The sequence below is a fragment of the Myotis yumanensis genome, unplaced genomic scaffold (genome assembly GCF_028538775.1).
Source record: "Myotis yumanensis isolate MYYU_CA2020_CCGP unplaced genomic scaffold, mMyoYum1.0.hap1 SCAF_6, whole genome shotgun sequence".
NCBI lineage: Eukaryota > Metazoa > Chordata > Mammalia > Chiroptera > Vespertilionidae > Myotis > Myotis yumanensis.
Window position 1 is genome coordinate 4686391 of NW_027223757.1, and position 101807 is coordinate 4788197.

Below are 101807 nucleotides of genomic sequence, written 5' to 3' on the forward strand. Positions count from 1 at the left end.
TCCAACTCCGGGAGCTTTACCAAGGCTTCCAGCAGGACCCGAGCCTTCGCAGGCCCGGTCCTCGGCTTCTTAAACCGTAGACAAGGGGCTCTTTGGGCACCAGACAGACAGGAGGAAACCGCTGGGCAAAGCAAGTGTCAAATCCAACTTTGGATGCGGCACGGGCCATGGGAGAGGCTGTGGACATGGGGGCAGGGGTGCACCGTTCGGCCCACTGGTCACACACCACAGAGCACACATCACATCGCCCGGCCACGGGCAAAGGAAACAAACACGAATAAAAAGAGCTCTCGTCTTCTTCAAGCCCTGACCGGGCCACCTGGCCCATCGAGTCCCGTAAACGACTGGCTCCCTGACATGAGCGCCCTCCTGCCGGCCGTGCCCCGAGACAACTCTCTGCACGTGTGCCCGGCGGGTCGCGGTCATCTTGTGAGAAGACGCGTTTTTCCGCCGCAATCGGCCTGGCTGGAAACCAACCCCGGCTCCCGACAGACCAGCGGGCACAGCTCCGGAGGGCACGGCTGACAGCGAGGGTGGCGGGGCCAGCCCCCTCTGTGGGCTCCAGGAGGACCCCTCCCTGCCGCCTCCCAGCTCGGGGTGGCCGTCACCCCTGCTTGAGCTGCATCACCCCCTCCATCGTCACCTGGCCACCTGCTCCCCGTGGGTCTCTATGTCTCCTCTTCTTCTAAGGAACCGGTCTTATTGGACTTGGGGCTCACCCGACCCCAGCACGACCTCATCTCAACTAACGACATCCCCGCTGACCCCCATCCTGAGTGTGAGAGCTGGGCTTCAACACATGATGCTGGGGACACGCCGGAAGCCACGACACTTGGTGGTCTCTGCACCCGGTGAGCCAGCCCTTTTACGGCCCAGACCCCCTGCAAACAGTCTCCCCGATAAGCTTTCCTTTCCACGGCTCCTCTGACCCACCCTGACAGCCCCACACTGCCCAGGCCTGGCCTCCCAGGCAGCCTGCTCCGAAATCACCACCACCCTGCTTGTCCCAAACAGATACACGTCCTCACGAGGCTTGGAGAAAGGAGGAATCCATTCTGCTCCTCAAAAGAGAGCTCTCAACCCAATGCCTGTAAGGAACGGGCAGGTCCCGGGTGGACGACGCTGCTGGAAGGGGCCCTGAGGACCAGAGAACACTCCCGCCTGCTCTGAGGGGCAGTGGTCAGTGCTGCCAGCGGCCCCCCCAGCCATGCCAGCCCAGTGCCCGCAGGCCTGGGGTTTTTCCAGAGAAGTAGGACAGGGTTGATTTTTTGCTGCTGACAACCAACCCCATTTATTTTAAGCACCGTGTGGGCAGAACACACACCTCTGCAGACGATACTTGCCTGCCCGTTTGCAACTTCTGTCCTGCTAATGCCTCCAAACAGAGCGTTCCCGCCGTCCACGCTTTCCTGCATTTCCTGCGGGTTTTTCCCTCCCCTGCCATTGGCCACGGACATCCAGCCTGCTGAGAGAGGTCCTCTCATCTACTCTCCCATCCTCTTCCTCACCCATCTCGTGCTCCTGGGATGCTGCCATCCACCCTCCACTGGGGCTGGCACTGCCCTGGCACAGGGATCTGGCAGTGAGCGTGACAGGCCACCGTCCCTGGGCAACAGAGCCAGCCCAGGCAGGCACTGGGCACGGGCAGAGGAGGGACGCGTGTCATGGATGACGAGTGACAGTGGAGGCCAAGCCGTGGGTGGGACCCTAGAGCAGGGGCACTGCCGAGGCACATCCACGAAGGCCTCGTCGGTGCCAGGCACCCTGCAAGCTTCCTGCCAGGTGGACAGCCATGGTCAGTAAGCACAGTATAGATGGTGGCACGAGCTAAGGAGAAACAGTGAGCAAGGAAGGGGGGCATGAAGTGGTGTGTGTGTGTGTATATGTGAGAGAGAGAGAGAGAGAGAGAGAGAGAGAGGTGTTTCACATCGCATGGTTTGAGAAGGCTTCGCCGCAATGGCGACTTTCGAATGCAGCCCTAAAGGAAATGAGAGCAGGCTGAGCAAGGAGCAGGGAGCATTGCAGGCCCAGAGGAGCATGTGCAAAGGTCCTGAGGCAGAGGCATTCCTGGCAATTCAGGGACCAGAAAGGTCAGTGTGTCTGGTGGAAGTCGGAGTGGGGGACACATTATAAAGAGCCTCTGGGTCATAAAAAGGCTTGGGTTTCAGGCTGAGAGGGAGCCCCTGTGGGCTGCTGTGTTGGGAACAGAACGCAGAGGGGTACGGGGAGAAGCAAGGAGACCAGTTGGGAGGCCCTGCAATGGCTCAGGCAAGAGATGCTAGTGGGACCACGGTGATAGCAGCGGCGGTGCTGAGAAATGGCCAACTTCTGGAAACACGCGCACACATTTTTATGGAAATTTCCTAAGAAAAGCAGAGTAAGTGTAATAAACCCTGTGCGCCCACATACCATGGACCCACCAGCTCCAACACCAGCTAGTTTCATTCATTCATTCATTCATCGCCCCCCCACCCCAGTCTCACCCTGAGATCAGGGCCTCAGACGTGGCCCTCAGACAGGAAGCATCACCAGCATTAGAAATACCAGTTACCAGGCGCCTCACCCCCCCACCCCGCCAGCTTGGCTGAATCAGAACTCTGGGCTGGAGACTCAGAGCCTGTGTTTGAATGAGTCCTCTTAGTGAGAATCCCTGTGTCAGGTGATTCTGCGTAAACCCCAGACTCCTTATCATTTCATCTCTAAATGTTTCAGTAAGAATCTCCAAAAGATAAGGTTTTTTTTTAAAAAAAACAACATAACCACGATGGCATTATCACATCTAAAGCGACTTAAGCACATTCCTTAACATCATTAACTATCTCCACATTTTGAAAAGCGAGGACAGGATCTGAGAACAGATTGGATGCGGGAGGCGAGAGAAGACGGTGCAAGGACGCTGCCGATGTCTCCTGACTGCAGACAGGGTGAGTGGCTGCCACCTGTGCGGGAGGCTGGTGGGACAGGGGAGTGGCTGCCACCTGTGCGGGAGGATGGTGGGACAGGGGGAGTGGCTGCACCTGTGGGGGAGGCTGGTGGGACAGGGGAAGTGGTTGCCACCTGTGGGGGAGGCTGGTGGGACAGGGGAGTGGCTGCCACCTGTGCGGGAGGCTGGTGGGACAGGGGAGTGGCTGCCACCTGTGCAGGAGGCTGGTGGGACAGGGGGAGTGGCTGCCCCTGTGGGGGAGGCTGGTGGGACAGGGGAAGTGGTTGCCACCTGTGGGGGAGGCTGGTGGGACAGGGGAGTGGCTGCCACCTGTGCGGGAGGCTGGTGGGACAGGGGAGTGGCTGCCACCTGTGCAGGAGGCTGGTGGGACAGGGGGAGTGGCTGCCCCTGTGGGGGAGGCTGGTGGGACAGGGGGAGTGGCTGCCACCTGTGCGGGAGGCTGGTGGGACAGGGGAGTGGCTGCCCCTGTGGGGGAGGCTGGTGGGACAGGGGAAGTGGCTGCCACCTGTGGGGGAGGCTGGTGGGACAGGGGAGTGGCTGCCACCTGTGCGGGAGGCTGGTGGGACAGGGGAGTGGCTGCCACCTGTGCAGGAGGCTGGTGGGACAGGGGGAGTGGCTGCCCCTGTGGGGGAGGCTGGTGGGACAGGGGGAGTGGCTGCCCCTGTGGGGGAGGCTGGTGGGACAGGGGGAGTGGCTGCCCCTGTGCAGGAGGCTGGTGGGACAGGGGGAGTGGCTGCCCCTGTGGGGGAGGCTGGTGGGACAGGGGAAGTGGTTGCCACCTGTGGGGGAGGCTGGTGGGACAGGGGAGTGGCTGCCACCTGTGCGGGAGGCTGGTGGGACAGGGGAGTGGCTGCCACCTGTGCAGGAGGCTGGTGGGACAGGGGGAGTGGCTGCCCCTGTGGGGGAGGCTGGTGGGACAGGGGAAGTGGTTGCCACCTGTGGGGGAGGCTGGTGGGACAGGGGAGTGGCTGCCACCTGTGCGGGAGGCTGGTGGGACAGGGGAGTGGCTGCCACCTGTGCAGGAGGCTGGTGGGACAGGGGGAGTGGCTGCCCCTGTGGGGGAGGCTGGTGGGACAGGGGGAGTGGCTGCCACCTGTGCGGGAGGCTGGTGGGACAGGGGAGTGGCTGCCCCTGTGGGGGAGGCTGGTGGGACAGGGGAAGTGGCTGCCACCTGTGGGGGAGGCTGGTGGGACAGGGGAGTGGCTGCCACCTGTGCGGGAGGCTGGTGGGACAGGGGAGTGGCTGCCACCTGTGCAGGAGGCTGGTGGGACAGGGGGAGTGGCTGCCCCTGTGGGGGAGGCTGGTGGGACAGGGGGAGTGGCTGCCACCTGTGCGGGAGGCTGGTGGGACAGGGGGAGTGGCTGCCCCTGTGGGGGAGGCTGGTGGGGACAGGGGGAGTGGCTGCCACCTGTGGGGGAGGCTGGTGGGACAGGGGGAGTGGCTGCCCCTGTGAGGGAGGTGGTGGGACAGGGGGAGTGGCTGCCCCTATGAGAGAGGCTGGTGGGGCAGGGGAAGTGGCTGCCACCTGTGGGGGAGGCTGGTGGGACAGGGGGAGTGGCTGCCCCTGTGGGGGAGGCTGGTGGGACAGGGGAAGTGGCTGCCACCTGTGCGGGAGGCTGGTGGGACAGGGGAGTGGCTGCCACCTGTGCGGGAGGCTGGTGGGACAGGGGAGTGGCTGCCACCTGTGCGGGAGGCTGGTGGGACAGGGGAGTGGCTGCCACCTGTGCGGGAGGCTGGTGGGACAGGGGAAGTGGCTGCACCTGTGAGGAAGGCTGGTGGGACAGGGGGAGTGGCTGCACCTGTGAGGAAGGCTGGTGGGACAGGGGGAGTGGCTGCCACCTGTGCGGGAGGCTGGTGGGACAGGGGGAGTGGCTGCCACCTGTGCGGGAGGCTGGTGGGACAGGGGAAGTGGCTGCACCTGTGAGGAAGGCTGGTGGGACAGGGGGAGTGGCTGCACCTGTGAGGAAGGCTGGTGGGACAGGGGGAGTGGCTGCCACCTGTGCGGGAGGCTGGTGGGACAGGGGGAGTGGCTGCACCTGTGAGAGAGGCTGGTGGGACAGGGGAGTGGCTGCCACCTGTGGGGGAGGTGGTGGGACAGGGGGAGTGGCTGCCACCTGTGAGGAAGGCTGGTGGGACAGGGGGAGTGGCTGCACCTGTGAGAGAGGCTGGTGGGGCAGGTCTGTGGAGCAGCAGGAGCTCGGGCTGGAGAGAAGGCGAGGCCAGAGCCCATGGAGCCCAGCAGGGAAGTCCGGCTGACCTCACACCCAGGGTCCCCAGCAACAGAAGGTATTTAACGTGGTGAGGCCGGGAGGTCACCTGGGAGTGAGGCTGCGGGACGGTGAGTTTAAAGGTCAGGGAGACGGAAGAGACACGGCCAGAAAGATTCGAGGAGCACCAGGCACCAGGAGTGCGCGGTGCCCTGGAAGCCTGGGAGGGAAGAGGCACGAGGGGTCAGGGGTCAGAGCCGCTCATGTCCTGTGACAGAAGGAGCGCTCGTCTTGCTGAGCCACCAAGGGCACTTTCAGAACAGCTGACGGGCAAAACCGCAATAAAGAGCAGAGAGAAATGGAGACAGTGAGCAGAGGCAACTCTTTTTTTAAAAATATCCTCACCTAAGGAGATCTATATAATTCAATTTGGAGAGAGAGGAAGGAAGGAAGGAAGAGAGAGAGAGAGAGAGATCAATTGGCTGCATCCTGTAAGTGCCCCGAACGGGAATTGAACCTGCAACCTTTTGGTGCACGGGATGATGCTCCAACCGACTGAGCCACACCGGCCAGGGTGAGACAGTTCTTTGAGGAACTCTGCATGTGCACATGTGCATTCATGTGTGTGTGTGTGTGTAGGAGAGGGGGAGGCTGTGGAGAGAACAGTGAGGCCAGAAGGCTTCTCTAAGATGGGGTAGCACCCAGCTTGCACACACTAGACATGGCCCGAGGGAGGTAAAACTGATGCAGCAGGAGAGGGAGCTTACGCTGGAGCCATGCCCTGGAGTAGGTCGATGGATTCCCGGGGTGGGGGTCGCCTGAAACTCAGACAGTCGGTCCACGGCTAACAGGAGAGAAGGGACAGATGCGGGTGGGCGGGTAACTGTGGAAATTCTCTCCTGCTTGCTTCCACTTCCTCAGTGCAACCAGAAGCTACTCCACCAGCTAAGAGCCCGGGGAGGAGGGGACAGGAGAGGGAGAGGGGAGAGTGCAGGCAGGGTGGGTGAGTGAGCAGGCCAAGAGGGCAGAGGGTGCAGGGGCAGGAGGGGGCTGTGCAGAGGTGGCAGGTTCAAGGGTCGCAGTCCCAGGAGGGCCAAAGACGGTTGGAATTGGGGAATTACTGAGGGATGAGCTGAGAAGACAGAGCTGGGTGTTTGACACTGATGGTGGAGAGACAGGTACGGCCGCGGAGGGAGTGGCTGAGCCAGGGGGGAGGACACACTCATTGGAGGAGGGCAGGTCAGGGAACTGGAGGCCAAGGTCTTCAGAAGGACCATCATGGCCACTGAAGGGACCAGGCGTGAGGGCAGGACTCAGCCTTGGGGAGACGGACAGAGGAGGACCCGGCAAGTTCAAGGAGAGCGGCAGGTGACGTGGTTCTGGATATGTGTGGGCAAAGGGTTAACACAGCTGCTGGAGCATTTGACCTTCGGTTCACTTTCTAGCCCTGTTTCCATGGTAACCTGATAAAAGTTGTCTATGTTATTAGACAACATGGCTTATGATAAAAATAGACCTGACTGGCCCAGGCGGCGTGGCTCAGAGGTTGAGCGTCGACCTATGAACCAGGAGGCCATGGTTTAATTCCTGGTCAGGGCACATGCCTGGGTTGCAGGCTCGATCCCCAGTGTGGGGTGTGCAGGAGGCAGCCGATCAATGACTCTCGCTCATCATTGATAAGCGGTTCTCAACCTGTGGGTCTTGACCCCTTTGGCGGTCGAACGACCCTTTCACAGGGGTCGCCTAAGGCCATCCTGCATATCAGATATTTACATGACGATTCATAACAGTAGCAACATTACAGTTATGAAGTAGCAACGAAAATAATTTTATGGTTGGGTCACAACATGAGGAACTGTATTTAAAGGGCCAGAAGGTTGAGAACCACTGTGATGTTTCCATCTTTCTCTCTCCCTCTCTTCCTCTCTGAAATAAAAAAAAAAAAAAAAGATGAGACTGGTGGAGGATCTGGACAGAGAGAAACCACAAGTGAACTACCATAGGGCTGGGGCCCCTGGGGGCTGGCCTTTGAGATCCTGGAGCTTGGCCCTGACACAGATCCTGGGGGTGAGACTCCCCAGCAGCATGGCCTGGCCTCCACGCAGGTGAGCGCGCGCTGGGTATCTCACAGAGCTTACCGGGCGCCCCCGGAGGAGAATGTTCCAGATACCCCGCCAGCGAGCTGGGTTCCCGTCAGGATCCCAGAGGGGTGCTGGCGGTTTGGATGCTTGGAGGAGCCTGGACAGACCTCCTGGTGGGCGCTGTGCATGAGGCTCCAAGTTGAGTGCTTTTATGGGGGCGGGAGGGAGGGTCTGGAGGGGGAAGAGGAGACTCGGGGACACGCACCCCACCCCTGGGTGCAGGGGGCTGAGTGGAGGAGCCTCACTTGAGAGGCCTGCAGGGAACCAGTGGCTGGCCCCGGGCAGAGCACACGTGGCCACGGTCCGGTTCCCAGGACAAAGCTCTGTGGTCAGATATCCCGAGGCCCGGGACCGGGGTCTGCTTCGTCCCCCAGGGCGGGCCGGCCGTGCTCCTGACCAGCAGCACCGGTCCCCATCAATACTCAGTCCAACCACACGCGCTTCTTTCTCTCAGAATATTTTCTTTTTTTTCCTTTCATAATATTTTCCACAATAACGTGCCATAAGGAAATTCCAGCAGAGCCCAGCCCACAGGTCAGAAAAACAAGTAGGTCAGTTAACAATGCGGACAGCCCAAGCCCGAGGTGCACCTGCGGCTGCATTCCTGTGCAGAATATTAAACCACCCTCTTGTGTTTCAGGGTCTCAGGAGGCTGGAATCATCCAGATCAAGGTCACTGCCTCCTTCGCGTCTTGCGCTGAGCTCGCGAAGACTGGCTGGGGCTGCTCCTCCCCGAGATATCAGCTTGGAGCTGCGGCAGCTCTTCCGAAGGACAATGGCTCTCCCGGCGCAGAGGCTGCGGAGCGTTGCTAAGCGCAGTGCAAAGCAAAACATGGGTCTGAAACAGAAGCTGGAGAGCCAGACAAAGCCACCAGGCAGACAGGCCAGCGCCAGAAACTTTCCTGCCCTCCCCACCCCTCCCCCGGCCACATGTCCTGCCCCCACAGGACAGCCAGGGGGAGGGTCCTCGAAAAAGCATGACCTAAGCAAATGGACTGCCTCCCGCCAAGCTGTGCTCAGCGCCAGAGAAAATAGAGGCAAATTCATCCTCCGCTGTGGCCACAGCTGGAAAAACATCTGCGGGCAGGGCAGGCCCTCACCCCACCCTGTGCGAGGTCGGGGTGGGCAGGGGCTGAGATTACTCGGCCAAAGGAAATTGCCGGCTCCTGGGACAAGAGGGCTCGAGTACAGAGCTGGACACGGAGACTTTATAGCTGAGCGTTCTTTTGTTTTCTTCAAAAAGCAGGAATCCAGGGGCTAATCTGGCACTGATACGAGATGCATATGCTCCGGCAGACGAGGGACAGTACTCAAACCCCGATCAGCAGTCCTCATACCTTAGGATGAGCAGTGTCAGGAGGGCTGGGTGGCCGAGGGCCTCCCACCCAACAAGGAATAAGAAGGAAGCGCAGATTCCCGTTTGTCTACAAATGTGCACATGCTATTTTACTTATTTCTTTTTTTATTGATTTCAGAGAAGGAGAGAGAAGTAGGTCCTTCCGGGCCATGGCTCGAGGCCTGGCCCAGATCTCACTCCTGGGCCGCAGTCCCTCCCCTGCCCCCGGGGCTCCTCCTGGACCAAGGCCAGGTGTGGCACTTCCTCCTACCACCAGCCTCCAGTTTGCTTCCTATGACTAACAAATTAGGCCCAGGCCCCGCAGTGCTGGAGGCTCCACTCCCAGCTTCTCTTCCAGTTTCTTCACCAAGGGACCAGCCAAACCAGTTCTGGGTACTCGCCCTCTCTTCTCCTTACGCAGGTCACCCTCCACCTGAGGGCCCCGCCCAGCTCTGCGGCAACCTCACCTCAGTGCGTCCTTCCTCCCACAGACGCCCTATTTCCATGCGTGTGCTCTGCACGCACACACACGCACACGCACACGCACGCCTCTTCAGAAGCCATGTAGTGTGAGCTATATACTCCTCTTCTGCTACATGAGAGGCAGGGAGAGAGCCGACAGGAAGGGGAAAGTCACCCCCTTTCACACCTCAACTCCTTCACTCCACTGTGTGCCGGGTGTAGCTCTAGGACCCTGAAACGGCAGGAAGACAGGGACAGGACCAGGAGAACCATCGCCTCAGGAAGGAGGTGGGGTCACCTGGGCAATGCTGCTGGGATCCAAGGTGGAGGTCTCTGGGGATGCTGATGAAGGGCTTCAGGGGCGCAGTCCACGGCCCGGCTGGCCCTGCATCAGCAGAGAACAGGAGGAGGGGAGTGGAGACAGCACGCGCGTGGACGACCCCTTCCCATCGGGAAGGAGGTGGGGTTGGGGTTGAGAGACTGTGCAGAGGGGAAGCGACGCCATGGATCCAGGGCTGAGCAAGATACGGGGGCAGAGAGGATGGCGGGAAGGCCTGGAGCCCACACTAGCTCTTGGTGGGCTGCAGACCCATCTGGGCAGGGTTCTGAGGGACAGCAGGAAGCAGCAAGGATGCCTTGGTCCTAGCCACTCCGGTTCCTGCCACAGCTGTTGTTCAGCCTCACACCCGAGCCCTGCCCTCACGTTCCCAGCACTGAGCAGGTGTGTCCGGTGGAGGGCAGGCAAATCTGGGCTTGTCTGGAGGCCTGCGGGCGGCCGTCCCCTGGGAAAGGGGTCAGCCTGAGGGTCAGGACAGGTGTGAGGGCTGGCTGTGGGCCAGGAGGGAAGGTGACTAAGAGAGAGCACTGCTTGTCACCAGGGCCTCGCCGCCTGCATCACAGGAGACGGCAAGAAACACGGAGCAGGACAGAGAGTCAGCATTCAGCCGTCTACCGCTGATGACCAGGTAGGCGCGAGGCAGAGCCGGCAGGGTGGCCACTGGCACTTTTCCTTTTGAGAATTACCATATTGGCAACTAGCTTCTCCCCAGCTTAAAGCCTCGTGCCCACAGGAGCCCCATCTCCCTTACAAAACCCCAAAGGGGGAGATCTGAGGGTTCACCAGGGTCGCCCAGTACCAGCTCTCACACTCAGGAGGCACTGAGCTGGTGCCCTGTCCACGTTTTCATTCATTTATGGCTCCTCCTCCGCAGAAGCAATTCGCCAGGTAAGGTCATTTCTGCCATAAGCAGTGTGATCTGGAGATGTCAGGTTCCCGTTGGGAAGGGAAAGAGCCCCACGCTATGTCCTGCATTAGAACACATCCCAGAGGCCTTTAGGAGTTCAGTGTAAAGAAACCCAACTGTTCAAAGTATTAGAAACATCGGAGAAGCTTTCACAGTTTGATGGCATGAAAAGTCTTTCTAACCAAAGCACAAAGCTCGGAAGTCATACAGGAAGGAAGCCTGATGGGTTTGAGAAATGTTTTTGTAACTGTAGTATAACACAGATAGAAAGAAACGAGCAAATCCTCAGTGTACGGCTCCATGAATTTTCACAAAATGCTCAGGGCTCTGGGAACAGCACTGGCGGCCCCAGGACCCGGCTCCTCCGCCAGCCTGTGTCCCGTGGATGAAGGGCCCACCTGCTCCAGGGTGACCTTACCCGAAGTTACATCTTGGTTAGGTCTGCAAAGACCCCATTTCTAAATACAGTCACGTTCAGCTACCAGGGGTTAGGCCTTGAGCATGTTCTGGGGACACACATAACGCACAGCACCCTGCTCCAAGGAGCCTGCATTCTCACAGCCACAGACGATGCAAGCAATCGAAGAAGGTCATCCCAGGGATAAGTGACCAGAAAGCAGATGCTGGGACAGATAGGGCTGGGGCGTGGAAGCCATGGGCTGGTCCTGCTGGGTGGCTGGGGGAAGTCTCCCCGAAGTCGCTGAGCTAGGCCTGAATGAGGAGGTAGCGGCCAGGCAGGATCTGGGGGAAGAGCATGGGGCGGAGGACACAGCAAGAGGCGAGGTGCTGAGGCAGGACCCACCCAGTGAAGGGGCATGAGCCCAGGCAGGGGGAGGCGAGGCTGGAGAAAGAGCGGACAGCGGACGCAGGCTGTGCAGGCTGGATCAGGCCACCGTGTGTGATGAGGCCACCTGGTGTGGCCACCGTGAGTGATGAGGCCACCTGGTGTGGCCACCGTGAGTGATGAGGCCACCTGGTGTGGCCACCGTGTGTGATGAGGCCACCTGGTGTGGCCACCGTGAGTGATGAGGCCACCTGGTGTGGCCACCGTGAGTGATGAGGCCACCTGGTGTGGCCACCGTGAGTGATGAGGCCACCTGGTGTGGCCACCGTGAGTGATGAGGCCACCTGGTGTGGCCACCGTGAGTGACGAGGCCACTTGGTGTGGCCACCGTGAGTGACGAGGCCACTGTGCGGGCCTCCGGGGGAGGCTCCAGGGGTGGCAGTTGGACACCTGCCAGGTGGTGACCAGCGAGAGAGGGCAGTGGTGGGATCAACGCGGGCAGGGCAGGGAAAGTGGCGGATTCAGATGGATTTGGAGGAGAGCGGCTGGCCGTGCAGGTGAGCTGGAGGGGGCTGCGGGAGACAGGGGTACAGGATGCCTCACAGGTCCGTGTCCTGAGCGCCTGCCCCGCCCATGGGGGCTGCCATTAACCAAAATGGGGGGACTGCGATGAGAAGGCATTTCAGTGGGGGCGGGGCGGGGGGGGATTCCCAGACAGACATTAAAATCGGCCCATGAAGCTTTAATGGGAATTTCATTGGATTTTACTCAGACACTTGCATTTTTAGATTAATTGGAGAACGAATACGTTCACATTGTTGATGTTCCCATCCCAAAAATGTGGTGCTTCACTGAAGTTTATATCTTTCTTCTACGAGGCCTTAGGTTTTTTAATTATGTTTATTCCCAGAAACGGCTGTCCCTGGGAGTGGAATCTGGTTCCCATCACACACTCTAATGGGCTGATGACGACGTCTGGGAAAGCTACAGACGGTGCTGGAAGAGCAGCCAGCTTACTGCTTCCCCGAGTCTGATGGACGAGTGCCTATCAGCCCGCTCCCCCAGCTGTCAGCATTTCCCAGCCTCGCTTCCCCTCTTCTCCCGGCTGCTGTGCCTGTGTGTGTGTGTGTGTGTGTGTGTGTGTGTGTGTGTCTGTCTGTCTCCTGGAGCGCCGACAGACAAATGCCAGGCGTGACGTCACTGCACGCACGGCTACTTCAGGGTCTCTCCCGGATTGTCTATGTCAGGGGTCCTCAAACTACGGCCCGCGGGCCACATGCAAATACAAATATTGTATTTGTTCCCGTTTTGTTTTTTTACTTCAAAATAAGATATGTGCAGTGTGCATAGGAATTTGTTCATAGTTTTTTTTAAACTATAGTCTGGCCCTCCAACGGTCTGAGGGACAGTGAACTGACCCCCTGTTTAAAAAGTTTGAGGACCCCTGGTCTATGTCTACACCTTATCACCTGCACCCAAAGACCTGAGGGCGTTCAGGAGGGGGAGACAGAGCCACAGGGGGGACCCCTGGAGGCCCAGGAGGAAGGGGGTGAGCCCACCGAAGGCCCACGCCGTCCTCGACAGGCCCCCACCTCAGAGGTCGCTTCTCAACTTCTCCCCCTGGGTGTGGTCTCTCCTAAGACAAAATCCTAATAAGCTCTCAGGAACCTCATTTTCCCAACAGCAAACTGAACCCGGGGTGGGGGGGGTGCTGTGGAAGTCAGACCCCCCACACCCCGCGGTGGGGAGCCTCTGCAGGCGACGGAATCTCCCTGTAATTTCTCCCCTCTTGTATGCGGTCCTATGTCACTGGCTCCTGTGCTATAGGGGTACAAGCACAGCTCTGAGGTTGAATCAAACATTTTATTACTTCCATGCAAGTCAGATAAAAGCCGTGACCAGCCCTTCTCTGGAGCAGCCTCCAGCCCACATGGAGAATTAGGAAAAGTGTCTGGGGTGGGGTGGGGTGAGGCCGTGGAAGGGGAGTTCACGCACACGCGTGCACACACACACACACCCCACAGCTGGAGGAGCCCCCCAGAACTGGCACCGAGGCTAGGCCTTCCCTTCTGTCCCCATCACAGTCTCCCTGGGGTCTCTGGCACTGCCAATATTTTTAACATCCTAATGAAAATGATACCTCTTCCCGTCGATAAATAGCAAATCTTAAATAGACAGATGATAGAGTTCCGATCAAAATCAATTTATGCGACCAGATAAAATCTCTCAGTCCTCACCCCACACACTGCTTTGTAGTCTGGCTGGAGAAAGAGGCCAGTAGCCCTTGAAAGAGAGAACTAGAAGATTCCATTTGTCCACGTAAGGGACAAAACTTCAACGTGGAATTCCATTCTTGCAGCTCCATCGCTGGCCCTCCCATGCTACCCACGAAGATGTGTCTGACCCCCCTCCTAGCCGCCCCCCCATCCTGGTCCAGGGGCCACCCCCTCCCGGTGGTCTCGGTGACAAGACAAGCAGACTCTACGCCCTGATCTTGTTACGAGGGCCTGGCTCAGGCCTGGGCAGGTGGCACGCTATGGCCAGCTGGCTTCCAATATTCCTTCCTTTAGCCAGACCATTTAAATAACAAGAAACCCACTGTTGAAAGGGCCGGGACACTGTTCTGCTGGCCGGGCACGCGTGACAGCACTCGGCTCGCCCCTCGCTGCCGGGAGCCGGCTGGGCCACGCCTGCGCGCAGTTTTGCCGAATCGGCAGCAGGAGCTGCGGAGAACCGTCTGCTCCGGGGAAGGAGTTTTCCAATGTGGAATGTTTATCAGCCACGGGTGAGGTTCACGCTGAAGCTCAGGCCATGCAGCCAGTCAGAACAGATGAGAAAAGACCGCACGTGCCCGGACTCGCAAAGCCTTCACTCCACGCCGAATTATTAAGCAAAAGTCACGCAGCAGGATGAAAGGCAGTTGAAGGACAGCAGTGCATATTAATAAGAATGAGCTAAAGCAACTACTGAACTAGCATGGTTTATGCTATCTTAATAAATATGTACTCTGTGTCCCTAATTCACACTTAAATTGTTTCGGCTTTTTACCTTTTTTTTTTGTTGTTGTTGCTGGTTATAGGTAAGGAGCAGAATATAGGTAAGGACAAATATTCTCATGCATTTTAATTAATTCATAAGCATCCAATTAAAAATGCATAGCATCAGTTTCCTAAGGTAAGTTCAGACTTAGATCTGAGCCATTGTGGATTTTACGTTGCCAGATCATTTCTCCTAAGATTCAAATTTCTGGGTAGGTGTGTGTGTGTGTGTGTGTGTGTGTGTGACTTTTTACTTTAATAATTTTTTATTTTTCAATTATAGTTGATGTATATTATATTAGTTTCAGGTGTACAACACAGTGATTAGATGTTTATGTAACTTACGAAGTGATCACCTGATAAATCTAGTACCCGTCTGACACCACACACAGTTATTACAATTTCACTCACTGCATTCCCTGTACTTTACACCCCTTTACTATTCTGTAACTGCCAATTTGTACTTCTTAATCCTTATAATTTTAACTAGGTGTGTGGAGTACGGTGTTTCTTATTTGCTTATGCTTAGTGTTTAAGCTTTTTTTTTTTTTTTTTTTTTAAGACACAAGAAATCTCAAGAGCAGAAAGGCAATATGGGTTTTCATTCATTTGTTTGCACGTTAGGATTCTGCGGTCTCGAGGGATTAAGTCAATTCCCCCAACACAGACCAGCAGGAGGCGCCAGAGCCAGGATTCAGGTCCCGTCTCTGCTTCACACAGGTGAAGAGGGCTTGGTGCCATCGCTCCTTCTGGGTCAGGCCTGAGGACAGGGAAGTGGTCTAGCACCAATCAGGACTACGTCAACACAAGTGACAACAGAAAGGCGGCGGCTGCCCAGCCGGTGTGGCTCAGTGGTTGAGTATTGACCTATGAACCAGGAGGTCTCGGTTCTAGTCCCGCTCACAGCGCATGCCTGGGCTGCAGGCCCGATCCCCATTGTGGGGCGTGCAGGAGGCAGCCGATCAGTGATTCTATCTCATCATTGATGTTTCTGTCTCCCTCTCCTTCTTCCTTCCTCTCTGAAATCAATAAAAATAATTTTTTTAAAAAAAGAAAGAAAGAAAGGCAGCGTCACACAGAGATGCTCACCTTAACCCTGGACCTTGACAGGCGGTGGAACCATCAGTCCTGCGTGAACACCCGCCCTCCCCACCCCACTCCTCAATCCCACATGGAGACCTCACGCTGCTTCAAAAGACAGGAGAGTCCCAGCCTCGGGAAGGAGGCGGCCAGAAGTGGCACAGATGCCAGAATAGCACCAGGCACCAGCTCCCATGATATTGCTGAATCCTCTCTGGGAGAGCCCCACATCCTCAGGAAACTGCCTTATGTTTAAGCCTCAAATTTGTATTTTGGAGCTGCTGCCACGGACTGGGCCACAGGAGGAGCTGCCTTGCCCCCACCCCACCCCCACCCCCCCACGACTGTGCTGAGTGGCTCCTCCTCCCGCCCTGAGTCATTTCTGAACCAGGAAGCTGTCTACCAGCAAATGGCAACCCGAGAGCTTCCCACGCCAGCAGCACTGCCTGCTGCTCCCCCGCCCCGCGCCCCCCCCCACTCCCCAGACCTGGCCAAAGGCACCACCTTCCAGCTGGGCCCTTTGCTGAGGTGCCCGGCTCAGCACCAGGCCCACACCGGGGCCCAGGGCCCACCTCAGGTGCAGAGCGCGGTAAGTCCACCCACTTGGCAGAGCCCCCCACCCCAGCCCCCCAGGACAAGCAAACAGGGCGCCCAGCACACACACTCAGAACCTCTCCCCCAAGTCGAGGAGGCCTGCAGATGACACCAGTCCAACACTTACCTGCTTCACAGTCTGCACAACAGAGCCTGGACCCCACAGGTCAAACTATTTTTAAGTTTGAAATCGAGCTAACAAACTATTAAACAAAATACGTTCTACCCTCTTAGTTTGAGAAGATACCCCATGAAGAACGGCAGGGCCGGTGTGGGAGCGTCCCAGCACCCCCAGCACCTCCACCGACCTCCCCTGTCCGGCTTCATACCACCCTGCTGGGGCCTTGTGCACACTCCTGAGGACACCCCGGTTCCTCCCAGACCCGGGACCCTCGCCACACCCCATCCCCGGGGCCCGGAGTGGACAGCCCCACTGTGCAGTCTGCCAGGGCCCCGGGAAGAGACCTGAGCAGCCTGAAGCAGGGACACCCTGTGTCAGGAGGCTCCAGGGTCCTGCGAACCTGCAGTGTGGTCCAGACGGGGGCCCACAAACACGGGTGGACCCGGCCCTCAGCCCACGCCTCAGCCGGTGAGCGGGGCAGGGCAGGGCCTCCTCCGCGGCCCAGGAGCAGACCGTGCTCCGAGCCCATGGCGGTCCTCCCCTACGACTGTCGCTTTCTAGGCTGTAGTTTACTCTTCTCATGCGACCACTTTGCTTCTAAAAACGTATCTTGGCCAAAATCTCAGGATCAATCCGCACCGCCATTTCTGCTGTTGGTCAGGTGGAAATCTGTCCAGTACATTAGGACTTGTGCCCACAAGTGCAAGTTGGGCTGGGGGAGCCAAGCCAAACTCTTGCTTGGTGTTGAACCAACTGAATTTTAGAAGAGTCATGGCTCATAAAAAAGACAGGCCTGGGTGACATAGATTCGAAATACATTGATAATTATCAAGGCTGAGTGACAGGCACTCAAAATTAATTTTTCCTTCCACTCTCGTGCATATTTTTAAATTTTCACAATTAAAGGTTAAAGCATCAAACAGCAGCCCGGCGAGATTTGAAATCACGTTCCGACCAGTGAGCTACCAAAACCACAGGTAGAAGCCACACTAACCCGGCTTGCATTTTTGTAAACATTGTGTTGAACAAACCTACAACCAGGAAGGACTCACTGGAGCCAGGCAGGCCGCCAGGCGGCTTCGGCTGAGCTGTCCCGGCCTGGAGCAATGAGGGCATGGCCACTTGTGTGACCCTCTCGGTGCCCTTAAGCAGGTCGAACTTCCAGTCACTGACCAAGTAAACCCAGGCCACTGAGCCCTGGAAAGGGAGTGAGGCAACAGCTCAGAGGAAGCCGCCTGGCCCGGGGGCCACCTCCCCAGTTCAAACAAAGCAGACACTGTGGCCTCTACAGGGCTCAGCAGCTGGGAAAACCCGGCCGTGTTTACATAGAAACTTCTCCCCCAGAAGCTCCAGGTCATTTAGGGACAACACTCACTAATTAATGAAGTCTCCCAAGCCCCCTCCCCACCCCCCCACCCCCTCGGCCTCTCCGCAGCAAGCCAGGGGTGGGGCCGGGCTGGCGCAGACGCAGGTGCAGACGCAGGGGCACTGGGGGACCGCCCTCTGGGCTGTTTGGAGAACCCTGAACTTCGGAGCAGTGGGGCTGGCGCTGGCGGTGGACAATATTCATGCAGAGCAGGCACGTTTCCCTTCGTCTTGTCCACACTGAGTCTAGAGACACAGACAAGGACAGCAAGGACTTTTTGTCCCAACGGGCAAATACGAAACTGTGCCCTAATTCTGTGGGCCACGGGGAACTGCTCCTCGCCCCGCTTCCGCAGTACCTGAGAAGTCCCTGTCGTCAATCAGGCCACCGAGAAAAGTTGACAAACACCTTGGAAATGGGAGCCGATACGTTGGGCTCCTCTGCCCCTGGAATTCCTGTTCCCACTGATCCACACTGAAGACAGAGGCTCCAGGGAATTCCTGCAGCAGCAGGAACTGGGGTGTGCCCCTCCCTGCCGGCCAGAGCCTGGTGTGGGGACCCCTGCAATCCCGTTGGAACAGAAGGGCCAGGCTCCGCGATCCACCATCCAAGGGTCATTATTAGTTTTTCCTAAACTCACAACCCAGTTCAAGCAGCCGGCTGTCTCCCAGCGCCGCCTGAAAACACTGAGCAGTCGTGAGCCCCTTCCTCGGAGAGGCCTTTCCAAGTTACGGTCCTTTTGGGGGTCGGTGTGCTTAGAAGAGCTGTGCTTACTGGTGGCTGGCTGGCAGGCCGCCACCCCCCGCCCCCCCCAGCCCTTCTGCTGCTCCCCATAAAAGCAGCAGCAACGTGCATCTGCCATAGAGCTGAGCTAGGGCCACCCCGTGGCTGGGGAGAAGTCACTACCCACATAGGAATAAACCCTCCACTAAAGCCCCCCTGGCCTCTCATTGCCCTCTGGGCAGACCCATCACAAGGAACCACAGCTGGAGTGAAAAGGGAAGCTGCCGACCCCTGAACCTCATGGAAAGGGTGCGTGGTCAGGGTCCTGCCACCAGCGCGGCCGGCTGCCACAGGTGTGCTGTCCCACACAAAAGCAGACACTGCAACCTTCTAAGGCAGCGGTTCTCAACCTGTGGGTCGAGACCCCTTTGGGGGTCGAATGACCCTTTCACAGGTGTCGCCTAAGACCATCGGAAAACACATGTATAATTACATATTGTTTTTGTGATTAATCACTATGCTTTAATTATGTTCAATTTCTAACAATGAAAATACATCCTGCATATCAGATATTTACATTATGATTCATAACAGTAGCAAAATTACAGTTATGAAGTAGCAACGAAAATAATTTTATGGTTGGGGGTCACCACAACATGAGGAACTGTATTAAAGGGTGGCGGCATTAGGAAGGTTGAGAACCACTGTTCTAAGGGAAACAAATGAAAGCATTCTTTATCTGGTCAAGGAAAGGAAAGCCAACAAGCTGGGCCTTTGGAACACAGGTAGAAGTTTCTAATTCAGAGCCATTCTGGCTGCTCGGGGCATGTTTAGGATCCTTTAAAGTCTAAGACAACAACTTTTGAGCAACGGAGGCTCTCACAGTCCTCAGGACCAGCAATACCTCCAAATGCCACACTGCATTTATTTACTTTTCTAAAAAAAACTTTAAGCCCTAGCTAGTTTGGCTCCGTGGATAGAGCATCAGCCTGTGGACTGAAGGGTCCCAGGTTCGATTCCAGCCAAGGGCACATGCCTGGGTTGCAGGCTTTATCCCCAGTGGGGGATGTGCAGGAGGCAGCCAATCAATGATTCTCTCTCATCATTGATGTTTCTATCTCTCTTTCCCTCTCCCTTCCTCTCTGAAATCAATAAAGATATATATATATATATTTAAAAAAATAAAATAAAATAAAAAAATAAAAAAAACTTTAAGTATGTTTTTAGTGACTTTAGAGAGAGGAAGGGAGAGGGAGAGAGAGATAGAAACATCAATGATGAGAGAGAATCATTGATCTGCTGCCTCCTGTACGCCCCACACTGAGGATTGAGCCCACAGCCTGGGCATGTGACCTGACCAGGAATTGAACTGTGACCTCCTCGTTCATAGGTTGACGCTCAACCACTGAGCCACACCAGCCGGGCACCATGCTGCTTTTTTAAAAAGTCGCATTTAATTTAAGAAAAACAGACTTTAAAAATTAAGTATTCAGCCCAAGGTCTACGGAAACACGAATGCCAGGTTAAGTGACAAATGTGGGTGGCACCTGAGTAGGGGACGTGCCATTCCCTTCATTACACTCTCGGTTCTAGAACCCACTGTATTGTAATCACCAATGTAATGCATAGGGTGGCTCCCCAAAGTGTATACACACACTTTGGATAATTATAAAGGCAGTGTTTATTAAAATGCATTTCATTTTCAAAATTGAGTTATCGGCTGTTAAAGTGTATATATACATTTTGGGGGACACCCTGTACATGTATGTTAGCTCCAATTTAATTTCCAAATGGGAAATATGCACATTACTTTCATTAATCATTTTTAAATCTTCACTTTTGAAAAAATAAACGCTATTTTCCCCAAGGGGCTGCAAAGGAACTCCAATGTGTACGACTAGCTTCGTGGTGTAATTCGACCACAGGATGTTTTCATCTCTTTGATGAAGCAACAGTTTTGTACCATGAAATCACTCTCTGGGCTCTGATAAGTGCGGTATGAAGCGGACATCTAGAATGGAGTGGAAATTTCTGTGGTTTTCTCACCAGACCTTCGCAAATGACCAAACTTGGACTTTTCAGGGACCGAGCACAAATTGGAGTAACCTGATAATCGTTTAATCCACGATTCGCTGCACATTTATGGTTCTGACAAAACTGGAGACATCATTTCAGAAAGCAGGTGATGGAAAACAAGCCCATGACTATATGCTGATAAAATCACTGGGTAAGTGGAACTGGAAGAGACAGTCCTTCCAAGATGTGGATCCTAACTGAAGAACCGAAGCCCGCAAATGTGAAGAAAAGATTAGAGACTTTATACAGTGTCATGGAAATGAGTGCACTGGCCCCCCCGCCACCTACAGGACAAGTGACCGTCCTGTTTAGCTACGAACAAGGGAAGACGAGCAGCTGGACACTAGCTGGAAGCCCAGTCTCCAGCTTTCAAGTTCAAAGTTCTCACAGTCCTACCTGGTCTCACTCTTTGGTGCTACCTAAGAATGTTAGCCACAAAGCAAGGGACCAGGGGTCCATGATTCCAGAACAGCCACACAGGGGTCGGGCACAGGCGTGTCACTTGGGCTAGCAAGTTTCTTAGCCTCTCCAGGCCTCGGTTTACTCATCTGTAACACGGGGATGATAATAGCTCTTTCGTTGAATTGTAAAAATGAACGAGGTTGTCTCTAAAGTCCTTGACACAGTGCCAGCCTAAAGACTTCCTGGAGCCCTCTATGAACGTACCGGCTTGGCCTCTAACTCAAGACACCCAACATTAAAGGCGGCGTCAGGAAGGACATGGCCTCCAGCTCTATCCTGCAGCACTGACGCCTCTCCCCCAAGCATGGACACGAGGCAAAGGTGCCAGCAGCAGGGGAAGGGGAAGACCAGCTAGGAGGCGGCTGGGTCCCACCAGAGAAGCCGCTGGAATGCGCCTGCAGGAGCTGAGGGCTGCTGGGGAGGGACAAGGTGCCGGCCCGGCTCACTCAGAGGGTCCCCAGGGGTCCAGCCGGCTCCACTGCGCCCAGTGACTCTCAGGGTGGCAGCGGGGCTGTGCAATGGTGATGTTGCCCCATCCCCTCCGGGAGCGAAGCTGGCAACACAAGCCAAAGCGTTGCACCAACAAGTGCAAAGAAAGCGCGCCGGGCACCTGACCTAGCTGGCGCCTAACCCAGCCCGCGGGTCCTCCGGGGCCGGTACCGAGGCCGGCGCGCGGGCATCAAAGGCCGGAGGCGGCTTTGGGAGAACCGAGAACCGAACCCGCGCCCGGCGCGCAGAGGGGAGCCGGGCTGAGGCTGAGGAGGGGCCGGGGCCGCCGCGCACGGCCCGGCCAGCAGTGCCCGGGGTCCCCGCGTCCCTTCATTCAAACCCGCCGCGCCCAGCCTCACGCCGCCGCCCCGGGGGGTCACCGGGCGGGGCGGGGAGGCGCCCGGGTCTCCCCGTCTCCGCGGCAGCCCCCCGGTTCTGGGCGCCCCGCCCCGCCCCGCCCCGCCCGGGGGTCGCGGGCACTCACCGAGCGTGGCCACCGCGCCGGCTTCGAAGAGCAGCCCGTCCCCGCGGCCGCGCGCCTCCAGCAGGACGCCGCCCCCCGCCTCCGGCCGCCCGAGCAGCCGCAGCCCCTTGCTCAGCGCCATGGCGCCCCGCGCCGCCCGCCCGCGCCGCCACTTGCGGGAGTTTCCCTGCTCGGAGCTCCCGCCGGCGAGGCTCCTCCCGCCGCCCCGCCCCGCCCCGCCCCGCCGGCCGCCGGGCAGGTGAGGGGCGCGGCCGGGCGCTGCGCTCCCCGCACCGGGAGGCCGGGCGTCGTCCCGGTCCGGGCTGGACCGGGCGATCGCGGCCCCGGCGGAGGGACGTCCCGCGGGGCGGCCGCCGGAGGGAGATTCCACACGTTCCTGCGCGCGGAGGAGGCCCCGGGAGCGGCCGGAGGGGCCGGACCTGGAGCGGCCGCGGCCTTTTATGGGCAGCCCGCGGGGCTGGGGCCGGCGGCCGCGCCTCCCTCCTTCGTCCACTTGGGCGGCGACCCTGGGCGGGTCCCTGGCACTCGCTCTGCCTCGGTTGCCCTGCGGGGAAGCGGGTTTATAATGCCCACCTCTAAGGTGGAGCGAGGACGCCCGGGGAGCGGACAGCGCTGGGTAAGTCGCCTGCTACTAGCTTTCATGGAGGTCAGGGGTGCTGTCCTGGAGAGTCTGAGGCCCCGTCTCTAGACCTGCCAATAGGTGACCTTGACCCGCCCACCCCGCCTGCTTTCCTCACCTCGCAGCACCTGCTCACCCCCACCCCCGCCCTCACAGGGTGGGTGCGAGGATTGGAGGTGGGGGGGTCAGAGGAGTTAAGGACCGAAAGCTCGGGAAGTAAGGAGCAGGCGCAACTGTGAGGTGCCACTTGCCAATCCCACCCCCACTCTGTTGACTATGTCCCCCCAACACACACACCTTTCAGGGCAGAGGCTACAGTAGCGTTGGTGCTCACTACACAGACACCAGCACCGAACCGAGCTGGTCCCCTGAGTGCTGGCCCGACCCAGCGTGACCTAGAAGCTAAGTAAAGCGACTGCGTAACCCCGCACAGTGGTGTCATTATTAATTATTTAACAGTATCTAAACAATAATTATTTAATAGTAGCAGATATTCAGTGAGTGTTCACATTTCCAATTGTCTCCTAAATGTCCTAAGCTGCTTCCCACGGTTTGTGCTTCACACACGTAAACCCCTTTTAATAGACAGTTTCCCTCCATTTCTGTTTTCCCCTCGCCATCTGCTTGTTGAAAAACTAGGTTGCATGCCCAGCACTCCTCCGCCCCTGGATTTGCTGAGTGTGCCCCTGAGGTGTCTGTACCTCTGCCGTCCCTCCTTGTCATGTAGCAGCCACTGGCCGTCAGTGCAACCCTAATCCTCCAAACAGCTCCGTCCTATCCCATCGTTCCTCCTCCACTGGGAACTCACATTCTATTCGCAGAGAATCCCCACCTACTAAGAGTAACAAACAAAGCTTATGGACCAGAGTTATTTTCCTTTATTTACTCGTGTTCACATAATGAGCTGTTTCGAACTCAGTGAATTGGTTCACTGTACCCTCCAACGGTGACCAATTAGCTTAGTCGTTTAACTCGCACTACGAGCTCCTATTCGAGTGGAAGCACGTTTGCTGTGTCCCCGTCCAGGGCGGCTTTAGCCTTGCTGTGCTTGGTGTTCCCTCTGGACGCCACCCCCTGGTCTTTGACCGGCTCCTTGCCTTCTGGTGTGGCAGCGGCAGGCTCCTCTTGCACATTTTCTGCTCCTCGGCCGGAAATGAATCATTTCTCCACAAAGTCCTGATTTTTTTAGTGGAAAAAGGACTTTCAGGACCACAGTTGGTGCTAAGAAGCCTGTGAGTTTGAACCTCGCGCTTACCTGCCCGTGACTCCGGACAGTGCAGAGTTCGGCTCCTTTTCTCTAAGACAGTTATTCCAGCCCCCGCTCGGCCGTCACGCACGCACCCTCGGCAGTGTGCCTGGCCCATCCTTCCCTGAGGAGGTGGAGTCCTCTTCCCCCATCACCAGTCTCCACGGCATCTTCGTCTTCTTCCCTGCAGGGTTGGGCCAGTGCCTGCTCCCCTCCCCGCGTGCTGGGACCCTGTCCATCCTCCCTCCCCAAGGACTTTGTCCCTCCCCTACCCCCCCCCCCCCCCCCAACCCCATCACCCGTCTCTCCCTCCCGGTCGTCCCCAGCAGGTATACATGTGCTCTAGTGTCTCCCACCGGAGAGAGGGGACCCGCCCTCCACCCGCATCACCTCTCACTGGGCCCTTCTCAGAGATCATGAACTTAAGGGAAGCCCCTCTGCAGGATGGTGGGGACTCCCTGGCCCTGTTTAGGGGTGTTAGGAGCAAGCTGGGGTGTCCATCAATTGAGCTACCAACCTTACACCACACACAGGTAAACCTCCCCGGCCCATCTCTCCCCTTGACCGCCCTGCCCACAGTCACTGCCCTGTGGTACCTGCCTCCTGCCCCGCTCCTCGCCCTGCGGCATGCATGCCGAGTGGTCACCGGCCACCAGCGTCTCAGCTTCTCATGGCACTTGGGCGACGTACCCCTTCCCCCCACACCCCTCCCTCCTCCCTGAGTTCCAGGCCTGCTCTCCTCACCACGTTTCCCTGTTCTTTTCCCTCTTCCAGCCCTTGGACATCTGTGCTTCACTCAGTCCCTTCACCCAGACCGAGCCACGCAGGACGGTGATGTGAGACTGGAACCTGGATCCACCCTTTCACCTCGGGCGACCTTGAGCAACTGGCTTGACTTCCTGGTGCCTCGATCCTTCATCTCTCCTACGGAGAAGTGGTGAGAATTACGTGCATCGAGGGCAAGGACAGGGCCGGGCCGGCCGCAGTGGCAGCATGTGGTGGCAGCCATCACACGCCCCACGGTCCCACCGGCTCCGGGAAGCCGGGCCCGTCTCTGCAGTTACTGTTGGGCCCCGCGCCTGGCCTTCTGCGAGGCCTTGCTGAGTGAAGGGACGAGGACACGTGGACCCCTGCTCGGAGCCTCTGAGGTAGACTCGGGGCCAATGCCGTCCCGACACATGCTGCTGCCTGTCCTTCCCTCAGCCTGGGCCCAGCACGCCGCTGCCGAGGCCCCGGAGAAAGACGGCAGCTCCGGCTGCCTCCGGCTGCACGGTGCCCAGCAAGCTCAGAGCCTGGCGGCCCAGCGACCCTCACATGTGCCTCTTCGCCCGGGTCCCCGGCACCGTCTTCCCTCCTGGTCCACAACACAAGTCAACAAGGCCTGGCATCCGAGGAGCTGATCTCCAGGGAGCCTGAAGAAAGAGGCGGAGAGAGGAAATGCCCACAGCAGCTGCAAAAATATCACAGCATTCTTGCACATCTCAAGCTGTGTGACTGTTTTAACCTCAAAACTGAACTAAATCCATGTGAGATGTCACAAAAATAACTAAAAAATCATCTGCCAGGTTTAGCGAGCACAACACAAAGCAAAGGGGACTGCTGCCGGGCCATGGCTCATGGGCCTCCCTCTCCAGCTTCCCCCAGCACCTCAGGAGCCTGTCTGTCTGGTGAGGACGGCTCCGGGACTATAAAAACACCCCGCACTTGTGTTTTTAAGGGCCTTGTAAGCGAAAGGGTTTTATACATTAAAAACCCGTGACAAGCCGCCTCGAGCCAGCAGTGTCTCGTGACAGAGCGGTTTCCAAGCTGAATTCCTTCCTGCCGAGCACGCCCAGCAGACCCCAGCGTCCGCACATGTTTATTTAGACAATCATGTCGACTACGCCGCCAGATTTCTCTCTCTACCTCCGGAAGGTTGGCCCATCATTAGCGAAGTAAGCCTCCCCTGCCTCTCAGTGCCAAGGCTCTTCAGGGAGTGGTGAGGATACACACGACTTTCTCTACCCTCTCTCCATTCTATCACTCGCCCACTCTTTCCAGAACCTCCCTCAAACACACCAGACTCCCTCGGAGCCACAGTGCGGTCAGCTCTGAAGGGAAACACACCTTTTAGAAGAAGGACATTCTTTTCTCCTCAAGGCCCCTCTCTCTGCCCCGCCCTTCCCTCCCTCCTTTGGCCAGAGGGTGAGCATAGCTCTTCGGTCTGTCCTTTCTGCAGCTGCTCTGAGCATAAAGAACCCCAGGTGCTTGTGGCGATGACCACACAGACTAAAGCACTGGGTCTTGTTCAGACAGCTGACCTGGGCCATCAGCTGGAACCTCTGAGGACTGGAAACCGACTTCCCATCCACCTGTGAAATGACCCCCCGCCCCCTTTCAGGACACCCCTGGGGTGAGGTGCTCCAAAGAAAGAGACACGATTACGAGAAAAAGAACAGGATTGGCTGATGAACTGAGAGATGACAGTCTGGGTGGGTGAGGAACCTGAATCCTTAGAGTGACCTGCCACTGAGTCACCCACACCTTTAAGCATCTGATGGAAGATACACACCCTTTCCCCAGAGAAACTGTAAAATACACACAGGAATAATTTGCCCGAAGTCACATGTGACTCACTGACACACACACCCCAGGACTGCATGGACCCCTGGCCGAGAATTCCTGTTTTAGAGGCCAGTTAGAAGCAGCTGATGACAGGAGGCCCTCTGAGGAGGGGCTGGGAATTTCATCTTAACTACAAACACATTTCCCAGGGCACGAGGACACGCACAGCCAACAGCTGCAAAAGAAGGGGGTGAAGAACGGGTGCTCCCCGAGGAAAACGTTTACCTCACGGGGTGAAACGTCGCGGAGCACCCCCATTTATGCTCATTGGCGAGGGGAGAACGGCGCCCCTGAACTGCAGTGGCTGGCCCATCTGGAAGGGATTAAACACATCAACAAAAGAACTCAAGCTCACAAAAACGGTTCGCCTTGGTAAATATTTGTTTTGTTTTGCTTCCTCCTGTGGGCTGATAGTTTTCCAAAGGCCAAGTACTCCTGCTTCACGGAGGCAGCAGGCGGCGTATGCTCAGACCCACCGGTTTGGGGCCCGGGTGGACACACACTCGGGCCCAGCCACGGGAGGGACCACGGCCGGGACAGGCTGCTGCGGCTCCAGGCTGGGCTCCACATGGCAGGAGGAAGATGGCTGTGGCGCCAGCAGCTCTCCAGGCCCCTCTCTCCTGGGTGTTGGCTCAATGTTCTCAGCTGAGCCTCTTTTTTTTCTGGTTTATTTTAACCAATTTACACAGGTGCAGTAATGCACGAGAATTACCACTACCCAAGAGTTCACTACATACAGTTTAACTTATTTTTTAATTGATTTCAGAGAGGAAGCGAGAGGGAGAGATAGAAACATCAATGATGAGAGGGAATCATTGACTGGCTGCCTCTTGCACACCCCCTACTGGGGATCGCGCCCGAAACCCAGGCATGTGCTGGAATTGAACTCTGACCTCTTGGTTCCTAGGTAAAATGCTCAACTACTGAGCCACAGGGGCTGGGTAGCTGGGCCTCTTTACGTCACCTCTTACGCTGATCACTGTAGAAGTGCACACTTTGCTCCCAACTGCTTTTCTTTGGCTAAAGCAGGTCGAATAATGATGCCTGGTTTTACTGGGACAGGGAAGTATGGTCTATCGGTGGGCCCAGGGGCAGTGAGATGCAAATGATGATAAAAGTTGTAATGTCTGCTCAGAGACTACGGGAACACGCTTGAAAATTAAAATGAAGTTTGAGGAATGTGTGCTAAGATGCTCTCTCCGAATGGGAAAACCACCCCATTAGATTTAAAAAATAGACAACAGGCTTTCCACTTCCGGCCACGAGGGGAGCACAGGCCAGCCGCTCCCCTTGAAGAAGAAGACACAACACATGAAATACAGTTTCAGACACTCGACAGCAGGAGAGGACTCTGATCACTGGGGGAATGGAAACAGGTCAGCCCCACGATGGCCCCGAATTACTGCTGGATGAGGTTCCAGGCTCAGTACAGGGCGGGGAAACCAAATAGAGGTTCATGGTCTCACTGTGTCCAGGAGACAGAGACAGCGTTCAGGGTGACCACAGTGGGTAGGACTTGCAGGGCAGCGTACAGGAGAGGAGAAGGAAAGAGAGATCAGATGTAAGTGACAGAGACAGGCAGGCAGTTCAGGAGATCTGCGGGCGAGTCCCCTAGAAACACTTTGGCTGAACATGGTTCTGCGCATTCATGAGAGGAAACCAAGTGAGCACAGTGACTCAACCCCCAGAAACGAATAGGACAGAGGCTGGGCGGCCACCAGCCAGAGTAGACATCCCAACGCAGGCCTCGGGCAGGGCCTGGAGACAGGCATCCTTAGCAGGGCGCAGGCCTGTCCTCTGCAGCCAGAGGGAGCCACTGCCCACGAACACCCAGCTGTCCTCCGGGAGGGGAGCTGGGCCCGCCTGGGGCTCTGCTCCCGCCAGGCGACCTTGTCCAGGTCTCCGCGTCCAGCCTCACCTCACTCCCTGGCTGCCGAGGGGTCCATCTCTGCTTGCTGGTTAGTTTGAGATCAACAAGGGTACACAGTAAAAAGAGGGTGTTGGATTTGCCCGGGTCACAGCTGCTCATCGCCTGCCAGGTGAGGTGCCTGGAGCAGCCGGTGTGACCTGGGGCCAGGCCCTATTCTGAATTGGTGGGGTTGATGGGTGGAAGTGGGGTATCTGATGGCTGAGCGGGCCCTGAAGGCTCCCTGAGGTTCCATGGAGAAGCGGCCCACATGCTCCTGCCCTGGCCACCACTCCTTCCTCCCCGGCCTGCCCATGGCGCCATGGGTGTTGTTTTCAGCAGATGGCCCCAAGAAGCAATGATTTAAAAAAATCACACACGAACACCAAAAGTGCTTTGAAAAATGGTTTGAGAATTTAATGTACAGGTTTTTTAAACAATTTATTTATATGTTCGTTTCTACATGCTCTTACATTTGTGTAAAACATTTATACATATCTTTACAATTTGTACATATATTAAATGGCTATATCATAAACACTGTTCTATGAGATTTTATAAAAGAAAAATCAAGGGAAATTACTTATAAAACATTAACAAAAACCCGTGACACTAAAGAACAAGAAGTTCTCATTCACGTCCATCTGATTTCCTCTTCTACTTATTTTTTGGTTTCACTTCATTCATGCGGCCCAACGTTCATTTTCTGTAACAGCGCGATCAGGGCAGAGCGAAAGCCGTGGCGATCACGGAGTAAGTAAGGCAAGAGTGCAGACGGGCCGCGTCCGCAGGAAGACAGTGTGCGGGGCGTTCAGGCCCACGGGACGGCCTGCAGGCTCTGCTTGGCTTATGCCGTTAACTGAAGTACCAGGGCCAAGAAACCCCGGGATTAGCGCACATTATCCCGGCTGCCACCCTTCGCAGCCGCTAAGCTTTTCCACTTGGTGGGGAGGGGCAGCCAGGTCACTGGTTGTCATCTGTCCGGTAATACCCACGGGCCCACTGTCTGCACCCAAATCAAGTGGCCAGTCCTGCTCTCACTTCTCATTCTGTCTGACTGGGCGGCTGAAGACTAGACACAGGCAAGAAGCCTGAGGCTGGCGTCTTCTCGCCCGACCAGGAGGAGCGCTCGCTCCTTCCCGAGCACAGTCAGCTCAGGGTCGGCAGTCCCCCACGTGCCCTTTCCCGGTAGAGCTGGCCCTGCTGAGGAAGGAGAGCAGGAGAGAATGCCCTCCTCGTGACCATGCCCTCCACAACCTCCTGGCGGCGGGGCGGCGGCATCGCTGCAGGGACCGCCGGTCCCGACCCAGCAGCCCCTCTGCCTCCTTTCCTGAAAACGCAGCACATGAGTCATAAATGTGTCAGTGAAAGGCATGTGGATTTTCCTAAACAGACAGGAATTCCAAGGCATTGAAAAGAATTATAAAAATATATACAAACATATTTTTTTATTCTGGTATATTCCATATTTTTAAGAAAGTAACCATCTGGCCTTGGGTAAGAACTGGAAGATTGTGGGCTTAAAAATTAGAAATTTATGTAAAATATAAGTGGGGAAACCTCTAATTTTCCATTCAAAATTCTGGTAATTTTAAATGCTTTCCAAAAATAGAGACAATTTCCACTGGTTTAAATAATGGCTGTAGAAATGAACAAAAGACGACGATACAACTGATGCGTTTAGGTGAGTAGTAAAGTGTAGTTTTTTGCAACTGTTTCTCTTGGTGTTGATTTTTGGATGATGGGGGATTAGACTGCATTGCCCCAGGTCAGAGAGAAGCAGAGAGAAGCACTTGGGAGTTTCTTCATGTTCCGTTCCGTCTACATCACAGGGAATCGGCCGAGGGCCTGCCTCAGCTTTTCTGCAATCTGGTGGGGAAAGAAAAGGTCTGCGATATCACCTCCATACAACCTCACAGTGATGGGTTATTTCCAGCTCTTCTGCGTTAAACACGGTAACAATCTCAGACTCTTGGGTCTATGCATCTAGGCGCTGCCACGCTGCTGTGGGAGAGACCTCAGACCCGGGACCAGGCTCGCAGGCGAGGGCCGCTCCTCCCAGGGCCCTGCTCTGTGCGCAGCAGCATTTCAAGACCGTCCCCTTCCCCCGAGTGCGGCTCGAGGATCCCTCCACCTACGAGCTCCAAGACCCAGCCGAGGGGCTCGCCCCGTGCTCACACCCCTCTGCTACCTCAGGGCAGACAGTGTCACCTTCCACATAAAGCCAATGCTGTCTCCCCAAGGACACACGCCCCTGAGGACAGAGGTTTCAGTCATCCTTGGATCCTGGGCGTTTGCAGTAAGTGCTTAGTGTGCAACACTGAAGAAATGTTTGCTCCGTGAACAAATATGCACATTTTAATAATAACTGTTAGACCTAACAAAGACACATAGTTTTTTTATATACATGTATATATACATATGTGTGTGTGTGTGTGTGTGTGTGTGTGTATAAATAATATTGATTTCAGAGAGGAAGGGAGAGAGAGAGGGAGACATCAGTGATGAGAGAGAATCATTGACTGGCTTCCTCCTGCACACCCGCACTGGGGATCAAGCCCGTAACCTGGGCATGTGCCCTGACCAGGAATCGAACCTGGGATCTTCAGTCTGCAGGCTGACACTCTATCCACTGAGCAAAACTGGCTAGGGCAACACATAGTTTCCTATTCTGAATTACAGCGGCATTAATAATTAATTCTCACTTGGGCTTGAGAATTATTTAGCAAATTAACATCAGAGTTTCAAGAACTGTCCTTCAATTACTCTCTCACACAGAACACAAGTGCCTGCTCTTCTAACACAGGGTGCAAGGCCACCATCCACTGGCACCGATGACTAAAGTGCACAGGACATGGCACAGGAGCGCAGCCTAGGGGAGAGCACTGCTTCGGAATCCTTTCTGTACACTTTCTCCAAAACCAACTGTTCCAACGCACAGGCACAGCTTGCATCAGGCACATCAACCCGGCTCCTTTCGAGAACCCTGGCGGGGACAGACTTTTTGGCAGTGTCCAGTCCAAAGATGACACATGCAAGGGATTGAGTTTGGGGCCTGCCTACTAAAGCCCTGGACAGCCATGAGATGATACCACGGAACGGTGGAGGACTCAGTCAGAACAGGGCGGCCAGCAACGGACAATTATAAAGTGACGGCGCTTGCCTTCAGATGGCTGACTTCTCATCTCCATGCTGGAGCCTGGCTTTCTGAACTCTCTAGGAACAATGAAGTCACGCAGTGGTACAAAACTACGTTCTCATGTTTTCTGAATGACATATTTAAGGCCTCGCTCTCTCTTTAATTTCCTCTCTGCAGCCCCTTGGTGCACTGAGACCTCAGTCACAAACAGGCCGCCTGTGGTGCCGAGTGGTGCCAGGCTCCTTCCCCGGCTGAGCCCACTGGGCGCAGGGTGACCTCATCCATTCAGCCGTGTTCCCTGCGCACAGAGAGGCAGTGAGGGGGGGAAGGAGCCACACAATAAGGTCTTCTCGGGGCCTCACCAATGGCACCCGATCCCCCTTCTTCAAAAGAAAATCTTTATTTTAACCCAGTGTTATTAAAAACGGAAAGGCAGAGGTAATTAAAAGATTAAAATAAACCCTACAATATATTTAGCCTCTTTGGGTTTAACACTTAGGATTAAAAAATACAAGCAGATTAACTTGATATGGTCAGAGTGAGTGACCAGGAACCCTCCCCTCTGCACAGACGGCGGGCGGAAGGGTGACTCACCGTTTCATAGAACTGTACCTGCTGCTCCAGGTACAGGCGGATGACGCTGTTGTAGTCATAGATCCGGTTACTGTGGAAGTGATTCATCTCCGCTACAACCAAAACCAGCACACGAGTCAGTTCCCTTGACTCCACTACGACCCCGGCTTCTCTGCTCCTCGGCGGCTCCTCACCAGCCAGGTTCACCTGGTTGGCCTCCGCGCAGAGCCGGCTCTTGACAACTCATTTTATAGAGAGACTAGAAAAGCCACTGGACAGTGAATGGCAAACACCACTTTTGAGTAGATGTATGACTTTTGTTGATTCGTACATTAAATACTATGAAACCCAATACCGGTAACCACCCAAATACGGGCTGTTCTAGGCCAGTGAGGGAGCAGGAAACCGACCTGGTCACATTCTCTGCAGATGGCTGCAGTTCCGAAGTTCAGGTGTGTTTACGGGGGACCTAGCCAGGCACCCGGTGGGCTGATGTACCCACTCACAAAGGAATCCCTTCTCACAATGTGTCTCTCGGCGCCACCCCCTCCCACCACGGCCGCAAGGCCTTCCTCACCACAGCTGCCGCTTGCCTTTCCCCTTCCACTCCCAGCCTAGAAAGCCAACTGCTGGCATCAACTCCTACAAAACGCAAGCTGTTCTGAGTTCTGTATTATCTGAAGCTCTTCGTTTATCTATCTGGATAAGCTCAGAGACAAGTTCAATACCAAATTCCCTATTTCAAACCCTGCAACACCCATGTCTGCAATCCGGTTTCCCATCTCTGCTCTAGCTGTCCTGGTTCTGGAAATCTCTCCTACACCTCCTCTCCCACGAGCTCCCTGGCCCTGAGGCGCTCCCTGGAGGGCCAGCAGGGCTGTTCTCCGCCCCAGCACATCTCCTCCGGTCCTCCAAACCCCACCGCACAAGCAGAGGTCTCTGGGCTGGGCTGTCCAACCAACACTGCCCTCCAATGTATCCATGTAACTAGCAAACCCTTCTCCCTTGAGCATTTTTTCTCTCAAAACCTTTTAATGACTTTTTAATGCCCACATCAAGTCTAGACTCTTCTGCCTGGCTTTCAAGGCCCTCCACAATCACCAACGCTTCTTCCCCAATAACCTACAAATCTGTTTTATTCCCAAAGGCCAACGGCATCATTCTGCACTATTTTGTACGCTTCTGTTCATACCAAGAGCATCCTTCTCTTCTCCTTTGCCCATGAATATTCTATCTGTCCACCAAAACAGGACAAATCCAACCCCTGCTCCTAGGAGAACACTCAACTATGTAAAAATCAATGAAATCTTCCTTTTACTAAGAGTCAAACTGTGCCTAGCTGCTACCTCCAAATGCCTTTACACACCATGGTCCTCAGCCATGGAGGCGACAGGCTGCTAATAGCTGAACGTGGGAATTGGACAGAGCATTAGGAAGGTGCTGATATTAAGGCTGGAAAAGGTACCTTCAATGTCTCTAAGAAATAATAAAAACATGCAAACACTCATAGTCATGTCAAGTAAATGTCAGTTTTCATCAACACTGGGATCCTGCGAACAAGTGGCTTAGGAGGATGTTCCAAATCAGCTCTGACTTAACTGTGGTTCACATCTGGATTTCTCTCCAGCAAGGAAAACAGCGACTTTGCTGGGAAAACCAGGCCCACCTGCTGCCACAGACCCCCTCACCTTGTAACGCGTAAGACATGGTGCCCACGCGCTTCACCATGTTCTGTTTGTCCTGGGGGGTGATTTTGCTCGTTGCAACCAGTTTATCACTTTCTTTCACTTTTTCTATTGCTGCCTGTGAAATACAGAAATTAAACGGCATCAGGAAAACAAGGTGAAAGACCATCCTCAGTTGAAAATATAACAAAGCAACCACCTCTTTTATAATGGACTTGCTGTTGAACAGGACAAGGTCCCTACAAGATAACAGGAAAGCATCCAAACGCAACTTCCTTGAAGTCACTTGGATGCAAAAGGAGACGTGTAACGAAGCTATGATCTAGTTTTATGCTACGAGAAGCAGGAAACCCGACAGCACTCCATTTCTGGAGTCTCTGTGGGCACCGCCAGGGTCAGAGCAGTTCCCAGCAGGATGCAGCGTCCTCACAGGTGCTGGGGCGGGGGTCCTGCGAGCACCGCACAGCGCTCGCTGCACCCAGGGGGAGGACTGGCGGGCCGGTGCTTGAGCGCGCAGGCTGGAGGCTCGAGCCTTGCTGTGATTTCCAAAAGACGCACCGAGTCCATTTTAAATTAACATTTAGATGGAAGCAGCTGTAGAAGCTGCTGAACACCGCACAGCGCTCATTCCTTAGCGCCGCCTGGAAGGAACACTTCCACACTCGCAGATAAGTTCGGCTCCATGCCTAGAACTCTCACTCTGTGGGACACACGCCTCCAACAAGTTAACTGAGTTTTTTTGTTGTTGTTTTCTTTAAATATATTTTATTGATTTTTTACAGAGAGGGAGGGAGAGGGATAGAGAGTTAGAAACATCGATGAGAGAGAAACATCGATCAGCTGCCCCCTGCACAGTCCCCACTGGGGATGTGCCGGCAACCCAGGTACATGCCCTTGACTGGAATCGAACCTGGGACCCCTCAGTCCGCAGGCTGACGCTCTATCCACTGAGCCAAACCAGCTAGGGCTGACCTGAGTTTTTAACTGAGATTTTAATGTTACTTTTTTTCAGTTTTATTGGAATGTAATGACATGTAGCACTGCATTAACTTAAGGTGTGCAACATAGTGACCTGTTACATGTGTCTATTGTGAAGTGGCCACCACAGTAAGTCTAGTAGACATCCATCTTCCTCACAGAGTTACAAATATTTTTCCTTATGATGAGAATATTTAGGATCTACTCTCCCAGCAATTCTGCTTCTGTTACATATTTGAAGGAAACAAAATCACATCTCACAGAGACAGAACACTCCCAGGTCACTGTGGCACGATTGAAAATAGCCAAGATAGAGAAACAACCTAAGTGTCCATCAATGAATGACTGGATCAGGAAAATGTTCAGAGATTTATATTAAGTTATCTAAGTTGCACAAAACTTCTTATTTACGTATGCGATCTCTTCATACTTTAATTATACTAGTAAAGCCAAATGCTAAAATGGGCTCCGACCAGGCCTTCGTAGAGAGCTCCCTAGTAATCCCAGCACAGCACTGTGTCCTGGAGTCCACAGCTGTAAGATACCCGAAGTCTGAGGTAATACACAGATTTTGAAACAGAGACAAAAATTAACAGAAACAAAATTTGAGTATGCCCTAAGTCAATTTAGTTTAAAAATACCTTTTTTACGGAATTACATAGCTTCCTTTTTATTAATATGTATGAACATATAATGCCAACACTGGCCATTTGAGTTTTAACTAGAAAACCTGTGGTTATTTCATTTGCTAGGGCAGGACCTTTGAGGACTTGCCCAAGCAGCTGACAAGGTCTCATTGGTAAGAGAAGGATCATTCCTATTACTGTCTTGAATTTCAAACATCATGATACTAACTATATGCATAAAGGTATACTTTTCATATTTTTAGTTCCTTCAAAACAATGTTTTCTTAGTAACAAAAGAAACAAAAAACTATTCTTATATCCAAACATGTGATGGGACCTTGCTAGTTAAACGCCCCAAGGACTTCCAGGGGTCCCAGAAAGCTTCCCGACTCAGGAGTGTGAGAGGTGGGCCCGTGCCAGTTACCTTGTGAGCGCCGATAATGTCCGGGAAGCAGCCAAGGAAACCTTTATATTCATGATTACATTCCATCAGGAAATGGAGGTCTTTCTTTGGCTATAACAAGACACAAGTTGGTTGTTACTGGCAGAGAAATCCAGCCAGCCAAGGAAAAGAACTGCCTATCTGAGGACTATATTAGCCAAATCCTCCAGGTACTACATTAAGCTATTGAGTGTTAAGCATTCAGCTTAGTTTTCCTACAAGAAAATAATCCCAGAGTCCTATACCTTCTACCATAGGCTGTAAAGAAAATTTTAACACATCAGGTAATATTTTAGTGGGTCTGAGGTGGCCCAAAATACAACACCATGAGGAAAAGAATGTTAGAACTACATGTTTACATATAAGGAAATAAGATGTTATAGTTTAATGTCTAAATTTTAGCAGAAAAGGTAAAAATACTATGAGAAAGTCTAGTAATCATTGTAAGTGGCAACTTTAACATTTTCTATTTTTCTGAATTACAATTTTTAATAGCTATGTCATGCACAGTTTTAAAAATTAATCTTTTTTACAAGTAGCAGAGAGTAATTAATGACATGAGTGTGTGTCCATAGGCACATGTGTACATACACGTTTTAAAAAGTTATCTGAAAAAAATTTTTTTTTTAATTCATGGATTTGAAACAACTTAAGATGACTATGTCCTTGGAGGAAGCGATGTCAGTTATCTGTGAGAAGTGGGACGGGCTACTGGAGACTCCAGCCCACACCCTCTCGGTACCAAGGACGGGCTCTGTGCCGGAACTGGAGCAGGAGCCTTCACCTTATTAGCTGCTGCTCCATGCAAGTGAGCTACTTCCAAGGTTGGTGCCTCCATCGCCACTTTCCAGATGGGGAAACTGAGGCAAGTAAGAGTCCAAAGGGGACTTGATCCCTGACAGCTAACGACAGATCCAAGCCCTCGACCCTAGAAGGTATACTTTTAGATTTCTTGATGACAACTTTATCCATCACTTTAGCTAAATCTAAGAAGCACTATTACCAAATACAATTTAAAAAGATACATAGGAGTAGGAAAGAAGAGGATACCCAATTGAGCATTTGTCTTAAAACTGATTTTAAATTAAGTATGTAGGTTAGATGGCATAAAGTATTAAATGGAATTGTGTGGTTATGTTAATACCTGCTCTGCCACGAGACTGGCAATTTCTTCATAAGTCTTTCCTGCTTCTGTTATTGCATCATTGAGATCCGTTTCACCTGAAAGTCATCACAGTTACCAGTGGTTGTAAGTTATGTCTTTCCATTCATTTTATTTAAACATTTTATGCCAGAAAATTTCGGACTTTTTAAAACTGGAATGAATCCCTGTTTACCCATCATCATCTAGCTTCCCAATGAACAGTTCATGGGCAATATTTTTTCACCTATCCCATCCATTCCCACCTCCCCTTTCACTGGCCACATAACATTTCATCCATAAATGATACTTAGAAGATAAAGACTCTTTAAAAAATAAGGACAATAGCATATTACAGTGAAGACAATTGTCCCTGAGATGAATTATCAGTCAGCGCGCAGCTTTCTGGCAAAGAAGCTGCAAGAAAATACACTTAACAACCCTCCACTCTTCTCGAAAGTCGCAAGGTGCGGTTGCACAAGTCTGAGTGGAGCACCAGCCAATCTGAGTCGGTGCCACGGTGCTACTGCAGCGCTCCTGTTGGTCTGCAGGAGCCTGAAGCGGGCGGCAGTCTGGATAAGACACTAACGCTCAGAGGTAAATAAGTAAAGCCCTACCTTGGTAAGCACTGGAACTGAACACTGTTGCTAAGCTCTGCAGGGCCTTGCCTATCTTCTGATATTCCTTGGGTAGTGCTGAAAGAGAAAAAGAAATGCATCGTCAACTGGTCTTCCCCGCAAACTGAAGTGGGACTCAACTATTTTCTAAAAGTGATTACTTTTATAATAGTAGAAATTTGAAGTGATTCAAAAGAATCTATATGCTATAATAAAATGATTGGCTTTTTAATATTTTTTTCCATCAAATTCTTTCAATTTATAATTAATCACTTAATGACTGGTGCATGCTATTATTAACTACCAGCACCACTGCCCATTCTCATTCACTGAATGACATCTGAGTGGACGGGTGGCTGTTAGAGGATGATTCCAGTGTGCGCAGTGCTATCTATCACACAGGCCACCGCTCCATCACAGCGACCCCTCCCTCCACCAGATGCAGACACCCCTCCACTTCATGGGGCAGGAAGATAAGGGTCAGATAAGGAAACTGACGTGCTCAGGGTCACATGGCTAATAAAACTGTGGATGTGGCACTTCTGATTCCAATTACATGGCTTTCCCCACTCTGCTATGTATATACGAATAATTATTTGCAAAACAAAACTCAAAGCAACAAGGTGTGGAGAAAAAGGCAGTGGGACTTCCCAGGACCAGGCAGGAGGGATTTGCTTTCTCTTCTGTTGATAGAAACTGTGTGGATGGTGGAGGCCCACTCGGTGGCTGGACAGCGAGTCCTCTAGGCGTGTGGGGCCACAGCTTCTGCTGCGACTCCTCCCCTGTGCACCGTAACAGGCAGGAGGCCCGACCACACGTAAGTAAATGGGGGCGGCCTGTTCCTGCAGCACTTTATCACAAAAGATGGGGCGGCCAGGTGGGCCTGAGGTCGTGCTTGCCCATCCCTGATGTAAGGCTTTACTTTCCTTTCAAGTCTGGGTCACAGATCTCAGAACTGCTACTCACTTGCTTTGTTATTTTAATATTTCACCCTCAAGTCACTCCACATTGAGTTTCTTGTTCATTAAACTTGTTATTGGACTTCAAATAGATGCTTTTCCATTATTTAGAAGAAAAATTCCACCTTTAAAAAAATCTTCAATAACAGATAATTTAACCTCTTTCCTGTGCTGAGTACCAAGGTATTGATATAACGTTAAAGTGGGTATGTATTACTTTTAGACTTCAAAGCCAAGCCATTTTTATTTTTTAAAAATAACTGGGGATGACCAGGATTCTTGTAGGTTTCAGTGACAGACTAGCAGGACCTCGTTCTCAGGAAGTTGACACAGGTGAGCCCTAACTGCAGCTCTGGGACTCAGAGAGCTGTGCTGGCAATAGGGCAGAATGGATGTAAGGGGAGAAGACTCCTCATCCTCTGAGGCGGTCGGACCACCTGTGTGGACACTACCCTGCCGTGGGTGCGGCCTCTGAGCCTCTGAGCCTGAGGGAGGAAGGGTGGAGGCTGTGGCAGGACCCACAGCGGACTCCGGTGTCTAGGCCGGGCTGTCTGACACCAGAGCTCATGGTTCTGGGAACACAGCAAACGTGGCTCAGCAGGATGACAGTCTGCACACAGGGAAGTGAGGGGACAGGAAGTCCTGGAGGACATGGACACAGCAGCAGGAAGCACACCGCATGCCACTGGGCCTCGGCAGTGCTCCTAGTCTGACCTGCCTTATATTTTCTACCAATCACATTGGTTTTTCCTAACAATTAGGGTGTTAGTCAAATCAGCACCTTGCCAACGGAGGAAGATTGAAAACTAAACTAATGAGCTACAAGCATTCTCTAAACATGCAGAAAGGATACATTTTTCATAGATTACAAAACCCCAGTAACTGGAAATATTTAAGCAAACGTGGTGCTTTTTAAGAGTTCTTGAACTGGCTTTGTTAGAGCCAACTGCCTGCTGTTGACTTGGGTTGAGAAGTGAGGTTCACTGAAGAGCTCCTTCTGCCTAAAGGGTGAGGCCCCAGGGTGACCAAGGCCGCAGAGCGAGCACGCACTGCCCCTGCACTGCCCCTGCGAGCCCGGCAGGGCCGGAGGCGCACTCACGTCCGGTGCATCGCTTCCAGTGCTCCTGCCCCACGGTCAGCAGCTCCTTCACGCCGTCGTCCATGGCCTTGGTGAATTTACCAACAGCGTCGCACTTCTGTTCTCTGTGGGGCAAAAACACAAGAAGGTGCCTCCTGGGCTCAGCCACCGGATGTCCCGGGGCAGGTGCAGGAGAAGCATCACGGTGGTCAGCAGACTCACACCGAACGTCACCACAGGCCCCGTGTCCGGCATCAGAACCACACCCTTTAGGCCCATCAGTCTTACAAACAGGCTTGATCAGGCTTTTAGAGAACTACTTCGAAATGTGCCATTTCTATTTTACTCTGCTTCCTTCTTCCCTCAATTCCTTGTGAATGTCAAGTAAAACTATTCTGAAGTGAATAAAATCCTCATTTCTTGAATATCTTATTTAGAAAAATTCAATCATGGGCAGTACCATGGAACCTACAGAATAACAGGGGCTGCAAATGGCAGGTGTTCATTCTTCCAACAGTGAGTCACAGAAAACCACCTGCACGTACGACCACCTGCGCAGCGACCTGCACCAGGTGAGCCGCGAGAATGTTTAAAACATGCGGTCCCTGACGGCTTCGCCAGGGCACTGACCTCTTTCCCGTAGATTGCCAGATTAAAAAATGACAACAGCCAACACAACAATAGCCACTTGGTGTGAATGAATCAAAATTATAACTATTTTTTATTTTTGTCAGCTTGACAAAAAATATAACATGTTTTTTGGTGTGCCTCAGGTTTTAGTAATTAGTTTATGTACATGAGATGAAAAAGATGGAAAATCACTGCTCTAAGGTGATCCTGAACATATCAGTTCTTTAGGATGTAGAAAGTATTTACCAACCCGAAAAAATCATCACAAGGTAATTTTTTAAAAAAATTATGGAACGCTTCACGAATTTGCGTGTCATCCTTGCGCAGGGGCCACGCTAATCCCTGTATCGTTCCAGTTAGTGCATGTGCTGCCGGAGCGAGCACACAAGATACTCTCACATTTAAAAAAGATGATAAAAGGGAATGCATGTTGTGAGGTCATTTTTGTTTAAACAATTTTTCCTTTAGATACAGATGTACCAAGGAGGGTTTAGATCCTAAACATGTTTAGGCCAACATATTGAGACTGATTTTCTCTCTGGGTAGTGGGAAGATTGTGTGTGGTGTGTTTGTTTTTCCTTGTCTATGTTTTTGGTAACACATATGCAATGATTTTATAAAAGGTTTCTTAAAATAAAAATAAATCAAGACTTTTCATTAGTTCTTAAATAGAAAAGGAACTACTGCAAATTCTCAACCAAGCCCACATTAAAGAAAAGATGACATGATAAAGCAGAGATAAAGCAGGCCAGAGAGTACTTCCTTCGAGGCAAGGCTCAGAGAGACTTGGCTCTGTGGCCTGTGCGGGGTGTGAGCCGGCTGTGCCACTCTGCCTCCTCGTGCTTCACTGGAAGTAACTACCAACCACTGTGTGCGCTGAGGTCACCGACTGCAGGGGAGAAAGGAGCAGGCCTCCATGTGTTCTGCTGGGAGATGTGCTTTCCCTGACTACAAGCCCCACTCATTTCCGATGCTTGAGTCTGACTGAGTCCCGCTTGGGGCTGTCCTGCCAGACCCGTGAGCAAAGGAGGCGGACACAGTTGAGAAGAAGGCAAATCTGGCAGTGTCTCTCACATTTCTATTAGGTCCAAGTCAGGGGCCTCTGGTTCCATGGTGGAAAATATCATAACTCCCACCAGTTCATCTTTCTCGGCCTTCCTCTTCCCAGTTTTCCATTCCTGTAAATGGGAGGGTCATGAGTTAAACTGGTATTTCAAAATCCCCTGGTAGAATCGGCTCACTGATCATCTCCACCTTTCTAATTCTCAGGAAGCAGCTCCCCACCATCTCCCTCTGCACCGTGGGCCACGGCCTGCACACCTCAAATGTAATCTCATGTGGACAGTGCCCTCCCCAGCATGGTCTCTGAGCGCCCAAGCCCTTCCTGAGTGAGGTGACTCAGCCACTGTGCCTTTCTCAACCGCTACCAATCCAAACACAGGGAGTAGAAACACAACCTATGAATTCTGACAAAGTGCCTTAAATTTTTAGGCTGTTTAGTTCTAAAAAAGGTTAACGCTTTTCTAAAATATAAGATAGGAACCAGTATTATGGGCTAGTTTTAAAAACATATTATTGCAAGATATATATATATATATATATATAAAAACATATATACACATACATACAGAAAAGTGCCCCATGTGTGTAATTCTCACAAAGTAAATTCCTGTGTAACTACCACCAAGACCAAGAACGGGGGAAGAGCTAGCATTCCAGAAGCCTCCTCATGTCCCTTCTCCACCCATCACCACCCTTTTCTTCCCCACAAGTTAACCATTTCCCTCTCTCTTTTGTGGTTGTCATTTCATCACTTTTCTTTCGAGTTTTGCCACCTAGGCATGAGTCCCTAAACTATAGTTTTCCTAGTTTTTTTTTTAACTAGCAAAGAACTCTACATTTTTTGTGTATCTGGCTTCTTCGGCTCAACCTGTGTATAAGAGCTGCATTCACACTGTTGTTATAGCTATACAATATTCCCTTGTATGAACACTCCCCCATTTATTTATCCATCCTATGACTGGTAGTCACTCTTGGCCCCTGCCAAGTTACGAATGAAGTTGCTGTGTGTGTGTGTGTGTGTGTACATATATATACATGTATATATTCACACACACACACACGAATTTCTGAGAGGTATAGGAGTGGAAAATTGTTCCGCTTTAGATAATATGAAACTGTTTACCAATCCTCACACCCACCAGCAGTGTGTGAGCCTAGTAGCTGCTCATCTCACTTTTCAGACTTTCTAACTTTAGCCTTTCTGGTGAGTATGTAGTGGTATTCACTGTGGTTTAATTTGCATTTCCTTGATTACTAATGAGATTAAGTACTGTTCTAAACATTTGTTTAGGATTCAGATACTTTCTTTTGGGAAGTCTTTAATCAAATCTACAATTTTCCTGCTGGGTTAATTACCTTATCTTTTTGTTTGGGTTTTCATATATTCTAAAATCCAGCCCTTGGTTGGTCATATTTGTTCATATCTTAGTTTGTTTTTCACTTTTAATGGCTTCTGATGATAAACAGAAGTTTTTAGTTTTAATGCAATCTAAATTTCTAAAAAATCCAAATTTCTTCCTGTATGGTTAGCTGTTTTTGTCTTATTTCAGAAATCCTCCCTTCTCTGGGGGAATGAAGCTATTCTCCCATGCCACCTTCTAGAAGCTTTATTGGTTGCCTTTCACATCTAGACCTCAGAATGATCTGGAATTGATTTAAAACTTTATACAATGGAAACTTCCAAACATATACAAAGGTAGACAGAAAGAACAATAAGCCCCTACAAGACTTAGCCCTCAACAATTATTAAAAATTTACCAATTTTGTTTTATCTAGTCTACTCTACCTGTTTTCTTGCTTAAATGGAAATCTAAGATATAAGGCCATATTTTAAAAACATAACCACCATGCTGTCAACCCTAACAAGATCAACAGTACATTATTACGAGGTGGGAACCATGTTTCATTTTCCCCAGTGGTGCCATCTAAGGCAGTGTTTGCCAACCTTTCGGACCGCACGGACCACCGGTGGTCTGTGCACCAGCGGGTGGTAACCGCTGATCTAATGGACTCAGCACCATTTATTAAAAGTACTGTCCTTCCCCCACTGAATCAGCATCCTCTGCGTCATATATTAAGTGTCTGTTCTGTTCTGCTGGTCTGTCGTCTTTCTTTATGCCACTTCCTTGCTTCTGAAATTCTTTTCACTTTACAGTGAGTCTTGATATCCAATAAAATCCTCCTCCCACTTCATTCTTTTTCAAGAATATCTTGGCTATTCTTAGTGCTTTGATTTTCTACATATGACATCTTTGCTGTTCTTCAATCCATGAAAGATAATGTTGGAAAATTTATTTAAGTCTTTTTCTTTTTCTCAACAGTGTTCCATAGTTTATGTTGACCTTTTGTAAATTCCTTGTATTTACTCCTAGAAATTAGATACTTTTCATGCTGTTGAAATGATAGTTTTTTACTTTCATTTTGTTTATTGCCAATACTATATACAAATATGCAATGTCTTACTTATATCCAGCTACCTTACTACTTATTTCTAGTAATTTTTCTGTAGATTCATTGGAATTTTCTGTATCCATCCATCTACATGAGTTATTGACTACAAAAATCACAGTTTTTAGTGATTGTCTCTCCCTTCCTTTCTAATATCAATTTTTTAAAAATTGACCTGACCATAAAAAAAAAAATCATTCCCTCTGTTTCCCTCACTTCATGCTGGTAATATCCTGCATGGTGTGGGGTCTTATTTTTAGCATTTAGGAACCATTCCTCACCCTCGCCGTCCTTTGCCCCATCTGCTCCGGGCCAATCTGTTCTCCACATGGAAAACCATCCCGGCAGTTCCTTCAGACTTTGTGACTAATTTCCTATCGCTTGAATTTAGGTTTCTATCCCTATTGTCTTCGTAGAGAAAATCAGAAATAACCATCCAACTGACATAATTTTAACTCCTTTCAGACATAAAATTGATGTGAATGTGACAATTATCAAATACCTTTTCATCCCGGAAATTTAGAAACTGCTGGAAAACCTCGCTTTCTGAAATTACCGGATGCCGACACATCCTGGTCATCCATGCCTGAAGTCTCTCCATGCGCATTTTGATAAATTCTTCTTCAAAGCGACCTGCAAGGAATGCACCGAGACGATGTACCACTTTGTCGAAAAGCTGTTTATTCAGCTAATGGCTACTTGGTGGAAAGTTATTAGTAAAAGGTAAACCATGGTGATTTTTCACTAACCTAAAAACGGGCAACAGCCCTAGCACATACCTCAGATGCAGGCTTGATCCCTGGCCCTGGTTGGGGCTTGTGTGGGAGGCAACCGATTGATGTGTCTTTTTCACATCAATGTTTCTCTCTCTTTCCTTCCCTTTCACTTGCTCTAAAAATCAGTGGAAAAATATCTTCAGGTGAGGATTCACAAAAAATAATATAAAGAAAAATAAAAAAAAGTAACATATTGAATGCCCAAAGACCCACAGGAATGATACAATAGACTTTTTAGTTTATAAGAATGAAATTATAATGTAACAAGTCAACAAGCCTTTTAATTGTGATAAGAATATTATAACTTCAAAGTGCTATTTTCCTCAAGGTTCCGAACGTATTTTAAAAATTTAAAGAAATCTTATTTCAATATGAAAAACCTCTTTCTTATAAAGTAATATGTGGCCATATTAAGTCCTATTGACAAGAAAGAGGTAATATTGTTGAATTTATTAAGTAATTCTTATAAAAGTATATGAAATTTCTCTATTTATAAAAATGTGACCAAATGCAGTATAATCTTAGATATACAAATTTAAGTTTAGTACTTATGCAAAGTAACTCAGGACTGTAGCTTCCCCCCCCCCCCCCCATATTATTTTTTAAGTTATTTAAACTGAAAATAGAAAAAGCAATTTTTCCATGAATAATGAAAGCTGCCATTTTTATAAGCCTATCAAACAAAACCACTATCAGTTAAAAGGCTTCCGGCAATGGAAATTCCAGCTACAGTCAAGCAAGGCAATCAGCTAACCCAGTCCCCCCAAATAACTATAAACCCACACAAGCAAAACAATCAGGCTCTGGAAATCCACCGAAGGCCAACAGCCATCTGAGAAATGTCTGTTTGCAAAACTGCCATACTTCAGGCAAAAACAGTAGAAACCTGTGGCGTCTGGCTTGTGGCTGCTCCTGTCTCCCCTGCTGCCCCCACCCTCCCATCTCTGCTTGGCCGACATGGGGCGTCTGCCAGGATGGAGCAGGGTCTGGAGCGTGGGAGATGCCCATGCTCAGTGGTGGGGCAGTGACAATCCAGAGGCTGTGAACAGGGAGGTCAACCGCTCCACTAGCCAAGGTTACGAGGTTGAGCCAAGACTTTCCAGGCGAGGCCGAGGGCAGAAACAGGGGAGACTTGCTGGGGGCCAGGCCAGGCATGCCCTCCTAGCCAACCTGAGGCTACACACACGGGAAGGAGTCACAAAAGGGGCCCTCCAAAATGGAAAAACCAGGGCTAACTTGAAAAGGACCTGAGCTTTGAATTTGCTCCCCTACTCACTCACAGGTCCCTTGGCAGAGGGCAGACGCTCAATGGCCTGAGGCAGGCTCACCACCAAACACATAGACACTGGTGAACCCTAGGAAGCCATACCTAAAAAATAAAATAAAACCGAGCTGCAGGAGAGACAGATTTCAGAGATTTAGCCTAGGCAAGTTACTTGTAAATCCACCAATCAAACAAACAAACCAAAGCAGAAACAACAACTTTCAGAGAGAAAAATCATAATCTAGAATTGTTAAAATATATTCTCCAAAATTTCAGTCTTTAACAAAAAATTGAGAGATTTCAAAGAAACAGCAAGGCATGGGCCATATGAGGAAAAAAGTAGTCAAGAGAAAATGTCTCTAAGTGTTCCCAGATGCTGATTTCACAACAAAACCAAAACAACGAAGAAGCTTCTACAAATATGTTCAAAGAACTAACGGAAGCCATGTTAAAAACAATTAAAGAAAAGTATGACAAGGAATCAACAAATAGAGATTCTTAAGAAGACAGAAATTACAAAAAAAGAATCACAAATTTTGAAGTTGAAAATACAATAACTGAAATTAAAAATTCACTGTAAGGTTTTAACAGTAGATTCAAGATGGCAAAAAAATGAGTGAATCTGAATATAAATAAACAGAAGTTATTTAATCTGAAGAACAGAGAGAAATACAACTAATGTAAAATGAACAGAGCCTCAGAAAACATCAAGCAGACCAACATTCTCATGATGGGAGAACCCAAAGGAGAAGAGAAAGAAGAAAAAAATATCTGAAGAAATAATGTGGGAAAATTCCCCAAATTTGATGGAAAACGTCAATGTACACTTCCAAGAAGCCCAACAAACCCCATATAGGACAAATATAAAGAATCCACACCAAGATATAGCAGACTCAAACTGCTGAAAGACAAAAGAAAAATTTGAAAGCAGCAAATGAGAAGCAATTCATCATCTATGGTGTGTGTGTGTGTGTGTGTGTGTGTGTGTGTGTGTGTTTGTGTCATGGTCTGGACAGCACCTGTAGATGAAAGCACTTCAGATTCTGCACTTGCTAGGAGTAGAGATCCAGTACCACATAGCTTAGGCTGTGCAGAAACAGCCTCATTTGTCGGATATAAGGGGGGACAGAAAAAGACCCGATGAATCAGCATAGACCTCAGTTATACCGACTTCCCCAGGATGACCAAGTGAATTACACCAACAGTTCACAGCCTACGCACTGATTGATTCTCATTCTTCCGGAAAATTTCTGACATAGCTGGTTTATTTCCAAATAATTTCAGGTGTTATTTTGTGCATGGTAAGATTTTTATAGCAGGTTTCAGAGAATTTAGAAAAAAAAAAGGGGGGGGGATTCCCCCTTTCCCATTTTTAATAACCTTGCTTAGGTTTTCACTAAGCATGTGAACATACCAGTTTTGCACCCAGGAGTAAAGCCAGATTCATTCAATATTATTTCACAAAACCCCAAATCTATGAACAAATGAAAAATGGTAGCTGTAGGTTTTTCAGGGACAGCTCAGCAAGTCCACAGAAATGCGGTGACATCACGTGCTGGCATTCCTATTCTGTCCTCCAGACTGAAGTGAAAGGGGAGTTTGTTGACACAGTAATGATCTTGTGGCATCGGGGCAGGAGGCAAGCAAGAGGAGGGAGAGAGACAGTGGCTTCTGTGCTGTGCAGTTTCCTCGGCACGTCTCCCAGGCAGTGAACCAAAGCTCAGCTCTCTGCACACGACGGCGTTGCTTTCTGCTTTTCTATGACATCTCCCTGGCTTCGGGCCTGAACTTTTCTTTAAAAAAACCCATACAAACCTTAATATGGGAACAGAACCATGACTCCACGATGCTTTAAAATAGCAGAGTTATCTGATTTAGACTAAACAATGTATTAAAACCTAAGTGATCTGAAAATTCCTCAGCCCTAAAATAACTCAGTCCACTTATTTCACATATTGGGCCAGTCAAGTTGATAAAGGAGAGTAAACATTCAGGAAACGAACTGCAATTGGAAAATATGGAGACAGGCAGACTGAAGTTTTCATGGAAAGAAATCTAAAATTTTAAAAAGCAAGCTGTGATTTAAAGCGATAGGATAACAAAAGGAGGACTAGTGAACTGTGAACCGGGCACAGAACTAGGGGTACAGCGACCCCTCTGAGTGGAAGGAGGCAGCAATGCACACCAGCGTGGCTACCTGACATGGCTTCCAGTGGACTGTGCCCCGCCCCGCAAGGGGCTGCTCAGGGTCCCCGAATGATGACCTGGTTTATGGGCCTGGCAATGCAGCCCCAGCCCCACTCCCCATTCTGCTGTGATAATTTGAAATTTTTCAAAATTTAAAAAAAAAAATCAAAATCAAAACAACTTTTTAAAAACGTGTCCATCTCCTCAAAAAACTTCAGAGAAACAGAAAACAAAGTACAAGGTAACGTTTGAAGGAGAACAAACTTCTTATCCTAAGGTTCCTAATTGTAACTAAGATTAGTTGGTCCACATCTCATAATGTTAAACAGCGAGCTTTGGAATGATTCCGATTCCAATGCTGGGCAGGGTGTGCTCGGCGTTTCTGAACTAAGACAGCACGGCGACGTGTCTGGGCACAGAGACCCCGGGATGGAGGGATACACTTCACTACAGCACTGAAGTGCCCTGAGCCGCTCTGCATTTGGCTGGGTAGGATTCTCAGTTCCTCTCTAAACTATTTATCTCAACTCCACGGGGTGAGGATTGAACCCTGTCCGGTCTTCTCTGACATCCGGGAAAGGAGCCTTCTTTGCAGACTCCACGTTCTGCTCTCTGGGTTGAGGTTAGCCTGCTGATGCCATCCCTTCTCTCAGAGGCTCTCTACCTCGGACCTTTAAGCCGTGCTCTCATCTTTGATCCTTTCCTTTCTATACTTACTAGTTCCATTTGTTGGAAAAGTTCCTACCTACATACTAAAACTCTTTCCAATCTTTAGTAAAGCTCAGCTTCTTTACAAACTTTTATTCTAAGGAAAACATAACGAGTCCTGAGTACTAATTTTTCAGGTTTTATACTAGAAGATAAAAAAAAATCAATGACAGTTTCAAAACAGACACAGAAATCCTTTCCGCCAGCACGTTATTAGGGGCTCTGGGAGCACGCAGATTCCTGACCAGATTACTTGGGGCAGGGAAAGTGGGGAAAATGACACCTTAAATAAGTAAGAAAAAGCTGAGGGCTTCTCAGCGATAAATAAGAACATTTCACTATGAACAGTCACCTCGATAACTGGCAGCTCCCTGCCTAACAGCTGGAAGCTCTGTGGCTTCTAGCTCCGATGTCTACACACCTCTAATGCAAACAACACATCTGGGCTGCAGGAAGTGCTCACACCACGGGGTCACAGATTTGCATTTCTACTTCAGGCTACTGGCTCATTTCTCAGGTATCATTTTAACATTCATGTACTTATTTTATAAGAAAGGGTGTAGCAATAAAGACACAACAACTTTGCCAGAATTCAGGATATGTCTACAAGAACTCTGAGAGAAAATTTTATGAGCCTTTCTTGTTAGGTGCTTAGGTAACTTCCAAGTACATGCGCAGTATGTATAGTGTATGCAGCTACTGTTTCCAAACTCCTACAACTGGCTCCTCTAGAGGATGGAAAATGCCATTACTGATTTACATCAGAAACTCTAAAAATGGGAAACTCTAAAAACTGGAGTCTTTTTACTTGTCATCCTGAGTTCAGCGCCACACACACTCACCTGTGACTTGCTTGTCTGGAAGAGAAGGAATTGGAATGGCTGATCCAAACTTAACCAGGAGACGTTCATATAACCAGTCAAAGTGCTTATACCTGTGGTTTACAGATCGATTAGTATTCTACAAAATAAGGGAAAGAGGAGAAAAGTTACCATGCCAATTACAGGAAATGAAGAAAAAAGCCAATTCTAACTGGTGACAAGCTTTTGATAACTCGGATACTTACAGTGGGCGTTAGCTGATATTCAATGTAGCTCTTCAGCCCATACATCTTGGAGCCTTTCTTGGGATCTGCTACCACACAGTCAAAGGTAGAGGTAGGATAAACCCACATCGGGCCATAATCTCCAACCTACACAACGTTTCAGGGAGAGTGAACTTCATTACAAGGAAAACTCACAAATAAAATTGATGTAAGTCATCAAAGGTTCTCTTTAGGGCTGGAAGTCCTTTGGAGGGTGGCTCCTGCCCTTGTTTGAGGGTTCCATAAACGTTCTCTGTTCCTGTTGAGGCTCTATTTGAAGAACACACTCGCCAGCAAATGCTTCTGTTCCTCCTCCGGAGGCTCCTCATCCGGGCACTCCAGGCCACGCGGGAGAGGCCTGTGTCCCTCCCTCTGGGAACGCTGGGCGGAACACAATTTTTCTCTCTCTGGTCCAGCTGTCTTAGTTATATGTATAAAGGGCTAGTTTTAAAAAAGTTCTCTTCTCTCATGGGTTGATAGTTTGTGAAATAAAAATTACAGCCTTGTATGTCTGAAAAATGTCGAATTCCCATCAAACTTTCTCATTTTCTGTATACCCTGTCCTATTTCTTTTTAAGGGTGGAAGGAAGAAAAAGTGGGGTGGGGATGCAAGTCAGAGGCTATTAGGTCAGGATGATGACTGGGGTCCAGAGAATTTAATAAGGGACTAGAGAGAAGATCTCTGACGACAAGTCACTCTGACTCCCCAAGTGGGAGTCCTGGTCCAGAAAACCCCTAGAGCTGCAGAGCAGGGATCTCTAAGAGGAGCCTCTGGGGAACTTGCCACAATCACAGCACCGAGATCAATTCTGACCGACTACTGCTCACTACACATGGGTCCCGTCGTATCAGCGGGGATGGTTACTGTGCCCTAAAAGCAAAGAACCAGGTCTCTACTTTCAGTTTCCTGAAGACGAATGGCTGTCCTGGGCCTCCTTTTCCATACAAGAAGCCCACACAGGCAGTGCGCCTGCAGGGCACACGGCCAGTTCTACCTAAGACTTTTGGTACATATGCTGGGGTCCTTCAGCTCTATTCCACCACTGCCACTCTTGTGACAAAGTCCCCTTTGCGAATCCAAGGGCAGGGCCACAGGCTCTTAACTGTGTGGAGTTTTAAATTTAATGAAAAAAACAACAACAAAAACAATGATACATGTTCAGTATTTACAAAAGGTCTGAAGAAAAAAAAGAAAAATAACTTTTAATCTAATGACGACATTAAGAATATCTGTCTTAGAATAGCTCAGAAGATAATTACCCCAAATTTGCTTTGAGGGAAGAAGGAAAAAAGGGGTCTTGGTCATATCCCTTCTCTCTGGAGGTTTCTAGGTTTCAAAGATGTAAGAGCAAGTAATAAAATAAGTCCAGCATCATTCTTGCAATTTTATCAAGTTTCATGGAGATTACAGAATAAGACCAGATGTTTCCTCCTCCTTGTTTGAGTGTAATGGCGATTACACTCAAGGTTCCCCCATCTCATAGTTACAGGGGTAAGTCAATAGGGTAGGAAGGTAGCCACAGTTCTCTTTTCCAGAATTTTATCTGGGAATATCAGCTATATAATGCTTTGACAGAAAAATCTATCAGCAATCAATGTTTGGGTGAAACTAAAGAGCCAGTGCATGTGATGTAATAATCAAGTTATTATAAGACAGATATTCTTAATGGTGTCATTACTCCCAGCTTTTATTTGCCAGCTCCTTATTATGACCTGAGAGCAGGTTTACTGGAAGAAAGACTAATTATATCAACTTAGTGGAAAAGACGCTTTATTCTGATAACATGCATGGACTTTGCCAGGCAGAAACCTAAATATTTGAATTGGGTTTATTAGAAAAATAGGTAGGGCTGGTAGAAAAATAGCATGTAAAAGATACTTCAAGACACCATACCGACAAAGAATTATTAAAAATATATATATTAAAGGGTGTTGTTGGTTCAATTACTAAATCTGAAAGGTAAATGTAAAAAATATCTAAACAATATAATGACAGGCATTAATTTATGCTAATTATCTTTAGTACTTTAAAAATACTAGCACATACTATCAGTTATTTACAGCATTAAATGTGTTTAGAAACTTTCCAAATAACTAATAATCCTCTTAGCTTTAAGGCATATAAGAGAGCTTAATTAGAAACACAGCAAACAAACAAAAATGAACAAACTTACAATGATAGGAATTTTCTCTTTGGGTTTTGCTAGTTGCTTAGTCAACAAATACTGTTCCATCCCAGGTTTTGCAAATCCCGGAAATCTAATCATGAAGACAAATGTTGGTGAGTCTTATGACTTTCTTAAAAGAATTATACGGCTCTCATCCACATTTACTTAATACGACAACTTTAACCTTGTCTGTCTCGCAGATGTACTAGGACTTGGAAACTATGGTAAATGAAACCTAAATTAATCAGATTGTGTGACGGCCAATTAGTCATTTAATTAAGCTTTATCTGGTAAGAGAACAGTTTGACTCCAGAAGGTGTGATATTTATGGCACTCCATTTGCCTAACTGGACCTGAAACACTCTATCACCCCACAGAGTGAAGGGCACACCAGAAAAATGTCCCCCACGTCACAGGAGGAGATGCTACCGAGCATACCAACGGGGTAATGGCCACACACAGCATTTCTAGATCCAGATTAAAGCTGCCTTTCCACATACTCCCTCCTCAGGGAAGCCACAATTATCCCAAAGAAGCTGCCACCGTCCATGAGCGCTTGTGCTATTTCCTTTGGGAATAGACAAAAGAACCAGTTTTTGCAACACAAAAGAAAACCATGTATGCGTGCATATGAGCATAACCAATGGACACAAGACACTGGGGGGAGGTGAGGCCGGGGGATTGTCAAGGGCGGGGGGAAAAAGGACACATATGTAATACTCTGTAATACTTTAAGCAATAAAACAATTAAAAAAAGAAAACCAGTCTTCTTAATAGAGACCTAAAACATAATAAAATTGGTTACTTCCAGAAATCAAATCTAAATCCAAAGCAAATTTCTAAAATTGGAGAATAGCTGGAATACATGCAGAGCCATCCAAAGTGCTACTTCTAAAAAAGACAAGAGCCATAACCGGTTTGGCTCAGTGGATAGAGCGTCGGCCTGCGGACTGAAAGGTCCCAGGTTCGATTCCGGTCAAGGGCATGTACCTTGGTTGCGGGCACATCCCCAGTGGGCAGTGTGCAGGAGGCAGCTGATCGGTGTTTCTCTCTCATCGATGTTTCTAACTCTCTATCTCTCTCCCTTCCTCTCTGTAAAAAATCAATAAAATACATTTAAAAATAAAAATAAAAAAGACAAGATTAGTTTGGGTTTTAGAAATTTTTGCAGATGCAAATTAGAACTGCTTTAATTTGGTTTCAAAATGGAATGAAATTTTAGAGCAGGAAATTCTTAAAGTCAACCCCTTCACTTTAGAGATTAGGCGACTGAGGCTCAACCAGACCTTCCAACTTCTCTAATATCATACAGCATATTAGAGAGCCAGCAGGAGCAGTGGAAAGAAAGCACAGGGCAGTGGAGCCACGGGCCTGGGCACCAGCCACAACCTCACTTTCTAACCACAAAAACCTGGCAGAAAACTTGGCTAGTCATGTGACGCAGTCTCTACTTCCTCATTTTCAAACTGGGACAAAGAGATACATTCTACTGAAATGGTTTTTAAATATACTCTGTGTTCAGGTTTAAAGAACAGCGGCGGGTAATAAACATCTCTACTGACCATACTGAAAACTTCAAATTTGACTCTAAGAAACAGGATACCATCAATAACAAATGACTAATTTTATTATACAAGCAACTGAGCATGAAAATACATAATAGAAGAAACTAGAAAGCTTCATATTGAAACCAAGATGGCGGCATAGTTTAACGCCGGATTTTGCTGCCTCGAACAACCACTTCAAAAATACAACTAAAAGACGGAACGGATATCATCCAGAACCACAGGAAGGCTGGCTGAATGGAAGTTCTACAACTAGGAGGAACCGAGAATCAGAGGAGGCGCAGTGCTGAAGTAAAATACTAAGGTGCGGAGTGCGCGCGGCGTGGGCTGGTGGCTGAGGGCGAGGTTGTCTGTTTCAATCCGGAGGGAGCCTCAGACTCAGAGCTCCAGATCCGGGCGGGTGAGTCTCTAGGGACCCAGACTCAAACGGGAGAAGCAGGACTGTCTGGCTTCGGTCCCTCCGAGGTTTGCAGCTGTTGTTGGGACAGAGAGGTAGAGGCCCTGGGGACGGATTGAGAGCAGCCATAACTGCTCCCTCCTCCGCCCTGTTGATCCCGTGGGACCCGCCCCGCCCAAGCCCCGCACAGAGGCATTTGCCGGATAGCCTCAGGCAAAGGCTAGATTAGCACCTCCCTAGAGGACACAAGTTCTTCCACTGCAAACACAGCTGATTATCACAGCCAGTCGGCCTGGAGGTCAAATCCCTCTAGTATTAACTATAACAATCAAGGCTTAACTACAACAAGACTGTGCACAAAGACCACTAGGGGGTGTACCAAGAAAGCCTAAAAAATGCGGAGACAAAGAAACAGGACAAAACTATCAAGGGAGGATATTGAGTTCAGAACCACACTTTTGAGGTCTCTCAAGAGGCTTCTAGAGTCTGTCGATAAACTTGATGAGATGTACAGGAAATCTAATGAGACCCTCGATGGTGTGATAAAGGACCATCTAGAAAGTAAGCATACACTGACTGAAATAAAGAATATTATACAGACTCCCAACAGCAAACCAGAGGAGCACAAGAATCAAGTCAAAGATTTGAAATGCGAAGAAACGAGAAACACCCAACCGGAAAAGCAAAATGAAAAAAGAATCCAAAAATACGAAGACAGTGTAAGGAGCCTTTGGGACAGCTTCAAACGTACCAACATCAGAATTATAGGGGTACCAGAAGATGAGAGAGAGCAAGATATTGAAAACATATTTGAAGAAATAATGACAGAAAACTTCCCCCACCTGGTGAAAGAAATGGACTTCCAAGTCCAGGAAGCGCAGAGAATCCCAAACAAAAGGAATCCAAAGAGGACCATACCAAGACACATCATAATTAAAATGCCAAGAGCAAAAGACAAAGAGAGAATCTTAAAAGCAGCAAGAGAAAGAAACTCAGTTACTTACAAGGGAATACCCATATGACTGTCAGCTGATTTCTCAACAGAAACTTTGCAGGCCAGAAGGGAGTGGCAAGAAATATTCAAAGTGATGAATAGCAAGAACCTACAACCAAGATTACTTTATCCAGCAAAGCTATCATTCAGAATTGAAGGTCAGATAAAGAGCTTCACAGATAAGGAAAAGCTAAAGGAGTTCATCACCACCAAACCAGTATTATATGAAATGCTGAAAGGTATCCTTTAAGAAGAGGAAGAAGAAGAAAAAGGTAAAGATACAAACTATGAACAACAAATATGCATCTATCAACAAATGAATCTAAGAATCAAGTGAATAAATAACCTGATGTACAGAATGAACTGGTGATTATAATAGAATCAGGGACATAGAAAGGGAATGGACTGACTATTCTTGGGGGGAAAAGGGGTGTGGGAGATGCGGGAAGAGACTGGACAAAAATCGTGCACCTATGGATGAACACAGTGGGTGGGGAGTGAGGGCAGAAGGTGGGGTGGGAGCTGGAAGGAGGGGAGTTATGGGGGGAAAAAAGAGGAACAAATGTAATAATCTGAACAATAAAGATTTAATTTAAAAAAAAAAAAAGAAGAAGAAACTAGACGGAGAGGTAGGAAAAGTGGGTAGCTAAAAGATGACATTTAATCACTGATGCTCATTAAATATACTAAGGGGACTTGTAGGGCTTATTAAAGGTATGCACATGTGTGTAGATCTAGAACTGGAACCTGATAACTAGATACAGATATCAAACATTATGTTGACAATATTTTTCCAGACACAGGTTAATGTTCCTTGGTATCTGCTTGGAATCATGGACTTGGAACACCGAGAAACAGTATCAGTAATTTTAGAAAATAAAACTATTTTAAACATAATTGCTGTAAGAAAGAGCACTGGAAGATTTGTATGGAAGTCATAAATTATATCTCCTTCAAGCTACACGGCGTGAACTACAGACTATCCAGAACTCTCTACCAAACAATGCTATAGTGCTCATCCATATTTACCACATGCTTTCCTGTTAAACAGTGCATCTACAAGTACTGCTCAAAACTTTTTTTTTTTAATCTAAGAGAAAGCTAGGTGAAAACAATATTAATCACCTTAAGCACTGTAGTCTAGAGCATGTACTTAGGAGACTGAGGGACTGGACTGGAATCCTGTGTGAGTCTGGGCAGTTACTTAACCTCTCTGGGCTTCAGTTTTCCCCACAGAACAGAGTTTACATGTACCACAAGGGATATGAGGGTCTCATGAGAATGTATACAAACCGCTTGCACAATGCCTGGCAATTCGGTAAGCGATCAATAAATAATAAAACATTTAAAGAGAGTTAGTTTTGGTTTTCCTGTGACATCAGTAAGGAAACTTTAATACATCCTGGAGTTGATAAAGGTAAAAACAGTGTTTGCAGATCATTAAATAGGACAAATATTTCCTTTAAAATGAAAAAAAAATCCTATATAATAAAAGGCTAATATGTTAAGTGTTGGTCTTCCATTCAACCAATCAAAGCATAATATGCTAATGATATGCTAAGGCCACTCAACTGCTAGCTATGACATGCACTGACCACCAGGGGGCAGACAGTTGATCGGTCAACCAGTTACTATGACGTGCACTGACCACCAGGGGGCAGATGCTCTGACCAATAGGTTAGCTTGCTGCTGGGGTCCGGCCAATTGGGACTGACCAGACACGCCCTGGAGCCCTCCTGCAGTCCCTCCCAGCCCCGATTGTGCACCGCTGGGGTCCCTCGGCCTGGCCTGCGCCCTCTCGCAATCCAGGCTAAGGTTTCCCCTCCCCAGTGCATGAATTTTGTGCACTGGGCCTCTAGTATTAAAACAAGCTACCAAGCTAAGATCCAAATAAAAGTGAGCAAATTACAAAACTTTGTAAATCACTGAGAAGAGAAAAGGCTTCTTTGTATCTTGTGTCTATTCCTACAGAGTTCCTGTGCCTTGACTCCCTTTAAACCTACTTGTTAAGTGGCAGCTTCATGGACGAGGAGCCAGGACGACTGTTTCCGCGCTGACCACCTCCTGCTTCGGCCGCCTCTGAGTCCTTGAAGTAGGGAGATGTTGACTTGGGGTCGTCCCAGTCTTCATCCCAGTCATCATCGTCACCAGTTGCTAGGGGTGGGCACCAAAGATGGTCAGTGAAGAAAAACAAAATAAAAAGGGAATGATTTAATTTTAGGATAAAAATTACCAACTCAGTTGACCAATTAAAAAAAAAGGAGAAAAGGGTGTACTATAGGAGTATGAAGTAGACATGAAGAATATAGGCTCCGTAGTCAGTCATAAGGCTTGAAGTGTAGAGTCTGCCTTTTAGCTTCAAGAGGACTGTCACATTAATATGAAGTTACTATAAAAATGCTACATGGTACACAAGGAAAGGTCTTCTAGAGGCCCATACGTTGATAAATCTAGCGTTATAAACTCGCAAATAAGCAGATCAAACACCCTTAAAGTCAAGAAGATTGGGGAGGTCTGGCCAGTGTGGCTCAGTGGTTGAGTGTTGACTTGTGAACAAGGAGGTCATGGTTTGATTCCCAGTCAGGGCACATGCCTGGGTTGTGGGCTTGGTCCCCAGCAGGGGGCATGCAGCTGATCAATGATTCTCTCATCATTGACGTTTCTATATCTCTTTCCCTCTCCCTCTCTGAACTCTATCTCTATATCTATCTATGTACCTATCTATTTATCTATCTACGACTGAGGAGGACAAAAGGTATAATAAAGCTCTTAAAAGAAATTATCACTAGTAACAATAAAGGTGAGAGAATTGTGATGAGGGGAGAAAGATGGAAAGAAACAGGGTGGGGATGGCGGAGAAAGGAAAGAGAAAAACGAGAGACAGGAGTACAACCAGCACTAGCAGCCTCACAGCAATAGTCTGTGTGCCAGGTAAGGTGCTGCCAGCTCTCCTGCTCCCTTCCTCACCACGGTCTGCCTGTCTCCCACCTCTGGGGGCCTGGCATGTCCTTTTGCTATTAGGCAGGAAATGGCCCTGGCATCTCTGCCTTAAGAGTGCCACAACGAAGAGGCAAATGCCAAAACAGAGAAGAACAGAAAGTATTGGAAGGATCTGGGCCAAGTTTCCTGGGGCCGTGCCCCGTTACTAAGAACTGCACGTCAGCAGTCTGGTCTCAACATTTCTACTCAGCCCAAGACTCCCGGTCCTGCCAACAGTCCTGGTCCTTCTACGAGGGGGGCTTAGGACAAGTACCTGAGCCCTGGCTCCCGTGTGCAAGCCCCTCGCCAGTTAGCACATTCAATTCCTGGCACAATGTGCTCATACAGGAATCATAAAAAATGATGAGCAGATTTTTATCTTATTTAATTTCAGAACCAACATAAATATCCTTCCTTAATTGTTTCCTGGTCTATAAATTCCTCTTCTGCCTCAATATTTCCTTGATAGCCTGGCAGTCAAACAGGAAAGGTAGTTAAGGAAAAGGTGAAACAGCTGGTCAGAGATCACAGCCTGGCAGGTGATACACCATATTTCATCTGTATACACATTTGTTTTTAGCTTAAGATTTAAAAGAAAATACATGTGTGTTAAATGCCAAGATTTTAAAGTGTTCTTTTGCTTTATGAACCTGGCCCCTACAAACATGTGACTCCTTGACAGATAACTGAGATTGGACTAATGATCATAATTAACAGCTACCCACAATAGACCCAGACTAACAGGTTTGCTATTACCGAATAGGAGCACCTGAGAGCAGCTCCTGGTATTTTTATTCCGATGCCCTACTCCCCAGTGGAGCCCTCTTCCTCACCTGGTCCTTGGTAGGCCTGGGGATGGCCAAAGGTGGTGTCCCAGTTATTGGCAGTGTTTTTCTGGGCTGCAGTCCCCTCTGCCTTGGCTCCCCAGCCATCCGTGCTGTCCCAGTTTCCAGATTTGGAGGCACCCCAGGCTGACCAGGGGTCATTGCCACTGCTGACCTGTTGTTAGGGGTAAAAAAGGAGAAAGAGTATTTGTGACTTCTAGAAAGCATTGCTCAATTCCGTAGGAATCACATAACAATTGAATACAACAGGAGTGCTGAAAGACATCAGTAGAAATTTACAACAATTTTAAATTTAAATAATAAAAAATTTTAAACATGTCGGAAAGCACAAAAAACAGCATCAACCGGATTTTACTGATGTTAACATTTTGCCTTTATTTGCTTAGGAACCTTACAACCAGCAACAAAGAAACTGCTTGACTAGCACCACACCCCCTTCATGTCTTCTTCTTCCCCAATAACTTCTTTTCTAACTGAAGTCATTCCTGTGTATGTTTATATGCTGCCACTGCATATGTACACATTCATAAATAACTGTTTTGTAGTTTCAAAACTGAGCTAAACAACATTATACTGTATGTATCTTTTGCAACTTGTTTATTTTTCACCTAACATTATGTTTTTGAGATTATACATGCTAATAATGAGGATGTTTTATTCACTTTAACTGGTTTAAAGCAATGAGTTGTATTTTCACTAGGCTTTTACCTTAATCTGAAACAGTAATACATTCCCAGCAAAAAGAAATTTCAAACAGAATAAAAAGACATGGAGTTTTAAAATATGCCTACTGCCCCAGCAGGTTTGGCTCAGTGGATAGAGCTTCAGCCTGAGGATTGAAGGGTCTCTGGTTCTATTCTGGTCAAGGGTACGTACCTCAGTTGCAGGCTCGATCCCCAGCCCCAGTGCAGAAGGCAACCAACCGATGTCTCTCATATCAATGTCCTTCCCCGCCCTCCCCCCGCCCCCGCTCCCTTCCACTCTCTCTAAAATCAATGGGGAAAAATATCCTCGGGTGAGGATTAACATACACACACACCATCTTAAGATGCCGTCATTCTCTTAAAGACAGCTACTACTAACAAACCCTTACATACACCTGCTCCAACATCCCATGCATAGAGATCCTTCGTGCTTTTAAACATGTGAGCCCAAATGACACTCTCTGCTCTGCACGTTTGTTTCCCCACCTAAGAGCCTGAGACGCTCTTCAAGGTGCGTCAACATCTGGGGGCCTCTCTTTACACGGCTCCAGAGCTCCACTGCATTTACCCCCATAATGTAACCAGCACATGGCGATGCTCATTAACCTTGTTTTCAGTATTTTGTTCCTGTAAATAAGACTGCAATGCATATCCTTGTACATCCTTCCCACGTGTGCAACACACCTTTGTGAAATCCCCAAAGAAACACTGCTGGGCTAAGGAGACTGTACGTTTAGAATCAATGGATTTTGTCAAACTGCGTTCCAAAGAGACTGCTGCCGTTATATTCCTAGATTCCTGACATGCCAAGGAATTCTGCCTGGCATAAAGGTGGGCTACCACATCCCCAAATTATTTTAAAAACATTTTCTCCCATAATTCCTTTGAGTAGTTTAATTATTGTTATAAATAAAATTTTTGAACAGGCAACACATGGCACCCGATTGCAAGGAACATGGCAATAAGAGGCCCATAGCCCCCCTCACCCTTCTGTACCACCTGTGAGTCAAACACGCTTGTTTTTGGTTTTGTTTCCTTGATTTAAAAATTTAAATCTTTCATCTGTCCGGAACTTACTTCAGTATAAGGAATAATATAGTAATCCAGCTTAATTTTTCTTGTAGTCTGTCTGTTGCCCTATCATTTAATGATCCATCTCCACCCACTGATCTGAAATGTCCCTTCCATCACATACTGGACTGGGACCCATTTCTAGGCTCTCTACTGTATCCTAGCAACCATCTGTACTAGTACCAAGCTACTCTGAAGCTCACTAGATAGAATACCATTAGTATTTTAGTATAGCATTTTTTATCAATTTATTTTTAAACAAACTTTCATCAGCTTAATATTTTAAACCTAAAACAATGTGAACTTTAGCACTAGAGTGTCAACATCTTAAAAAATGCTTTGATTTTCATTTCAATCACCTTAAATTTATAGATAAATTCAGGGAAAACAAGTAATGCCTTAAAAAACAACAACACAATTTTAATGTTGAATCTGTTTATCCAAGAACATAAAATAGCAATATCTCGCCTTCACTGGAGTCTTTTTTCCCACATGAAAAAAAAACTGGTGTATGTGGGGGGGAGAGATAGAGATAGAGATATATAGATATTTACAAGAAAATTTCCCAAACTGTTTAATATACCTTTTTAATGTTTTAGAACCCTATAATGTTGGTCTTTGTTTACTCTTCACTGAGAGATGGGATGGATAATTGGCTACCACATACCAGAAACATAAAAAGCAGAATATATGTTTTACATATGGAGTTATGATTTCTGAAGTTACTAGTGATTCTGCTCTAAGGTAAATATTAATAGCAGAAAGCCATTTCATTCATACGACTGTGAATTTCTCCAATACATGGCTCACACGGTAATACTTTCAAGCTACTCTAGTGAAGACTGGAAATAAAGGCAGATACTGAGGGCGGCACAATTAGGAGCACAGCTTCCCTCTAGTCAGGCTGCGGGGGTTACAATCCTGGCTGTCCCTCTCCAGCTGGGCAGCCTCAGCTAAAATTTGAACCCAGGCAGCCTGACTCGGGTTCTGAAAGACCAACAGAACCTAAATGAAGTCAACTGTGAAGGAGCAGAGGGTTATAAACTAAAGCAATAGAAGGGTAGGAGCTCAGCACTGCCATGACGATAAGATTGTTAGTGTCAGCAAAGTGTCAAAGAAAGATTTTCATCAATACTGGAGAAAACGGAATGTGACCTATTCATACCAAGTATCCTAAAAGATTTAAAATTTAGGACAGAAACATATAACATGATAATTCTCTTTAAAACCACTTTGTTCACAAAATGCTTATAATAATTGCTACATTATTTGGTTATGTATATGATCTTAGCTCTCTATCTAGAGCAGCTGTGGGCAAACTACGGCCCGTGTGAAATGAATAAAACTAAAAAAAAAAAAAAAAGACCGTACCCTTTTATGTAATGATGTTTACTTTGAATTTATATTAGTTCACACAAACACTCCATCCATGCTTTTGTTCCGGCCCTCCGGTCCAGTTTAAGAACCCATTGTGGCCCTCGAGTCAAAAAGTTTGCCCACCCCTGATCTAGAGTATAAAATCCCTGTAGGCAAATCTAGTAATGGTTTGCTTCTCTCTCTGTCTTTTGTTATTTTTCCTGGAACTTTCTATCTTGTTTCAAACTTTCCAAACCAGAAATCTCTCCAGCTTCTCTCATGGACTTTTTACTGGCTCTCGCTCTCTCTCTCTCTCTCTGATGACCGTTTACTGACTTCCAGAACACTCTTCTAATATCAATACCTAAAATCAGCTCACACAGTCTGTCTAGTCCTGTCCTCTCTGAGCCCACCGTTCTCTGACTCCTTTGCTTTCAACCCCCCATCCCCGTGGTCTCTCAGCTGCAGACGTCTGGTCACACACTAACCAGAGGTCCTCAAACTACGGCCCGCGGGCCACATGCAAATACAAATATTGTATTTGTTCCCATTTTGTTTTTTTACTTCAAAATAAGATCTGTGCAGTGTGCATAGGAATTTGTTCATAGTTTTTTTTTAAACTATAGTCCGGCCCTCCAACGGTCTGAGGGACAGTGAACTGGCCCCCTGTTTAAAAAGTTTGAGGACCCCTGCAACCCACTCTGCTCCTCCCTACAGTTTCAACTCTGAAGTGCCTCTTCTCTACCTTCTTCAGCTTTCCTTCCTCTCCTTTCTCCCCAGCAGTGTCTTCATCCTCTTCTTTAACCTCTTTATGGTACCAAACCCTTCCTGGCTCTCAACCACGTCATTAAAAACCCTTCACTAGCTCTCACTGACCATGGAATAAACTCCAAGCTCCTTTGTCCACCCACCAAGGTCCTAACTTTTCCTTCCATGACATTCCCCAATCTTACTTGCCATTAACCTTCACCTCTGTGCTTCAACCTTCTGTTTCCCAAACCTTCCTACATCCTTGCCTTTGCTCAGGCTATTCTACCGACACACAGAGCCTCCTCCTTCATCTTCCTGAACTCGGTCAAAGTCCTACTGCACTAAGGGCTCCGGTCTCAGCCCGCTAGCTCGCACTGCCACACCCTGTATCCTCCCAAAGCTAGTCTTTAAGTTAGGATCATTTGTGTATCAGGTGGTCACTCCCACTAGTAAGTCACAGGTATAGGCCTATCTTATTTAGAAAACACTTTCACTTAAGATTTTTTTGAGTGGCAAAGACTAAACAAAATTATTTTTAACTTAAAGTGATTAAGTATGACGTTCTTAATCATCTGTATGAAATATGTATTATTCTTTGTCAGACATGTAACCTTCATAACATCATTTCACAAAGAGGGAAACTGGATTTTCCTTATGTACACTTGAGTCTTTTCTAGGAAAATAACCTGCTGTGATCGATCACAGACTAACACATTGCAGATGGATCATGAGAATTCTCCGTTCATATTACACAGTGTTTTACAAAGTAGCAAACTCCCAAAGCGTGTTTGTCTGGGACCTCTGTTATATGCATTTTCATCTGCCTTGCCTTCCCCTACACCAACTAAATGAAGTGCTCCTTAAGGCCAGGAACAATCTACTCAAACAGTTGCTGATTTAGCACTCTAAATTTAAAAGCTATCCTATCCTCTTAAAATAAACACAGAAATACATTTACACTGGCTTTATATAATGAGAATTATTTAAATCTAGTTGCTGAAAGGATTAAAGCATAAGCTGAGTTTCTTCAGAAAGAAGCCTGGCTTATACCTGACTGGAGAGCCAGAAAGACCACAGAATGTAGTCAGAATGCCCATGCGGAATGGGCAGTAAAGGGTTTTCTTGATAATTGCAGGAAGCTGTGGGTCTTACAAATACATAATATGGGATAAAAAGGGACAAGGATTCACTGGGTGAATTTTAAATCCCAGGGACGAAGGATTCAATGGAATTTGATTCAAGTAAATTTCACATAGGTACAGTGATTGAGAACTTAAACTTGGGCTCTAGAGCTGTCTGTCTGGGTTTGAACACCAGGATTATCACCTACAAGCTGTTTGAACTTGGCCAAGTTACTCCATCTCTCTTAGTTTCCACACTTATATAACGGGCACAATAATATTAACTTCCTCATAGGGGCTTTATAAGGATTAGATGATACGACGTATGTAAAGCATTTAACACAATATGTGGCATCAGGAGAGGTTATCTTATTATGGGGGTGGGGGGAGTGCCATCTAGAATATAAAGACAAGAATGAAGACTGGCAGTCCTTTGAATAAATCGCAGTATGACAACATACCTATTGTATATGCTTTAGAAGAAAAGATCAAAAGTTGTATTTCCAATTGGTTTCAATGCCAGAAACTTTGTATTAAAGAGGTAATAACAAGCACCAAGATGCTTCCTCTTCCAGCCAAAGATGTTTCCTTCGGCTACACAAAGGACAGAGAAAGAGGCAGAGCTGTCTCACCGACAGTCAACAGCAGCTCCTAATTCTCGGGGCTCTTGGCACAAACATGTTCTGAGTGCTAAACCTGAGATCTTGGTTTCTTCAAAGCCTAACCTAACCGCTACTGTAACACACTGGGCTACAATGATCTGCTTTCATGACAATCCTTTGGCCTCTGACTTCTTTGCTGTCAATCCCAGTAACCCCCTTAGTCCCTCAAATGCAGGCATTTGGTCACACACTAAGCCATTCTGCTCCTCCGTAAGGTTTCAAGCCCTGAGGCACCTCTTCTCTACTGTTCCTTCCTCTCCTTTATCCTCAGCAATGTCTTCCTCTTCTCTCCCCCCCCCCCCCCCACCTTAATGGCACCAAATCCTCCCTGAAATTCATCCACATACTTAAAACTCTTCTTGAGACCTCACTGCAGTTCCAAAGGCTCCACGTGCCCCAGAAGAGCTGTGTCAGATACTTTACCTGAAACAATGACCTCACTGGGAAAAGGTGGTATTACTCCTTGGGGTTTTAAATGTTTATTTCCTTTTGCATTTAAGTTTGAATTTTACCTTATTCATGGAAGAAGGAGGAGAAGGAGAAGATGAAGAAGGTGGTGACTGGCTGAGACTTTCAACACAACCAATCTGAGCCAAAATATCCACCTTAAAATAAAAATGGTGCTCAGTAAATGAAGAAAAAAACAAAGAGTATACCAAAGCTCTTAACTAAAAACAGCAAATTCATAGCAGGGCTAAGTTTCCCAGGAAATTCCAGCATGCCCCTGACTCATACACATTACATGCAAAAAGCAAAGACCAACTGTGAAGCAATGGGCTACCTTCAATGCATTAGCATATATTCTAAAGACTTGTGGCTGTCATAATGCAGTATCTCTGAAGCACTAAAAATAATTATTTATAGTACAGAGGAAATGGAACAAATATCATGCAAGTAACACAGCCAACGAAAGAAACTCCAGAGAAAAAACATAGCCAAGCTTTTAATAATGTTAAGATGTTGAACCCTTTGCTTTCACAGCCACCAGATACATGAGGGAGTGAAGATGAGATGAACAGCCATGGGGCTGACGTGAAGCAAGCTCAGAGCCATGATGACCCCACCAAACCCAGCCGAGGGCACCAAACAGCCTGCCCAGGCCGTGAACTCAGGAGCAAAGGTCTTCTGGTCGGTTCCCGAGGCTCTGACCAGCTCAGTATGCAGCATCGCAGTGAGAAAAAAATAATGGATACACTCCCACTGAGCCAATCAAGGCCAAACCGGGATCACTGTTAAGAGGACAACTTTGGAGTCTAATTTCCAGGCTTCAGATCCCAGCTCCCCAACTACCTAGGCAAGTCAATGCCATTATTTAACATTTATACAGTTTTGTGAGAATGCACTTTTTGGTACAACTGTCTTACAAAGTGGTGGCATTATTTCCATTTTATAGATATAGATAAACTTGGTTAAACCAAGTAATATGCAAAAGTAGGCACTCAAGATGGAGTAACTGGGATGCAGTTACACTTCCATTTAAAACTGAAAAATAAAATTGACAAAATATATGAAACTGATTTCAAATCACTGGACGTAAGGCAATAAAGGACCTGCTCCCTCCTGAAGAGACTTTTGAGGCCACGGATCAGGGTGGGAAATGCACACAAAGCCCAGCGGACTTCGAGTTGCGGAGACAGCTGGGAGTCTGGGCAGAGGACCGAGGGGGGAGATGTGACTGACTGAAGGAGACTCAGGTCTTGGGCTCAGTTCTGATCAGCGCATGCAGGTGAGAACCACCACATGAGAGGGTTAAGTACCAATCTCTCCCACACGGCCCTTCTCACCCGCCAGAACTGAAAACCTCATCATTCATATCATAGGGCCCTGGGCACAGAACTGAAAAGGGTTTTGCTTCCCTGGAGGGGCAAAATGTCCTTAGACTAAATGTTGCTCTGATCTCACTTTAAAATGTTTAAAAAATAAGACGTGAAAGGATTAAATTGTTTCTAAGTAACTTACCTGCATGCCAGAACAAGGATAGAAAGTATCTATGGGAATACAAAACTATCCAGCATATAATAACAAGATAAAAATCACAAATGTCTGGCATCCAATAACAAATCACCAGGCAAGAAAAGAAGCAAGAAATTAAGACCCATAAAAAGAGAAAAATCAATCGAAGCTGACCCAGTAATAACAGATGATAGAATTAGCAGTATTTAAGAGCAAGAAAAATTTCAAATATTGACATCAGAGGAGACACTTTGAATGGGCTAAGAAGTGACAATTTTAAGCATAAGTGGAAAAAAAAACACTCTAGTAATTCCATGTGTCCCTAATAATACTTGAAAAAGGTAGAAAAACTCATTTGTTGCTATTTGAGGCAGCTATTAAAACAACTTCTTACTTCGAAAACTGGCAATTAAAGGGAAATAATCAGACTTCTGTACTGGACTCCAATAGAAACTTTTTCAAGGTAGCTAACAAGCGTCAGTTGATTGAAGAAGAAAGCCAGCTCCATAAATGTGGAAGGATAGCAGCACTGACTCATGCAGGCAAGGACTACCATTTGGTGGTAAACGCTAAGGTGAATGGTTATAGCATTACATTAATACCAGACAGACTGCTTTATGGGCATATGGAGAAACTACCTACATAATGGGAGCACAAGACTATGATCAACCTGACCCAAGGTCATTCTGATCAATAATGGTGGGCTGACCAGATATTATGTCTTCTGAAGTGATGCAGCATGAATATACAAAATTACCCATAATATATTCTTGTCCAAAGTGTTCAATGTGAATCCTTAGAGCCTTTAGGTACAACTTCCAAGTTTACAAATAAGTAATATAATTTACGAGTCTGAAACAGTGCTACAAGAATTGAGAGGGAGCAAAGGGAGAAGAAAAAACAAAGACTTCTAGAGGAGGTAATATTTGATTTGAACCTTACGGGTTGGGCAGACTTCTGAAAGATGGAAGGAGTCATTCTATCATTCTTGGAAGAGAACAAAGATACAAAGAAAAGATGGGGTAGCATAAGGCATATTTGGAGAACAGCCAGTTTGGCTGGAGCCTAATACATAGTAAGGATAAGGTAAGGACAGGGCCGCGTTGAGGACTCATAGAAGTATAAGTGAGATTGGAAAAGTATCTAATCCTACCTCAAATTCAGGTGAATTTCTTACACAATTTCCTACCATGCATTTCACTGTCTGCTTGGTTATACTGACTGATAGGATAGTGACTACCTTCTCCACAACTCTTTCTCTTTGCATGTAGAAATGGTTACTTGTTTCAGGACGCAATGGGGGAGCCCCTAAATGTGTTATTATAGAGGCAGCAGTGTATAAGATAGCTGTAATGAACAATTATTAAATCCCTACTGAGTACCAAGTACTGTTCTCAATACTTTATAACTATTTTTCCCCTTACTCTTTCCCACAATTCTATGAGGTTTTACTGATGAGGAAACTGAGGCACACAGAACCTAAGTAGTTGAAAATATATAAAGAAATAACATTCCCTAAAGCCCATTCACTCTAAAGATGTAGGCAGCAATAATATTCTGATATCCATTCTTTCAATTTTCTTGTCATTCACTATGGATAATCAATTAGCAATAACTGTACTAGGCAGCATCACCTAAACTGATATTTTCATTAAAATCAATGTAAAATTACAGTGTAGTTTTCCCACTGAATTATCCCACTGTTCCAAGTTTCCTAGAAGCAATAGAATAACAGCACCAAGTGCTAAGAGCTGGATTTGCAGCCACTTTTCCCTGTGCTGCGTCTGCGAGAAGAGGGAGCTCCAGCTGAGTGTGTAAGCAAGGTGCCAAGGTCAGACAGGTCGCTTCCTGTCCCAGGCAGAGCTTTGACACTGACCACCTCAGCACAGGACCCTTCTTTTCTTTCCACACCCTCACTTGACAGGGTATTCGCAACTTCCAGGGTCTGTGTTCAGATCATGCCAGACTTTTCAAGGCAACTCTTGATGAACGCCATGCCTTTTCTCTTATAATCAACTTTATAAACAGTCTTTAGCAGGTTCAACAAGCAGGTTCTTTGTTAATACCCAAGAGAAAAGCCACACAAACATCTGACAGCTGTAACGTATCACAAGCTTCCACAAATGCACTTTGCTCTCAGTAAGGCCGGCCACACCCAGCAGGGTGATGTAAGACTTACCTGGTTGTCACTGTTGGCAGCTGACGCGTTAGCCTGAGCTGTACTTGCTGAGAGGGAATCGAGGAAGGCTTGGTCAGCCACTGAATTTCCACAAGAAAATGGATCTTTCCCATTACTGGACAAAATCTGAATATTAGAAAGAACCACAATCACTTTCATAGATCAGAGTTTCAGAGTCAGAGTAACTGAGGGCAAGTAAGAATTGCTGTCTATTATAGAAAAGGGGCTTATGTTCCTAAGAGGCAAGTAAGCCAACAACATTTAACTATTCCTTTCTGTAAATATGCAGAATTCCAGGAAATGCAATTAATGACAGTATCTACTTAAATCCTCAGATTTTTTTTATTCTTGTCAATTTTCAGAATCCTGAAAGCACACTGCACAGAGCTAAATCACAACATACACATAAGACATGTGGACCGAGTTCAGAGGTCTATGAACCCTCTGAAACTGTATGGAAAAGGTTGGGTGCAGGCGTATGCACATATTTCTGAGAAGGGCTACAGATTCCATCAGATTCTCCAAAGGATTCAAAACTTCCCACCCACACTCTCTCCATCAGGAACAAGAGATGGGTAGCCAGCCTGCTCCGCAGGCAGCACCCGGTAAACGTCTTCCTTGGGTACAGCTCCTCTCTACTGGAAGGAGCCGCAGGGACCTTTATTCTGGATCACTCTCTGATTTTACTCACAGGAACCAGGCAGCCTTAGTTTCTATTATCCCAGATTAGAGACAAGCTCGCCTATAACCCATACTTAGTTTTGAGTGACCTCCAGACAACCAGCGGAGTGGGTGTGTCCCAGGCAGGGAGCCTCATTCATTCAGGGTGTTGTAACACTATCCTTGGCATCTAACATAACAGAGCTTAAATCAGGCAATGGTTCCCTGTAGCTCATTCAAGACCCTTCTGTCTATGGGAATGGGAGAAGGAACTGAGAGAAATGTACTGAATTTAAACTTTGTGAATCAATTCTATAATAAACAGTATTGTAGGCAGCGGCTATTACACAATATAAGCAAGTGACAAACAGGGACTTAGATTCAGAATAATGAAACATTGCTATCTTTGGGAAGAACTTCACTTAAATAGTTGGAGTCGCTCTTTGGAGCCTGGGTCCACAGATAATATTTTTTTCTTAATTCTACTTCAATGTCTTCTCACATTTTACATAATTAGCGTGTATTACTTTTGCAATGAAAATTTTTTATTAAAAATAAAGTTGCTATCATCTAGTCTGTCCCTTAAGTTGATAATTCATAAAACTATGTTTGACAAAGACAAGGTTTAATTGATAAATGGCAGTAAGTTCTTACTTCAACATAGTCTGTGGGAACAAGACCTCGTTCTCCTTTGCTGTTTTTTGCTTCCAGCCATCCTCCACCAACATCCTAAGAAAGTTAAAAAAAAAACAAACACACACACACACACACACACAAACACAAAATAAAACAAAACAAACAAACAAAAACAAAGAACGGAAAGAAAGAATATAGTTAGAATTTCTTGCAAAATATTTACTTTGGGAATTGTTATATATGTGAGAACACAATTCAAAATTTAAAATTATTAAGCCTTCTCTTTACTCCAGAAAATAATATCATCTAAAAACAAGAAGTATCAAACTTCAACAATAAGTGATCAAAGACTTGTAAATAGCCTATTCACAGAATGCCATCATTTTGTGATTCCTTCCTATTTATGGTCTGTGGTAGATTACAAAAATGATCTGCAGCTCTGATTGGCAAGAAGCAGAATGCACACCCCACCTCTAGAACTGGGCTGTCCTTTGTGGCCTCTTGGTCAACAGAGTGAGCTGGAAATGGTGGGGTGAGCTCAAGAGGCTTTGCACATTTCAGACTGCTTTTCCCCTAAAAGAGCTGCTATGTGAACACATCTGCGTTGCTAGATGATGAGGAAGACAAGGCCCAATCTGCCTGCTGCCCCATCTAAAGCCAGCCTACCCTGAGCAGGAACACTGCCAGTCACGTGAGTGAGTGAAGACATGTTACCCAGGGGGCCCCAGCCCAGTGCCAGGTGACCTCAGGCTCCTGAGTGAGCCCAGGCTGGTAGAACTATCCAGCTGACTTGTAGACTCCTGAGCAACAACAAATGGTTGTTTGTTTTAGTCACTAAGCTCTGAGATTGCCTATTATTTAGGAAACGCTAACTAACTGATCCATGGGTTCCTTAGTTAGCTCTTCTGATAAATAATATTAATAAATAATAAAGGACTCTATATCAGGATTCCTGTGTTTCAATCTATTATCTCAGCAAAACCCACTTTCCCTCCTTAAAATAGTAAGAGTTGTCTTAAGTTCATAAATTGTGCCCTAATTATTTAATAATTACCTGAATCTAGCCCTAACCGATTTGGTTCAGCGGAGAGAGCGGCGGCCTGTGGACTCAAGGGTCCCAGGTTCGATTCCGGTCAAGGGCATGTACCTTGGTTGCAGGCACATCCCCAGAGGGGAATGTGCAGGAGGCAGCTGATCGATGTTTCTCTCTCATCGATGTTTCTAACTATCCCTCTCCCTTCCTCTCTGTAAAAAATCAATAAAATATATTTTTAAAAAATTACCTGAATCTAGATAAAACATTTTTTTAAAATATATTTTATTGATTTTTTTACAGAGAAGAAGGGAGAGGGATAGAGAGTTAGAAACATCGATAAGAGAGAAACATCGATCAGCTGCCTCCTGCACACCCGCTACTGGGGATGTGCCCGCACGCAACCAAGGTACATGCCCTTGACCGGAATCGAACCCGGGACCCTTCAGTCCGCAGGCCGACGCTCTATCCACTGAGCCAAACTGGTTAGGGCGACATTTTTCATTCTTTTAAAAGAAATTACTCTAAGCCACAACTCTGTCCATTTTTGACAACAGCAACTTAAAGACATTACTATTTTTCTAAGATATGAAGAATATGTCTTCATTAAAAAATTAGGTAGATAAAAGAATCAAAATGTCATCAATGATTTAAAAATAGAATCCATTTACTTATATACACCTAGCATCCTATATAATAAAGATGTAATATGCAGATGGTTGTTACGCCATGAAGCGTAATGACCAACCGCGTAACGACTGGATCATGGATCAGCAGGAGGGTGGGGCAGTGAGCTACAAGTGGGCGGTGGAGAGCTACAGGAGGGGGCAGGGCAGCAAGCTATGAGGGGAGCCGAGGGGGGGGGGGCGGGAGGAGCTACAGGAGAGTGGGGCGGCGGGCAGAGAGCTACTGGAGGGCGGCAGTGAGCTACTGGCGCAGGGCTACTAGTATTTTACAAAACCACATATACTTTTTCTACCCAGTAATTCATTTTTGTACCTAAGGCAGATTTTAAAATAGGTGTGAAAATACTATCACTATGAAGAAACCACCATCCTCCTCTCGGGCATCCCTGTCCTCCCCCTCCTGGTGGAACACCTGCATCTCCTTCCTTCTCCAGAGTGCCCTCGGCCTTCCTGTCGGAGAGTCCAGGGAGCCAGCCCATCTCCAGCCTCCTCTCCAGCTCTGCATTTCCATTCTTAAACTGATGCAACCCACGTTAATTATTTTCTATTCTTTAAACTCAACATATCTAAAGTAAACTCATTTCATCTTTCTTCCTGACTTACATACATTAAGTCCACCATTGTCTTAGGAGTAAAGGACAAAAACCTCAGGGGTCCTTGACTCTCCTCACCAACAGGCCCACGTCACCTGGGTCTGACTCTCCACAGCCTCCAATATCAATTTTCTTTCAACTTCTGTTGCTATGACTCAAAGCCATGTCCCTCGGCTCCAATCCATCCCACACACCTCTACTGGATTATTTTCCGCAAAGTGCAGGTCTCATCATGTCTCCCTGCCAACACCACCAACCACAAAAAACAAGCAAAACCCTTAAAGAAATCCACTACTTGACAAATGAAGCCCAGAACCTGTGTATGGCCTGGCACACAAGTCCTGTCTGATTTGGCTCTAAGAGCCCGTTTTCCTAGCCTGTCTCCTACTGGTCTGTACATACCTGTGCTCCTGGGACACTGGTTTCCATGCAGTGTTCCCAGCAGAGAAAAAAAGCAGAAGCTGAGAGGCCAAACAGATGTGGCTTTGAACCCTTGTTTTGTCACTTACAAGCAGAATGACCTTGGACAAGTTACTTAACTTCTCTAAGTCTCATCACCCTCATTTGCAAAAAGAGATGAAAAATACTGACCTCATAGAGTTCATGGGGAAAATACAATAAAGAAAATAGGCATAGAACTTAGCCAAACACCTGACTCATAGGTTGTCAATATGTTGCTGCGACTTCTAAGAAACACTGAGTACTTTCTAATTTCAGCACCTTTGATCTGGCTGGGATCTGACTAGGATTTCTATTTGATGAAACCCTACCCAGCTATCTTTAGGGGACTTGACTTACTCAATGTTTATAAAATATTCTTGCCCTGGCTGGTGTTGCTTGGTGGTTAGAGCCTCAGCCCATACACCGAAGGGTCTCAGACTCCATTTCCGGTCAAGGGCACTTACCTGGGTTGCGGGTTCCCTCCCCACTCCTGGTCAGGGCAGCAACCAATCGATGTGTTTCTCTCACACTGATTTCTCTCTATCTCTGTCTGTCTCTCTCACCCTCCCTCCCTTCCTCCCCCACCCCCGCCCCGCCCACTTCCACTCTGAAAAAGCAATGAAAAAAACATTCTCTGGTGAGGATTAACAAAAAAATAAATAAATAAAATCTTAAAAATAAGTCCTTAAGGGACAATTCGATTTAAATGCAATAGTTCTCTTACCGGATTTGTAATTGTGATGATTTCTCCTTCAGTAACTGTCAGTTCATTATTTCCAGGTTCAGCAGCAAAATCATACAAAACCCGAGCCTGTTGGGAGTGGAAAGGAAAAGAAGTTACAAATGTAAACTCAGTAAAAAAACCAACAACCTTTAAGTTCCCTTTGTATACATGCTGGTATGAACAGACACCACATGACAGTGGCCGCCATGTTTGGGGAGAAAGGAGACATATTACCAAAATGATTCAGAGCCCAGTTCTGTTTTGGAAATAGAAGAAGTTCTGGTAACTGCCCACAATGCATTTAGAGACTGGCCCCCCAAAAGTCCTCAAAACACACCCATTTCATCAAGGGAAAAAGGGATGCCCCTCCTTTCCAGGAGGTAAGAAGTAGTAACACAGACATTGGTCATTATGGGAACGCACTCTCAGGGACCGAAGAGATATACAGAGACATACAAACATGTAGACACCTGCAAGAGCCAGACATCTTTAGAGTTTTCCCTTGCCATTAAAACTCTCACCATTCTTTATCTAGAGCCACTGGGATGAATCCTGATAATGCATTTTCCCAGACAAGTAAAGGCAGAATGCAGGATATACACTGCATTCTTGTTCTACAATGTTACCCACTGTACAATGACTCATAGGGCTGTGGAGACTGGTCAGTAATTTTCAAACATTTTCCTGCAATGAAATCTTAATTTCTCAGAAAACATCTGAGGGTTCAAAGAGGATCCTTGAGGCACCAACCCAGAAATGTGAGTTCCTTGGAATACTGAGAGAGAATCACTGTTGAAAAAAATGTATGTGTATTATAGATTATATATATATATATGTTGCCCTAGCTGGTTTTGCTCAGTGGATAGAGCATCAACCCATGGACTAAAGGGTCCTGGGTTTGATTCTGGTCAAGGGCACATGCCTCGGCTGCAGGCTCGATCCCTGGCCCCTGTCAGGGTGTGTGCGGGAGGCAGCGAAGGATGTGTCTCTCCCTCTCCCTTCCACCTTCTCTAAAAATCAATGGGAAAATATCCTCAGGTGAGGACTACAACAAACAAACAAAACCCCCTTTTAACCATTTCAAATGCTATAGAAATGCCTTTCACGGACTGTCTCATAAAAAGAAGTCCATCTTATAAATCGAGGCTCACCCATATCTAGAGATATATGGTTTATTTTTAAAGTAACTGTTTGTCCTAAGAGGCAAACTGAAGTTTACTCCAGGGCTAGTCAAGCAGGACGGATGGAACGGCATTCACTTCACAAATATTTACCGCACACCTTCCATATGCTGAGACCTGTGCGAGGCTCTCGTGCTCGCCAGTGCGCTTTCTCACACCTGCTTAACGGTGCCTGAAATCCTTATCACAAGGATTAAGCATTCACAGCTAGTAATAAAAGACAAGGGAAAAACCTAAATATTCATTTTCAAGTCCATCAAAAATAATAAGATGTGCTCTTCCGGGCTCGGTGCGGTGGTTGGCATAGCCCGTGAGCATGCGGACAGGTTGGGGAAGCGGCAGGGAAGCCAGCGGGTCACCCAGGCGGGGCCGTTGGGGAATCCCCTTCGTACTGACCTGTCTTCAGACAGCAGAGACGGAGGTGGAAATCAACGAGAACTTGCCCCAGAAAAACATGAAGAAATCCCAGGAAATTAGCAAGGGAAAAAGAAAAGAGGATAGCTTGACTGCCTCTCAGAGAAAACAGAGAGACTCTGAGATCATGCAACAAAAGCAGAAAGCAGCTAATGAGAAGAAGTCTATGCAGACAAGAGAAAAATGATGACTGACAATTTGGAAAACCTGGTGCTACTGCCAACGAGGTGTACTATAAGCTCTACGACCAAGATTTTGTAGAGTGAACAGTCATTACATGTTACAACATATCTTTATAAAAGCTATTTTAAACTTTACCTTCCAGAACCATTCTTCAAAGAATAAAACACTAACCATGCATGTGAAAAAAATAATAATAAGATGGACTGATGGGTGAATATGTGATAAAGCAGGTATAAAAAATGCTATTTATAGAATCTAGATGGTGGGTTTATGTGTTCAATGAAAAATGATTTCAACTTTTCTACATGTTTGAGAGTTTTCATAATAAAATGTTGGAAAGAAACAAATGGTAGTGTATAGTGTGTCAGTGAAGAAATGGCACCTGATTCCTTCCTTCCATCTTTACGGAGAGGCTGGGAAGGGGATGGGAAGAATGGACTGCAGGCAGAGATTCTGGGAGCATTCGTTTTCCTTAGGTCATTTCAAGCACAACAAAACTGTGCTGAGGGGTTTTTCTCCTACAGCTGCAAAAGTACAAGAATTCTGCTTGTCATGTTGTGGAATATTTTTCAAAAACATGTCATACCAATCTCAATCCGTCGTGCAAAGAGGACAGACATGAGATAAACGGGTGAGGCAGGTCCTCCCCTGTGAGGAGGGTCCCAGAGCCAGGACACACCCCTCAGCACAGCAAGCTTCCTAGGGAGGGGTCTGGTGTGCTGACAAGAGCCAGATGATTTCTTATTATTCCTTAAGAATCCCAGTTAACAATTTTTTTAATCCCACTAACTCCAACTAATCCCCAAATACAGAATACCAAAGCCTCTTTACCAAATTTACAACTTGGTAAAACAGAATGTCAAAAACAAAAACAAAAACTGGAAACTCTTACGCATTTAAATGTTACTAAACATGCCCTAACCGGTTTGGCTCAGTGGATAGAGTGTCAGCCTGCGGACTCAGGGGTCCCAGGTTCGATTCTGGTCAAGGGCATGTACCTTGGTTGTGGGCACATCCCCAGTGGGGGGTGTGCAGGAGGCAGCTGATCGATGTTTCTCTCTCATTGATGTTTCTAACTCTCTATCCCTCTCCCTTCCTCTCTGTGAAAAATCAATAAAATATATTTTTAAAAAATAAATAAATGTTACTAAACATTTATCCAAGACATGTTTTTGAAAAATATTCCACAACATGACAAGCAGAATTCTTGTACTTTTGCAGCTGTAGGAGAAAAACCCCTCAGCACAGTTTTGTTGTGCTTGAAATGACCTAAGGATATCCAAAAATGTATATAAACATTGTAGGGTTATTTAAAACACTGATCAATACTTTTTTAAATCTAGAGTTGTCTCTTAAAAATTAGAAATGAGAATAATTTTGGAGAAAACAAATATTTCAAAGGCACATACCCAAATGAGCATAATAGGCCAACAGAAAAAATAATTGAATGTTCAGCCTAAAGGAGCAACCTTTCTTTTCTCTTCTCTTCTCTCTCTTCCCTTTCTTTCTTCCTTTTTCTTTCTTTCTTTCTTTCTTTCTTTCTTTCTTTCTTTCTCTTTCTTTCTTTCCTTGTTTTCTCTCTTTCTAAAGAACTTTACATTTTACTTTTCAATTAGTTTACATATAATATTATTGTGTATTAGTTTCAGGTGCACAGCATAGCAGTTAGACAATCACATACTTCATAAAGTGGTCCCCCTGATATTTCAAGTGCTCACCTGGCACCATACCCAGTTAGTACAATATTAGGGACTCTATTCCCTATGCTCTACTTTAGCCCCCTGTGACTATTCTGTAACTGCCAATTTGTGCTTCTTAATCCCTTCACCTTTTTCACCCAACACCCAAGCTTCCTCCCCTCTGGCAACCACCAGTATGCTCTGGGTTTATGATTCTGTTTTCATTTTGTTTGTATATTTTGGAGGATCAATTATTCTTCTACAGCTTAAGTAAGAACCAGAACGAATTCTAATAGACCCTGAGAGCATTACTGTATTACATCATTAATATAGACGTATTTGTCCCTATTATAAATGTTAAGGCTTCAATGCTTTTCAGTTCATATCAATCCATGATTTCAATCACTTTAAATTCTGGCTTGTGCTTATTCTGTTGTTATTTTGAATCAAATACAGAATTTTAAATAACTCTACAATTCCATCCTGTTAGACTCAGCCCACTGCTTCTACCTACTGAGTTTTCTGAATTCTGAAGCCACTAATTTATCCCTTATCCTTTCCTGCTGAGTCATCAGAAAGCCCGATAAGCATGCTTTCCATAGTTTGACCTGCTTCATTAATAAACTGTTAAAATATGGTAGCCGGGGAGCCAAGAGAGCCGCTAGAGATAAGAAATTCTCCCAGGGGACATGGGTCAATTAATTACCATGTTTCGGATATGGTACTCTTAACATTTCCAAAGAAGAAAATAAAGTTAGTCTTTTTCTTTAAATGTTCACAAGTAGCATGTTTAATAATTCATTCAAGAATCTATTCAAGCCCTGGCCCATGTGGCTTAGTTATTGGAGCATCGTCCCGTACACCAAAAGGTTATGGGCTCAATTTCCAGTCAGGGCACATACCTAGGTTACGGGTTTGATCACCCCATTGGGGGCTGTAGGGGAGGCAACCAATTGATGTTTCTATCTCTCTAAGATTCAATAAAAACATATCATCAGGTGAGGATTAAAAAAATAAATGAAAAAAAAAAAGATGATTAGAAGGCAGAATCTGTATTAAGGGCTATATATTCCTGCAGTTCTCATTCTGAGTACTGTGGTTTTCACTGTATATAAACATAATATACTTTCACAACAAGGACAAAAGCAATATAATGAAGTTAAAAAATGTTTCTCTTTGCCAAAGGACACAAGTGCTAACAGATCTGAAAGTACCCTTAAAGTACCTTTCAAAACATTATGCATTTGATACATGTTTGCACATAAACACAAAACCACTTAGGACCATAGTACATATACTCTTCTACAGGTCATATTTCATTTACTCTTAGTTCTCTCTCTTTTTTTCTTTTTTTAAAATATATTTTATTGATTTTTTTTTTACAGAGAGGAAAGGAGAGAGACAGAGAGTGAGAAACATCGATGAGAGAGAAACATCGATCAGCTGCCCCCTGCACACTCCCCACTGGGGATGTGCCCGCAACCCAGGTACATGCCCTTGACGGGAATCGAACCCGGGACCCTCCAGTCCGCAGGCCGATGCTCCATCCACTGAGCCAAACCGGTTCCGGCATACTCTTGGTTCTCTTTATATCAGCATATTTACCTTGCTCTTTATCACACTTGCAAGGTTCCTACTAATCTCTAGGGCAAAGCACACGAAAACCTACCTCGCTGTGGTTAAGAAAATAACTTCACTCCCACCCCAAATTAAAATAGCTTTATTATTTTCCTGATTGTAAAAAAACATGTACATGGTAAAACACACACACACACACACACACACACACACACACACACACACACGCTTTTCGATCCCCAAAGATGATTGGTAGAGAACTTATATGCACTCCCAGTAACAGTGTCTGTCTAAGCTGCCACCTCCCAGGCCCCAGTATTGTGTACTGAATGTTTTCCATTCCTCCCACAAAAGGGGAGGAAATGTAATTATTGGCAACACAGCGATTTAGCTGGCTTTGAAACCAGACCATGCAGGTTCAACTAGGCTGAATTCCTTAAAGCTAAAAGTCTCTGTCTGAAATTCCTCAAGAATAAGATAAGGATAACAGCATGAGCCTTGTGACACGAATGATAAATAGGGTAATAAACATAAAGCACTTAGAACAGTGGCTGACACAAAGAGCCCACCAAATGTTAGTGGTTGTAGCCTTTGGATTTTTTAAATACACACACACACACACACACATTGCAAATGCTAAAAATCACTGTATAGCTTTCCTCTTTCCAGCCTCCAAGGCTCTGGAACTAGCCTTGGAGCTCAAGGGAAAGAGCTGAGGGCCAGGTTACTTATTCCCATAAAAGGTGGTTCTGGAATCTGTTACTTCACCACATCGCTCAAGAACCAGATCCACCTGGGGGTTGGGGTTGTCAACCCCAACAACCCCTCCACTCCTGTGTAGTGTGTATGGTGGGAAGGGTTTATCCAGCAATGTTAATTATGATGTCCACAAGGACTCCCTCACCCTCAGTCATTTGAAAAAATATTAGAACAGTAGTAATTTAACTAGATCAATTTTAAAATAAACAGGCAAAAATCAAGTTTCCCTGTAAATACTTTGATAAAAAAAAATAATAGGAAGGATATTCCCAATAGCAACAAAAACAAAATAGAAAAGAAGAGATAACCAAAAGCATAAAGAATTTACTGAAGAAAGCCTATCAATATATCACACCATGTCCCTGAGAATAAGGTGCAACACCATAAAGATCTCTATTTATAAATAAATTGCAATTCATCCAAAATCCCAAGGATGCTCAATGACCTCAGGGAGAATTTCAACAAAGAGATAGCAAACATAAAAAATGGAGATAGAAACAAAAAATAACCAATCAGAAATGAAGAATACAGTAACTAAAATGAAGAATACATTAGAGAAAATCCACAGATTAGATGAAACACAGGACAGGATCAGCAATTTGGAGGATAAGGTAGCAGAAAACACCCAATCAGTACAGCAAAAAGAATCCAAAACAATGAAGATAGTGTAAGGAACTGCTAGGACAACATCAAGCATACCAACTTTCACATCATAGGAGTACCAGGAGGAGGAAAGAAACGGCAACAAATTAAAAACCTACCTGAAGAAATTATGAGGGAAAACTTCCCTAACCTGGCCAAGGAAATAGCATACATAAATAAGCCTAGGAAGTGCATGAGTCCCAAATAAGATGAACCCAAAGAGGCTCATACCAAGACACATCATAATTAAAAAAACCAAAGGTTAAAGACAAAGAGAGAATCTGAAAAGCAGCAAAAGAAAGCAGTTAGCTACAAGGGATCTCCCAGACTGTCACATAATTTCTCAACAGAAACTTTGCAGACTAGAAAGGACTGGGATGAAATATTCAAAGTAATGAAAAGGAAGGACCTATATAACCAAGACAACAAACTACCCAGCAAAGCTATCGTTTAGAATTGAAGGACAGATAAAAAGCTTCTCAGATAAGAAAACATTAAAAGTTTATCACCACCACGCTATTACAAGAAATGTTAAAGGGACATCTTTTAGAAGAAAACAAGATAAAAAAATATAAATAATAAAATGTCAATTACTATAATCTATCAACAATTACTTTAAATGTAAACAAATTAAATATTCTAATCAAAAGACAGGGTGGCTGAATAGATAAGAAAACAAGGCCCTTACATATGCTGCCTACAAGAGACTCACTTCAGATATAAAGATACACACAGACTGAACACAAAGGAATGGAAAAGGATATTTCATGAATATAAAAATAAATTTTAAAAAACTGGGGTGGCCCTATGTTCATAGCAGCACAATTTACAATAGCTAAGATTTGGAAACAGCCTAAATGCCCATCAGCAGGTGAGTGGATTAGAAAACTATGGTACATCTACATAATGGAATACTACACTGCTATAAAAAAGGAATTCTTTTTTTTTTAAATATATTTTATTGATTTTTTTACAGAGAGGAAGGGAGAGGGATAGAGAGCCAGAAACATTGATGAGAGAGAAACATCGATCAGTTGCCTCCTGCACTTCCCCTACTGGGGATGTGCCCGGAACCCAGGTACATGCCCTTGACTGGAATCGAACCTGGGACCCTTCAGTCCGCAGGCCGACGCTCTATCCACTGAGCCAAACCGGTTAGGGCATGCTATAAAAAAGAAGGAATTCTTACCATTTGCAGCAGCATGGATGGAACTGGAGAGCATTATGCTAAGTGAAATAAGCCAGGCAGTGAAAGAAAAATACCACATGATCTCACTCATCTATGGATAATGAACAAAAAGATAGATACAGAGGCAGAGAAGCGTCGAATAGATTGCCAAATTACGGTGGGAAGGCTGGGGAATGTTGCGGGGGGGGGGGGGGGGGGGGAGATCAATAGAAGGACTTTATGCATGCATATAAGCATAACCAATGGACACAAGACACTGGGGGGGGTGGGTAAAGGCATGTGTGTGTGTGTGTGGGGGGGGGGGGGTTGGGGAGGCCAGGGGAAGGTCAATGGGGAAAAAAAGGAGACATATGTACTACTATCTGTAATACTTTAAACAAGAAAAAAATAAAAATAAGAAAAAGAAATTAAAAAAAAAACTGGGGTGGCAATACTTATACCAGACAACATAGACTTTAATATATTTTTATTGATTTCAGAGAGGAAGGGAGAGGGAGAGATAGAAACATCAATGATGAAAGTGAATCATTGATCAGCTGCCTCCTGCATCCCCACACTGGGAATCAAGCCCACAACCTGGGTATGTGACCTGACTGGGAATCGAACCGTGACCCCCTGGTTCATAGGTTGACACTCAACCACCGAGCCACGCAGGCCAGGGCACAAAACAGACTTTTAAAAAAAGGCTGTAACAAGAGATAAAGACCCAGCAATTCTACTACTGGATATTTACCTGAAGAAACTCAAAACACTTAATTCAAAAAGACATATGCATCCATATGCTCACTGCAGCATTATTTACAACTAGAGGCCCAGTGCACGAGATTTGTGCACTGGTATGTGTGTGTGTGTGTGGGGGGGGGGGGGGGGGGGGTGTCCCTCAGCCTGGCCTGTGCCCTCTCACAGTCTGGGAGACCTTGGGGGATGTCCGACTGACAGCTTAAGCCCGCTCCCCGGACATCCTTAGCGCTGCCGTGGAGGTGGGAGAGGCGCCTGCCACTGCCACTGCCACTGTGCTCGTCAGCGGTAAGCCCCGATCCTGCGTTGAGCGTCTGCCCCCTGGTGGTCAGTGCACGTCATAGTGACCCGTAGTTCCACCGTTCAGTCAACTTGCATATTAGCCTTTTATTAAGATAGGCAAGATATGGAAGCAACCTAAGTGTCCATCAATAGATGAATGGATAAGAAGAGGCGGTACATATACATAATAAAATATTACTCCGCCATAAAAAAAGAATGAAATTTTGCATCTGCAACAACATGGATAACCTAGAGGATTTTATACGAAGAGAAATACTAGGTGTACTGGTTAATAATAGTCAATGGGGGAAAAAAGGAGACATATGTACTACTATTTGTAATACTTTAAACAAGAAAAAAATAAAAATAAAAAAAGAAACCAGTGGATTTTGTAATAAAAAAAACATGATAATTTCAAGAGAAACATCAAAAGTGCTTTATTCAAAGTAATGTCCATCGCTAGCGACACATTTCCCCATCTTTCAGGTAATTGGTGGATACCGTCCCAATAGAACTTTTCTTGTTTTGAGGCAAAACATTCAGAGACCCAATTTTCCACTTCTTCGTATATTTTGAAGTGCTGCTCAGAAAGCACGTGTGCCATCGATCGGAACAAGTGGTAATCTGAAGGAGCAAGGTCTGGTGAATACAGCGGGTAGGTTAATACTTCCCAGGCAAGATCTTTTAACGTGTCTTTAACTGGTTTTGAAGTGTGTGACGGTGCATCATCATGAAGCAAAATTACTTTGCCCTGTCTTCTGGAACATTCTGGTCATTTCATGATAAAAATTAATGGTTTCCCCTGGTTTTAGAAGCTCATAATACACCACACCTTCCTGATCCCACCAAACACAGAGCGATTTGGCCTTGCAGTCAATGTTGATGGTTGACCTGGATCAACCCATGATTTTGTGCGTTTGGGATTCTCAAAATAAATCCACTTTTCATCGCCAGTCACAATTCGATGCAAAAAAGACTTTCTTTCGTGCCATTGAAGCAACATTTTACTAATGACATTTTACTAATGACATTTTTCGGTTTTCCATTTGTCTTTTGTTCAGTTGATGTGGCACCCATTTTCCTTCCTTTAAAATCTTCCCCATTGCTTGTAAATGATCGGAAATTGTTTGCTGAGCAACGTTTAATCTTTCTGCAAGCTGTTTTTGAGTTTGACATGCATCTTCATCCAATAATGCTTGTAATTGTTGGTCCTCAAACTTTTTCGGTTGACCTGGACTTTCTTTGTCTTTCACATTAAAATCATCACTTTTAAAGCATTTAAACCAGTGTTCACAAGATCTTGAGATGGAGCATGTTCACCATAAGCTTCCCGAAGTATTCAGTAGCACTTTTATTCAACATAAAGTAATGAATTAAAACTTCCCGCTAATGCTCTTTTTTTGGCACAAAATTCAACATTTTTAAGTGTAAAAATATCTATGATGTTAACACCTTCAGCAAATTTGACATATGCAGTTTTGAAGCTTGTTGTCAATACAACGAAATAGCATACATATCAAATCACATATATATCAAGATATGTGTAACTCCATCTATTGAAAAAAATCCGCATTATTAACCGGTACACCTAGTTAAGTCAGAGAATGACAAACATCATATGATTTCACTTATATATGGAATCTAAAACTCAAACGAACAAACAAAAACACACAAATCCTAGCTACAGAGAACATTCTGATGGTTGCCACATTGGAAAGGGTTAGGGGGATAGGTGAAAAAGGCAAAGGAATTAAGAAGTACAAATTGGTATTTAAAAAACAGTCATGGGATGTAAAGTACAGCACCCGGAATACAGTCAAAAATATTGCAATAACTATGTGGTCAGATGGGTACTGGATTTATTGGAGTGATCACTTATAAGTTATATAAATGTCTAATTGCTATGTTGTACACCTGAAATAAAATATTGTACAGCAACTAACTTAAAAACTAAAAAAAAAGTTAGAAATACAATTAAACTACTCAGAATATGCTTCTTCTTAAGGTAATCTATATAAAGATACATATAACTGGGTTGCACAAGGAATACGAGTGTCTGCTTTAAACTGATTATTTGGATGAAAGCCAGTACTCTTAACTATGACTTATTTTTACTTTTAATTTTTGTTAATTCTCACCCAAGGATATTTTTTCCATTGCTTTTTAGAGAGAGTGGAGGGGAGAGAGAGAGAAAGATCGATGTGACAGAGACATAAACTGGTTGCTTCTCACATGCACCCAGCCCGGGGCCAGGGAACAAACTTGCAACCCAGGTACATGCCCTCGATCTGGAATCGAACCCTGGAATCTTCGGTGTGTGTGCCAACGCTCTACCACTGAGCGATACTGGCCAGGGCATTAACTATGATTTATTTTTATCAGTGGTTCCTCTTTAGGAAAATTTCTCTTTTAGATTCATACAGCTAATATAAAACTCACCACAGAACTACAGCTGGCTTTTATAGTATCACAGTGTAAGATTAAAGATAGAGAAAAAAAAAGACTGCCAAAGAGAATGAAGTTAGCAAAATAAAATACAATTTGAGCTAACTTAATGTTTATTATACCAAAAACAGAAGAATAGATTACACTTAATCAAATGAAGAGATTTAGATTAAATGGCAACCAAGAGATGGGAAAAGATTACAGAATGAGGGATCCGTTACATGGAAAATTGAGAAGCCAGAAAAGCTCCTTGGAGGGGTCCTAACTGGAAATGCGCCTCTGACCAGGTTTTGCCAGCATCTGCTTTTCCCTTTGCAGTGAGTCCTTCCTGCACATGAATAAACATCCCAAAAAGGGAAAACCACCAAGTAGACAGAAGAACAGTGAGGTGGGCGAAGCATCTCAGGCATGAGGCACCTCAGCTATGTCCTTACTCAGTTTTCAAAACAACCCTAAGAAGGTGGCATTGCTGTTTTGCAGGAAGTCACCTGTCTTGAGGTAGAATGAGCTACACGTGAAGAACTGGAATCTTAACCCAGCTCTCAGCCCTACACCTTCTGTGATGTCAGTTATCCTGGGGCTGATCCTGTCCTGACCCCTTAACTGATCTGGCCACGTGCTGGTAAAGGCTCTCTTGATAAAACAGGCATCATGCCACATATGGAAAACTCCTAATGATTCCCGATTATCTAGGATCAAGTTCACATTCATTTTCTGGTGTTTAGATCCTCCAAAACCTAACCCCGTCCTAAAGATCTAACCCTATCTCCCACTCCACAATACCACCCTCCCCAGCAGAGCACTTTCTTTTCTCACCTAGAGAGACACCACTGGAGTCAACACTGGCGTGCTCACAGCGTTCACACCCTCTGCTGCCCTCTACTAGATAACCCTCCCTCATTTTGCAAAGTAACACCATGTTCAGCTCCAGGGACAGATCTAGGCCTGATTAGCCTCAGCCAGTGTTTCTCAACAGTGGTGCAATTAGCATTGGGGCCAACGAAGGGCAATTCTTTATATTCTTTATTTTGGGACTACCCTGCACATTAGAAGTTTAACATCCCTGCACAAAATAGGATAGGTTCTGGCATAATTAGAGTGATTAGTTTGCCTACCGTCACAGAGCTAAAAAGTAGTAAAGCCGGAACTGCTACCCAGGACTGTCTCTGGGTAAAGCCTGGGCCCTTCCTTTCCAGGATACCCAGGTGGCTTGCAGCTCTTACTCAAAAAGTCAGCTACTGAACAGCTACTACTGATCACGCCAGGATATGAAAACACGCAAGGAAGAGCCACCACCCTCAATGGCCGATGGGAAAGAGAAATAGTTACAAGAGAAAGTGGTGTGATAAACAGAATGCACAGCGGAGCGAAGCCCAGGGGGCAGGCTGGGGAGAAGGGAATAGGCAGAGAAAGCAGAGGAGCAGCTACTCTGAGCCTTAATGATTTGGTCACCGTCTTTCATTTTCTTATTCCCTCAAGGACAGAGACTATGTTTGTCTTTACTTCTATCTCTACAGTAAACCTAGTTGTTTTACTGCAAATACCAGTAAGCCCTATTAGGCTCCCTACACTTGTAGATCCTCTAAACTTAAAGAGCTATGATGTTTTCTTTATACCACAGTATTTCAGTAAACTTCATTGTTATTTTTTAGATAACTATTTAAGATCCATTTTCACTGAAAATGTCAGAAACACTTCTGATACATCATGATACAGCACAGATACTGATTTACTAACAGCAGCTGATCCAGTTGAAACAGTAAAGATCAAATACTCTTTGTGTTTCTAAAATCTTATTTTTAAGGGTATATACTAAAATATTTATCATTAAGTAATATCTGAAATTTGCTTCAAAATAACGAAGGAAGGGAAAAATAGAAGAGGAAGGTTAGAGGAAATAAAATCGGCCAGGAGTTGATAATTATTCAGACTGGTGATATGTACAGACGAGGCTCAATGTACTTACTATTTTACTTTTGTCTGTGTTTGGAATTTTTTTAAATAGTTAAAATAAAAAATATTGAATCATGCCAAATGTTTAGACAATATATTTAATAAAACTCACTGCCATGGAAGTTTTAACCACAAATCATATAAAATTTCAATAATATATTTCATACAAAAAAATTACACTCAAAAGAATAAAAATTCATTAAATCTCAAAATCCTAAGCCAGGATGATACCATCTCTTCTAAAGCCCATGAGAACATTGTGACTGGGACTGCTAAGGAAGCAGCACTGCCCTCGAGTGGGCGCATGCCTGCCGTCCATGCATCCTGGTACCGGGCCCACCGGGATAGCAGCAAGGCTCCAGGTCACAGGAAATTATGCATGAGGATCAGGGCTTTGGCATTTATGCTGAGTGAGATGCAAAACTACTGAGGGGCTTCAACACACCTAAACTGACATTTTTTAAAGAGTTGATCTTGCTTTTATTGGCCAAAGCTAACTGTGGGGAGGTAATGCTCTGTTCATTTTTATATCAGACTTAAGTATTATTTCATCCCTTCTTGAAACTTAATTGATTTTATCTAATTAAAGTGACACTACGAAAATCCTGAGCTCCATTTAAGCCAATTGATGCGAGAACTACAAAAGTATTAATAACTATCTTTTTATTTTATATCTGAGGAATATCCCAATCAGTTGAAAATAATTTTTAAATGAAATTTTTAAAATCTCTTAAATACTGAATTTTGGATTCTATTTGATAGAAAATTTTAGATCACATTTCCTGGAAATACTGCAAGTAAATGTAGGGGCTGTCAAAGTAGGTTTACAGTTGTAATATTCTTTAAGTTAATACAGTTATGGACCAGTTAAACACAGGTAGTGGTATCATGCCACAGATTTCCTAGCAATGCCAATGTGCTTCTTATCTCATTCACACTCTTGTCCTCTATGCCTCTAACATTCTGACTCATTTTTATCTTGTTTTGATATATGAAAGGTAATTTACCAGAATTAGCAAGGCACACCGTAGCAATGGCAAAAGAATTAAACTCAAATTGCCAGATATCCAGATTTGGGAAACTGGGTTATCGAAGTTTGGGATAAGAGTCAGTTTGAAGCCCTAGCTGGTTTGGCTTAGTGGATAGATAGAGCATCAGCCTGCGGAATGAAGGGTCCCAGGTTCAATTCTGGTCAAGGGCACATGCCTGGATTGCGGGCTTGATTCCCAGTGTGAGGCGTGAAGGAGGCAGCCGATCAATGATTCTCTCTCATCATTGATGTTTCTCTCTCTCTCTTCCTCTCCCTTCCTCTCTGAAATCAATAAAAATATATTTTAAAAAAGAGTCAGTTCAAAAAGTTCATCACCTCCATAAGAGTAACTTGAAATTAGAAAAACTTATTTAAGCTCCCCGAATACAATCAAGGTAGACCCTAGACCAGCCGTGGGCAAACTACGGTCCGCAGGCCGGATCCGGCCCGTTTGAAATGAATAAAACTAAAAAAAAAAAAAAAAAAAAAAAAAAAGACCGTACCCTTTTATGTAATGATGTTTACTTTGAATTTATATTAGTTCACACAAACACTCCATCCATGCTTTTGTTCTGGCCCTCCGGTCCAGTTTAAGAACCCATTGTGGCCCTCGAGTCAAAAAGTTTGCCCACCCCTGCCCTAGACCTTAGGGTCTAACAGATCCCAGTTTATAGTGCTGTTTCTTAAAATATTTGCATTGATTTCAGAGAGGAAAAGAGAGGGAGAGAGAGATAAAAACATCAATGAAGAGAGAGAATCATCAATAGGCTGCCTCCTGCACTCCCCACACTAGGTATCTAGCCCTGAACCCAGGCATGTGCCCTGACCTGGAATTGAACCGTGACTTCCTAGTTCATAGGTCGACGCTCAACCACTGTGCCACACCAGCCGGGGCACAAAATAGACTTTTAAAAAAAGGCTGTGGCCTCTTTACTGACATAAAGTCATTTTTACTCCTAAGTTTCCAATGACAGTGAATACAGGGAAACAGATTAGAGACTCATTTTTGACACATCAATAAAAAGGCTGTAAAAAATCTTAAATTTAACTCTTGACTCTAAAATCTTATGAAGATGAAGAAAGTACAGAAATGGCTTAAACAAAAACACTGTTGCTGACCAACAGATTAGCTGCTCTGCTTCCTCTCAGGTTCTGAGAGAAGGGTGCAGAGAGGCAGGTAAAATTACAAATGTATTTACAAAGCTGCACTTTTTAGGACACTCAGGTTCAGTGGTGGTTATTCAGTAAGTTTTCAGTTGTTTTTAAAAGTTAAAAAAAACATACTTTTTTCTCCTTTGGAAAGTAAGAAAATATGGTGCTTAAGTAAAATAAATATCTAAGTTTCTATTTGTAATACTGAATTCATTCGCATTTTTTTACTTTTTCTGTTGACATGCCACTTATAAATTAAAAGCATTAATTAAAAACATTTTTTCATCTTAGTAAATCCAAAACAAGTTAACAGAAGGTGGATAAGTTTAGGATTCTGCTTTAGATGCCTGGTTAGTGACAATAAGTTTTTAAATTTAAAAAAAAATGAACTTATTTTCTTCCTTATTAGTAAAACAATAAATATTCATTATTCAAAATCTTGAGAATACAAGACAGGCTAAAAGCTGAAAAATAAGTTAAGGGCAGCCACCATGAGAGAGACAATGACTATTAACACGTATTTCTACATTTTCAAGCCCTCTTCTGTGAATCTGCATTAGAAAATACATGTAACCTGGCATCTAACTGGTACATTTTAAATGGCTCAATAATTTCTGAATGTCAACTCTCTTAGGCAAGGATCCAAACCGTAGCTGCCTTACTTCGACCATCAAGAGGCACACAGGAGCTACTGCAATGTCTGTTAAATTGAGTATTGGGGACCCCGCACGACAGACTGGACTTGCAAACTGTGGAGATGAACTAGGTATTTTAAGAGAGACTGGTGTGATAGAATAAGGGTTAAATCCAATCAATGGATTAAAGGGGAAAAAGACATTCAAGACTCAGCTCCTCTGAAAGCCTTGCTGGCCTGAGGTGCGCCGGGAGCCCCCACTCCTCCAGGCACTACAACTGTGGTGGTGCGTGTGCCCTTTGAGGGCAAGGACAGGGCCTTTCAGGTGACATCCAGGAGCTGAGGGCCGGACGCTGCGCTCATTCAGCATTCAAATGAAGGAGTCCGTTAATGATGACTGACAGGTGATAGTGCCCAGAAGAAAGCTGCATCTTTCGCCCTCGTTAACTTATCCGCTATCTGACTTCATGAACCATAAACAGGTGACTTTTGGATCCTGTCCCTGCAGGTAATACCACTACCTGACTCGATTTTCAGATACTAAAAATAGCTTAGAAGAATTGAGTCATGCTGATTAACATCCTTAAGCACTGTACTTACAGTGCCTAAAAATGAATAAATAGGCTAATCTAACAGGTGTGTTTTTAAAAATCAAAAGGGGAGAAGACGTACCAATTAGAAAGTGAAATGCCCACAGTCTGTTATTTTGATCACCTGACATCAGGTTTGGTTTCAACTAAAATGCTTAACAACTTTGTCTTTTTCTTCCAAAAATAGATTAACCCTTTGTGTGCACATCTTCTATTCTTCACAATCTATTATAAAGATGCTCAAACTTGGATTTTGTTTTGGCAAACACAGCAGGCTGATACGTTAACCACCATCACAGTGAAACACTGAAGTACTGAATATTAAAAGCAAAAGACACACACACACACACACACACACAAATATGCACCTTTTTAAAAAATATATATTTTATTGATTTTTTACAGAGAGGAAGGGAGAGGGATAGAGAGCTAGAAACATCGATGAGAGAGAAACATCGATCAGCTGACTCCTACACACCCTACACTGGGGATGTGACTGCAACCAAGGTACATGCCCCTGACTGGAATCGAACCTGGGACCTTTCACTGAGCCAAATCAGTCAGGGCAAATATGCACCTTTTAAAACACATTTCTCTGAGTCAGCATAAAAGGGAAAGGATCTGGAGAGGTCATGGGAAAGTGAGAGCAGAAACCCTGGGAGAAAGATGTGCTGAGGCAGGATTCTACCCTAGGAGCCTCCTCCAAACCCTGGAGACCTTGTCTGGATCTATACTCTATGCTGTACTGGGGGAGGGCAGGACTCCTGTACTGAGCTAGAAGCTGGGGCCCCAGGGGACCTAAACATAGGGTAAAAGAGAAGAACCTCTTGTGCAAAAGGGAACAGCAAGGAAACTTATCACTGACACAGAGTAGAGGAATAAGGGGAAATTTCCACTGAGATCTGAGGCCCATATTCATGCTACGCAGTGTGGCTGGAAAACATGAAGCCAGGAATGGAGTTAGAGTGGCCCCAAGGATGTAGCATCCCCAGGAGAACGGCATAAGCAAAGACAAATTCTCTCTGGAGTGACTTCAATATAGATATTAACACTACGGTGTCAGGTGAATTTCCCGCCAAAATATAAGATGGCGGTTCGCATACGCAGGTAGGTATCTTTGTGAACGGCAAACAAACAAATACTTGGTAATACGCAGTTACAATCGGCCCGAGTTTACACGTTTCCCGCACTCCACCGCAAATCTATATGAACCAAGTTAAGACAGCTCCCGCGGAGTACGCACAATTCACGCGAGCCGACTTAACACTACGGTGTCGGGTGAATTTCCCGCCAAAATATAAGATGGCGCGGGCAATTATTTAGGTTTCCCGCGCAAAATCAGAGTTAGTTTAAAATGCCTATATCTTTTGAAGTATGGGTTCGAAGTATGGGTATGAAACGGTTCGCATACGCAGGTAGGTATCTTTGTGAACGGCAAACAAACAAATATTTGGTAATACGCAGTTACAATCGGCCCGAGTTTACACATTTCCCGCACTCCACCGCAAATCTATATGAACCGAGTTAAGACGGCTCCGCGGAGTACGCGCAATTCACGCGAGCCGACTTAACTCGTTTCCCGCAATCCAAGTGTTAACTCGTTTCCCGCAATCCAAGTGTTAAAATTCTCTCTGATGACATTCCAAGGAAAATGAGCAACTCATAGAATACAACCTACACTAATAAAAAAGAAACATGGTAATTAGTGTACAACCGCTACCCTTCCCACTGGCTAATCAGTGAGTATATGCAAATTAACTGTCAGCCAAGATGGCGGCCAGCAGCCATGCACTGAAGCGAGCAGGGAGGCTTGCTTGCTCCAGTGACTGCGGACTCCAACGTTCCCCGCCTCACTTGCCAGCCTCTCAGCTGCAACTCTAAGCAACTATGTACTATGTTGCAAATAAGAAGCTAAACAAAACCCCAGAAACCGGCTTTCATTCAGCCGGGCTTCAGCCAGCCGGACCGCAACATTGTATTGATGTTTTCAGCAGCGAGGCCTCAGAGCTAAAGCTGGCCCAGAATAAGAAAAAAAAAGAAAAAAAAGGAGCGGTTGGGAGCTTCAGTCACCCGCTTCCGGAAAACAGCCCTCAGCCCCTCACTCAGACTGGCCAGGCACCCCAGTGGGGACCCCCACCCTGATCCAGGACACCCTTCAGGGCAAACCAGCCAGCCCCTACCCATGCACCAGGCCTCTATCCTATATAGTAAAAGGGTAATATGCCTCCCGGCACCAGGATCAGCGGAGCAGCGAGGCTCCCGGCACCAGGATCAGCGTGACAGGGGAAGGCGCCCCAACCCCCTGATCAGCCCTGCTCTGTGCCTGATAGGGGGGAGCTCCCCAATCCCCTGATTGCCCTGCGGCTCTGTGATTGACAGGGTGGGGCGCACCAACCCCCTGATCGGCCCTGCTCTGTGTATGACAGGGTGCAGCACCCCAACCCCCCCGCCCCGACAGGCCCTGCTCTGTGTGTGACAGGGTAGAGCCATAACCTCTCCATCGGCCCTGCCCTGAGTGTGACAGTGGCGGCGCCCCAACCCCCTGATCAGCCCTGCTCTGTGGGTGATAGAGGGTGGCGCCCCAACCCCCCTCCACGGGCCTTGCTGTGTGTGTGACAGGGTAGAGCCATAACCTCCCCATTGGCCCTGCCCTGAGTGTGACAGGGTGCAGCGCCCCAACCCCCTGATCCGCCCTGCTCTGTGTGTGACAGGGGGCGGTGCCCCAGCTCCCCTATCGGCCCTACTCTGTGAGTGACAGGGGGGAGCTCCTCAACCCACTGATCGGGCCTGCTCTGTGCGTGACAGGGGGAGTTCCCCAACCCCCTAATCGACCCTGCTCTGTGTGTGACAGGATACGGAGCCACAACCCTCCTGATGGGCCCTGCTCTGTGAGCGACAGGGGGCAGCGCCCCAACCCCGATTGGCCCTGCTCTGTGAGTGACAGGGGGTGGCGCCACAACCTCCCCATTGACCCTGCCTTGAGTGTGACAGGGGGCGGTGCCCCAACCCTCCAATCGGCCCTACCCTGAGCGTGACTGAGGGTGGCATCGCAACCTCCCGATCCGCCCTGCTCTGTGCATGACAGCGCGGCGCCCCAACTCCCCAATCGGCCCTGCTCTGAGCCTGACCAGGGGCTGCACCTAGGGATTGGGCCTGCCCTCTGCCACCCAGGAGCAGGCCTAAGCCAGCAGGTTGTTATCTCCCGAGGGGTCCCAGACTGCAAGAGAGCACAGGCCGGGCTGGGGGACCCCCCCCCCCCCCCCAGTGCACAAATTTTTGTGCACTGGGCCTCTAGTAAAATAATAATACACACAAGAAAACAAGGCAGCATGAGTGAGAATGAACAGAAGAAACAGATGGTCAAATTAGAACTCAGATATTAGAATTACCAGACACAAACTATAAATGTTTATTATGCTTAAGTGAGGCTTAAAAATGTGAGGAAAGAATGAGAGACTATAAAGAATGACCAAGCAGATTTAAATAGAATCAAATTTAATATCTAAAACCAGAATATAACTAAAAACTAATGGTATGGATAAAACAGCAGATTAGGCCCAACTTAAAAAAAAAAAAAAAGAAAAAGAGCAGTGACCTGTCCTTTTTTCAGTTGGGTAACAGTCAAAAGAAATTACAGTAAATTAAGTAAAACCTCAGTATAACAGACTAACTCGGGCAAGGGGGTGCCTTAGTTAAAGCCGAAAGTCCGTTATATGGGGCTGCACAGACGTGGAACATTTGTAGCATCACAGACAGTCCGCTACATAATAAAGCAGGTTTTCCAAATGCATGTTAAAAAATTGACAAATTGGTTAGTTTACCTGTTTTCACTTATGTAGACACATTTGTGTAATTAAAATTATGTATGCTTGAAAAGTTTAATTTCACAGAAAAGTTTTCTATATGTATTACTGTAATTTTAAATGTATACTGAATAGGTCTAGCAAATGTGTGCATTCACCAGTCATGGAGAATAAACAAATGCACATGGCAGGGACATGGTTTAGTGTACGTCAGAAAACCAGCCAGAATCTTTAAAACTGCTGCAGAAAGTCTAGTGCGATGCAATACGATCACGTGCTAATCATTTGTCAAACATCGTTTGTAAGTGTAGTGACTCTTGGATTTAAATATGTAGACTATAGGTGTAGATATGTAATAATAATTTATGTCAGTGAAGTTACTACAGTGTTTCCTCCAACATATGGCCTATTTGCTAAAATTTGTTAAAAATAACAGAGTTGATAACAAAAAAAACCCCTGTTAATTTAGTTATAAGCTAATCTTGGTTAAAAGCATTTCAAAATTAACAGGATGTTCATTTCCACATATGACAGACATATGGACCGGAAATTTTGTCCATTAAACCTGAAGTCCATTAAATTGAGATCTGCAAAATCAAGGGTTTACTGTATCCAGAATGCAACACAAAGAAAACATAACAGGTTGAGAGTTAAGAAATTATATGTCTGTTGGACATTTTCATGCTAATTAGAGTTCCAGAAAAAAGAGAATAGGAGCAAGGCAACATTCATGAAATAATAATCACTGGGAATTTTCTACGACTGTGATCCCCAATACAGTAGCCATTAGCCACACGTGGCTATTTAAATTAAGAATCAAAACAAAGTTCCTCAGTCACTATGACCACATTTCAAGTCCTTATTGGCCACATGTGGCAGGCGGCTACCATATAGGACTGCACAGAGAACATTTGCAGCATCACAGAAAGTTCTACTGAACTGCACTGCTCTAGAGCTCCTGAAAGACCCAAGACACCCACTAAATCCCAAGCTGTGTAAATAAAATCCACACAACACACACTGTGAAACTGCAAAATACTAAAGACAGAGAGAAGGTCTTCAAACAGGCAGAGGAGAGTCAGACCATCTCTAAAGGAACAATCTTAGATGGCTAACTTCTTAGCAGTAACTTTGAAAGCGAGTAAAAACAGGGGAATAATACCTTCGAACATGCCAAGAGAAAATACTATCTGAACCTAGGAAACAACATTTCAAGAATAAGGCAAAACATATTTTCACACATAAGAAATTTACCAACACCGAATCTTCCCTAACGGAAATTTCAAAGAATTCACTTTAGGCAGAAAGAAAAGTATCCCAGAAAGAACTGGAATATAAAAAGGTATAGTAAGCACAGATATGGTAAAATGTGATGAAATCTAAACAAATGTTAATTGTAAAAAAAATTAAAATAATGTATAATTTGTGGTGGAAAAGAGAGAATTCAAATAGCATGCAATAACTAGCTATTTGGGGAGAGAGGGCAATAATATTGAGTAATTTCAGACTTTAACTTAGAAGTGGTAACACACATTCTATGATAACCACTGAAAAAAAGGCAGTATGTCGGACAAACCTTCCAAAAAGTTGAGAAGGGGAAAAAGAAGTAAAATAAAAGGGGGGTGGGGTCTCAATCAATCTATAAGATGGTAGCCAGAAATCCAAACACATCAGCAAACACAAATAAAAGCAGAGAAAACTTTCTAGCTACAAAGATTGCCAGACTAGATAAAAGTGGAAAATTATGCTACAGGCTTTTATATCAGGCAAATATTTACCAAAAGAAAGCCAGTGAAACCACATTAACTTTAGACAAAATGGTCTTTAAGAAAAAAAGAAGTATTATAAAGTCACCTGGAAGATAATACTAATTCTAAACTCAAGAGATTTTTAAAAATCCACCATGTTAACACGTCCATCAAGTACACAAAAGGTCACTTTGATACACCAGACCAAGAAGAGTTACTAAGAACACAGATGTGAAAGGCGTAACTAACATAAGTTCAATTTAATGGGCACACACAGAATACACACACGTGTATTAATTAGGGTATATATACTGTATATACATATATATATAGTGCACAAGTGGAATATTTCTGCTTATATGCGAGGTACAAAGTTAGCCTCAACAAATTTTCAGATATAGTATTAGTATCAATCAGATTATCTGATCACAATGCAATTTAGAAATTATTAACAAAAAGACAAAGAGCAATCCTATACTTCTAAAACTTAAACATACTTTTGGGCTTCCAGTAAAAAAGGCGGAGTAGGCAAATGCTGTGCTTACCTCCTCCCACAACCACATCAAAATTACAGCTAAAATACAGAACCATCATTGAGAACCACCTGAAGTCTAGCTGAACAGAAGTCTTTTTTTTTTTTTAAATATATTTTATTGATTTTTTACAGAGAGGGAGAGAGAGAGAGAGTTAGAAACATCGATGAGAGAGAAACATCGACCAGCCGCCTCCTGCACATCTCCTACTGGGGATGTGCCCGCAACCCAGGTACATGCCCTTGACCGGAATCGAACCTGGGACCCTTCAGTCCGCAGGTCGACGCTCTATCCACTGAGCCAAACCGGTTTCGGCTGAACAGAAGTCTTATAACTAAGGATATCAGAGGAAGCCCTCTTGAGACTGGAGACACAAAATGGGCTGGTCACCCACTCAAATATGGTAGTTAAAAATCAGGAGGAATATCTCTGCTATGGAAGTCACCCCAGAGGAGTGAGGGTCCCAGCCCCACAAAAGAACCCCCAGCCCAGGGTCCCAGTGCCAGGAAGAGAAGTCCCCATAACTTCTGGCTGGTAAAAACCAGTGAGGACTGCCCTGCCGGTATGGCTCAGTGGTTGAGCATCAGGGGGTCACAGTTCAATTCCCAGTAAGGGCACATGCCTGGGTTGTGGGCACATGCCTGGGGATGCAGGAGGCAGCCAATCAATGATTCTCTCTCATCACTGATGTTTCTAGCTCCCTCTTCCTCGCCCTTCCTCTCTGATATAAAAGTATGTTAAAAAACCAAACCAAACAAAAACCCAGTGGCGACTGTAGCTGAGACAGAGGGCTGCTGGAGTCTCAGGCATTCCTCTTAAAGGGACTGCTCTGACTTTAGACTAATTCCCTCTGAGCTCCAGCACTGGGGCAGCAGCTTGAAAGGTACCAGGGACATGTAGGGAGGAACTGAACTGTCTGGCTTTAGGCAAGGGCTGGAGGGGCCCTTTCTCCAAGTCAGAAGTGCTGGCAGAGGCCACTGTTCCTTTTTGGAGCCCTCCCCCAATCCAGCCTACACACTGGCCATATCTGAGTCTCCATCAACCTCATGACACTGCTTGCCCTGCCCTGGTGATTCTGAGACCACACCCCACCCACCCAACTCTCCGACACACCCAAGCCACTTCCAGTGGCTTTTCCATGCAAATAGCCTGTCTTGGCTCATGGTGAGAACTTTCTTAAAATCTCTCAAAGGTTCACAAACCCTAAACAAGCGGCATCTAGTCTCCAGGTGCCCCTTATCTCTCACTAAGCAAGCACAAGCCCAACACGGGTGGCAGCTGGCCTCAATTTGCAGCTCACCAGGCCCAGCACAAGTGGCAACCATCTGCAGATCACTTGGTAGCTCATACCAAGTGACCTGGGCAGGGCACAGGCAGCAGCTGACCTTGACGGCACCAAAGCTCCTCCCAAGAGCCTCCAGAACCAACACACCCAATGGCCCGCATCAGACCCACCGCAACATCACCCAACGTCCTCCACAAATGACACACCCAAAGGGTAGACTCAGCAGGCAACAAAGGAACACTAAACCGAATCCTGTGCCATAGGGTCAGCCCCCAACCCCCTATCAACAGCTCCTCCGCTGTAGTCACAACCACACCTCACAACCAAATCGCCTGAGGGTCAACCCCTCTCCTGACATACCAGAAGTAATCAAGGCTCAACTACAACGGGAGGGCTCACACAACAGACCAGGGAGACTGCGCCACTGGGCCGCACAGGACACCCACTACATAGGCCACTCTACCAGGACTGGGAGATATAACACTCTACCTAATACATAGAAACAAATGCAGGGAGGCGAACAAAATGAGGAGACGAAGAAACATGTCCCAACCGAAAGAACAGAACAAAACTACAGAAAAAAAAAAGCTAACAAAATGGAGACGAGCAATCTACCAGATGTAGGGTTCAAAACACTGGTTAAAAAGATGGTCAGTGAGCTCAGTGAAAACTTCACAGAGACAGGAAACACAAAAATGGAGATGGAAAACATAAAAGAGAACCAGTCAGAAATGAAGACTACAATAACTGAAATAAAGAATAAAGTAGATCAGATAAAGTGCTTGATCAAATCAATATTTGGAAGGTAGCAGAAAACATCCAATTAAAACAGCAAAGCCCAGCCGGTGTGGCTCAGTAGTTGAGCATCCACCCATGAACCAAGAGGTCACCGGTTCGGTTCCCAGGCAGGGCACATGCCTGCTGACAGTATCTTAAAGGAGACAGCCACTCGTCATAGAAACATACCTTAAATGACAGTAGGGACATATGTGACCCTCAAGAGTTGGGCAGATCAGGAAGGATTTCCAGAGGAAGTGATGCTTTGAGCTGAGACATATGTATAAAAAGAAGGTACCTGGGGAAAGAGCCAGAGAACAGCATTCCAGAAAAGAAAGAACAGCATCTGCAAAGTTATAAAGTGTTGGGTGGGCATTAAAGTAAAACTCTAATTTAAATTTCAGATGGTCAATATAAAAACAGGGAGTAGAAAATGGCAAATGTTTATGCTTTCTAATCTACTCCTTTAATAAGAAATTGGTTTACCTTTCTACTGTCATCAATTTTTTTCTGACTATACAAAAACTGTCCAGATATATTTACTAAGACACTTTTTAAAATATTACTGTTATACAAAATTGAATGGTTAGCATTTTCCATATTTTTTTTTTACTATCAAAACCAACTTTAACCCTGAAGACTCTTTAGGAAGGTATTTCTATTCTTTTTTCCCCCCAGATAAAAAGGTTTTTGCTCAGAAGAGACCACAAAGTATGCTTTCTAAACTGTTCTCTCTATTGTTTATTATGGAACAGTCCTGAGCAATTCACTCCTTTCCTAGCAGTATTTCAACATTCCACCCCCACTTAATTCCACCAAACAAGCAGTGTAACACAGATGTGTGACTTTAGACATTGGAGCTGGACAGAAAAGTTCTTTTTAAAAAAGCATCAGGGACTCCTAGAATCTTGTTATAATGATTAATCCTAAAAGTGACTATGTAAGCACACAAGGATCCAAATTAGTTACGAAAGGTTAAATTTGAAATGGAAATTACAACTAAGTTATACAGCTATGGATTAACTTTCATTAACTATTTTATGTCCCTTTTAATAAATATGGGTAAAAAATAATTTATTTTCCAAGATTCAATACATAAAACTTAATTTACTCCTAAGTTCACCATATGACTGTCAAAATATAGCCTTCTGAAGCTTCTAACAGAAGTCAAGACTTTACACACTTGTATTAGCCTTTCCCTGTATTTGTTAAATAAGACTGGACTGGTCTCAGAGTGACACAACTGAATTCAGCATACTAGGGAAAGAGTAGATTCAAAGAACAGATAATCCTTTTAAAATATGCAGATACTAATTAACTTTCTTGGGCAGTGAAGAATTGACCAATTCAAGTTTTTCTCCTCAAAGATAATTCCTTTCTATTCTGAGCATACCAGAAAAGTTTTTAAAAAATCATGAATGTTTGAAGGTAAATGCATCTTCAAGAAAACATGTAAGCATAATACACAAGAAAATCGTATCTAAGAGAACCAAAGCCATTCTTTGGTAAATTCAAAGGGAAACCCACCCAGTACTACCGAACATAGCCAGATATTGATTTGTCATCACTTAAAGCAAGAGCCCGAGTGCTAGATGAGTCTTACATTTTATAAACATTAGCTGTTATTGGTTACTGAAAGTACGGTCTCCCCACCTCCCAATTAAAGAAAGGGAAGGGAAGAGCCCAAACCATCAGATGTTGGTAAGGGCAGCAGTGTGGGCAGTCCGTGGAAGGGAAGCAACAAGAACAACTTCACTCTCCGGGAACAATGAAAAAATTCGTGTGGTTTGATACAAAAATCACCAGGAAGTAGGAAAACCAGAAAACTGAGGCAGGGCCCTCTTTTATTATGCGCTTCTTTTCTCTCCCTTTTTTAAAAAAATGGGAGTGGTCTGTCACCACTGCACACATGGAAATGCGTCCCATGTGCAGTGTGATTAGAAAGGCCCGGGAACGCGCCTTCACAGGAGAGCAGAGATAATCAGGCGGAAGTGCTGACACACGCTAAGGCTTGAATTTAACGAGAGCACGTCCCATGCAAGTTTAACACAAGAACCACCATCTTTGTCAGCTTTATGGGAAAACTACGGTCAGGTGTACCCATCGAATAACATCCCCACTGTGTGTACCTGAGCCAGGTGCTAAGCTGGGTCCCACGAAAGGGCAGAACTGGTGGCACGATGAGCAGGTCAGAGCGAGAAATGCCACAGCGCTGACCACGGCACTGACCACAGCACTGACCGCGGAGCGACAGCCACACACAGCTCTGCAGGCTGCAAGATGGGGGTCAAGCAAGACCGTGTCACTGGCCGTTTCCGAGAGGTGTGGCAACAAACCTCAAAATCAAATGTCCTCAGAAATCCTTGCCTTGAGTTCGGTTTTGTTTTTGAAAGACCAACACAAACCTCACCTGTGTTAGAAGGCAGCCGGTTCTGTCCCATCCGATAAAACCAAGCAAGAGCACAGACACCGAAACTTTAACAAAAAAAGGCCACTGTTTCAGCGACGGCAGGCAAACAGGTTCCTTGGCGAAGAATCTCCATTAAAACATAAACTCTGCACCTAGATCAATTCTGAGCACACACTTTCATGGCATCGGACCACCTGGTCTTTCGGAGGGAGTTCAAATTCCTCACCACTTCCCGAAGTTATCGAACAAAAACCCCAACAGCAGCAACAGCAAAAAGTAACCCCAAACAAACTCGGCGATTGCAATCGTAACCACGCGAGAGGGTGCTGATGTGGGTAAAGGCTGCGTTACCCAAAACGCTCGCATAAGTCCAGCCATCCCTCCCGCCACGTGACGAGCTTCGGGGGGAGGGGGGTCCCCACCTCGGGTCGGCGCCGCGGAACCCCGGCTTTCCCCACTTGGCGTCCAGAACGAAGGGAAGAGCCCCGGGAAAGGGGGCGGGGAGGGCGCCTCCTGCAGCCTCAGGCGGCGGCGGCGGCGAGCGGCCGCGGCCCCCCCGAACCGGCCCCGAACCGGCCCCGAACCGGCCCCAGGGCCGGGCGAGCCCCGCGGCGGCCGCTGACCGAGCCCGAGTCCAAGTTCCACCGCGGAGGCGGCCTGGGCCTCTCCACGCGGACGCCTCGCCGAGAGCAGTCGTGTCCCCTCCGCCCGCTGTTCCCGCTGGGAACGCCACGCAGCCCGAAAAGGCAGCAAAACCAGCGGAAAGAGGGAGAACACCAGGAAAAGCGCAGGAAGTGCAAGCGCGGGGCGCTCCGTGCGCCGCTCCGTCCCCCGAGCGGGGCCTGCCCCGGGGGCGCCGGGTCCAGCGGGCGGGGGTCGCGTCCCCGCTCCGGCCGCGTGCGGGGCGCCCCGGCGGCAGCCGGAGGGGACGCGCTCCCCGCGGGGGCCGGGAGTGGCCGCCGCCGGCACGTTCCTGGGTCCCCGAGGCCTGGGGGCCGCTCGGGGCGCGCAGGGCGGCGGGACCCCCACCCCCCCGCCCCGGCCGCCGCCCCCGCTCACGCGCCCACTTGGCGGGCGGCGCCGCTCTCCCCGGAGTCCCGCCCGCGACCCCGCCGCCCCCCGGGGGGTCCCCGAAGGCCCTCGCCCCGCGCGGCCCGGCCTGACCCCCCCGCGCCGCCGAGGGCCGCCGGGGCCTGCGCGCGCCCCTCACCTTGGTGGCCATGGCGGGCGGCTCCCCGGCCCGGGGCGGCCGGCTCGGGTCCCGCGGCGGGAGGGCGGCTCCGGCTCCGGCTCCGGCTCCGGCTCGGCCCGGCGCGGCGGCGGCGCCTGGGCCCCGAGGGTGGGCGCTGGGCGACTGGGGGCGCCGGCCGCTCCCGCAGTTCCTCAAAGTCCCGGCTGCGCGGCCCCCGCCCTCGCGGCCAGCCTCCCATGGACCGTGAGCGGCGCGGACGGCGGAAGCGCGCCCGGGGCCCGCGGCGGCCCGGCCTCCTCGCCCACGGTCCGCCCCCGCCGGAGCCTCCGCCCCGGGCCGCGCCGCCCGCGGCGCCCTTTGTTCCCGCGCCGGGTCTCCGCCCGCCCGCGGCGCGGACGCGGTCAGGCGGCGGGGACGCTGCCGCCCGAGCCCCCGGCTCCCTCACGGCCGCCCCGCGGGGTCCGGGGCCGGAGGCGCGAAGCCGAGGAGACCGCTCCGTCCGCGGGGACCGGCGGCGGAAGGCGCGCGGAGTCCACTGCCGGGCGGCGCGGAGCAATGGCTTCCTGGTCCGACCGGCCCTTCCAGAAGGTTCTGTCTGGAGTTCGCCGGGCTGGGCCGGCGCTGGGCTTCGGTCCCAGGAACCTCCTTCCGGACTTTGGATCCATTTGCAACTCCTCGGGCCCAGGAGGCCGGGGAAGACTCGGCCACTTAGCTCAAGGGGGAGGGGAGGGGAGGTCCGGAATTTTCCATATTGTTTGTCCCTGCGGGTT

The 101807-nt window shown here is 46.9% G+C and overlaps 1 protein-coding gene and 2 pseudogenes across 2 annotated transcripts; 1 reads left to right on the forward strand and 2 right to left on the reverse strand.

Annotated features, from left to right (window-relative positions):
- Window positions 1–28322: 28322 nt before the first annotated feature.
- On the reverse strand, window positions 28323–97660 carry SNX9 (sorting nexin 9). Of its 2 annotated transcripts, XM_070417409.1 has the most exons (19): window positions 97625–97660; window positions 72841–72927; window positions 69382–69456; window positions 68068–68193; window positions 64448–64540; window positions 58260–58425; window positions 56451–56601; window positions 51498–51582; window positions 49306–49431; window positions 49082–49199; window positions 43807–43937; window positions 40869–40972; window positions 39186–39289; window positions 37128–37205; window positions 36514–36590; window positions 35352–35441; window positions 33327–33441; window positions 31660–31751; window positions 28323–29795 (listed from the first exon to the last, which is right to left on the reverse strand). In XM_070417409.1, exons 1-19 carry the CDS (start codon window positions 97643–97645, stop codon window positions 29748–29750), a joined length of 1887 nt encoding a protein of 628 aa, XP_070273510.1. In that variant the 5' UTR covers window positions 97646–97660; the 3' UTR covers window positions 28323–29747. The 2 variants fall into 2 exon arrangements, with proteins under 2 accessions (XP_070273510.1, XP_070273511.1); XM_070417410.1 differs by lacking the exon at window positions 64448–64540.
- LOC139013313 (U6 spliceosomal RNA) lies at window positions 40077–40176 on the reverse strand (annotated as a pseudogene).
- Window positions 74292–74659, forward strand: LOC139012771 (small EDRK-rich factor 1 pseudogene; annotated as a pseudogene).
- Window positions 97661–101807: the final 4147 nt, after the last annotated feature.

Coding starts and splice junctions, on each gene's coding strand:
- SNX9 (XM_070417409.1), bottom strand. CDS start 97,645: ATGTCCCTACTGTCATTTAAG. Junction 58,426..64,447: donor CTCCTTCTTCCATGAATAAG/GTAAAATTCAAA, acceptor CCCTAACAACAG/GTCAGCAGTGGCAATGACCC. Junction 37,206..39,185: donor CTGGAAGCGATGCACCGGAC/GTGAGTGCGCCT, acceptor TTTCTCTTTCAG/CACTACCCAAGGAATATCAG.